At 37.1% G+C, this 144,179-nt stretch overlaps 1 protein-coding gene and 1 long non-coding RNA gene across 2 annotated transcripts; one reads left to right on the top strand and one right to left on the bottom strand.

Moving 5' to 3' along the window:
* Window positions 1-7,791: 7,791 nt before the first annotated feature.
* LOC121313466 (putative Polycomb group protein ASXL3) lies at window positions 7,792-65,957 on the bottom strand. Its single transcript, XM_041246039.1, has 12 exons — window positions 65,774-65,957; window positions 41,186-41,268; window positions 29,746-29,854; window positions 28,475-28,586; window positions 26,496-26,617; window positions 21,977-22,094; window positions 19,184-19,312; window positions 18,536-18,699; window positions 16,807-16,903; window positions 15,868-15,973; window positions 13,343-15,503; window positions 7,792-12,818 (listed from the first exon to the last, which is right to left on the bottom strand). The coding sequence occupies exons 1-12, from the start codon at window positions 65,825-65,827 to the stop codon at window positions 9,339-9,341; spliced, it is 6,735 nt and encodes a 2,244-aa protein (XP_041101973.1). The 5' UTR covers window positions 65,828-65,957; the 3' UTR covers window positions 7,792-9,338.
* Window positions 65,958-69,398: 3,441 nt separating this feature from the next.
* LOC121313476 lies at window positions 69,399-83,502 on the top strand. Its single transcript, XR_005949995.1, has 3 exons — window positions 69,399-69,485; window positions 80,066-80,167; window positions 83,248-83,502. It is a non-coding gene; the product is annotated as an uncharacterized LOC121313476 (long non-coding RNA).
* The last annotated feature ends 60,677 nt before the right edge of the window (window positions 83,503-144,179 follow it).

Raw genomic sequence — 144,179 nt, forward strand, 5'->3', positions numbered from 1 at the left:
CAAGATTTTGGAATTGGAAAGAGCACTGTGACTGGAACAGCAACCCAAAGCCGACCTTACTCGATTTTTGATGGCAGCTAAAAAGCAAACCTTTAAACAAACCCTCATTCAATATTTTTTTGCTCCAACACAGTAATGTAAGTACTGCACATTTAATTTCTATTTTAACTTCTGTTTTCTGCTTTACATTTTTTTTATATTGTTTGAGTATATGGACACTACTTGCAGTTGTTTTCGTAAACCTATGAATTTTCTGCTGTGTAAATTGTGTATACAGCACTAATACCCTGTATCTTTCTAAACAAGGGGTTTAGGAGAGCTCCCTAATAAAAGCTGAATCTCCAAACAATAGTTGTGTGAATATAGTATGTGCATAATGCTATCGGATACGCAAAAGACTACTGTATATCAAAATGTTTTAAAGGCATCTGTAATTCAATTAGCGATATCTCATAATGTTTTCCAGATATCTTTACATATTTTAAGACATCTTAAATTGCATTTTAAGATTGTGATGGAGGAACATAATTCTCTCTGACTGTAGTAAGATGCGCTGTTTTTCCATCAGAATACGGTTCTCCATTCTCAGTAGTTCAAAAAATGAAACTAAATGGACAGACAAAACTACCCCATAAATGAACGTTTATTCAATCATTGTGTATCTGCTTGTCAGGAATCAGGGAATGGCATAAGAATGAAATTGATATTTTAATAGATACATTTGTTGTTTTTTCAAGTGCGATGTAGCATTTTGAGTAGCGGGGAGCACGCTGCTAGTAAAGAGAACTCACATGTTTTAATTATTCTTTGCTAATGAAAATGCACATACATAAATGAGTTGTGAGTTTAAGATTGTTAACAATTAGCTATAGACATCATGCTTACCACTGGAATTAAGAAGCACAGGTGATGCAGATCTGCCTGAGGCATGAGCTTGAGATGCACAGCTCTATCGGGGCCACACCTACCTTTTCAATAGAGGGGATGTTTAATCTTGCTTAATATTGCTAAATTTAAGGATAAGATTGAGTTTATATTAAAATGAAGGTGAAGTGAAGCATTGTTGTTGGGTAAATAATAATAACAATTATCTGAATTCATAGTATTTAATTATTGTGGTTATTTGCCCAGTAATAGTTTTGCTGGGGTAGAGACCTACCTGAGTAGGTATAAAACAGGTCAGTAAGAGGAGCAAAGAGTGTGGGCTGGAGGGTAGTACCTGACCTCTGTGGTAGCCTAGATGTAAAAGTATTGTGTTTTTATTTTGATCCAGGATCAGTGTAAATAGAGTAGTTATTTGTTGAAAGAACAAGTTTACTTTTGTTTCTTGTAACTGAATCTTTGGTTGTGCATCTTCCCTGTTTAACATCAGCCACTCGGCACACCCTCACATATGGTGTGAGAGTAGTGGGATCCAGTGGCCAGTAGGGGGTACCGTTTGCTGAAAATTTTAGTGGAATCATTTAAAGAAAAGAGGGAGCAAGGAACAGCATCATGCCACCAAAATACCACAGGAGGATCAACCTGGGGAGCGGAAGGATGGAACAATGGCTGCCAGTTCCTCAGGGGGCAACCATGTTCTAGATGAGTCTAGAAATGCTGATCCAGGTAACATAATTGGCTGGAATGTTTAAGGCCTTCTGGAGGTGCAATGAGTGCGAGAGGAGCGCATGGAGTGGGATGCTGCCTGTCAAGACCAGCGCTGGAGAGCCATGCAGCACCAGTTCCATCAGCTTCAAGGGCCAATGGGGCCAGGGGAGGCTATTTTAAATAAATATGTGATCAATCCTGAGATCTATCGACAAAGGATTGATGCTATGGACATTTTGCCTAGTGAAACACCAAAGGAAGTGTACGTGCAGCTGAAAGAACTGTATGAGAAATGGGTTAGACCACAACAGTTCACAGTCAGGGACATTGGGGAACTCATTATTCTAGAGCAGTTTTTGCACATTATGAACCTGGAGTTGCAACTGTGGATCAAAGAGCATGATCCACCAAAAGCACTATAGGTTGCTCATCTGACAAATGTCTTTATGTTGGCTCAGAAAGGATCAAAGACCTACAGCTTCGTCAGTAGGCTAATGGTAGTGGTCTTGCCAGTAGCCAACCTAGCCCTACTACTAGACTGTCTGATAGGATGGGAAAACAGGAAGTCAGATGATATAACTATGGACAGGAAGGGCATATTAAACCTTTTTGTCCTGTTAAAACACAAACTTGTGCTACTTGCCTAGGCTGGTGAAGTCTGAGGCAGGAGTAACAGGCTTGAAATAGTCGGTTTCTATTCTACTTAATGGTCAGCCCTTACAAGTCTTGTTAGACACTGGTATCTCTCACACTTTTGTACAGGAAAGGTTAGTTCCCAGTTAATGGTGGAATGGAGATGCCAAGTCAGGATAAGTTAATAATAATAATAATCTTTATTTTTATAGCACCTTTCATAGTGAACCACCATCACAAAGTGCTTTACAACATATGAGACTAGGGTGTGTGAACTATGGATCAGTTGCAGAGTCACTTACAACAACGTCTCACCCAAAAGACGGAGCACAAGGAGGCTAAGTGACTTGTTCAGGGTCACATGATGACTCAGTGGCTGAGCTGGGATTTGAACCAGGGACCGCCTGGTTACAGGCCCGTTTCTTTAACCACTTGACCACACAGCCTCATCACCATGTTCTATACATGGTGATGAGAAAGTTTAACCTACAGCAGATGTATATTTGGTTACCCAGGGCCAGGCATTTTTTGTTACTGTGGGGTTGGTAAGGGACAGGCCATATCCAGTGATTTTAGGGCAGGATGTACCCATCCTTATGGATTTGTTGCCACAAGCCAAGCCATTTAATATAGCTGTAACAAGGGCACAGGCCAGAAGTAATTCCCTAGTCTACAAGGTACAAATTGAGAAAGGGACAGATAAACTAAGGAAAACTTGGAAGCAAAAACATCAGGAGAAGTTTCAAGGGAATATTGTACCAAGTATTGGGGTAGCAGTACAAAAGCCAGTTCTACCAACAGATTGGGAAATGCCACAGAACATAGGTACATTGCAGAAAGAGGATGCAACACTGAAACCTTTATATGGGAAACTAGTAGTGATTTCAGATGTCATACAGAGTACAACAGATTCTGTGAAGGAAAAAAGTCACATATTGAAAAATAATATTGTGTACAGTAGATATGCACAAGTAGAGGCATTAATGGTGCCAACATCTTTAACCCTTTGCAGTCCATTTAGTCAGTGCTTGTCAGGCACGTCAGGTCCAATTTATTTTCACACACAGTTTATTTTACACATGCTGTTTACATTTTTTTCAGAGTAAAACAGGTTTAAAAGGCATTGGATCACAAAATGACACTCAATACTGTATCTACAGCCAAGCCCCACCCCTTGTTCGCTGTATTCTTCACATACCTCTTTATAGATATGCATACTGATACATCCTCTCCTGACATTCCTTTTGAATGAATAACAGGGCAGGTAATCAGTACATATTAATTATATGTGATTATGCCACCAAATATCCTGAAGCATTTCCATTGAGGAATATAAAAATAGGACAGGCAGATACAGTTTTGATACAGTTGTTTTCGAGGATAGGGATCCCTAGAGAAGTACTTGCTGACCAGGGAACCAACTTTCTGTCCACACTTTTAAAGCAGGTGTATAAGTTGCTAGTGATAAAGAGCTTAACGACTACCCCTTATCACCCCCAGACAGAAGGCTTCTCTAATCACACACAAATCTATACCTAATGCATTAATACTGCCGATACAGCTTGCTTCATTTACTTTACAGTGGCTCATTTTAAATTTAGGTGTAGTGATGTCTGGTGTGTGTTTAATCCTTCAATTAAATAATTCACTTTCTTCTCGACTAGACAAATCTTTCTAGGATTTACTTTATTTTTGCACCGAAATATCTTTTCCCTGAGGTGCATAATACTGAAATACTCCCTTGTCATTATTAGACCATCATGCAGATTTTTGCAGATTTGTGCTTATTGACATTCTGACTCAAGCCACACAGTGGCACTTCAATACCACACTATTACAGAATGAATCATTCAGAGTGACAATGCAATCTAAACTGGACGAGTTTCTCGGCTTCTATCATGGTTTGGTAGATGATCCCCGCATTTTAAGGGACACAGTCAATGGATTTGTTAAAGACTGTGGCAAAGTGCCCTGCCCTTGCGTGTATTTTGTGTTGTGTGTTCGGTGAGTGGAGAACGAGATTGGAGACGGAGGTAATAATCAAAGTAATAGTCCAAATATCAGCTCACCGTGTTTGTCTGTGTAGTCCGTTTGTAGCCTCTGCCTCCATCACCTCCATCCCCTGCAAGATAGAGAGATGCGCACCAGTCCCCAGAAATAAGGATAGCTTTTTCCACCTACACCAGCATGGCAGGAGCAGAGCAGCAGGACCTGCCTCTTCCTCCGCCACCACCAGGAGCAGAGCAGCAGGAGCTGCCTTTGCCTCCACCACCTCTACTGCCAGGAGCAGAGCAGCAGGAGCTGCCTCTGCCTCCACCACCTCCACCGCAAGGAGCAGAGCAGCAAGAGCCTTCTCTGCCTCTGCCACCTCCATCAGCAGAGGATGAATGCCTGCTGGTTCCCCATCCACCAGCAGAGGATGAATGCCTGCTGTGTCCCTTTCCACCAGCAGAGGATGAATACCTGCTGGTATCACTTCCCCCACCAGCAGAGGATGAATGCCTGCTGGTATCACTTCCCCCACCATCACGAGAAGAGCTGGAGCTGCCTCTGTCTCCATCACCATCAGAGGGAGAGGAGCAGAAGCTGCCTCTTCCTTCACCAGAAGGACCAGGACTAGATGTTGGCGGTACTCAGCAGCCCTTGCATAGGCTGCTGAGGGAAGCATGGGGAAGAACCGCCCGGCCTCAGTGGCCGAGAAGAGGGCCAAAACCTGCACCCCAGCTTGTCCTGACTCCCTGCCTCGCTTTGCCCAAGGATGCCTGCTTGGCATCGCCAGGGGTCGCCATCAGCTTTGCTTGGCCGCAGGGGTCAGTGTGGCCGGAGCCCCGCCAGAGGAAGCTGCCGGCTATGAAAAAGGGAGGAGAGGTCAGGAGACCACCTTCCTCTGCAGCAGTTTCACTGCTGGAAATCTTGGGGGAGGTCTGGAGACCACCAACCCCTGCAGCTTTTCTGCCTCTGGACTTTCCCCACCTGAAGGAGTCAGTCTGGGAGCTGTCAGCATGTCTGCTGACAGCCGCACCATTGGCAGCATTTCCGTTGCCAGTGGTACAGTGGGAGGAGAGATTTGACCCCTTGTCAGCATGTCTGCTGACAGCATGGCCTGGCTACTGGCAACATTGCCACCCATCAACCCCTTAAAGTCCCTGTTCTTGGCCCAAGACTTTCAGCGAGACTTTTGGGATTTTAAGGGGGGAGGGGGCCTTTGAGGCCATGTGTGCTTTGCACAAGGGGGGTATATGTTGCAAAGTGCCCCGCCCCTGTGTGTATTTTGTGTTGTGTGTTCGGTGAGTGGAGAACGGGACTGGAGATGGAGGTAATAATCAAAGTAATAGTCAAAATATCAGCTCACCGTGCTTGTCTGTGTAGTCCGTTTTGTCTATTTATTTTGGCAAAAGAGCCGTGTCCTGTGTTTTGTTTGTCTTTACAACCTTTTATTTTCTGTCTGTTCTGTTATTAAATGCTGAGCGAAAGCAATCGCTCAGCTCCACCCAACTCCACTTCTCTGTTGTTCATTTCCTGGTTCCTGTTTCTGGTCTGACATAACCCACTACAGCCGTCTTTGTGACAAAGACAATTCCACTTTATTTCGCATCTAACCTCAATAAATCACGTAAAATTAAAGAATTGGAAATTAAACTAGCTATTTTAGAACACACCTTACAAAACTGTTTCTCTAAAACCAGAGTTGGAATTAAATCTAATCAAACAAGACCCAATTTCTTACATAGATAGCATGCAGAATTTCTTATTCATGGGTCTAGACATTACTACTTGAATGGTAGCAGACCCACTCACCCCCTAGCCTTGAGATTAAGAAGCAATGAATGTTTTACTAACATTTTATCTATTAAGTCAACTAAACAAACACTGAAAAGCTTTGACAAAGATACATTTATGCAATTTCTTCAAAATCTTAATTTACCATGCCTTTCAGTTGATGAGTTGGCTGCACTAGGTGCTCTCCTATCCTTGGACGAACTGAAGGAGGCTTTACAAGATATGAGCAAAGATAAATCCCCGGGTTTGATGGTATTCCACCTGAACTTTTTCTTTCTTTTTGGAATAAATTGGGACCCTCTACTACTGGAAATGATACAAACTGCTATTAGCAAGGGTTCTTTTCACAGAGATGTCAATTCAGCTATCATATCCTTACTATTGAAGAAAGATAAAGACCCTATTATGTGTGCGAGCTACCAACCTCTTTCACTTATAAACTCAGGTATCAAGTTATATGCCAAGATGTTATCGTGTTGTCTTGAACCCCACATTATCAATCTAATTAATTATGATCAAACAGGCTTTATTAAGACCCGCCTGGCTTTCGATAATGTTCGCTGCATTTTTCATATCATTCATATGGCTATGGATATTGATGCCCCATGTAGTTCTTTCTTTATATGCTGAAAAGGCTTTCAATCGCATGGAATGGGTGTAACTCTGGTCAGTTCTAGATCATATGGGTCTGGGTACAGAGTTTATTAATATGGTTAAAATACTATACGCCAATCCCTTGGTGATGGTCTTTACAGGCAGTAAATGCTCACTGTGACCAATTACTGTTTGGCTTGACCCTGATGCTCCTATCTCATGGCAACTGTTAGAGGAAGACCTAGTATCTCCACAAAGACTTCAAGACCTGGTTTATTCTGTTGTCCCTCTCAAGCAATGCAAACTGTGTTTTGACCCCATAATCTCCCATTTAATCACCTATTTTTCATAATTTTGAACTTCTGTCAGGCAGTCAACCCTTTTCATTTCCACAATGGAGAGATAGGGGGATATATACTCTTATAGATGTTTGTAAAGATAAATCTCTGACTGAATTGGGTTCTTGAGGTCCTTCATAGGAGAGTATTTTTTTTTTTTTGGGGGGGGGGGGGGTTGAAAATGGAAAACTTGGGGCATTGTTATTAATTTTGTATTGTTGTATGGCTCTTTGGTTCCCTAATAAAAACTTGATCACAAAGAAATAATGCTATTACTAGTACTATTATTAGTTATTGTTATGTGTAGGAAGAATAATCCCTATTTTCATAATGGTTCTTGAGTTCTAAAAGTTGCTTGAATTCTGTTTTTATGTAAATTAATTGGACATCATTGTGGCCTACCTCTGGTCATTTCCCTCAAAAGCCTTAGGAAAACAATGGTAAAATATGCCATCACACAAAGACATACTACTTAACTTTTGTACGTAAAGTAGGGGTAGCTAGAGATAACACAGATAAGCACTTATTTGTATTTTTTTATTTTATACATTAAGATCAGACTTTTTTTTTTTAACACAAATGTAAAATACAGCACCTTTAACGACAGTATCCCTGAATTCTAATGAATACAACATTGATCCTCTTTAGTTTTATCTGCAAAGTTATTTTAATAACAAATCAAGGATAATGCAGTTTAAACACTAAAAAGCCTTTGACTGACTGACTGTGGTAGGATTATATATATATATATATATATATATATATATATATATATATATATATATATATATATATATTATATATATATATATATACACACACACACACACACACACACACACACACACACACACACACATTTGTGAGTTTATGCCACTTGATGGAGCTTTTCTTCTTTGGTAGAATATGAAGAAGGCTTTGTCTAGGTATACTAGTGACTGGTTGTTGTTTTAAATGTTTCTCTACTAAAATCCACATTCCTTACATATTGTTAAGCATAGATTAATTTCACACCAATAAAACTAATACATCTGATGTCAGCTGTAATTTAAGAGCGCTTCTCTGAAAAAGGCATACAATGGCAAATTTGAGATGTATGTAAACATTTAAAATACTGACAAATTAAACATAGTTTAAAACACTGACAAATTAAACATAGTTTAAAACACTGAGCAGTAACTTTCTGTTATACAACAAAAATTGTAATAACACTATAAAATGATGTAATTGACCCAGTATTTAAGAGCATTGGTAACTGGTAAAAATGAATTCAGCAATTTTTAATACAGCATGGTTATATGTATATTACAGACGCACTGTCTATTACGTATACCTTACCGGTATCTTGATCACTACTTGAATAAAGGAGCTCAATAAATCTGTGATAAGAAAATATTATTTTGCTTTGCTAATGGCCACTTAAACTGAAGTACTTTTCTTTCAGATGGATGTTTTATGCCAAATAGTGATATAGATTAAGGATATGTTAGATAACACTTGGCACAACACAGCCCCAACATTCTATTCTCCAAAACATAACTGGACATGGGTTTAAGCATGCTGTACACCGACATATCCTTAATTGTTCAACAATGAAGTTAATCAATATTGTACAAAGTCTACAATATGTAACTGTGACAGTCACATACGCAATTGTAAAATCATGTAATCATACATTTAATAAATAAATCATTTATAAACACTTATTAGTGTAAAGTGTTTTCCATAGTTCTGCAGGGAATCCTTGGTTTATCCTTGGGTATCGTCTAATTACTGTTATTTTATTACTGCAGCTGCACTGTGAAAGGAACAATCCCTAATCCCAATGTTTTCACATTAAATAATTACATATTAACTCACCTTCAAGGCCTTTTCACAAAGTTTTGTGTGTATTTCAGAAATGTATTTCTGTTAAGAAACCTACTTGCCATGCAACCTTTTCTTAAAACAGTCTAATTGTGTTAATCAGATGTTAGACTAATTATAGATTTGGGGGGAGGAGTGTGTGGAACAGATCATAATAACAAAATGTTATGAACTTCCTTACAGTATTTCGATTTCTGGCATGTATTTGTATTTTTGGCCTCGCCTAATTCTAAGTGAGTTATGGTAGTGCATATTTTTAATGGCTTCTCATGCCTATCCCCAGAAGTTTTAAAACAGTGCTATACTTACAAATCATGAACCTTGTTTATAGAATAGCTTAAAATTCACATTCCTCTGTTTTCATGTAAACATTATATTACAGTGTTGCAGTGAAGTTGACACAAATAGGTTTTAAAACAAATACATTAAAAATGTAATCTTTTTTTCTTATATTTTAAATGGTGCAGGAATGCAACTGTAGTTCTCAAAGTGTTGTCAATATAAATAGTGTCATACATTTGCTTTTTAAATAACTGTCTACCGCACTACTAAACAAGCAACGCACAGTTTTGATGGGCCTATGCAGTCGTCATGGCAGAAGGCTCCACAGCCTTTGCACACAATCATGGCTTTCAGCCTGCATGAGCATTTCAGCTCTAGTTCATCAGCACTGCTGCCATCAGCAAATATCTGACCCGAAACAGAGGCACTCTGATTCGACAAGCCACTGCTGCTGCTTGCATTGTTGCCCAGAAAGTTTCCAATAGATTTCTCAATAACAGAGGCAGTTCTGTTGAAATTAGTGTTACCAAAATGTATTGTGGAGTACTTTCCATACACCTGCTGGGACTGAGGTGCTTGTGGAGTTTTTAACTGCGCAAAAGACTTATGTGGCGCTGGGGCCATGTAGGAAGGAAACTCTTGGCTTTTGAGCTGAAAACCCTGCATGTGTTCCTTTGCTTCTTTCTGCTGATAGGACGTCTGCTTAATACCCATTTCACAGTTGTTTCCTAACCTCTCGTTAAAAGAAACCGGCTCCACTTTTATATTGCTACAGATGTTTGCTGAAGGAAGCCAACTAAATCTCTTGCTCTCCATGGCAACGTCTGTTTGCTTTTGATCAGACAGGACTTCTCCATTAGCTGGATGCACTAAAGATGTGTTCTGGGCATCCTGCGAGACACTGTGAATGGCATCAGCCTGCTTAATTTGAAGATTGGGTGAAAAAACACTTCCTTTTCTCAACTGATCTGTTGCCTCAGAAATATTGACCCCTCCTAGACATTTTTGTTCCTGATTCCTGTTGAATGCTAATGTGTTTGGAGTGGGGCAGCCAGATGTGGCTTTCATGTTAGCTTGCAGCAATGCTATTGGAGGGTTGGTGTCTCTGATGTCAGCCTGGAGAGGATAAAAAAGCCTTTGAGAGTCACTGGCTTCAGAAGGAAAGCTGCCATTTTTATCAATGCCCAATGAATCTTTCTGAAAGCTACATCCGGGGAGTGGCTTCTGCTGTTTGATTTCTGGGCTGGGAGTAATTGTGCCATGCACCAGACTTTTTTTCATCTGCTCCTGTACAAACGGCTGCCTTGGGCCCAATTGATTTAAATGAGTACTGAGTGCGCAGGAAGCACTTTTACTCTCTGCCTCAGTCATTTGCTTGCCCTGCTCACATTTAATGTGAGCAAGTTCCCCAGCCACCCTTTTGTTGGGATGGATATCATGTTTTCTGATGTGGGCAAGCCCCCTTATTCCTGGAGCAAGTCCTTTGCCATCTGGGCTGAGACAGCTCTGAACATTTTCCGTGACATTTCTCTCAACTGCAGCTGTTTTGTATACTGAGGTATTTTGCAAAGGCAGAGGCAGTCTGTTTATCTCCAGTCTGGCCCCTGACCGGGTCTGGGGTAGCACTTTCTCCAAAGGCAGATTCCCCTGCAGTAGCTGAGTCACTAGAGGGTTATTGGCCTCCACTGATGACAGACGACAGCTAGAGCTTACAGCAAGGTGACCTCTTCTATGATTTTCTGTGATCAATGGCACACAGTCTTCAGCTATATCAGTGACAGCTGCAGATGTCTTGACTGGCCTCTCGTCTAGTAAATGAGTGGCATGATGCAAATTCACTGCTTCTTTCAAGTCCTCAGTGTCCATATCACTGGGTTCAGATTTGATGACCCTGGTTTCTGAAAAATTAGAGCAATTTGGAGAGCTGATCATTCCTCCAGTACTTGAAATTATGTTGCCTTTTTTCTCTTTGACATCAGTTACATGTTGATATATTATCATTGTGTCCATGCAGTCATCTTTCTCTTTCAGCCAGCTTTTAGGTTCACTGATTTGCTCACTGATTACCACTTTTTCAGCATGTTTGTACAACAAGGAGCTGTATATAAGATTGGCAGCACTCTGCTCAGAAAGTCTAACCCCCTTTTGTCTGTTCTGCCGAGGTACAGGCAAACCATGCTGAGCATTATGAGTCACCTGCAGCTTCATATTGTTCGTTCTGGAGTCATCATTAAAAATTGCATTCTGTTCTGTTTTTTGGCGGAAAGGTTCAGACCTGCTCATTATTGACTCCTGCAGTCGCAGAACGGTTTCCGTTTTCACCCCTTTATTTGGTAGGTTTTGTCGAGCGTCAGCCAAGTTTGTAGCTGGAGTGCTTGAATATGAACCAGAGCTGTGATCCACTATAACCTTACATGGAATAGCTTTGTTACTGGCAGAGTCTGTCAGTGACAACTGTCTACACTTCCCTGATGTTCCTGTTTCAGTCACTACATTCTGAGTTGTTGGCATTGGGCTGTTCGTAACTGGACACTGGTTGACATGTCCTCTGTCTGTAGTATAGTTTGATTTGATGGCTTTATGCCTGTAGTGATGCATCTCCTTTCTGTCAGCGCTGCTTAATGCATGAAAGTCAGACGAAAATGGCACGCTTGGTCTTTCAAATAAAAATGGAGTGCTGCTTCTGGGAGGGCAGTTTCTCTCAGATACTGTGTTGTCTTGGAATGTACTGCCTTTGGATGTAGGCAGTGCAGTACTAACACAAGACACTTGGGGGGCTGTCTGACCCGGATACCTTAACCCTCCATTAATGGGGTAATTTGGAGATGCATTGTTCAATGGACATGGCATTGGTGGCACTTCTGCCGAGACTGGTGCAGCACTGTCATCATTATACTTTGGCACAATGGCTCTATGGGTTGAGCCGGAAACAGTGGCTTTGGCACCGGGTTTGGACGGAGATACTTGGAACAAAGAATTCTGGTGGTTGGGTCTACCGACAGCCATTAGAACAGAGGGGTTGTCAGGAGGAATAGAAAAACCGTGGATAGAGACTGGCACTGGTAAATTGAAAACTGAATTTGGATTGGCATGGTTATTCTCTACACTTGGCACAGTGTTAGTCCTTCCAGTCTGGGGCAAGTTGAAGGAGGACTGTGGTACTGGGATACTATGTGAAGCAGCATTTGGAACAGACATGTTGCCAACAGACTTTACAATTATGTTTTCTGAAGCCTTGGAGGTAGGACAAGACTCTAAATTCAGTGCAAAGCCTTTCTCAGGTGACCTACGATTGGGATTAGCAATAATAACACCAGTTGGACCATCACTCTTGGATTGCACAGCAGCCTGTGAATCAGAGGAACACTTATCCTCCTTTGAACTATGCAGCTTAGCTCCTTTAACAGCCTGGTGTGAATGACCTCTGGCTTGATGTTTGGCAAACAGTTTTGCCTTGGTTTGCTCTTTGATATGTGCAAGTGTCCTGGTCTTACTCCCTTCAGAAGGGGCTCCACCATCTCCAGATGTTATCCGGGCAGCTGCTGCCACAGCTGCGGCAGCTGCAGCCTCCCTCTGAGCCCTGGCTTGCTGAGCTCTGGCCTTGATGTCTGCCAGAGTGCGGGCTCCTGTGTTCCTTCCTGTACTTGGACCAGAGGTGGATGAAACCTTGGGTTCATGCTTGGAAGCTGGTTGTGTCTTGATGATAAAAGGCAGACCAACTTTGGAGAGTTGGATCTAAAAGTAAAAACATTTAAAATAAATAATTACATATGTATTTGTATTATAGTAGTGGCAGCAGTATGATTTCTTTAGTACATATTTATTTATTATAAACATGTTATATATTTATGGGAATTAAACATCTTTTGCTGCACAAAAATGCTGTTTTTCACATTATAGTAAAATGTACACTGTTTTATTCAGTACAAGGGCAACATTTAAAAAACAAAACAAAAACATTTCTACGTTATAAAGAATTTTTTTTAAAAATAGGTTGACTTTATGAAAAACATGGAACTATTAACCTATCTCCTGTATTTTGTGGATAATTTCTGGTGCTTTATCTGTAACTGACCTTTCCATGCAAGCTCCATTTATTACACCAGATTTACATGAACTGTAGCAAAGAAAGTCTAAACTAAATGTTGCTCCTCCCTCTCCTGTCAAAATGTTAACCATAGAAAACAAATTGTTAAGAAAAAAAAATCTGATGACATTAAAGGTGATAAAGCATGTTTATGTGTATTTCTTAAACATACCTTGAGTGGTGGAACCCTTAGCTCCTCTTTTGGAGGCACTTCTTTTTCAGGTGGCGTGATGCTAGACTGTGCCGTACTATGGGGCTCTTTCTCTTCGATTCTGGCCCTCTTTTCTTTACATATGCCTGTGTGCTGCTCTCCTGTCTTCCGTTTGGAGATCTCTGCATCCCTACAGTCAGTCCTCTGCATCTCTGGAGACTTGTTGGACTCTACTTCTTTTGCAGAATGTGGTTCTTCCAGCCTGTGCTGGTGGTTTGTTTGATGAGACCTATGGTGTTTGTTTTTTGAAGTAGTTTCTGATAATAATAATGAGGAGGACTTCTCTTGAGAATGGTGATGTTTGACCTGCTTAAGACCTTTGGTATTATTAGATGTATCAGGCAATGCTTTGCCTGACACAAAGGCATTATTATTCTGCTGCTTGGGTTCTTTTAGTACTTTTATATGTTGCTGAAGCTGAAGGTTTTCTGTTTTGGGTATCTCTGGTAAAGGCAATGCTTCCAATGGTGAAGCTTCTGCAGTTATTTCTCGTTGGAGCTGAGCTGGTTTGCTGTCTTCAAGATCCAGGATAGAACTACCAGGGGCTTCCGTGAATGGAGCCACATTCACATCATGTTTCTCAGCAGTGTGCTGTTGTTTAGACTCTGGGAGTTCAAGCTTCTTGCTATAGCGCCCACAGTATACAGAAGGTTTCCCAGCACTGGGAGAGGCAGAAGGTTTAGCAGCAACATGTGAAGATGCTGTCAGTTCAGCCTCAGGATTTCCAATTTCAGGTACCTCTATGACAACAGTTGGTTCTGGGGATACTGATACATGTGACTTCTCATACACAGCTTCTTTCTCTTGAACCAGACTTTCACTCACACTGGGCAACCTGGGTAGAGATGACTGATGTTCAGGGGACTGGATTTTCATGTTTTTACATGAAGGAGGGGTTTCTGATGATGCTGATGTTTGTTTGGTTGGAGAAAGTAGAGTGTCTTCTTTCTCTGGAATAGACGGCCTAAGCTCTGGAGTTGTGATCTGCAGTTCCTCAGGTGGTATTTCAGAAGGGGCTTCTTCCTGAATCTGCTGTATATTTTCTTCTGGCTGTGGGCCTGCCTGGAATTTGATTTCCGATTGCTCTGGGGAAGGTGCTAGTGTAGAGATGGACTGCTCCGCAGAGCTGGGCTGGTTGGTGCTTTTCAGAGGCAAATCAGTGTGATCTTTTTCAGAATCACTGGATGGATCTTCCATCTCTACATGGACTTTTGGCTCATTTGCAGACTGAAGATTGATTGTGGGCTTCAGCTTCTCAGTGATCTGCTGCTCTTCAGTGATCTGCTGCTCTTCAGTGGTCTGCTGCTCCTCTGGGGTTGGCAGCTCCTCCATGGTTTGAAGCTCTTGCTTGGTTTGAAGTTCCTTAGTGGTTTCAGGCCCCTCAGTGGTTTCAAGCCCCACCGTGGCTTCAGTCCCCTCCGTGGTTTCAGGCCCCTCTGTGGTTTCAAGCTCCTTTGAGGTCCGCAGCTCATTTAGGGCATGTTGCTGTTCAGCAGTCTGAGGCTGCATTTGACTGCCATCATTTTCTGAATCTAATAGAGGGGACGGAGTTTGGTCCATTGTAGCTGTAGCCATAGCCAACGGTGGAGTGGCTGTAAATAGTTCCGCTTCACTACCTGTTGCTTTATGATTTATTTCCTCTGTGGATTGAGTTGAGGACTCAACAGCACACTCAGTTAGGACAGCTGAGTTGTCTGACTGCAGCGTTGGTGTTTCTTCTGTTTCGCTCCTAGGGGTGCAGCTGCTGACATATTCAGCTGGACCATTTTCCTGTTCATCTTGTTCCTCAAGATATTCACATGTATTTGAGTCTACTTCCACAGCTATCTCCTCTTGCACTACAGACTCCTCTGCAGAAATGTCAGGAAAACCTGACAACAGTATATCTTCTGTTGGTTGTTCGGTCACTACTTTTGAAGCTAGTTCCATATTACACACTGCTTGGTCCACACTTTCTTCAAATTCAAGCAATGTCTCAGTGTTCTCCAGCACCACCTTTTCTGCAGGAGACTGGCTGGATGTTCCTGGCAAGCATGAAGAGTCTACAGCTGAACTTGGACCATCTTCAGTACACTCCTGCACTGAGGTAAGTATCATTGATTCCTCTTCTGTCATACCCGATCTAAAAAGATTAAATAAATAACATCAAAAAGCAGGATGAAAACTTTAAATTAATGTTTGTAAAATGCTTCAAAATGTGTCATGCCCTTTTGACTGTTCGGATATTGATTAATAGTATTACATAACCACTTAATGGTTACCCAAAATGGTTGTCACGCTAAATTAAATATCCTAGAGAACTTTATTAAATAGCTGCTTAAATCAGCCTATTCTGTGTACAGTGTTTTGGGGACAAAGTTTTTTTTCCCGTATAATTATGTTTTGTTAAATAAAACTAGGATGTACTAGGATTTTTACAGAACTTTTTGCTTACAAACAAACATTCACTGCCACAACAAAAAGGGATTTCTATGTTTAACACTTACTTTTCTCCATAATATGTTTCGTAGACTTTTTCCTTCCATGGTTCTATCTTCTTTTCTTTTTCAATTTCCTGCCTTATTCGGAGCTGCATTTCTGGTGTAAACTCCCCTGCAACAGAAGTTTTTAAATATTCAATGCGAAAGATTAAACATATAGAAAGTCTGGTAGCAAGTCCCAGGTGCAGGGATGTTAAAGCATATGGTTACATAGCAATTGCACAGCCTCCACGGCTGCTTTTAAATAGCATAGGCAATAACAAAAATGTTTCCAAATGAGTTTTAGGTTTAGCTGATGTTGGTTGTACAAGGAAAAAAGCAAACACTAAAATCAACAAAAATATTAAGGCTAATTATATTACAGACCAAACAGAGGTTCACAGCATAGTTGCAGACCATCAAAACAACATAACGCTATGTGAGCACTAACACATACCTGCCTTTTAGAAAAACAATAGGAAAAAGCAATGTGCAAGTGGCCAAAAGCTGGAGAGGATGATTTTATAGACAATAACCACAGTTTCATGGTCAATATTAGTAAAAGTGCATCTTATAAATCAATTTCCATTCACAGTTGTTTGAATACACACAGTATTCTGTTAAGCGTAGTCCATAGCTTCAATTGTAAAACATTTGTTTACTCCAGTTGGTTAAAATATTTATGAAAATCTATAAGAGAAATAAAAAAAAATAAGTGTGGAATATTTTTTTCCACAGTTTATACTGTGCCATGTATGTGATTGTAATAATAACATATACATAGTAGTACAGTTAAACTATGATAGAGTCTGAAACAAAAAAACCCCAAAAAAACAACATTTCTTTTCTGTTCATTTGTTTATCCATACATATTAACAATGCTGCACTTACCTGGACCATGTCTCATCTAGTTGCTAAGCAACATATTTGTGAAATGGTAAATACAAAAGCCCAGTTTTGACATACCTTCTGCTAACCTCTGTTTCCAACCTTGAGCAGCATATGCAAAGAATTCATTATTTAGTCCAGAGTTACTGAGACGCAGAACTCCATCACTTCCCATCTGAAAAATAAGGCAGACAGCATGAAAGCAAAAGTGGTGGATTTGGAGAACATTTGGCTCCACACCAGGGATCTGACATATGCATTTAAGAATAACAGGAGAATTCAGTACAGTTAGCCCTTCTCATTAGCATCAAATTGGTCAGAGCATGCTATCAATGTATTAATAATGAGCCCAGCAGTGCGTTAATGAATATAGTGCTCCACAGTAGCATGTAGTGTAAGTGTGATAAAAGCTTAATGCTAATAAAATACAGTGTAGGGATACCACATTCAGTTCTGTTATTTTAACCCAAAAACACATGCCAAACATATGTTATTATTGTCCTATAGTCAGACAGAATAAAACAGAATTGCAAATTGTGGTGAAATGTAAAAAAATGCCTTGACACATAAAAACCCCAGAAGAATGTGCCCGTGACCATAAGGATTTTGTTGTGGAAGACAGCAAAGGAAAGAATGTACAATTTAAGTGTGCAATTTCTATACATATTGTGACTGAAAAAAAAAGCCCAAGCACTTTCGAAAGTAACCAAAATCAATAATTTCACAAAGTATAAAAACAGTGAAAGCATTAGAAAATAGCTAAAAATACGCACAGAAAAATTAATAAAAACAGAAAAACAAAAGCCTTAATTATACATTTCAGTGTGGTATGAAGATCTACCACGGTTTAGAACATTACAAATGACCCCAATGTGCTTTGCTATAAACTGCTAACTACCTGGATAAACATCTACAGCTACCAAACATGCCATCTGAAACTTAATTAGATTGATCACAAAGTAGCAGACAGTACTATTGTAGGTCATAAGGTCTGATGTCTTTATAAAATCAGTCTGAACATTACTTTTCAGTGAAAGGCATTCACATTTTTTCTTTAAAAATTAAGAACAGAACAAACTGTACAAAAGGTACAGGTTTTGGATTAGAGAAAAAACAGCATAAGCTGGAAGCATGATTAAAGCCAGTGATGTAGAAAATAGATTCTGTATGATAAATCATGATACAGTCTCCACTGAAATCTATATGCTAGCATGGTAAATAAGTATCTGCTTTCATTAAAAAATGGACGGTTTTAGTGTTGGCAGATGATTTCAGACATGCTTTGCGAAGCAAACTTGAAGCTTTGCAGAGTTCCATACTGATGAACGTATCTTTCAGGAAAAAAAACAAAAAAACAAAAAAAGCAGAAAACCAGGCAGATGTCATTTGAACATATTACAAATATTTCTAAAAAAAAAAAACACACATCCACAAATAAGAAAGCATATCTATTTCTCTATAAACTACAGTAAACTGTACCAGCAGGGGGCTTAAATTTAACAAGATCCCAAATCAAACTACAGAGAATACGCAAGGGACAGCTTAAATGAGTGAGGGTGGGCGGCAGGCAGCCAACATCACTTTGTGGTTGTCTGTATGTTGGGAGGTGAGATTATAATTTTTTTTTTGTATATTTAGGTATTGTATTATTTTGGTAGCAGATCTAAACACTTTCACAAAAGCAACCTCTAACAATGATTAGGCATAGCATCTGTCAGTAACAGGGGAAGGGAGGGGGGATTGCTGTAGGTCCATTACTGTTCACCATGTTCAGCACTAAACACAACTCCTGATGCGATGCACTCACCTGCCTGTCCACCTCTGGCAGCAAAAGGAGGAGGTATTGTTGAAAATGCTGAGGTAAGGATGCAAATGTATGTTTGTTGATCAAAGCCCGCAGGTTGGTATTCACCAATATAGATCCTGGAGTCTCAATGTCAATATCTTCAGCCTTGGTCCATTTTAAGTGCCCTGTAAAGAATTAAGGTACAATAGTTGAACTTACATATGTCTTTCTCTGCTGTGTGTATGTGTGTGTGTACACATTTATATTTAAAATACACAGGTCTTAGTCTAATCACATCTAAAAAAAATATAATAAATAAACAACTCATCCCATATGCATTTCAGCAACAAGGCTGAATAGTGTTCTACAAAAATAACTATTACAACACGCATCCATTGGGTGACACTATGTTAGGTTGTACTCCCATTGAAATTAGAATACTTAACCCATTTAAAAAGGAGATTAAACCATTATGCAGGTTAACTGGATTTTTTATAAAGAAGGAGAATGAACAACTTTATTATTGTCACAGAGAAGCTTCACACGGTGTTACCAGTGTGATATGTATGATAATAAACACTATGGATTACAAGTACATCTCAGTGTGGGGCAGTAGTGTCAGTATATTTTTGGAGGTATGCAGATCACACAAGTCATTGTTCTGCTCACCCAAACCAGACTTCTTCAGTTTCTTTAGGTGCTGGCTAACTTGTTTGCCAGTCGGTGATCTCTGGCCTTGCTTGAACTCCTTTTCAGATTTGTCTCCAACACCAATTCCACCATTTTTAGATTCTAATCCTAGAAAAAATATATAAACTATACTTAAAAAAAAAAAAAAGAAATTAACTGTTTTTTTGTTTTTTTTCATAGTTATATACTGCAGGCTATCAAGCCTTCTTTTGGTAGATTTGGCCAAACATCAGCCAGTCATGCGATTTATAATAATCAGACAAAGCTTTAACAGCCAGAGAACTGGGATTGATAAACCAGTGTACTTTCTGTTGAATAGATAATCACAGACAACTGTTTAAAAAATGAGAATACAACAACACTCTTTGATGGGTTTTATTTTATGTTTAGTTCAGGAGTGTTTTTTTGTTTTTTACTATTATTTGGCAAAATCTTATTTTCGGTTATTATAAAAAAAACATTACTCAAACATACCAATTTTTATGTTTCACAAACAGTTTAACTTATTGTGTTGAAGTGAGGATGTCCACATTTAAGATTCAGGCAATGTAGAACTCTGGATGCATTTAGAATCCAAGAATTGTGATAAGTAACAGATTTACTTTTAGGCCCCATTATTATCTGCGTATCTATTACACTACAGACTAGTTTATTTATTTATTTATTTATTTATTTATTTATTTATTTTTTTTTGTTTACCCCAGGGTATGACTATAGTGTACTGTAGTAATTAATCTCAGCCAGCACACAATAAATTATTTACATTTTTCATTTACGATTAAACATTCACCAGTGTACTCTGACTAAGGTTTGATATTTATGTAGCTATAATAATAATAATAATAATAATAATAATAATAATAATAATAATAATAATAATAATAATAATAATAATAATAAGTCGTTGTACACAACATTTAAAGACGCATAACTGTACACCAGTTCTATATTTACAATTTTACTGAATAAAACCTTAACGGGATGCCGTCTTGCTGGTTTGTTTACAACCAGTTTCATGGTCGTTAAGCACGTTGCTAAACAAACGACGCACTTTCCTAGCATATTACGTAGGTCCACGAAATTGATTTTTGGTCAGTAGCATGTGTTTGCACACTGCCCGCCTTCTGAAAGCTGTTTTCTTTATGTAGAAACAGTAGCGAATTATTGACATTATTTTAAATATATTACCAAAACACAGGTTTATCGGTTTAAAAAAATATATATATTTTTTTCTATATAGGTCTTCGGGGGTGTTTTATTCAGTTATTATCGGTTAAAACTGAAAACTTCAAACACTACGCATAAGCAAGCACCGTAAATCCCAGAAAGGTGTGGTAAAATATATTAAAAACATGGCAAATGCACAGTATAACAATGGAAAAAGCAAAGGAAAACAATTACCTTGCTACAAAGTGGGAAACCAAAACATGCACTGCTATTTGTTTTTACCTCACCTTCGACATAAACAAGTGATTCTCATGAAGTGTTAAGATGAGCGCTACCTAACAATTTACAACAGTTGCAATTAAGAGACATATATGGAATACACAGTTCTCTGATGTTACAATTTATTAAAGACATAACACCAAAAGGGATGATCTAAGAGTCAGAAGCAATTAATCAAGTTACTTTAATGCCTTCGGTGCTAAAGCAGGAAGACAATAAGACATGATTCAAGAAGCCTGAGGCTAAAAAAAGGAAAGATTTGTGTTTGTACATATTTATTTATTTATTTATTTATTTATTTTAACTTCTTCAGCAATAGCCATTTTTGTCAAGGTCAACCAAATAATATTGTAAGATGAGGTGACTGAAATGCAAGGTCAAAGTAGTCAAGAGTAACATTAAATCAGAGGAGCACAGTGTAAGTAGGGCTCTTGGTTTCTCAGTCAAAAAGTAGCTTAACCTATTAGTTAAAATACAGCTTTATTTATTTACCCTTTTTTATTCATAGGTAAATATGGTATTTCATTTAAAATGCAATATATTCCTTGTTATAAATAAAATAAAAGGTCTGTTTTTGATCCAGTTTCTTTTCAAACTTAAGTAGATTTTACCATGGGGTTTACTCAAAATCTTTTAAATTAACAGCCACATACTGTGCAATCTAAAACTCAGTTACTATAGAAAATAAACTGCTAAATCTAAATTTGTATACAGGTAGGGCTTCTCCAAAAAAATAACATCAACAATATTAATAACCTGCTTCAATTTGTGCTGCGTCATCTCTGTCAGGTAGAGTTACATGTTTATTTTTTTAGTTCAAAAGCCAATCTTTCAGATTGCATAAAAAATGATTCTTGACAATATTTAGACCGGTTGTGAAATGTAATTAAAGTGCAATTGCGATCTCCCGCTTGTCTGGCTTTGTAGAGTGTGCAGTGTTTGCTGTGTCTCGGGAACTTTTACTGGTCGCAGTGATTCGTGGGGTGAAGGTAGTGTGGGTTGCTGTGCACAACAGCTTAACTACCAGCAATGGACAAAACTCAATTTCACATAAAGATGAGCTAGAACTATTTGGCGTTTGACTGTACACGTTGTTTTCTTATTTTAAAATAATTACTAACTTTAAGTAATAACGCGAAAAAACTCTGAGATTGCCAACAACCATCAGCCACTGGATAGATGGCCAAGGTCAGGTGTTATTGAAAATGTGTTCCACTTGGCGCCAGATATACCAAATTAATTCATTGCAGTGCTCGTACTCTACAGAGGGAAACACTGTAAAAAGCAAGCACCACACTAGGAATGATTAATATGTGACATATTTACCTGATGGAGAATCCGGCTGCTCATCAGAGACCTTTAGAGGCGTTAATACAACTCGAGGCACAGCCTTGTTCACCATCATCGACACGCCGTTTCTTCTTTTGTGTTGTTGCCGTAAAGCCTGAAAGTTTAAAAACAACAAGTGTATTGACTACTTATTTTGCTCAAGAAACAACACACACATATATAAAATGCTTTCCTCCAAAAAGACAACTTCCCAATGTTTGGGTGTGTTTAACAAATCTTTGTCAAGGGAAAGTGTGTTTGAAAACAAAGAGTGGAGGTACTTACAGGCTTTTGAAGCCATGGCAACTGCACTCACACATTTCTATTTAAATCTACTAATATGTTTTTGAAGTCATTTTCTACATAGTTCATGGTGTAATGATCTGCTATTCCTTTTTATTTCAATCTTCAGGCATCATGGTATTGAGTCTATCCATTTATTTTCCTTTATTCTTCTGTATTGTACATTAACAAATTTTATTTCTACTAAAAATACACATTGTAGGTCATTTATGTTAAGTTCATATAAGTCTAAAGTGTTAAACTATTGGTTAATTTACTTGTTTTTATTTATTATGTTTGAAAGGTGATTCTGTTCTATTTTATATAATGTTGTACAGTAGAAATGTTGTTATTGAACTGTGGTAGCAGCTGCACTAGGGGTGGATTATGATGCATCTGTGATGAGTGTCTCAATAGCCCAGAGACCACAAAGGCATTCTTTATTGTTCTGCTCCCTTGCATCTGTCAACTAAGTGGCCACATTTATGGATTAAAAACATCATAAAAAGCTGTTATTAACGCTCCACCCTTACTGGCCAAGCAAACAGTCTAGGTAAAAGGCATGTATCAAAAGCAAAGGAACTGTACAATATGAAAAAGACTACATTGATTACTCAATTTGAGATTTTAGGTCCATATTCACAAAACATTAACTCGTCGACTATTTAAAGAACACTTTTCTAATTCTATTTTTGTGAAATAAATACAAGTTTGATATTCATGACAGCCCATAACAGTACCATACCATTCTTAAAATAACTATGGATTTAATACAGCAAAATTAAGTTTAAAAGCTAAACATAAAATTGAGCTTTATTGTGCCAAGCAACTTGATGAAAATTCATCACAAGCTATGGAAAATTTCCATCAAGTTTCCATAAAAACTGACATGGTCACTGATTTATGTCAAGTTCTTATCTTCAATGAACAGATTCTCTTTACATGACATATTGTTTTGCAGAGACTTAGATCATCACTGTTGGTATACAGATATGGATCAGTACATAAGACAAAAAGTATCAAACTTTTTAAATTTGGCACAGCACTGCAGCAAATGTACTTGGCTAATTAGAAAATATGAGCTTGCCTGCTGCTCTTGAGTGAACATGCTAATAAAATTGAAGATTATGGATTATTTGAAGATTATAGACTGTATTTAAAGGATACATAAGGATCTTTATATTTTATTGTGTTACATGTTCCCATGTGTTGCTACAACTGTTTACGTAAGGTGTGTATTGTTTTTTAAACTTTTAAATTGCATTTCCTGCCTCAAGATGGCTTCACATGTACCCGCATGGACCTCTCAGAACTACATTTCTCATCATCCTCCAGCTGACATATGTAACTGAGATGGACTTACCACGGAATACAATGAAAATATCCATTAGTGATTATTCCATGAACTACAGCTATAAACCTAACATTTCAGTTTAACATTTAAATAAGTTGAGTTTTATTTTAGTAACAAAGAGAACTGTATTACTATCCTAAAACTCAAATAGTTCATCATTTATCCATAACTTCAGATAGTCAACTATTAGGTATTGGGCCCAATTTTGAGAAACGCTTACAAAATGGAAAACAAAATCTATAAATACACCTCATACTTCATAATTACTGGAAGCCATTTATTTTTTTTGCCCGACATTTTGTGCAGCTGCAAAATCTCAGGCCAAAGCATGGTACTAAAATCGCTTCAAGGCAGGATGCTCCCGCTTGCGTCTATGTAGCACCCCACCGTCAACCTTTGCCTTAGCGTTAGTGCCTTGAGTTGTGTTGAAAACTCCCAGAGTAGTATACAAAGATGTTGCCTAAAGCAGTACAACTGTTACCTGCTCCATCTGAGGGCAGGTTATATATTCTACTGCTGATATTATTAAAAAAACAAAAACAAAAACAAAAAACCCACATATATTCATGCTCCAATTAAGGCCCCCAAATAGAAAACTACTATATTTAAACCAGATACAATATCTAATGCTTATTTATGAAAAAGGCACCTTCATATGTTGGCCTATGTTAGGTTTGCAACTAGCACATATTCTGACTAATAAATTTGACTTCTTCCAAGCAGGCCCCAAGATGCCTGGATGGAAGGAGAAATTCAGTATATATTGACATTTACACCGCTAGCAAGCAACCGACGATGACACACTTTCACAACCTACACACCAAACAAAGCTTCAAGCAGATGGGTTCTTAATGGGTTGCAAGAGCTTCTCTATTAGAAATCATGAACACAAAATCAATTCCAAAATAAAGTAATTCATATTTGTTTATTATGGCAAAAAAGTAGATATTGCCAATCCTGCGCATGTTAGTTGGGTTTTTTTTATTTTTTTAAATGTGACATTTGTCATCTTATCTATCTAGGTGTAAAATAAATTCATTTTTGTCTTCAGGAAATCGATTGCATCATTCATATATCTTATTTTTTGCATCAAATTTCAATATTTAATTAAATGTGTTCTTTGCAAAAATATCTATCTATCTATCTAAAATTTAAACTTGTTTGTTGTTGAAATCACTCCTTGACAAATGCTTACTTTTTGTTTAAAAATGTAGTTCCTATCATACTGTATGCAAGTAAGTGTTTATGTAAGCTCCTTTAAACAAAAAAAAAATACAGTTTACTACATTCATTAATGTAATGTCTGTAGTATATTTTCTCTCGTAAACAGTAGATTTTAATAAAGATTTGGACAACATTTCTTAAAGGTCTAAGACAGTCTGCTATTATATATATATATATATATATATATATATATATATATATATACCACAACAGCAAAGCAGGAAGTAACGTCCTGTCAAATAATGCAGTAAGTAAATGACTTTACTTTTTAGACGAAGTCCCCCTAGCAAAAGCAAAAGGCTTATGCAGTATTACAAAAATAAGAAACTGATTCTCTTAAATTATACAAATAAAACACAATAAATGCGGTTCATCTATTACCATAAACACGTGTTGCTGTTCATGGTAACAGATGAACCACATTTATTGTGTTTTATAAGTCTAGTATTTTTACTACAGGTCTGTAGTTTGTTATTATTTTGTTTTGTAATGCAGCCCTTGCTTTGTAAAAGAGAGGTACTGCTAAGCTGGTCTCAGGCCTGAGGTTATATACTCTGGATCACTCCACAGCTCGGCTCAGACATAATAATAATAATAATAATAATAAATAATAATAATAATAATAATAATAATAATAATAATAAACTTTATCTTGTATAGCGACCTTAAAAGTAGTCATCTCAGAGTGCGTCACAATTAATAGTACTGCAATAAATAAACAGATTATGCTTAAAAGAAACACAAGGAAATAAAACAATCATACAAATCATAAAAACGCCTTTCTAAAAAAGTAAGTCTTTAAATTAACTTTAAAAGCACTCAAAGAAACTGAGTCCCTGATCTCTAGTGGATATTTTGGGGGCATAGAAACAGAAGGCCCTGTCGCCCACAGAGCGCAGGCGAGCAGGCGGGACACACAGCAGTCTGAGATCGGCAGAGCGGAGGTTGCGAGTGGGAGTGTAAAAAGATAACAGATCTGACAGATAAGTCAGAGCTAGCCCATGAAGAGCCTTATATGTCAGCATTAAAATTTAAAATAAATTCTAAACCTTATAGGCAGCCAGTGCATAAGTTACAAGAGAATCAATTGGCGACTGAACGTTCTAACTTTTGACCGAAGTGCACAGGCGTATTTTCATAGCTATATAACCACGCATGCGAGAAGAAAAGCCCAAATATCTCGGTGATTACGTGATTGATTTTGTTGGTTCTCACAAAAAGGCATTCCTCGTTAACGAGTTCGACCAGCCTACCAAAGGAGGTACTTAAACTTGCAGCCAGTTTTTTACTTAATTGAGCGCAAAAAATTGTCTGAATAATTTATAAAAAACTAAATTTTAAGCCATTCTGTAACTTTAAAACTACCGAACAGATTTTCACAAGCAATATAAAAAAAAATCTCTGTGACACAGACACCAACCGTGCCAAATAGTGTCCCGATCAGTTTTGAAACGGCCGAGAAAACATGCCCCTCAAAATTGGGTTTAAACTAGAAACTGTCTGTTACTCTGACTAGAACGGCACTATCGTGCCAGTATAATAAACTTACTGATTGTAATTTTATCAGTGAGTTTCATTTTACTTCACAAAATAAATAAATAAATAAATACCTGCAGGGGTTTTAGAAGAAAATGATGAGCTAATTCTCTGCCTTACCTGTTTAAGAGCCTTTTTGGTATGTTGCTGAGTGGAAGACACTGACTTGTTCTGCACAGCTGCTGTATTGGGGTTAGTGTCGTGTTCGGAAGACAGTTCTTCAGGTGGCTTTATAGGACAAACTGAAAAAATAAAAGGAAAAAAGCAAGCAATAAATGTTGATTACATTTTTTCATTTAAAAAGTGCCTCGTCTACAATGCAGGTTGACAAGATTAATTTATCAATTATTTTTTCAAATCGATCAAAGCCCACAGGTATTAATTAATTGATTATTAATTAATCGACTGAAACCCCTAGTTAAGACAGTTATAAAACTTGTTGATATGATTTAGAAGAATAAGAACATGATAATGCATGACCTGGTTTTGAGTGTACTGGATTCATTTGAAAAGGTGTGTGTGTGTGGTTATGGTGGGGGGTTGAATAATGACACAAGGCTTGTGTATTTATGAGTATTTATGAAGTTCTTGATTTGCTAATGGCAAGCCAAATAAAATATCTGTAAAAATCCCTGCAGGAAAATATGTTGTTCTGGAACCAATTTATAATATATATATATATATATATATATATAATATATATATATATATATATATATATATATATATATATATATATACACACACACACACACACACACACACACTCTTGTTACACACACACACACACACACACACACACACACACACACACACACATATATATATATTTTTCTCTGCAGTGCAGTTTTTACGATTCTTGTTTCTTACATACCAAGAGTTATGAAAGACACGAATGCCAAACGTATGCAGAAGGAGTGATTTTTGGAGAGCTACTCAAAAGAAAATCTCAACATCCTGATTTGGTTAAATACTTGGAGCAAGGACCCAAATTGATTTTTGCTGGTAGCCAGATGCTCCTGTGACACACTTACATTGAAAATATATCACTGATAATGCAGTTATTAATATAATTTACACCACTGTATAGCCTGTATCTTAAATATCTTAAGCACTGAGTTCTATCATAAATATCCAAAATCAATAAAGACACTTAACACAATGTAACACATATCCTTTATCACCACAAGGCATTCCTAACACCGTTTAATTCAAGACATAACCAATATACACTGGAACACCCCCAGGGAGAAAAAAAAAAAAAAAAAAGCTGGCGTGTTATTTTTTAACCAGTTACTGTAGAACTGTTACTACCATCCTTTGTCCCTCCCCCAAAAATATGTATTATCTGAATGTTATTATAGCAGACTCTGAAATGGGTAAAGCATGAGTTTGATTCCTAGAACAATCCATAATTTAAAATCAGTACACTTGGGTATAATGTGTGTCAGTACAGGGGATCAGTCTAAGCTCAACAAATACATGACTGCATTTTCGTTTTGTTCTTACCCGTCACTAGATTGATGGCAGATACTGCTGTGCACAACAGAATCAGGCTGACTCCTTAAACTCTACCAGTACACTTGTGGCCTTTTAAAACCTTCACACCGGAATCATTTTTAATTACTCTGCAATAAGAGTTCAAGTCTCGAAAATGTAATTCCAACTACATCTCAGACAAAGCAACAATCAATAAATCCACTGAATCATTTAAGAGAAGTTTTTTCTTCAGGTAATGCAATATACAAAGAAATCAGTGTGAGAGAGAGAGAGAGAGAGAGAGAGAGAGAGAGAGAGAGAGAGAGAGAGAGAGAGAGAGAGAGAGAGAGAGAGAGATGAGGGGACTTCCCTTCCTTTAGAGACACATGACAAATAATATTGTTTCCTCATGCTGTTAAGCAATTTACTTAAGACCACACGTTAAGACCATTAGTGTATTTATCTTAATGTTTATTTATTACAGGCACCTCAGAGAATCTGGTAAAATGGAAACTGAATACGAGCAGGAATGAGTTCATGTAATCTCATTACTGTAGTCAAATGCATTTGTATTCTTTAAATGTTCCAACTCAAATCAATAAAATCATGCTTTAACTTACCACCATTTTCATCACTAGTGCTGTTGTTGCTCTCCGTCATTTCAGTACCTTCTATGTCAGTTTCACACACAGACTCAGTTGCCCCATCGGCAAGGCTTGGTGATTCTTCCTTCTATTGAGAACACAATTAAATAAGGCTAAATAAATTCCACTGAGAGCTTTACTGTCTGAATTACAGAAGCACATTTCTCACACACACACACACACACACACACACACACACACACACACACACACACACACACACACACACACACACACACACACACACACACACACACACACACACACACACACACACACACACACACACACACACACACACACACACACACACTGTTAAAAAAAAACCTAATCACTTTTGTCTTTCTTCTTTGTGTGACTAAGAACGTCAGGTACAGATACTGTTTTTTTCCCTGCCTGGAATTGTAACATTCTTCCTTCCACTCTCGGCAGCAGACTTGCCCTTGCAGCTTAAATTCCTTCCAGCCAGTTCAGTGTTCAGTGTTCAGACTACTGCTACAGAAACCGAAATCCTTTAATGTTGCCTCTGTCTGCTTCCTGAATCTTGACCGATACAATAACCTAGAGCTCACAAACCATGGGAATGATTGGAGCAATCTGGAGTCAGGCCAACCCTGCTTTTAAAGCATCCAATATTATAATTTCTTATTTTAGTTTTGAATATTTCATATATCTTACAAATCCTTCTAAATTCAAGTACTCCAGGATCTGCAGCACATTTATTCTGTTTTTGTAAGGCAATTAGGCATAAATTTATGAAAATAAATCGTTCTTATAGTGTATATTTAAAAAAGAGGTTTAACATACTGAATATCTGTTTACATGGCAAAATAATGTTGCCACTACAAGCACTTAAGATGGTATTTGAATCGTTGTTACTTGAAGGTTTCTGGGTACTGAATATGAGGGAATAAAATTATAATAGCAAATGCATGATTTCCTTAGCATTATAAAAACAGTTAATCATTTTAAAACAGAAAATAAACATCCTGTCTTTTTCCTGGAGTGTACATATGTCATTGTACAGTATTTATCCAGTGTTAACAGTCTACTGCTGTATCATTTAAAAAACAGAACATATGCTGAAACACTCCTAAAGCTTTTTGTTATTTTACATGGTGCAGCAGTGGCAGTTGTTGACTGACGTTGTGGACAGACAAATACAAACTTTTCATTGGTAAACTAACATAAAAGAGAGTATCTTTTTAAATATTCATATACCACATAGTTCTACCGACAGTACTTACTTTCAGGGAATAAAGTCCAGATTTTCCAGGGATTTTAAAGAAAGTTCCATCACCAACGCGTGTGTTAGTATGAAGCATGGCATTCAGGCAAGCCAAAGGAGAGGTTCCACTAGCATTGGAGAAATGAAATAGATTGAGTGCTCCGAGCAACAACAGCATGCACTTCTACTGGAGCATTATAAAAATTATTCCAACCCTGAAAACATCTACATTACAATAACAGACTGGTAACGTTAAGTTTAATCATATGCATCTGTCACATGGGCTTCAGGCAACAACAACAAAAAAAAAACAACTCTGCAGATCAAAGACATAATTATACATTTCTGTATATCATACAAGTACTTTATTGTATATGGGGTTTATGTCAAAATTGATCATTTTTTTGCAAAGCAGATTTGTAGAAGCAAAGACATGTTATGATTTTGTTTAAACTATGTAGCAGACTATGTGTCTGACACATGAATAATCAAAAATGTTCAACAGCATCTGTATCCAATAGGATGAAAGGCAACAAAAGAAACAAATTCTATGAAAATAACTGAGAGCTGACTGAACAAAGCGCACCAAATGCTCAAAAGTTACTTACCTACAGTAAGGCAGCCGATTCTTTTTTTAAATTGCAACAAAGTACATACTGGCATACAAAGAGCATATGTATTTGCTCCTTAAATAAGGAATATACAGGGGAAAAGTGGGAAAAGTATCGGACCCTTTGTAATCATGAAGAACCTACTACTCATTTCAAAACATTTTTAAAAGAGCACCTTATGATGGTGATCACTGCTGTATGCCAAAAGTTTATTATTTTTGGAAACCAATCTATTTTGGGTAATATAAGGTCTAGACTCCTCCACAACAGGAGAGTGGGGTTCCTAAAACTATGAGAAAGTAATCTATTTTTATTAGATTAGTAAGTTACTACTATGACTACTGTATCAACTACACTTTGGAATCTGGAAAACATGTGATTTATGTTGTTTGGTCAATAAAGGATATCTTTTAAGATATACAAATAAGCGTATAATTAGCCACACAGTAGAAATACAGAAGATACATATTGTTTGACAGATATACACAATTTCAAGTGCTATGAAGTACACAAAGAATATATAATGGCCTCTAGTGGAATACAACATTATTAACCCTCATGAAGAAGACCCTTCACAGCTCATTTGTGCCTATGGAATTTATGAATTATTAGGTGTCCCAGGCACAAGTGATGTTCACATTGCATTTGCATGTTACAAGAACATAAAAAATGATCTACAAAATTGTAGATCAATTCTCTAATATTAACACTACACACTGACATAATGTCAGTGTTTTGTAGGCTGCACATTCATAATGATGACAGTTCAAAGTTACTCAGGCAAAATTGAAAGTGGTGAATTATTACAAGCCAGACATAAGAAACACATCAAATAACTTGATGTGTCCATTTAGTTCTGTTTAATACAGGCCATTATTATATCATTTACGGTTTAGGTTGGTCATGACTTAGCTGTACAGTATCTCCTTTTAAAGGAGAGAGAGAGAGAAAAAAAATCAAACTGAGCTCATAAAAATACTAAGCTTGCTTAATAAAAGATGACAGAGGTTAAACCACGATTTTTAAAACAGTACCAGAGTGTTACTATTATATAGGGGAATGTTACAGGCAGACTGTGGGGCAATTTACAAGCATGATGGACAGGCTACCAAATACTGTAGATCTGAAGTAACAATAGTATGCTCACATTATCTTAACTCTTCTGGTGACATACAGTCACAGACAAAAGCATCACAAGATAATTTAATGAACATTAGCTGCTAATTGTATGACAAAGGCCAAAACAAAATAATAAAATAAAAATAATTGGTAGTTTAACAAAAATCTTAACCATTTTAGTTTTTTTAAAGCACCTAAGCAATTTCAAATACTTGTTCATGACAAAAGAATTTGCAACTTCACATTAAAAGCCTGAACTAATTAAGAAATAATTCCACTGACTGAAACCCATTACAGAATAACTAAGCTGCATTATAAAGTAAATAACCAGAAAAAAGAGGTAATTATGTCCAAAGGTGTTCGATTCACATTTGACAAAAGCACTCGTAGAAAACTACGACAAAGGAAATGGCTACGAACAGAAGCAAAGAAATATGGAATGCAAGAATTCACAATAACATGGGTGAAAGTGGCCAATGATCATTTTGACATACTCCCTTGGCAAAACCAATCTTTCGACCAGGGTTCTGAGGGTCGCCTAGGCTGTCCGAAGCTCTAGGTTCATACATGATCTCAGATGCATTCTGAACCATTTTGGACCACTTTCAGAAGCTAATTTGAACTTAACTTTGTAGAAAAAGAAATTCAGAAATGACTTCCCTTACAACGTATCATTTTACCAGATGGACCAACCCGATAAAAATCACACATGAGGCTAGTTAACAAACACAGTTTTTGAAATGCAGTGCTTGCTCCAGGACTTACTGATTGAGGGTCAATTTGGCTCCCTACCAACATTTTAGGGGGACATTTTCTTTAGTGAGGGGGTCAATATGTTGTATGATTTAGAATTTAACACCACCACAGTATTTTCATAAAAGTCAACAGATTTTAATGATCCTGTGTTTCTGAAGAACAACAAAAGGTGTCCCTACAACATTTCACATGTCACTTTTTTATAGCTGTGCAGAAGATTCTTCTTTACTTTTCATTTCTGAACTATGCCAGGGCCTTCTCATAATCAAACTCATTCCAATGAGGTCCCTCAAGGAGGGGACTCACTGTCACTTGCCAGTCTATTCCTGAAGACTGTCTTCAACACATTGTGAGCCCTGAGCCCCTCTCCAACAAGACTTAAATATTTCCAAATTACATTATGAACCACATAAGTAAAATAAATAAAAACAAACATTTAAAGTAAAAAATGTGTTTCTTTCTATATGCTCAACAAGAATAACATAATCTAAATTACCACACTATCTGTACTGTTAATCTGTGAAGTAACATTATTAGAAAAAAAAAAATACCGTTAGCTAAAATAAATAAATTAATAGATAAAATGCCATGCATCATAGACTGAAATAATACATATTGATGTACATTTTTGTAGAAGTGTTTTTATAGAAATGAAGGCACTGGAACTGTGTCTTTCGTTTTACAGCTTTTACTGCTCTACAGCGGTAAGTAAACACTTCAAAAAAACAACAAATAACATGTATTTCTCACATTCTCTCACTTTCTCCATTTCAAAACTAATCAATAGACACCTGACAGTCAGGCACAACTAATCAGGCAGACACGACTATGTTTTGGTCTAGCAAACAGATCATTTACAACGTCTTACTGTGTTTCATTGCCTGGTGGAGCATTTTCATCATTGTGGTATCGGCATCATTCTCAGAAACAGCATTTCATTCGCTTGATTAATGGCGCTTGCATTAAAATCACAGTATAAGCCATTTTACTACTTATTGGAAGTGCGAGTGTGGCTGAGATGTCAATAGCAGCACTCCTCTGTCATAAACCTGATGCATTTTGATAGATGGAAAATAGTTCAATTAGATCAGTGATGGAACTTCGAATGTAAGGATTCACTCCGTGTTGGCACTTTGCACACACTGAGTCGGACACCAGACCTCCCCATTTTTTTCTGCATTTCTACATCAATATTAAATGGACCTGGGAAAGGCCATTTTGACGGAATTTCGTCTAGAGACGGAACACTCACCAATGATGGCTACAGCAGGTAGGAGAATCATCCGAGCAGCTATGAAAAAACCCCAATATTAACAGCCAAGGATTTAGATGCAACAGGAGTAATAGTGCAAGAAAGAACTGACAAAGGCACCTGAACACAGAAGAGTTGTATGGACATAGATCTTGCTGCATCCACTTTTAAAGAAAATTCATAAAACAAAACTAAATTTGGCAAGCAATATGAACAGGAATCTGAAGCATTTTTCAATTAAATTCTCTGGTCTAAAGAGACTAAACAGAACTTTTCCCTAAAAATTGGACCACAGTATGTTGGAGAAGAAAAGGGAAAGCCTTCAATTAAAATAACCTTGTACCTACAGATAAACATGGAGGTGGTTCGATCATGACATTCATCTGATTGAAGATCGAATGAATGTAGCCATGTAGCAAAACATTCTACAAAGTACAATGATACTGTCTGCTCACAGGCTGATTGGCAGACAGTTTATCTTTCAACATGACAATGATCTGAAGTATACGGCTAAGTCAACTCTAGAATTCTTGAAGAAAACAAAAGATACAAGTTCTGGAATGTTCTTTGCAATGACCAGATCTTAATCCAATAGAAATACTTTGGACTGATCTGAAAAATTCTGTAGCCAAGAATTGTGTATCCAGTATGTCTGAGTTAAAGGAAATATGCAAGACAGAATGGGCCCAGGTTTCACCAACAAGATGTAACACACTGGTTAAGAATTATCATAATTATCTAAAAGCCATAATAAAAGCAAAAGAAGGACACACAAAATACTAAAGCAGGGGTGCCAATGCTTTGGTCATGAAGGAAATTAGATAAGTTTGTTTTTTTGATAAAGATTATTTGTTAAATTACTAGAAATTGTGTATTTTGCTTTTTGTTTTTTTAGTGATTACTAAATGCTTGTCCTTAATCTGTTACCTTTAATTGTGGTATAAGCAGGCAATACTTTTGTCTGCGACTGTACATTTCTTCTGGTTAAAATGTATTTGGTTAATTGGGTTTTGGATAATCAAACATCAGTCAACTGTAGTTTGATATCTTCTCACTCCGACAAGGTACAGTACACCCACCCACACACATCTAGTCTTAAAAGTAGCTTTCTGATAATTAAAACATTATTACATTCTCCATACAGGCAATTTTACACATTTTATCTGGTAAATGTAAGCATGCTTGACTATCCTCAAGCTTGTTTGTAATGTAGTAGTGCACTCTTATTACATTTTTGCCCATGTGTGCATGAAGAGGTTTGTTTTTTTATGTTTTTTTTAAAACCTTCATATAAAATGTGAAATAACAGATGTATAATATATAGTACACCTTGCTACTAATGTGATACATGCATCTGACATTTCTTTGTATCAGATAGTTTTGATTTTTTCCTGATTTTGAAGTAAAATTATAGATGCCATAGCCTTTTTTCTTTGTATTCATGCTTATGCAAGTTCATTGTACATAGTAAAGTTTTTGAATGCAGCAGGATGCAGGTAAAAAGAAACAAATTAATAAAAAAGCAAATACATATTATTTTAGACAGTCTTCAAACTGGTTGTACTTTGTTTTCTATCTTGCCGCTACCTTATTTTTTAAATTGGGATTCTAGAGTACAAGAGTTTGTTGGAAAAAAAAGAAAGTAAATGTGAACAAGAGGTAATGGTTAAGAGCCAGAACAATAAAGCAGCAAGCACCAGCCTTGAAGACTACAGTACATGTGAAAATAATATTGGAAGAATGTTATTTTTCACTGTTTTTTTCACAGCTAAGGCCCAGTCAACATTATGGGCCTCATTTACTAAAGGTTCTTATGTGATAACATGCATGTTATCCAAGGATAAGGCGAGTGCTAGATAATCCCGTATTTATCAACCATGATAAAGCGCAACTTAAAGCATAATAAAATGTAAGTTAGCACGCACGCCTTAAAAATAACACGATGGTTACATTAGCAACTGCTGAAAATGCAAAATGCATGGCGATGTATTTAAATGAAGTGGCACGACAGCACTAATGAGGCTAATGATATTCAGATGATATTTACTAAACTGTACTAATCATGAAGCACACCTTAAATCGCGTGCTGGATAGCACTGCTGGAAAACAAGTGTGTTGACTCTTTGTTTCCTTGAAATAAAATTTCAAGTATAAACAAATAGCCTTATTGTGTGTCATGGAATATTGTGATTTACATACTGGAGTTCGTATATGCTTGTGAAGTCTGAGAGAAAAACACTGATTGGCCAGTCATAACAAAATGTGAGTTTGTCACATTCTTCTAATCCCTTCAGGGTATAAAATAAGGGGTAAAGAGAGGATCACAGGCAACTCAGACTTGGCAGCCATGCATTTCTAGTTTGACATTTCTTATAAAAACATCTCAGGAATTCTCACTTTGGCAATGAACTTGGAATGACCATTATCTAACAAGCACTAAATACGACTGAAACAAGACTGTTAATGCATTTCTTTTTAAGTGCTTGTACTGAACCCCCTCATCTGACCCCTTACAAATGTCCGTTGTACTCAAGACTTAAGTCTGATTAGACTTTTATATAGCTGTTTTGTCTAACTTTTTCGACAGCTGATACAATTCATAATTGATTAAATCATCTATTTTGTGTGTTTTGTTTAATTTTCTATTACTGTTTTTACTCACTATTGTCCTTTGTCAACTGAAATTTCTCCTAATTCTGAAATGTGGTGGTTTGAGAAAAAAAAACCTGTGTGCATCTGTCATTTCTGCGCTCTCTATAACATGCGTTATTAACAGGGTTGGCTGTTTTAAATCAAATTGATTAAAATCATGATTTAAATCACCTTATTTAAAAAAAAGAACTGTTTTTTTTTTACTTTTATTTTACAACTAGTTTATACAGTTTCTCAAGGAAAATACATGAAAAGTATGTTTTAAAAATCTTTTATTAACATAAACATCTTAAACTCTTACTGTCTATAAACCAAAACTCTCAGAGCTGTACTCTGATCACAGCGTAAATGCGAGTGCAAGTTCGAACGACTCTTGCCCCCAATTTTGTGGTGCATAAATGGAGCGAAGACATAAAAAAATATATACTGCACTGAAATGGTATTCTGAAGACATGACTAGCCCCATCATTAACATATTCACTGAAGAGATTTTGATACAGTGCAATGGGGTCCCAAATAGACAACTGAGCACTGTGTTAAGACCTCCTGAAACCAGGTTTATTTGGTGGTGCAATCAGGAACTTTAACAACTGAACATATTATAAAAAGCAAAGTAGTCCTAAGAAATAACTGCGTGCATCTGGACTGACACAGAAAGAGGAAATCAAAGAAAGAAAAGAATGACTGGGATGAGTGAGGGGTATTTTTCTCTGGCGTACTCCACCGCTAAATTCTTGTAGTTCACATATTGTAGTTCACAATGATGCCACAATGATAAATAATCTGCTTTATTTATGTATTAATTTAAGATTGAGTAATTTAGTTTGGTATGTAACTATTCACAAACCACCATTTCCAACATCCTGAAATGTACAGTTTGGAGGTACTGTAGAACTACAACTACGGTACTACAAAAAAAAATTCCATAATTAAAAAAAAAAACAAAAAAAAAAAAAAACAAAACAAAACAATTTAAATCAAATAAATCCTTTTTTTTTTTCTAATAAATAAAAAAATCACCAACACTGGTTAGTATATCAAACACCCTCATACCCAAGCATAGCTGCAGAGAAGTTGCCAGATTTCTGACAGAAAAATAGTGACCTTGTTCTTTGCAAATTCCAACCCGCGACTCTCAAATTCCAACCGTGACTCTCAAAAGTCTCTAAAGGTCTTTTTTCCAACCACCTCACTTCAGATATTCAACAGAAATTTGGCACTCTTGCTAGAAAAATGTGAAAGAAAATTAATTTGTATAAATGTAGGTGATATAAAGTAGCACTAGAACAATAAATGACAATTCTGTTAAATCGTATAGAATGGAAGCAAGATAAAATAATCAAGGGATGAACTGAATTACCAAATTGTAATGGAAAATACTACTTTAGCTTAAAAAGCGATTGACCACTCACTGTCTTATGTGTATTTAATGACATAAAATGTAAACAAACTTCATAAAAAAATGATTGTGCAGTACTGCTTGTAAGACATTGACAAATGTACTGTATCGCCTAAAGACAGATCTCAGTGTGGGGTGATTTGGTTCTAAACAAATGGTTTACAAAATCTCTTTAGAATTTGAATACAGGTCCACCACTCACCACTTATATATATATATATATATATATATATATATATATATATATATATATATATATATATATATATCATATATATATATAGAGCTTTTTATACAAAAGTATCACAAAGCACTGTACAGTATAAACCACAATACAGAAAAAACCACAATACATTTGTATAGCATGTCACATACTACTGCCAAGTCAGACCATTTAAATAACAGTATACACATAGTGTCTACAGAAAGCATATACCTCCTTGAACTTTTTTCACATTTTGTTTTGTCAGTGCCTCAGAGTTTCATGCATTTAAATGAGGATTTTTTTTTTTTGACTTAGCTACACACCACACTCCACATTGTTAAGGGAAAAAAGTTTTTATTGAGAAAAAAATCATAATTGGATAAGTCTCCACCCCCTAGAGTTAATACTTGGTGGAAGCACCTTTGGAAGCAATTACAGCTGTGAGTCTGTTGTTGGGATACTCAAAGACATTTACCTTTTTGTTTCTTAGCCACTCCAGTGCAGCTTTGGCTGTGTGCTTCGGGTTGTTGTCATGCTGAAACGTGAACTTCCGTCCCAGTTTCAGCTTTCTTGCAGAGGGCAGGTGGTTTTCCTCAATGACTTCCCTGTACTTTGCTCCATTCATTTTCCCTTCTACCCTGACAAGTGCCCCAGTCCCTGCTGATGAGAAACATCCCCATAACATGATGTTGCCACCACCATGCTTCACAGTAGGGACGGTGTTCTTTGGGTGATGTGCTGTGTTGGGTTTGTGTCAATTATTAACATTCTGCATTAGGCCAAAAAGTTCCATTTTCGTTTCGTCAAACCACAAAACTTTATGCCACATGGCTACAGAATCTCCTGAGTGTTTTTTTGCATACTTCAAAACTGGATTCAAGGTGGGCTTTCTTGAGTAATTGCTTCCTTCTTGCCACCCTACCATACAGGCTAGATTTGTGGAGTGCTTGGGATATTGTTGTCACATGCACACTTTGGCCAGTCTTGGACATAAAAGCCTGTAGCTCTTGCAAAGTTGCCATTGGCCTATTGGTAGCCTCTCTGATCAGTCTCCTTCTTGCTCGGTCATCCGATTTGGAGGGATGGCCTGATCCAGGCAGGGTCTTGGTGGTGCCATACACCTTCCACGTCTTAATAATCATCTTGACTGTGCTCCAAGGGATATTCAAGGCATTTGATATTTTTATACCCATCCCCTGATCTGTGTCTTTCAACAACTTTGTCCCGGAATTCTTCTGAAAGCACCTTAGTGCTTATGGTTGAGTCTTTACATTGAAATGCACTACCCAGCAGAGGGAACTGCTGAATTTATCCTGAAATCATGTGAATCATTACAATTTAACACAGATGGAGGCCACTTAACTTGGTGTGTGATTTTGAAGGCGATACACCTGAACTAATTTAGAATTGCTATTACAAGGGGGGTTGAGATTTTTCCAACCAAGCTATTTCAGTTTTCATTTTTAATTAATTTTCTACAAATTTCTTTCACTTGGAATTTGTGGGGTAGGATGTGTAGATAATTGAAAAAAAAACTATTTTAATGCATTTTAAATTTCAGGCTATAAGATAACAAAAGGTGAACGTTTTGAAAAGGGGTGTAGACTTTATATAGGCAGTGTAATACAAAAGGAGCAATTTTAAAGTTGCATTAAAACCCACTTTATAAAAGTGTTTTTTTAGTCTTGACTTGAACACTGTAACGGTCCCAGCTTCCCTGACAAACAAAGACAGAGCATAATTTAGGAGTTCTACAAGAAAAAGCCCTAACTCCCGTGTTGCTTTTGTTGACCCTAGGAATAACCAGCAGCCCCGCATCCTGTGATCTCACAGTGCGGTTTAGGTGCTAATCCATTCAGGCCTTTGTAAGTTAACAGTAAAATCTTAAAATCAATTCTATACCAGTCAAGCTATACCAGCTCCTCTACTGATGAGGACTCAGAAAGTAGTAATGAGCTCAACACATCAGAAAGCTTAACAGCAGTTGAAGAATGAATGACCCGGGATTTAAATGTACAGCCCACAGTCTTTGTAGATAATGGCAGATTCACCTCAAAAAGAGTTACAAGATGATCAGAAACAGTAAGATCTAGGGTGATGACATGCTTAACAAAAAAACCACGAGAAATTACCAGATCTAAAGTATGGCCACGATTATGCGTAGGACCTTTGACATGCAGGATATAATCTAAGGAATCCAGTAGCCTCAAAAATTCCAAGGAGTTAGAATCATATTTGACTGTCAATTTAGAGAGCAGATCCCCACAGTCAGTTAGAAATAGCAGATTTGACTTAGGTGGTCGATAAAAAATTTCAACATGAACAGGTGATGGACTGTTTAATGTCAAGGTTAAAACTTCAAAAGATGAATAACCTCCAACAACTTCCTGTTTGATTCCAAGTTCACTACGGAAAACAGTAGCAAGTCCACCTTCCTGAATAAAATCACTAACTAATGGAGCCTTATTAGACAGAGACCTATCATTAAATAAACGTAAATTGGTCCAATCAAGAGTATGTGATTGAGCAGGGATAATAGGAATTTGATGAAGGTTACTGTAGCATACACCTCTGTGTTTACTCAACAAGCAGCGTGAATAGCAGGATACTTTAACCTGAATTTTACATTCCTCTTTTTATTCCCTCCCCTCCCCAGTTCCTAATAGTCCTTCACTAGTCTGCGTGTAGCAGTTTCAAAGCTAGTAAACACATTCTCAAAGTCATATCACAAGGAAAAAACGTTGTACATAAAAACCTTTCCTTAGCAAAGATGCCAAGAAAAAAAAAAAATGCTACTCTCCTGAGTTACCTGTTTAAAACCAGCAACAGTGGGCTCAAGAATCTTCCTAAGCCTCCTAAAAGATCATGCAATGAGAGACAACGGGATCTTTGGCCTTCTTTGAAGTGTCTCTTTTAAAAATCTATTTTACTTTATAAGCTTCAACAACACTCTATCATTACGCAGCTAAAACTAACTAAGTTTAGCAAAAAAGGACACCCTTAACATCCTTGATTTAAAAGCATTGTTGTTGATACAAGTTTGCATTATTGTTAACATTATTTTAATAACAAAACAAAAACCTGCAGGAATTTCAGCTATTTCTTAAAAACATTTTAATACATTTTCAGTATTAACATGGAAAACACTATCCAAATACCAAACACTGCAGCACAGTAATGACAATTATGACAGCATTTATTTTATTTAAATTTTCTGGAATTCCATATCATCTCAAGCTTAAGGCAAAGCATGCATATAACTGGCACCATAATTTCCGAGCAATAAAAAGTGTAGAGGGAGTGGGAATGTATAATGACAGAAAACCCAAAACGCAAGAACTACAAATACAACGTGATGGGACACAAAAGGTTCTGCACCTGTAGTATCCCAGGTATTAAGCACCTTAATGAGCAACATGATCAATAAAACAAACCAAAATAAAAGCAAAACAAAAACACATTTACCTGGTTTCTTTTAGTCCTTCTTTCTGTATGACTTCTAAGATCTGCTTTGCAGTCATTGGAGTATTGGGATGTTTCTCTAGTGCCTACCAAAAAGAATACAACAACATTAAAAAAAAAAAAAAAAAAAAAAGAGACACACACACATGGAAAGATAACCTGGTATTTACAGTTGTTACATCAGCTTAGGACTTTAAAATACTGTACACGTGCCTCACTCAGTTCAAATTCCATAGGGGTCCATTTTACCATTTCAATGGCCAGAAGTCTGTATTCAGCTGAGGGCCAAATTACGTAAGCAAGAGCTGTGATGAAGGATCATGTTGACATTTTTGGGGCAGTTGGCCTCACAAATTTATCAACCCCAGTTGTGTCGGTTTCCAGAGTCTATAACAGCTTAGAGGTGAAACTGATGTTTAACACTCCAGAGTTGAATCTCAGTGTTTTCAGTGCAAGACGAGAGGCCTGACATCTGATGTCTCACCCTGCTTCAGAAGGTCCGTTATTCAGCCCTGCTTTCAGTGGCACATTGTAAAGCACATTATTGGAAAGAGCAACTGAATGACTTCTGTCCACATTGCAAATTTAATTTCATATTCTACACAGTGGGAAGTACCCAGTTTGCCAGTTTTATTGTTTAAGTTATTTTGACTGTACACCCTGGATTTTCTAGGACAGCACATACAAAGGTTCCATCCTTGCACTGGGATAAAACAGTTGTTTGTCATGAAATGGAGCAGAAAAAAAAAAAAAATCTGTGACCTTCCTGCTGTGCAGATATTATTTTATAACCTTGAGTTTTCATGGCCACTCCCCAGGCAGGATATTCAAAAAACAGTATTACTGTATCGAACTTGTGGTACAGTAATGAGTCAATAAATCAATCCGTTAATGCTTTGAAATTGAGTCGATGAGGTTGTTAATAAACGCATTTCTCATTAAAAATCTTAATTGTCAGGGCTCCTGAGTGGCGCATCCGGTACAGGCGCTCCGCATGGAGTGCAGGTTTGAGCCCAGGCTATTCCACTACCGACCATGGAAGAGAGCTCCCAGGAGGCGGCGCACAATTGGCTGAGCACCGCCCGGGGGGGAGGGAGGAGGCTTAGGTTGGCCAGGGTGCCCACGGCTCACCGCGCACCAGCAACCCTTGTTGTCTGGCCGGGCGCTTGCGGGCTTGCCTGTAAGTTGCCCAGAGCTGTGTTGTCCTCTGATGCTGTAGCTCTGAGGTGGTTTCATGGTGGATCTGCAGTGTGAAAAGAAGAGGTCAGCTGACGGCACACGCTTCGGAGGACAGCGTGTTTGTCTTCGCTGCTCCCAAGTCAGCGCGGGAGTGGTGGTGGTGAGCTGAACCTAAAAATAATTGGCTATTCTAAGCGGGAAAAAACATTATTTAAAAAAAAAAAAAAAAAAAAAACAACAACTGCCGACTACTAAAAAAAATAAAAAAACCTTAATGATCGCAGGTCACGTACACCACTTCCTGTCTCAACAACTAAATAAGGGGAACTCGTTACTCAAAATGCAAGTTAACGAGATCAAGACTAATGAATGGAAGCATAATTCACTATTATGGAAACTACTAGCGTACAGTGAGATGGCTCTCTCACCTGTGAGCAGCAGCCAAATGGAAATGAAATAAAAAATATCTAAATAGATCTATTTTATATACTATTTTGTGTACAATTTGTAAACTTCATTTAAAATTGTACATTTTGTCATGCAGAATGTACATTTATTTAGATAACTTCACATATACAATACTTATGATTATCTTGTGTGTGGGTAAAAATCTGACGACACAGATTTAAAAAAAAAAAACATATAAGCCATCTATGTATATTGGTTGGAATTTCTATTAGAACATCTACTTTTGTATGTATTTTAGCATGTACGATTGTAGGTTATAAATATAAGTGTGAAGTGTTATTTGTGTTTGCAGTTGTTAATATTATACATGTATACCATGTATGTAACACTTCATTATATACTTATTAAGCTTTTAAAATTATGATAGATCTCCCGAACCCAATACACAATTAGTTTATAGTTATTCCTCTAGTGAATTCCTCTAATCATGCATTTTCCTATTATATTACAAATATGTTAGGCAAAATACATTATGATATGCAAAACAATTACCTCAGTCTGCATGTACAGTTTCTTTGGGAAACATCTTGAAACGATCATCAGCCGAAACATACTTTGCTTTTTCTGATATTCCATTTCTACTATTTTACCTCCAATGCTGAAAACTAGACTTTAGCAACCAAAATGAAAACAATGCAGCACCTAACTTTGTCCCACCCCCTACTGCAGAGCACAGGTCACAGAAAAGCAGTACAGACACACTGATAGGCTGATTAAAACTTTGTTCAGTTGAACAGTAAACAAAAACGTTAACTGATTTTGAGAATTTTTTTTGTAAATGTTATCTGTGGACGTTTTTTGTTTGTTGGTTATGTGCTTAACCCTCAGAGTACTACAGGTGATGATCAGCTCACGGAGGTGTGCTGCGTGAGGACTAAATGGCCGATTATCTGACATAGATCTGCCCTCCCATTTGCTCTACATATTTTTTTTATTGGTCAATTTTACCTAGCAACAAACTGTACCGAGCAAAAGCAGAGGGCTTTGGTGTTAATATTAGCCAATTAAAATGGCTGTAAAGCCAACACCTTTTTTTATTGGTTAAAAAGAAAACCCTGTCTCCTAGGCTAGCTGAGAGTAGAAAAATGGTGGATTAGAGAGTGCGTTTTTAAGCGATTAGGACGGATACTGTTTTGAAGGTTTTAAGGCTTCTGAGGCTGATAAAACGTATAATTGGTTGGGACTGTACAGCTATGTGGATAGTGATGACAGCGATTTAATAGAGGAGAAGGATGGAGAACAGGAGGATGACGAAGACGAAGAGGATGTGGCGGGAGGTGACGACAGTACAGACGAAGACGTGCCTTTAATTTCGTTGCTGAGCAAAAACTGAACATAAAATAACAGAACATAAAATAACATTGAACATAAAGAATTATACAGAGGTTAGTGGTCCAAGATTTATTCCACGCAGTGCAACCCGGCCTGCTGAATTCTTTGAGCTGTTGTTTTCAACTGAGCTCCAAGAACACATCTGCAACCAGTCCAATATATACGCATTAGAAATTAACAACAAACACAGGGAAAGAAACGCTAAATCCAAAACGTATGAGGCTATTTTCCTGGTGGTCGGTGTCTGGCGATATGACATGAAATAGATTATGTGCTGTTTTAGGATTGTGACTGAATATGGAGTTAGTGTGGAAGTCTGACATGAAAGAATACTGTAACACGAAAGATGCAAGATGCACAATAAAAAGTAGTAGCAGTTTTGCATATGCTTTTATATTTAATTAACACTTATTTATGACGGTATACATGTCGAACAATCTTTATATAAAAGAATTAGCTTTCGAGGGCAAGTACGTTTACGGTGCTGTGCGGTTCCGATCTGTTTGCATAGATGCGTTGCTTGCAAAATTGTAAATATCTTTTGATTCGTTGTTTGTAAACATCAGTGTTTTTTTACATTTTAAAAAGAACATTCTGGGGATTTACATGTTGTATTTTGAAAGGGTTTATGTGCATGGTTGAAAGTGTTTATGTGCATAACAAAGGTGTCTGCCAATACATATTTCTATATTCAGTCCAAAAATATAACAATAACAGAAAGAACGAAAAACTTAAATGTTTTACGTTTCTAGTGATATATAGGTTTCATACAATATATACATTTTTGGGTGTAAAATTAAGTAATTTGCTACACTATCCCAAGCACTGTTATTTGCGTGTGACAGATGTAGTCCTGTGGGGTACAGCACTCGCTGTGACGTAGTACTCTGAGGGTTAAGTGCAATGCACACAGGACGGCGAAGGAATAAAAAAAGGGCTATATACAGAAGGAAGATACGCAGTTTGTGTCTCTTGCGTTGTGCAGTACTTAATTTAAACAAAGTTTTTTTTTTTTTCTCTCTCCGTACTTGTCCATATGCATTGGCCCCTAAAAGAGGTGAATTTCGCGGTGACCCCTCAATTTCATGACTTCCGTGAAATTGCGATTTAGGTAGACCCCTAGTTATAGTCTTTTGTTAATTAAACCCCTCCTTTTCCAAGTAAAAATTAACTCCTGATATATTCTGACAATTAATACAGATTTGTTTACAACAAACATAGTAGCCTCATTACTTGTGAAAAACATCAACTTGACTGTCCTTTTTTTTACATGGGTTTAAGTGCCATTTAATGATAATTAAGGCGGGACTATGATACTATTCCGGATGTCACACATCATAAGGACCATACTATGACTTAAACATGCATTGCTTTAAAAAGGGTGTTTAGAGATTACCACTCTTTACTCAGCAATGCGACCAACAATATCAATAGTTTCACTGTAATATGAATTTCAAGTTTAAACAAAATATGTCTTAACTACAAACCAATACAGTTTTCAAAATGGCTGTCATGACTATAATTATTCTAAGCACCTTTGTGTTAAAATACTTGCAAAAAAATGTAAAGAATAAGAAGATTAACCTATTTTGAAACTATTCAAAGATGTGTGTTGTGAAATATCTGAGAATGTACTTGTGTCAGCCGTGGGGAAGCACTGCTGTTGCTGTGTCTCTTTTTTTCTTACATTTTTGGTCATTGCGTTATTGGTTCTGAAGTTGTGTGATACAAATGTTTTAACAGCACATATAGCATTCAAAATGGTGGTAAATTCACAAAAGTGTTATTCTCATTCACATAACAAGTCATTCCTCCCATGTTTGCATAAAAAAAGATTTTATATTCTAATTACGCCTGTCAATCGCAGTTAACTTCTGCGATTAACGCGTTCATTTCTTTGGAGATACATTTTTTTTATCACTTGTTAAATCACTCCTCTGTCTTGACCCTCTTAGCATACCTTAATTCTCAATGTAACCATTTACATATATTCAAGTGCATGCAACGTAACGAGTGCAGTCGGCGATTACATAGAAAGTTAGTCATTTGTGCACTTATTGGATGACTTTCTCCTTTATCTCCTCCATCAGCCACTCCAGCTGAAGCACGCTTAAAACTCAGGTCTCTCTTCTCAGCAGTTGGAGTCCCCCTCTCAGAGGAGACAATCATCGGTCCAGTTAACACTCTTAAGTTCCTAGGAATAATTTGGATACTATTCGATTTGAAGCCCAACTGCGTCCCGATAAACTGGAACACATTCACGCTCTCATTCAATCCTTTGACATTTCATTTCTAAACAGAACCTTCCTTCACTCCTGGAACATTTCAATTTTACAATTTGCATCATTCCTCTATGTGGACATTTATTTCTCGTTTTCTCGCTTTCTTATAAAAGCTAAAAATCTCAACACTCACATTAGTATTACAGCTGAAGGTATTCCCTATCTAATAACACTGCTTACGGTCTTTCTCATTTACAGATCACTTAATTCGGACGTCTGACTCCCTCAGCCCAACCTCTACCCATTCCTACATTCAATGAACTGGTTTTCAACTAAATTCATACGTTTCCAATCTTCTGTCTTCAACTCATTTCTAAAGCTGGTCCTCCTCCCGAATTGTATTCCCCCATTCATTCCATATAGGTGCAGTAACATAAGAAGCCAAAGTTAAAATCAAACAGTCCTTCCACAGCAGTGGAATCACATTCGCTCTTCTCCTCGATATTATTCCCGCTCAACAAAGTATTGCTAGCACATCTGGAGTGGGGGCCAGCTCTCTGTCAGGACCACCAGAGGTTTCGTCCCACAAAAAAATGGGATAGGGTTCCTCTCCACGGAGCGGTTAGATCACTTCACAACCTTAGAGGCCGACAATGTCATCTCGCCCTCCAAGAGGAAGGTTCCTGCTGATCAGAGGGGACCTCCTGGCCAAGAACTTTAATTACATTTCATTTTCGATTCTACTGCTTAAATCTGTACAACGCAGTGTTTCAAATTGTTTTGTATATTTGGTATTTCTGTGTTTTTGTTTTATGATGGCTAACTGATTTTTTTTTTTATTCTGTACATTCCATGTTATTTACACTAGAGCATCAAAGTGTACAGCTATATGTTTTATGTTAGAAATAAACAAAAATGATTTATTTGGAAGTTATTATGGCTTTTGTGGCTTTTGTGGGTGAGTGTTTTCGATAATATAATTTAATAATCGTTTTAGACCTACTTGAAATGTTTTGCCATTATTTATAACTGCTCTGGCACAATCTCTCAGCCTAAGTGTACATGTAGGTTTTAAATACTTGTTCACCTTCTATCACTGACTGACACAGTTTTTATTATTTATTTACTTATTCTGTACAGTACGATATGATGCTTTGTTACGCTTGTGAAAAGTTTGAAATGTTAGCTATGATCAGCCTATCGGTGTGCATTCTGGGAGATCTCGTTCAAACTGGAGAGCATTCCTAAGTGATTGTATTGTTGCAGGTCCAGTCAGAACTACACAAAAATGGTTACCAAATTGTACAACTGTGCATGCACAGCATTAGTTTTTAAAAGTACTTGTTTTATATTAAAATACACATTTCTAAACCTCCCCACCCACAAAAGGCACTAATGACTACTTCAATGCAGTAACTTGCCAAATGGTAGTAGTAACTGTCCGTAGTTTTTTACTTACAGGTGAATAATAAAAAACACTCTCCAGACATCAAATTTACATGAAAAACCACCCGTTTTTAAAAGATTGTGTAGCTCAAAAACTACTAGACAAAATAACACAAAACTTGTGGAAAAAAAATCAGCCTATCTAATCAGACCTGAAATCCAAAACGGCAGGCAGATTGACTGAACGTAATCAAACTTTTGTAGGTGCACAAAATAGGGGCTTCCAGTGGAAAGAACATTGCAACCATAACTACCGTCCTGCGGACTATTATATATATATTATAGTATATATATATATATATATATATATATATATATATATATATATATATGTGTGTGTGTGTGTGTGTATAACATTATATATATATATATATATATATATATATATATATATATATATATATATATATATATATATATTTTTTACACTGAATGTTATCAGATCTTCAACCAAAATCAAATATTAGATAAAAGGGATCCTGAGTGAAAAAATAACACAAAATTTTGATACTGATTTTATTTATTTATTAAAGAAAGTTTTGCAACACCCAATGCCCCCGTGTAAAAAAGTAAATCGCCCCCTTAGACTCAATAACTGGTTACGCCACCTTTAGCAGCAATAAGTGCAACCAAACACTTCCTGTAGTTATTTATCAGTCTCTCACAGCGCTGTGGAGGAATTTTGGCCCATTCTTTCATGAAGAACTGCTTCAACTCAGTGACATTTGTGGGTTTGAGAGCATAAACTGCTTGTTTCAGGTCCTGCCACAACATCTCAATGCGGTTTAGGTCTGACTTTAACTAGGCCATTCCAAAACTTAAAATTTCTTGTTCTTCAACCATTCTGATGTAGACTTGCTTGTGTGTTTCAGATCATTGTCTTGCTGCATGACCCAGCTGTGCTTCAGCTCACGGACGGATGGCCTGACATTCTCCTGTAGAATTCTCTGATACAGAGCAGAATTCATGGTTCCTTCAATGATGGCAAGTCGTCCAGGTTCTGATGCAGCAAAGCATCCCAAAATCATGACACTACCACCACCATGCTTGACCGGTGTGAGGTTCTTACTGTGGACTGCAGCGTTTGGTTTTCGCCAGACATAACGGGGCCCATGTTGGTCAAAAAGTTCCAATTTTGACTTCTGTCCATAGAACATTCCAAAACTCTTGAGGATCATCCAGGTGCTTTTTGGCAAACTTGAGACGAGCATTCATGTTCTTCTTAGCGAGCAGTGGTTTCCGCCTTGATATATATATATATATATATATATATATATATATATATATATATATATATATATATATATATATACACACACACACACAGTACCAGTCAAAAGTTTGAGTACACATGCTGGAAACTAGTTTTTTTTTCATACTTGACTATACAATGTTTTAGGTCATATACGTTTCTGTAAATACTTGCAAATGAAAACACATGTTACAATGTACAAAACAAAAAACACAAGGAGTATCAAAGTAATGTTCAAGAAAATTGTCTCTAAATTTTGGATTCCTTAAAATAGCCACCCTTTGCCTTGATAACAGCCTCACAAACACGAGGCATTCGGTTAACAAGTTTTCAGGAAATCACCTGACATGTCTTCCCAGCTGTTCTGCAGCAATTCCCAGAGATGTAGGGCACTTGTGGGTAGCTTTGCTTTGACTCTTCTGTCCAGTTCGTCCCATACAAGTTATATGGGATTGAAGCCTGGAGACCTGGCAGGCTAGGTCATTAGATTGAGTTGTCCTTCTCTTTCCTTCTTCTCCAGATAGTTCTTGTACAACTTTGAGGTGTGTTTTGGGTCATTATGTTGCTGAAGAATGAAGGACTGCCAACTAGCCGTAATCCTGATGGAATGGCATGCCTCTGAATTATGCTAAGATAGCAATGCTGGTTGAGCTTGCCATGGACTTGGTAAAGATCACTAACTCTGTCACCAGCCAAGCAACCCCAGACCATGACACTGCATCCTCCATGCTTGACAGTGGGAACCACACATGCAGAACTCATGCGCTCACCCTCTCTGTGTCTTACAAATAGTCAACGGTTGGACCCAAATATTTCAAATTTTGACTCATCAGTCCATAAGACCGACTTCCACTTGGCAAACATCCAGTTTGTGTTTTTTGGCCCAGGCAAGTCTCTTCCTCTCACTCTGCACTCTTAACATTTGTTTCTTTGCAGCAATTATTCCAGTTAGGCCAGCTTCATGCAATCTCCTGTGAACAGTTGATGTTGAAACATCTGTACTTCTAGTAGCATTTCGCTGAGCTTGTATTTCAGGGGCAGTTAATCGCCGGTTTCGCAGACTTGTGACTTGAATTAACTTGTTCTCTGATTCTGAGGTCACCCTTGGCCTGCCTGACCTTGTTCAGTCCTCATGAGTGCCAGTTTCTTCAAATCGTTTGATGGGCTTGGCCACAGCAGTTACAGACACTTGCAAAGTTCTTGCGATTTGTCTTAAAGACTGACCTTCATTTCTTAAAGTAATTGCAGACTGTCTTTTTTCTTTGCTTAACTGAGTGTATTTTAACATTTTCTGCTCCCTTACATTCAGGAATGACAAACTTGTGCCTATGCTACCTATATTTATAGTAATCATGGACCCTCACCTGTTAACAATAATTGGTGACAAAAGGTTAATTAGGTAACATGCTAGTTAACTCAGAGAACATCTAACAAAGACACATTTATACTTAGGCCAGTGTTCTAACACCATGTTATACACATTTCAGACTTTTAACTGACTTGGGCTTCAGACTGAAATCCCCTTGCTTTGGGTGACCATTTCATTGAAATTGACAAGATTTACATTTTCATTTAAAAATAAAATTTTTGAATGCAATTCACTTATGATTATCAGCTTATATAAGTACACGTATCATATAATGAAATATTAAGTGTTTATAGACAAGTTCATACAGTTAAAAGCATAATCATGAAAAATCTGGTTTCAAGCAGGTGTACTCAAACTTCTGACTGTTACTGCATATGTATATTAGAAAAGATGCCTTCTCACTGTACATGGACATTCTGTACAATACACTATTGATCATAGCCCCACAGGACAGATATAGGCCTCTGAGTTATGTTTCCCCTGAAGATGTCCCCCATTTTCCCTGCGGGAGATGAATATTGTTTTCACAGTAACACCATACAATTGAGGCACAATGTCACATTTACATTTTTACATACATCTAGATACCCTTTACCCAAGTGAGACTGACCTTGATCAAGTCATTGTTTATCTCAGAGTACTGGGGCATTTGTTGCAGTTAGCCATGAATATGCATGTTATTGTCTGTGGATACACATATATCTCAAATTTTCTAGTTGCAGCACAGCAAGCCGTTCATGACATACCTGTCATTTTTATTATATGCTTTAGGATTCTGAACCTCAAAAGAAGCTGTGGAGTCATTGTAGTGAGGTAAAACTATTGCTACTGTAGCAACACAACATACAGTAGTGTGCAAATTTATTAGAAGATTTGTCATTTATATCCTGTATATACTTAACTGCACAAAACTCTCTGGATGTGAGCATTTCAATTTTCAGTCAGTAATCAGTGCTATAGAAGCAATAGGTAATTATGTGTGAAAATATTAGACCACTTTGCGGTTTAATTAGGCATTATCTTACTATTTTAAATTAATTTCATGTGTGGTCTATTAAAGTCATCGATTAAATTAGACAACTGGTAATTTAACTCTTTTCCAAGATTTTCAGCTTGTTTAATTTCATATGTACAACAAATCAAAACTACAGAAGCAATGGGGTGTTCTAATACATTTGCACTCTACTGTATACAGTAATACCAGATGGTTACCATGTTATCTAAAGTACAACAAAGAAAATGGCAATACAGTATCAGTAAGGTTTAAAATGCAGTACATTTTGTAATGTAGTTTGGCGTAATCGTAATTATAGCAAATAATTTGTTTTGCAAAGCAATGGAGTTGCTGCTGAAAGTCGGAGAATGTGTATGTGTCTTGGAACTGCTGACTGTTATCTGCTGTGTCTGCAGATGACTGATCATGGTCCTTGCCTTCAATAACCATGCTAATAGGAAACTGCAGAGCATTGCAGAAAAAAAATTGCTTCAGTGCATGCATACCAACGCAACCCACACATTTACTTCACAGATTTAAAGGAGCCGTTGTCTTAAGTAGCATTTACAGAAAGTTCTCCTTTTACAGTACTTTATGTACAATGGATTTCAGCTTTTCTTGAAAAAGTATGTAAACCACATGCTGTAACATTTGTGTCTACAAACTATCCAATAACTGTGGTTCTAAAGTGAAAATGTAGCTATTTTCTGCTAATAAAACAAACAAAAAAATAATTGCTCAAACTGAGAAGGACATCCATAGTTCCTTTCACTGCACATTTCTGCAATCTTCTATCTTTATATTTTAAATAGAATACAAGAAGATGATGCATTCAGTGTTATTTTATGAACTGACCTTATGGCTATCACATTTATGTAGACTTGTTATCAGTAACACAAAAAGGCTTAATAAAGATTCTAGATTTTCAAATCTATGCACAATTCAAATCCTGAAGTACCTTCTTTCAGAGCCCTGCATATAAAAGATGCCCTTTTATATTTTCTCCAATCAAATTTCTCCAGAACAGGAATCACATCTTTGAATGGGTGTTTTATCCAGTGTTTTGTGTGGGTCACTTGGATTAATATTAACACATGCGGAGCAACCACAAGGGAGCCGTCAACTGATACAGCTTTACCCCCAATAAAAATGATGCTGCATGTATGACTTGATCAAGACCAGCATCATTTGTTTATGAAAGCTTATTGGTATATCCTTAGCACAGTAACAACATTATTATTATATTATTAATATAGAGTTGCCTTGACTCGAAGACCTGGGCTCTTAATAGCAAATACGGTACAGTATACACACTTGCAAAATCTAGCTACACACAGACTGACACCTGGGCTCAATTTGCAGTATTAGAATGTATAATTAGAGAGTTATCTATAATTCCCCCTTGCCCTGCACCTAGTCTCTTTTTTTTTTTTTTTTTTTTGATTTGCAATCAAGCCTAAGTTAAATGTGCTCTGAATGGAATAAATTAAATGAATGAATCGCTGGTAGGCTGATGATAACAAAGTAAATATTGAACAATGCTGTATTGATTTATGACATTAGCAAAACCAACTTTATTCACAGTATAGAAAGAACAAAAGAGCAACGAAAGGGTAGGCATGATGGACTCAGGGCTCCTGCACAGTATTTTTCACAGCTGATTCAAACTCAGCGCCATTCTAAGACAAGCGGGCAGAACTAACAGAGCAAAAATAGGCATATACACAAAGGCAAGGCAGAGCGGCTGCGTGGGGAGAAGTGCTCTGTGGAAAAGTGCAGAGCAGTTTAGAGGCAGTAAAGAGAAATTAAACATTTAACTGCTTTAATCAGAAAGCACAATAAATTGGAAAATTACTGCAGAAAATAAACGTAAACTTACAAAAAAAAAAAAAAAAAAAAACCCTAACATGGCCATCAAGCCAGTAATCTGTGAAACCTGCATGATGTGGAAAATCCAAGAAAACACAGCACAACTAAACCAAGTGTGTGTAAAGTGCTGCAGGATCTAGGACTTGCTTCAATGAGTATGGTAGAAATGGAGCTGCACAAAATGAGAGAGCTAAAGGAGCTTGAGGAGCTGGCACAACCAAAATTCCACCAAGTTGATAGAAGAGGAATGAAACAGCTGGGTTCAGATAGGCAGAGACAGGGGGGGAAAAAAGACACGTAGTCAAACAGAACCACCAGAAATCAAAACATCAAACAAATTTGAACCACTTCAAAAATTAGATGATCAAAACCAGCATCAACAGAATGAAAGGAACAACATCCAGGACCCCATGAACGGTGATGGGCAGGCAACAGAAAAAAGGGAGGTCATGATTGTCGGGACTCCACATTGAGAAACACAGCAAGTTCAGTGCGCAGTCTGGACCCCCTTACTACAGGGAGCCTTTGTCACGCACATCACAGAGAATGTGGACAGGCTCCTAGAATGAACAGGAGACGAACCGGTAGTAGTTGTCCACATCGGAACAAACATCATTGAAAGAGACAGACCTAGATCCCTGCAAAACAAATTCAGAGAGCTAGGAAGGAAATTAAAAGACAAAGACCAAAACTGTGGTATTTTCTGGGATACTGCTGGCACCTTGCAAAGGACCATACGGACAGCTGGAGATAAATGTTCTAAATGCATGGCTGAAATCGTAGTGCACACAGGAAGGCTTCATCTTCCTTGAATATTGGACCACATTCTACAATAAGGACTATCTATATAGGTGAACCAATCTATAAAAGGGAACCAATCTACTTGGAGAAAGGATTCTCGAGGAGGTTAAGAAACACTTAAACTAGAAAGGAAGGGGGACTACATCAAAACAAGGGCAACAACTCAGGTAAGACAGCAATTAAATGTATTTATCTATATTTATTAATGTTAGAAGTCTCAAAAACAAAATGTTAGAACGTGAAGCTACTGCACTAACAAGTAACTACAATGTGATAGGTGTTACAGAAACGTAGATATCCCAGAGTGATGGAGACGAATACTAGTTGGTATACAACAAAGACAGAATAACCAAAACTGAGGTCAGAGAACCATTGGCAAAATCAGAGCACAACATGGTCTCATTTGAAGTGCTTTTTAAAACCCAAAAAGTAACAACTAAAGCTAAAGTTTACAACTTTAAAAAGGCAAACTATGAAGGAATGAAACAGAGACTAGCAGAAATAGATTAAAGTAAAATACAGAAAACATCCACAGAGAAAGGATGGATATTTAAAAAAATAGTACTAGAGGCATAAAACAAATACATCCCAAAAGTAGACAAATCAAAATCTAAAATAAAATGGCCAAAATGGTTTAATATCTGAATTAAAAAAATATATTTTGAGAAAAAAGGCACTTTACAGTGTTTAAAAGGGACCAAAAAGAAAGTGCACAGAAAGAGTACACGGAACTGCAAACATAAGTCAAAAAAAGAAGTTAGAAAGGCCAAGAGAGAGATAGAAACGATAAAACCAATTCCAAAAAGATTTTACAATATTACAACAGTAAAAGAACATTCAAGAAGGAAGTAAAATGTCTAACAGATACAAATGGCAACATCATAGATGAAGAGAAAAAAATAGAGAATTAAAATGGACGATACAGACAACATACCCCACATGATGACCTGTTTCTATCCTGTTTTAAATAACTTTAGTATAACAGAGGCAGAAGTGTCAAAGGGACTAGGAGCTCATAAAATAAACAAATCCCCTGGACCGGTTGAGCTCCTCCCAATAGCACTCAAAGAAATGAAAGAAGTTATTTAGAAACCGCTAACTAAGATTATGCAACAGTCTCTTGGGACACGGGTTGTACTAACAGACTGGAGATTTGCAAACATAATACCGATCCACAAAAAGGGAAACTGAAACAGGTAAATACAGACCAATAAGCCTGACCTCTATTATATGAAAACTTATGGAAACTATAATAAGATCCAAAATGGAAAATTACCTATATGGTAGTAGTATCCTGGGAGACGGTCAGCAATGTTTTTAGGAAAGGGAGATCGTGTCTAACTAACCTGCTTGATTTTGAGGACGCAACATCGACAATGGTTAATTGCAAATCACATTATATGTTTTATTTAGATTTCCAAAAAGCTTTTGCCAAATTACCGCATAAAAGATTAATTCTCAAACTGAATGCAGTAGGGATTCAAGGAAATGCATGCATATGGATTAGGGAGTGGTTAACATGTAGAGGACAGAAAGTACTGATTAGAGGAGAAACCTCAAAAGGGAGCAAAATAACAAGTGGAGTACCACAGCAGGGTTCGCAAAATAGCTAGCCCGACGTTCCAGGACAACCAAAAAAATCTGCTGGACAACTTTATTAAATCGTTAACATTATTTCCTAATCCAGGGGAAAAAAAAAATCAAATACAGTAGTTATTATCACCAACTCAGACTTAGCACGTAGCATGTTAACATCGCTTTTTTTCATTTCTTGAATGTGATTAATAAAATGTACTGGCAATTTTATTTTAAATGTAAGGTGCTTGCTTGTAACTTATTGTACCGAGTGCAGCAATAGTCTCAGGTCCAAACCATCCGGCCGAATTTAGATATATATACTATTTACATCCGAATTTAGATATATATACTATTTACATCCTCGCTATCTCGAGTGTAGATTTTATATATACACACACACACACACACACACACACACACACACACACACACACACACACACACACACACACTATATGGCCTTAAATTATACGACTAAATACTCCAGCAGCTTATATTGTTCGTTTTGGATTGTCTTTTTACTATAGCGAACAAAAAGCTTTGGACCCAAACAGGGTTTTTTTTAGCAAGGATGTATTGTATTAAGTACTTGGCTTATGTGTTTAATAGACGACACTTGCACATTTTAATATATAATGTGTGCACATTTGTTATTTCATTTTTGTTAGTTTTCACCACCCATTGTGTTCAACATTTAACAGAGGGTGTAAAGAAGTTTGGATCAGAATCCAATATCATCCCTTACAAAAAAGTAACATACGGCAAGTATACGTGTGCCAAAATTGTCTGGTTTTAGTATACTATTGGTACCATTATACTATTCTATTTCAGCACAAGTATACTTGCAGTATACAAATTTGTATATTCTTTTTGTAAATAATGCAACATAGTTCTCAAATACTGGACATTTCTTAGATTGTATCTTACTTCTCTTTTGCATACCTGCATTGTCTCTTGCTAGATATGCACCTCCAGATTCTGAGAAATACTTTTAGAAAACCAGAAAACTTCTGCTCTGGATCAAAAAGCTATAATGCTCTGCGACTGCTCGCCTATGTGGATAACTATAAAAAAACTAGTAGAAACTAACTAAAACACAAGTCTGGTAAAAACAAATGGAAATCTGGAAAAAGTATGGAATTTTGATGTTGAAAAAGTATATAAGAACATAAGAAAGTTTACAAATGAGAGGAGGCCATTCAGCCTATCTTGCTCGTTTGGTTGTTAGTAGCTTACTGATCCCAGAATCTCATCAAGCAGCTTCTTGAAGGATCCCAGGGTGTCAGCTTCAACAACATTACTGGGGAGTTGGTTCCAGACCCTCACGATTCTCTGTGTAAAAGTGACTCCTGTTTTCTGTTCTGAATGCCCCTTTGTCTAATCTCCATTAGTGAACCCTGGTCCTTGTTTCTTTTTTCAGGTTGAAAAAGTCCCTTGGGTCGACATGCTTGAATCAGATTGCCGCGTAGTCTTCTTTGTTCAAGACTGAATAGATTAAATTCTTTGACCCTGTCTGCATATGACATGGAATAATAATTTTTTATAACTACCCCACATTGTGTAGATGAAGACATTTCTGAGTCAACAAAAATTCCTAGGTCTTTTTCATAGATTCCTTCAATTTTAGTATTTCCCATATGATATCTATAATGCACATTTTATTGCCTGCATTCAGTACCTTACACTTTTCTCTATTAAATGTAATTTGCCATGTGTCTGCCCAGTTCTGAATCTTGTCTAGATCATTTTGAATGACCTTTGCTGCTGCAACAGTGTTTTCCACCCCTCCTATTTTTGTGTCGTCTGCAAATTTAACAAGTTTGCTTACTATACCAGAATCTAAATCATTAATGTAGATTAGGAATAGCAGAGGACCTAATACTGATCCCTGTGATACTCTACTGGTTACTTCACTCCATTTTGAGGTTTCCCCGCTAATCAGTACTTTCTGTTTTCTACATGTTAACCACTCCCTAATCCATGTACATGCATTTCCTTGGCGTGATACTGGACCTATATTGAGTACAGTGTACTTTGCACAAATGACAGTCCAAAGGGCAAGTACCATTACCAAGATTTTGCGAGCCCTGCACAGGGATCAGTATTAGGTCTTCTGCTTTTCCCAATCTACATTAATGACTTAGATTCTAGTATAGTAAGCAAACTTGTTCAATTTGCAGACAACACAAAAATAGGAGTAGTGGCAAACACTCTTGCAGCAGCAAAGGTCATACAAAACAATCTAGACAACATCCAGAACTGGGCAAACACAAGGCAAATGACATTTAATATAAAAAAGTAGGGGTGCACCAATAAGACTTTCTTGCCTATACCAACAGCCGACGGTTATCTACCAATATCGTCCGACACCGACAGGATACCGATAATAAATAGACAGTGCAGGGAAACTACTAGAACAAGACATAGGGCTTATATTTAAACTGTTTATAACTACAATCAACCCTCTTTACACTGCCAGGTAAGGGCCAATACACACACACACAACCTGCTATGTTTGCAATAAATTCAAATGTTTAAAATTTTTAGTTATACAATTACAAATCTCCAGGCCATTTTAATAAAACATTAACCTTTCTTTAAAACTACAGTACTAGTTCTTAAAACAACAGTATTGTGGTATTTTATCATCTTTTCCCCATCTGTATGAAACATACATGGCTACTTTTGAGGAATAGTTTAAAAATAAATAAATAAAACACTCATTTTGTTTCAAATCACCCAAACAACAATTCCATAAAAACAAAAAAGCGTACCATTTTTTTTATTTTTTTAACTGTACTGTCATTTGAATTGTACAGTTTGTAGCATGACTGTAAGCCTGCTGAAGACCATCCCCCATTGAACAATGCCATCTATTTATTTCACAAAGCAATTTAAGCTCAACAGCATCATTCTTGCATTCAAAATGTTGAATATGTACAGGCAAGCACTTAAAATGAAAAGTAAAGTAAAACTTTTGCTCTAGTATTAAATGAAGGGTCGACTTGCCATTTTGTACCTTCTGTTTTGCTTTGGCAGCGGGAGTGTTGATGACGCTGGTATGAACGTTCAGTTAACAACTAATTATGAAAATGAGTCAAAGGTTAACTGCATAACTTTGTTCTTTTAATTGGCCATGATTATTTCGCTGGCGCTACAAGAGGTAAACTACAATGCTTTTATTTACGTTTGCTTGGCTTGGGAAATTGGCGGGTGGCGGAGCGTGGGGTGGCAATATAACAGGTATAAATAGCACTGTTTTTATATTGGTGACATTTGTTCAGACAGAATAGATGGCAGTAAGTGAGGGTGGCATGATAAAGGAGGGCAGTATAACGCGGGACAACTGTATAAGTGTTAAACAATTAACAGATATCGTTTACTTGTTGTATTTAAGACAAAAACTAACAGGTATTGTTTACTTGTTGCAAAGAATAACGTAGTATTATACTGTGTGCTTGTCAGCAATTTATACATTTGTTTTACAACACAAACACAAAAATAACACTTTGCATTTGTACTAGTAAAAGCACTTCCATAGAAAAAATATATAACGTGACATTTTTATAGCCACTGGATGTCAAACATTGCGTATTATAACTTTGACCTATACTGGACAGTAAAAAATACAACACAACAACGTTCTTATTTTAAGAATACACTGCTTAAAAATGCAGCCCAACTTAAATTGTTCACTTAATCAAAAAAAAAAAAGATGTCATGAAAATATTCGGTTACAAAATTCAGTCAAACGTGAATTTGTCACTAAACAAGACGGCACAGTAATCAATTTCAGCTTCAAAATACCGCCTAATACAACGACAAACAATGCAGATTAAGATAAACAAACAGAGCAACATAAATGGGAATTATGTTTTGTAATTTTTGTTTAATGTTTAGAGAGCCCACAACTCCTTGGAAGTTAGGGAGATTGTTGTCATTGCTGCTGTAGTCTTGGTTTTAAAAAAAGTGCTTTTCAGCGAAACTGTTTATATTAAGGATTTGATCAAGCGAGCTGTGGAGGAGAAGCTGAGGTGATGTCAAGCTGCCAAAGAGAGACGGAACAGAGAAATTGCAGAGGCAGTTTTTTACCTAACCACGCATCACTGAACAATAATTAGCCTGGTAAATACTATATTCTTACGAATAATAAATATCCCTATATTTATTACAGTTTTGTCAGCCTGAAACCAACTACAAAGCATTACTTAGGGTGAATGTTAGGTTGGTAACTGTCTCCTGGCTACATGTACTCTAAACTATGAATAATAATAATAATAATAATAATAATAATAATAATAATAATAATAATACCTTAAACCATCAATGTTATTTAGGATTCAACCTTTTTGTTTTTGTTTTTGTTTTAAAGCATCAGAATAATATTCTACTTGCAGTTCATTGTTGATGTAGAAATATGGCTACACTGTCCTGATCATCGATGTGATAAAAATGACTTTTCGGATGGGAATTACAAATCCCAAGGAAATATGAGAAACCTTTTTGTGCGATTTACTCTATTACTGTATGAACAAGCTGTGAACTGTAATGTATTTGGATCTGTGAGGATGCTAAAGCAATATATTACACTGGATTATGTTTGGATACATCATGCCATCATTGGATGTCCACTAGGCAGCACAGCAGACATGCCTCACAAGTCACTGGCGCTTAACACGATCAGGACATATTTACATAGTTTAATATTAGTGTTGTGAATTTGCCTTGTTTTTGTAAAATCTGACAAATTTCTAGTGTAAACATAAAGGTAAAAATAAAAAATAAACCCCACTCTCCAAAGGGAAAAAAAAAAAGGTTTGAAAACTACATTAACATCATGGCCTATTCACATGGAAATAATTTGATCTCTCATTTTATTAAAATCTGATGTTGGTTACAATTTATGAATTATGTGGCCCAGCTTCTGCTAGTGAAAGCAGCAGTCCCGTCCAGTGTGCCACGGCTGCAGAGATGCATTTCACTTTTTGCTGTCATATTTTAATCAAAACTTTACATGACTTTGCATAGCCACTTAGATTTGCATTATCTTCAGTGAAAACAACTATATCATAACTTTTCCGAAAAGTACATTAGAGGTAGCCTATCCTTTCTTGCAACGGAACTTTTGACAACGATAACTCCGATTTGCTCAATACCGTGATGTTGAAGATGCCTTGCTTTTGTGGTTTAAAAATCCCCTGTGATCAGTACGAATCATTATTCAGCAGGTTACATTCGACTTTATGAAGCAAAATGAGTTAATTCTAGGATAATGCAAGACTTTCGGCCATGCAGTAATATTATCCTATACTGTAGTTGCTGTGCATTTCCTTCACAAGAAGACATGTTTCCACGTGCTGCTGTGTCAGAACAGTAAACAAAATGTCCTTTTAAATCACTTATTTGTTGTTTGAATATACCACATTTTGTTTAAATTTGCCTTTAGTATTTTTCTGTTGCCAAGGATATGCATATGCAAGGATATGAATAATAAGGTTAGGCATTCATTAAATTTTTTCTAGACTGTTAGAGACGGTTTGGAGGTTATCCCTGTTACATCCATAGGTGCCTAACCCATAGGGCAGAGGGGGCACATGCCCCACACTTTCATTATAGGGAGAGCAAATGATATATTTTGCCCCTCCACTTTTTTTTTTTTTTTTTTTAATCAGTGTGTATATACTACCACACGGTTATGGTTTTGCCTTTAAACAGTTTAAAATTAAACACAAAACATGGAAAGTAGGGGTGTGCGGATAAAGTTTTCTTGGCCAATACCGATAGCCGATGGTTATCTACCCATATCGTCCAATACCGATAGGATACCGATAATAATACAGTGCAGGTAAGATACTGTAAACTGCTAGAACAAGACATAGGGCCTTGTTTACACTGTTTTAGAATTATAAATGTTAAAAAATGAACAGATATCGTTTAAGTGTTGTATTTTTGACAAAAATAAACAGGGATTGTTTACTTGTTGCATTTACTTCAGAAAATGAATACAAAAAATAACGTAGAATTATATTGTGCGCTTAACAGCAATTTATACGTTTGTTTTACAACAGTCACACAAAAATAACATTTTGCATTTGTACTAGTAAAAATACTTCTGTAGAAAAAAAAACATATAATGTGACATTAACTTTTAGAGCTACTTGCTGTCAAACATTAGGTATTATAACTTCTACCTGTACTGTACATTAAAAAAAGAAATGTAGCCCAAACAATGTCAACTACAACATTTGTTAAATTCTTATTTTAATTTCATACACTGCTTACAAATGCAGCATAACTTAAATTGTAAACTTAATTTTAAAAAAAAAAGTTGTCTAAAATATTACATTTTCAGTTACATAATTCAGTTACTTATAACAAAAGATGGCACAGTAATCAATTTCTGCTTCAAAATGCCACCGAATACACCAGCTCCGAATAATACTCTGAATAATAATAACGATGATGATGATGATGACCCAGCAGTCTGTTCTGCATGGGGCAGGCGAACAATCCAGAGTCTTAAAAATTCAAAGTGAGATTTTTTAAAAAAGAATAACTTTTTTAATCTCAATGTTCTTGCCTCATTAGTATAGTAAGTGTACCTGACCAAACTGTTCTGGAAGAAATTCAAGCACGAATATCGGTGTACGTTATCGACTAAAATAACAAAAACTGACAATTATGTTTTTTTTTTTCCTTAAGTGCCATGCTGATAGGCTACCGATTATCGATGCACCCCTAATGGAAAGGCATTCAGAGAATGCCAGAAGAGCCACACTGACAGAAAAGCACAATAAAATGCACCCTACACGAACATTGGTTTGACCCATAGTCCGCAAAATTGTAAACCCTAAATAAAATGGTGTTATTTTTATTAAGCAGTAGTAATAACCATAAGCAGTTGTACTTCAAAATAAGAGAAGCCTGTTTCTACATTAGTGAAGTAGGCTACAATATGTTTTTAATTAAAAACTTCTTCTTGTTCTTCATTGAAATGAATGTCATATTGAAGCTTGTTGTTTACTGCTCATTCAATTAAACCAGGTAGTGTAGGAATCTCCTTACATCTTTTGACACATTTTTCAAGTCATGTAAGCTTATTTGTATATTATACAACAAGAAGAAGGTTGCAGTCCTTCTTTCACAGCAAGTGTCAATATGCTCTGTAAAGTAATTTTAAAAGGTTTGCTTACATTACCCTCCCCTTGTTCTGTGCTCTGTCAGCCCTGGTTAAAGATATAAAATAATAGTAAAAATATAAAGATTTAAAAACTAACAAGAAATGACTTGGTTGCAATAGCATAAGTTACATTATTGTTTTAAGTAAAGTTAGTTTATTATGGGCAGACTTGCCCTCTTACTCAATGGACCCTCAAAGCACAAAGGCAAAGATGCAAATTCTCAGAGAAATAAAACAAGTTTAATAGTAGAACACAATAAACTACTCATAACTGTTCCTTCCTGCAGCTACATTTATGTTGCTAAATGTGTACTGTTAAACTTGTTATTTAGCTAAAAATCTTGGTAAAATAGTTAAAATGACATGTTTGTAAATTTGTAATTTATATATTATTATATATATCTATATATTATATATATTTTTTTTTTTTTTTTAGCAAATCAAATCAATGCTTCTTAAATGGCAAGTATTTTGAACTGCCTAACTTATCTCACCTTTAAAAGAACAGTACTTGCTTTTCTTTGTGTGTGTGTGTTTTTTTTTTTTTTTTTAACACATTCTTTAATAAGCTGCACGTGGGAATAATATGTATAGCATTGTGAAGAGATGCCATTGGTACTGATAGAGCCATTTGGTGCTACTTGTATGATGTTATTTGTAATTAATACACGCTCTGCCCAATTTTGTGGGTTTACAATTACTAAAACCGTAACGTCACAATGATTGAACAGTAACAGGGTTCTTCCCAGGAATCCTGTATAGCTGGGTGGCACAGCATTACAGCCGGGTGCACTTTTAACGGAAAAATAAAATGGCCTTATCTTAAATATAATGAAAAATAATTTTAATAATACGTAGAAATTGAATAATGAATAATAATCCACCCTAATTCATACCCAGGCTGCACTGCTCCATTTACCCCCTCATCCTCTGCAGTCTTTTTTTGTTTCTGGGAGAGATTGCACATCATTTACACACCGGCCCCTCTTGTGGTTCTTCCAATTCTCTTTCTACAAGCTGCTCTTTTCCATTTTCTACATTTTCTTTTTCTTTTTCATCATCCATTTCTGTTTGGTAATTTCCACATTCATTGTCACTATTTTTACTTTGAAAATAATCGTTTATTTTTTTAGCAGTAATTTTAATGTTTCAGCCTCTTGAAGTGCTTAACACAGAAAACCTGCCCCTTCAACTCTCTGACTGGTAGTGTCAAGTGTTACATTTTGAAGAATATTAAATACTTATTATTTTAAAAGGTAGTAACAGGTTTTGGACACAGTTATTATTATTTTTATTATTATTTGTTTATTTAGCAGACACCTTTATCATAGCAAACTTACAGAGATTAGGGTGTGTGAACTATGCATCAGCTGCAGAGTCACTTACAACGTCTCACCTGAAAGACGGAGCACAAGGAGGGTAAGTGACTTGCTCAGGGTCACACAATGAGGGTAGTGGCTGAGCCAGGATTTGAACCAGGGACCTCCTGGTTATAAGCCCAGTTCTTTAACCACTGGCATAACATTCCTTATATCTTTTAATGTTGATGACAGGGTTTATTGCTGTCTAATTCACTGCATCTATTACTGACTATGTATGACACTTCTTTTTTTATCAAGTTGTAATCCCCAATCAACCTTGCTATGATTTGGGGAGTAAACCAATAGATAGCTTACGCAGTTATTGGTATATACATATACTTGACAATCAGTAATTCATGCTTTTAACTTTGAGTGCTTTTAGACTGCTTTAAACTATGCTGTTAGTCTTTAAATTAGAGGGTAATTCCTGTCAAAATAAAATAATTTCCAGTTTTCACCTTGGCACATATACAATCCCTTCCCTTAATGTTACAATGCTGTTCAGTGGGTTGCAATTTGCTCCTCCCTTTTTTGCTAACCTCCTTAAAACGTTTTGGTACACCAGACAATATAGCAATCTACTTACTAACATGAATACTGAATACAAAATATGTATTTCATTAATTTGGGGGAAATATAATTTAGTTAACTATACAAGTATATAAATAACCCCCACCCACAAAAATTCATTAAAAAAAAAGTATTGGTGATGTAGGTGTTATTTAAGATTACATGTCATTAAAAAAATTACAGAGGTTAAATTGTATTTGCATAACGAAAACAATGGTAAAGTCTACAAATTAATCTACTTAGGGAACTAACTGCATTGCATTTATTACTGCTTTTAAAATTATTTAACGTGATTATTTTTTAGCTAAAAACGAAATAAGATTAATATCGGCGGCCCAAGCTAACAGGGGCTCTGTTTGTAACCACAATCCAATCGTTCGTTACTAATCGACTACTAGTTTAAAACTAACGCAGAACACATTCAAAAAAGTTATGCCCATTCAAACTGCATTACTGGACTGTTTCTAATCCATGCATATTTCACAAGGGTAGAAATCAAGTCGCATATTCACCAGCAGTAACGGGAAATGCTGTTACAGCAAACCCCCGTTTTGTTTGCAGCATTTTTAAAGATGCGACACTTGCATTTAAAAGATCGGGAATGCAGTTCACTGTTTTCCATCTTTTCCCCAAAACAAAGCCAAAGACCACAACAACCACCCCCAAACCTGCGTGATTTGTGGAGCTTCCTCCTCCTCCTCCTATGTTGTAACGGGGAAAAGCCAACCTGACTTTTGGATACTAATCATCTCCCTCTCTCCCTCTCTCGCCCTCTCTCTCTCTCTCTCTCTCTCTCTCTCTCTCTCTCTCTCTCTCTCTCTCTCTCTCTCTCTCTCTCTCTCTCATCATCTCTCTCTCTCTCTCTCTCTCTCTCTCTCTCTCTCTCTCTCTCTCTCTCTCTCTCTCTCTCTCTCTCTCTCACACACACACACACACACACGTTCCTCGAAAGGAAAAGCTAGCTACTTACCAAGCGGGCAGCCTCTGCCCAGGTGCGATCCTTTTTCTTCCGTTTGTCCTTCATCTCTGTATTTCATGGGTAAAGCAGCAGTTTGTGCGAGGTTTTAGATGGCAAGGCGACTGAGACAATGACACACTGACATACTGACACACACAATACCGTCCCCAAGACCTCTCCGCTGCAGCTGACAGCTGGGGACAACAATACACACTGACGTCACCCGGGGAAACAGACAACATTCTCACTACACACTTCCGCAATCTCGCGAGGTCACCGTTTGCCATCAACGCGAGAGAATGCTTAAAAGCGTTTTCATTTAAGAACAGCAACCCCTTTTTCCTACATGTCTTCTTTCTAGAAAGCCGTGGTTCCCAGGAGTGCAGAATCTGCTCTAGTATGCTCAGTGGGTAACATTGTTTCAACGTGATAGAAACATTCCACGTTTTCTGCCCTTGAAGTAATCATAACTTTAGACTTACAGTATAAACAACTAGTTTTGTGAAATTATCAGGACTATTTTTACTTTTAGAATAAAACTTGCGCATAGGGCAGCCAACTTTCATTGTGGCAAAATTTTGGTAAACCGAGACCCAATGTGTCATGCAGTTCAAGATGAAATTACAAGTGTTTTTTGTTTGTTTGTTTGTTTTTGGTGTGTAGTTGTTTTCACAAAATTTGTATGCAAGCACAACACATGCATTATTATTATTATTATTATTATTATTATTATTATTATTATTAATAAGAAAAAACCTTCAATCTTTATATGCCAAATGGAAACTTCGGCACTAGAGTGTCTCTTTATTGCCTAGATACCAGACGCGCTGTGTCACCCTGGAAGACAATAAAGCGGAGGTATCCGAAGATAAACAGGGAAACGGAATGTATGTGGTTAAAACTGATTCTTTTTTATTTCGGCAGTTTGTAAGTATGGGTGTCGCGTCATAAGTATACCTTGTTAGGCTGGAAACTATTCCGTTTCAGAGTTTGTCTCGGTTACTTGCTGTTTGTTAACGCGGAAAGGCAGGTAATGTGTGTTAAGGTTTTCTTTTTTACAAACATGGCGATTACTGTTAAATTAGGTTTTGATTTGGAGTTAGTTAATCTTGAGTTGAAAAATCTTCTTAGCACTATACCACCATTAAGTAAAATTAAAAAATAAAATTAAATCCAGTGTACGTCCAGTAACTGAACCAACTGTTAAAGCGTATTGAAAGCATGGTATAGATAAGCACTGTAGAGAGGTACGATAAAGCATATTCATAATAGTGGCAAACCTGGGTTAACTACGGTAACTATGAGTCTATCCATGGGAAAAGCGTGGTAAAACTGCATAGATACCGTGGTAAAATTAAAGTGATACGGTACGATTAAAGTGATGTTTTGGGTGTAGTATTTTGTGTGGTTATTTCGTTTTAATTGCAAAACGTAATGAGCATCACACCAGTGGCAATGTTGTGATAGATTTCAATGAACAACATGAATTGAAACAAATTAAGAAGCAATAGAGAATGCACACTTTAAATGGAAGCACATGCAAAACTTAACAAACAATAACGTTAAATAATCAACAATAAAACAGGCAATAGTTCAGACACCACACAATGGATATTTTATGTCAAGATTTTATCATCAAATTTTGGTGATTTAATACTTAACAATACAATGAACAATTTGACATGGAAACATGTGCAACATAAAAAACACTTTAAGGTGAGTTAAAATGTTCTTAGATACTCATTCCCTACGAAATGCCTTTTAATTTAAAAATTCAGCAAAAGCAATCAGTGGTCCTGGCATGTTGGCTTTAATAGCAACAGATACTTTTTTTTCCCCATTTAAGCCTGGTGAGGGGGAGTCTTAAAAAATTAGTTAAGTTTAAGACCAGGCTCAAATTAAGACTTTTTGTGCAACGGGTCTTATTTATTTTCGTCTTAAATTGTTAGGCATTTTTAAGCCCATCTTGCTTGTTTGGTTGTTAGTTGATTGTTGATCCCAGAATCTCATAAAGCAACTTCTTGAAGGATCACAAGTTGTCGGCTTCATCAACATTACTGGGAGTTGGTTCCAGTCTCTCACGATTCTCGGTGTAAACAAGTGCCTCCTATTTTCTGCTCTGAATGACCCTTTATCTAATCTCCATTAGCTTTCTGGAAATCTAAATAAACCATGTCATATGCTTTGCAATTATCCATTATCGATGTTGCATCCTCAAAAAAATCAAGCAGGTTAGTTAGACACAATCTCCTCTTCCTAAAACCATGATGACTGTATCCCAAGATACTGTTACTATACAGGTAATTTAAAATTTTGGATCTTATTATAGTTTCCATAAGTTTACATATAATAGAAGTCAGGCTTATTGGTCTGTATTTACCTGGTTCGGTTTTGTCTCCGTTTTTGTGGATGGGTATTACGTTTGCAATTCTCCAGTCTGTTGGTACAATCCCTGTATTATTCTGAGGAAACAAGTAGAGCAGAAATCAAAATGTATCAGGAAACTATATTAGGTTTACCAGGCTTCCCGGGAGAACTGGGATTGTCACTGTTTTCAGCATTCATTTTCTGTCTCGGTCAGAAACAGTAAAATTGTCCCGGTTTTGCTTTTGTATTATTATTTATTTGTTTGTTTGTTTGTTTGTTTCAGTACAGAACTTTATTGGTGTGCTCAGCAAGTTAACAGCAGAGTAATGTGTGTTAGTGCCACTCAAAAACGAATTAATGAATCCAGCTCAAAGTGTTCACACTAAAGTACTGTTTCATTGGGCTTCATGCGTACAAACACTATTAAAATAGTCCGGTTAAAGTTCCTAGCAGCACAATGGACTATGAGACGTAACATGACATTATCCCACCATGTGCTGTGTTTTATGGTTACAACCTGGGAAATATGGAGCAGATGTCACCAAGTACAGATATCAATTTGGTTTGATTTTGGCATCTGATCACGTCGCTCCATAATCCACCGTTTTACAAAGTCTCAGAAATTGTATACGGTACAGCAGTATTGATATTTGTTCACAACTCCTTCAGGCATCTGTTCTGAGCAATGTATTTGTAATGCCCACATGCCAAAACATATCAGAAAGCATTTGGGGATATTGGAGGATACACAAAAAAAGTAGTTCACACTTTGGACAAACCGCACTACCTGATGCGATTTAACTTAGAACTGAACTTGAGACTACCTCCTAAGGTGGTCTTGAGTCCGGTTCTCGAGTACGGTATTAAACATTGCGTAGTGTAACCGCTAACTGTATTTAGCACTTTTAAGCCAGTTTAAAGGCAACTAATACGGTTTAAAGACATAGTGTGGACAGGGCCTAAAACGTGTTATACATCAATAGCTGCTATCTTTCAATATGACTTGATCATAAGCAGGCTCTTGTGATATATTACATTATAAAACGGCAAGATTAGAGGGAGTAATCTCATTGGCTAACAAGTGTTCTGAACTATGCAAATATGTCACCATACCAGCACAGTTGGTAAAATCTGCAAGCCAGTGGCTTTGCCTTGTGCCAAACACCAACCCTAGTCATGCAGATACTCTAATATGTCATGTGTTTTTGCTTTCTTGTATACTTTAATCCAATTCTCATTAATAACAAAATACTGGTACATTTCTTTCTTACAGGTTGTTGAAAGTCATTGCATTGCAAAATGTCTGATGCAAAATTACTTACATTTCCTTCAAAGGGGGAGGAATCTCATTTACAAAGTAAGTCTTGATACTGCATAAATGCATAGTTTAGAAAATATATATATATATATATATATATATATATATATATATATATATATATATGTATATATATATATATATATATATATATATATATATATATATATATATATATATATATATATATATATATATATATAGCAGGGATATATAGAGTTAAAAAATTCCTCCCTGCTAAATCCATGTGAGAATGCACTGTGGGTGAACGGGCTAATTGTTTTAATTGTTTAGTGATTTAGTTAGTCCCCTGCACCTGGTGATAATTATAAATTGGAGCCAGGTGCAGAGTATTTAAGAGAGGTAGCCAGACTGTTCTAGGCTGCTGAGTGAAGAGCCTGTCTGTGTGTGTGTCCAGTCATATTGAAGAGAGTGTTGAGAGAAGGCCGTTTGTGTTTTGGTGTTTGCCAGGTAAACGGCTTAGCCATCCTGAGTATTAGTTAGCTTCCCAGTGATGTTTAGTTAGAGCTGCAAAGAGAGCTAGGTGTTTTATTTCTGTTTGTTTAATTTCATTTGTGTTTATTAAAAGTGTGTAAGCGCTAAAAAACTAAATTTTCTGTGTTGGGTCTGGTCTTAAAGGGGCAATGAACCGTTAAAGAGGAGCAATCTTTCTATATATATATATATATATATATATATATATATATATCATTTAATAAGTAAATTGTAAAATTCAAGTAAAATTTTTTATTCATTCGGGAAACGATTAGCCCTTGGAGAAATAGTTCGGAAAGTATAAAGCCTTCTATTTTAAAGATACCATGAACCGTTGTACAACAACGTGGTCATACATAAAAGTTTCATCCATTGACATTAATAATAAATTTACAATTGTGACTGAAAGAATTTCCGTAAAGGCATTGTTCCATGTCAGATCTATTATTTTCTACTATTATGGTTGATCAATTAAAAAATGAAGATCTAAAGGCAAATGTATTACATTTAGATGTAAAATATTTAATAAAACAGCAATTTGTTATCCATATTATCAAAATAGAACCATTTTAATATATACAAAAACACTGTTCATTTTGAAAGAAAGTAATAAGAAAGCTACTGTGTCCATTAATATCAAAACTGAATCTCCTTGATAGCACTGCATATTGTGCTCTGTTTCACAAGGAACATCTGATTCAATTTAAAAACCTAAAGAGTCTGACTTGTACTTCTCATGCTGATAACCTTTTATGTTTTGCTTATGCAGCAATATTTGTTTTGAATGCTTCTGAAAGCTCACCTGGTGGTTAAATACGCCTCAGTGGTCATGTGGTTCTTTTATAAAAGCCACTATATACAACCAACTATGATTCTACAAAGTATTTAAATGGGTCATGACCCTGATCCATAATATGGTAGGTGGTCACCAGTTGATTATCATGTTTAATTATCATCAGAGAAATTGGGGATGGGAATCAGCAGTAAAGTTCATTCTCAAGACTGGCCCATAGTCATTAATTTTGAATTTTGGGAAACATCAGTAAGTAGTGTGTTAGATAAGGAAGTACCTGCCAACTGAGCCCCTACTAACAGTCTGTCAGATCAATGTTGGCATAGAAACAGATCCAGTGATGAATCACCATTCAACAAAAGGGCTAAAGGGGAACGAGGAATAGATTTCCCAAGTATAGTGAATAAAGGTGAACAAACTCTATCCCAGAATATAACCACATCCGGACATTCCCAAATCATATGAAAAAAACTGCCTATGGCACCCTGAGGACGAAGCACACACAACAGGGTATTAGAGTTTCATTTGGAATCATCTCCGAGGGTTAGATATATTCTGTGAATAAAATTGAAATGGATCAGCTGGTGATTAGGGTTTTTGGAAGCACAGCATAAATTATCCCATACAGTATCCCAGCAAATATCTACATTTGCAGAAGTTATCAATCGAGTCTTAATAAATCCCATTTGATCATGATGGATTAATTTGGTCATTTAAGTCTATGAGAGATCACCTTTGCATATAATTTAGCATTCATGCTTCTCGACAATAGAGTGCGATAACTAGCACAGAGAGAGGGGTCGTTCTGATGCTTCAGCAATACAGGTATAATAGCAGCAGGGCCGGATTAAGAGTAATAGGGGCCCGTGGCTGTTATAATTTTGCGGGCCCCTCTTCGCATATTAAATTCCTTCCCTTTACTATTTTAGTACCACCACACTTGATTAAAATTAATGTCAAATTATTCAGTCTTAGCTGATCCATATTTGACTTGATTTGATGTTTGAATTAAAAATGACCATTTGCCTACAGTATTAGTTACTGCTAATATCAAATAAAAAGTGGGAAATGCAAGCTGCAGACTCTTCTCCCCCTAAGCCCTCCCACCCTTGGCCAGTTGTGCGCCGACCCTGGGGAGCTTCCATCCACGGTCAGCAGTGGAATAGCCTGGACTCGAACTGGCGATGTTCATTCTATAGGGCGCACCCTGCACTCCACGCAGAGCGCCTTTAACGGATATGCCACTCGGAAGCCTCTAAACTGTCTCATCGTAAAAGCAAGTTTTCTGTAAATGTGTTGTCCTTATCTTACTGTGACAAAGTGCCCGCCCCTGTGTGTATTATCTGTTATGTGTTGCGTGTGGTGTGTTTAAATGTTGGCGTATAGACATTGGTACACAGGATATAAACGGGTCTGTGTAACACGAGTGTTTAAAAATGTATATGTGTATTTAGGCACGAGGATTGCACAGCACTTCACGTGCAAGTAAAATGTAGTAATATGTGAGCACGGGGAATTGCACTTTTTAATTCACGTGCTGGGATTCAAGTGAATAATTAATTGGTAATTGAATCCCAGCACAACAGTATATATAGATGCACGTTGTCACATACTGGTGGTTGGGGGTTCGGGAGTGGAGAACGGGAGAGAGAGAGAGAGAAAGAGATAGATAGATAAGTGTAACTATAAATCTCAATTGTTTGTGTAGCGTTCGTCCACTCTGTGTTTTGTCCGTGTCTATTCGTTTTGTTTGTCTGTTTATTTTGGCGCGAAGTGCCGTGTCCTGTGTTTTCATGTTTATTTAAACCTTTTATTTTGTAATAAACCGGCGCCAACAGGCGTCTTCATCATTTCATTTCACATCATCGTCTTTGTATATTTCATTCCTTCCTGGTTCTGACGCCGCCTACTTGGCCATCTCTGTGACAATTACGAATTCTCTTAATTAAAGTTAGGACTTGCCCCTAACTCACATTGGCCAGGTTTCCATGCAGCTTAGAAAGTCGTCACTCTCTACAGTCATTATTTATGTGATGTTCCGCAGAACTACCAAGCACATTCCACATATACGGGAAGTACGTGTCTAAAACATTGTACAATTTCAAATGCAGGTTTAATTGCCTTTTCATGCTAAAAAGCCATACATTTGGACAACGCAACACTGGAAAAATCTGGAAATCGCAAATTACACTTGTAAGCAGAGAAAATCCTGTTTGTGACGTAGCTCTGCGCAACTTTCTGCTATAACTGAAAGCCATGCCAAGTAATCCTATTGGCAGGTGTGGCAAAGTGGTTAGTTAGGTACGGGTGTAGGAGTTATGCAGTGTGCAATGATTAAACAGACAGTGGTAATCCGATCAGAAAATAGATTTAATTTGTAATCCAGGTCTGGTGACCAAACAATAGTTACAGGCAATACAAACATGTGTATTGCACTGTTCAAAACAAAGGGTTTGCAGCCCCAAATAATAAACACAGTCCTGTTACAAACACAATACACAAACAAGGTCACCAGTCCTGGGTGCGTGCTGTAGTGCTTGTGGTGCTGTTACAAGTGACACAGGTGGAGTACTGTCTGGGTTTGTGCTGGCCACTGGCGACAGCTCCAGACGTGTAAGCCATCTACTAATAATAATAATAAACAAATAGAGACAAAACAAACAAACACTCACAATACAATTTCACAATTCACAGGTCCTTCCAGGTTCTTTTTTTAACCAAAACAAAGGAACAGATTACGTTGCTTCGTCCCCTTTTTGTACTGCTATACATGACACCTTGGTAAACGATTGTAGCTGCTTCTCCAATCCGTAGCTGCCACATTGTTTCCCTTCTGGGTTGATGAGTTAGTGCAACGAAGCTCTGCCTCTTTCTAAATGACCGACTTCCTCTTAACCTGGGAATAAATTGTCAGGCTAAACAGTCCAGGGTACTCTGTTCCCGTTACTTAGCACCCTCACAGGTCGGGAGGGAGATTTACCACCAAGAGTCATTGTCTTTCTGTTACATATCCCACTGCTCAGAGTGGAGCCGAAGAAACACTCGGCTGAATCTACCTTTCCCCATTACTCCCCCTTCCCGGGAAAAATAATATGCATTTTGTTGGTCTTTCCCTGCATGATGTACCAGTGATTGCTGTTCTTCATTGTACTTAACCACTTGAGTGGGGCGTGGTCTGTGACGAGATCAAATGAATGTCCCAGCAGGTAATACCGTAAAGAGTGAGTAGCCCATTTAATGGCTAAACACTCTTTTTCGACCATGGAGTAGTTGCGCTCCTGAGGGAGCATCTTTTTGCTGATGTACAGTACGGTACAGTACTACTACATCTACCTTTTGGGACAAGAGTGCACCCAAACCAGCATCTGACGTATCAGTGTGGAGGATGAATCTTTTGATGAAATCAGGTGTGATGAGAGTGTAGGCCTGGCACAGTCGATGCTGAATAGTATCAAACATCCCCTGATATTCTACTGACCATTTAATTATATTTGGTGCACTCGTTTTGGTGAGGTTGACTAAAGGGTTAACCACTATGGCATACTCGGGGATAAAGCGGCGGTAATAACCAGCTAACCCCAATAGTGACCTCACCTGAGTCTTGGTTTTGGGGATTGCCGCATTGACCAAAGCCTGGATTTTGTTGACCACAGGTTTCTCCCTTCCATTCCCCATTAAAAATCCCAAATATTGAGTCTCTGCCTTGGCAAGCGCACATTTTCTCAAGTTAGCTGTCAGCCGAGCTACCCTTAGAGACTGAAGAATGGCATTAACCTAGCCAAATGCTTTTGCCTGGTGGAGCTGTTTGTAACCACACGGTCAATATACGCTGCCTAGGGATGAAATGATAGTAAATTGCCACTATACAAATAGTTGAGAGCCCACTCTTTCATGGTACACCAATTATCACAATAGTAGCGGTTATTATTCAACTACTTTTATTAACTGAATAAAAAGAAAAAAACAACAAGTTATGTCTTTTTTCACTATGGGATATGGTCTGCAACACAAGGAAGCTACAGACTTTAAAAAAGAGAAAGATTCTAGCAAGAATGAAAAAACTTACAAGCACACAGGTGGAAGAATAATAATCTTAATGAAATTGTCCTTATATTACCATCGTTAATAGTTGCAAAAAATGAGCCCTTTGTTTAAGTCTGTCAAAATCATTAAATTTTTTCCTCCTGCTTTATTTACACATTTTATTTATTTAAATGCACTTAGAAACAGTACATAATTACATAATATGAAGCATCTGTATTTCTTTCAATACATTTAAAGTACTTGCTTTACACACATACTGCTAACTATTCTCTTTTTTTTTACAAATAGTCTGCAAAATAAATAAATTATTTTGTACTATACAACCAGTAAGTATGGAATAGAGTTATCAATACTGTTATCAACTTTACCCGAGGTAGCCTGTTTTTCTGGTGGCATAATAGCCTAAAACGTGTACATTTTGCTGAACGTATTGAAATTATATACTGATAATTGAGGGTGGAACGGAGGACAGTATAGGGAAAAAAAAAGTATGTTATTGAAGTGACCTTGCTTGTTGATTGCTGATTAACTCCACTGGGTGTTAAGTACAGAAGAGCCTGTTTGAAGTTAAGAACATAAGAACATAAGAAAGTTTACAAATGAGAGGAGGCCATTCGGCCCATCTTGCTCGTTTGGTTGTTAGTAGCTTACTGATCCCAAAATCTCATCAAGTAGCTTCTTGAAGGATCCCAGGGTGTCAGCTTCAACAACATTACTGGGGAGTTGATTCCAGACCCTCACAATTCTCTGTGTAAAAAAGTGCCTCCTATTTTCTGTTCTGAATGCCCCTTTGTCTAATCTCCATTTGTGACCCCTGGGTCGACACTGTCAATACCTTTTAGAATTTTGAATGCTTGAATTAGATTGCCACGTAGTCTTCTTTGTTCAAGACTGAACAGATTCAATTCTTTTAGCCTGTCTGCATATGACATGCCTTTTAAGCCCGGAATAATTCTGGTCGCTCTTCTTTGCACTCTTTCTAGAGCAGCAATATCTTTTTTATAGTGAGGTGACCAGAACTGCACACAATATTCAAGATGAGGTCTTACTAGTGCATTGTACAGTTTTAACATTACTTCCCTTGATTTAAATTCAACACTTTTCACAATGTATCCGAGCATCTTGTTAGCCTTTTTTATAGCTTCCCCACATTGTCTAGATGAAGACATTTCTGAGTCAACAAAAACTCCTAGGTCTTTTTCATAGATTCCTTCTCCAATTTCAGTATCTCCCATATGATATTTATAATGTACATTTTTATTTCCTGCGTGCAGTACCTTACATTTTTCTCTATTAAATGTCATTTGCTATGTGTCTGCCCAGTTCTGTGTACTCTTTCTGCGTACTTTCTTTTTGGTCCTTTTTTAATGCTCTGTAAAGTGCCTTGTTTCGCTGAATATTTTTTTAAATTGATCTATTAAACCATTTTGGCAATTTAGTTTTACATTTAGATTTGTCTACTTTAGGGATGTAATTGTTTTGCGCCTCTAGTACTACATTTTTGAAGAACAACCATCCTTCTTCTGTGGGTGTTTTTTCTATTTTACTCCAATGTACTTCTGTTAGTCTCTGTTTCATACCTTCATAGTTTGCTTTTCTAAAATTGTAAACCTTAGCTTTAGTCATTACTTTTGGGGTTTTAAAAAACACTTCAAATGAGACCATGTTGTGGTCTGAGTTTGCCAGTGGTTCTCTGACCTCTGTTTTAGTTATTCTATCTTCGTTATTTGAAAAGACTAAATCAAGGCATGCCTCCCCTCTAGTCCGTGCCTTGACAAATTGTGTTAGGAAGCAGTCATTTGTCATTTCCACCATTTCTATTTCATCCTTCGTGCTACCCACTGGGTTTTCCCATTTTATATGGGGGAAGTTGAAATCCCCCATTAGTATGGCTTCTCCTTTGCTACACGCATTTCTAATGTCATTGTATAACAGATTATTTTGCTCACCGTCTGAATCTGGTGGTCTATAGCATGCTCCTATTATTATGCCCTTTGAATTTTTGTCCGTTATTCTGACCCATATTGATTCGGTTTTATTTTCTTTGTCCAGGTTTAACACCTGGGCTTCAAGACTGTTTCTTATGTATAGCGCTACCCCTCCTCCTCTTCTGTCCTGCCTGTCTTTCCTATACAGTGTATACCCACAAATATTATATTCATCCCCATCACTCTCAGACAACCACGTTTCTGTAACACCTATCACATCATAGTTACCTGTTAGTGCAGTAGCTTCAAGTTCTTGAATTTTGTTTCTGATACTTCTAGCATTTAGATAAATGCATTTAATGGTTGTCTTACCTGAGTTGTTGTTCTTGTTTTGATGCGGTCTCCCTTCTGTTTTTTTGTTGATTTCTCCCCCCTTCCTTTCTAGTTTAAATGCTTCTGAACCTGCTCGAGGATCTTTTCTCCAAGTAGACTGGTTCCCTTGTTATTTAAGCGCAGTCCATCCCGTCTATACAGATAGTCCTTGTTGTAGAATGTGGTCCAATGATCAAGATAGGTGAAGCCTTCCCGTGTGCACCACATCTTCAGCCATACGTTTTGATTAATTATTTCCAGCTGTCCATATGGTCCTTTGCAAGGTGCCGGTAGTATACCAGAAAATACCACAGTTTTGGTTTTCTCTTTTAATTTCCTTCCTAGCTCTCTGAATTTGTTTTGCAGGGATTTTGGTCTGTCTCTTCCAATGTTGTTTGTACCGATGTGGACGACTACTACCGGGTCGTCTCCTGTTCGTTCTAGGAGCCTGTCCACGTTCTCAGTGATGTGCTTGACCGAGGCTCCCGGAAGGCAGCACACTGTTGTAGTAAGGGGGTCCAAACTGCGAATTTAACTTGCTGTGTTTCTCAATATGGAGTCCCCAACAATCATGACCTCCCCTCTTTTTGCTGTCTGGTCACCACTGTCAATGGGGTCCTGGATGTTGTTCCTTTCATTCTCTTGTTGTTGGTTCTGCTCATCAAAATTCTGAAGTGACTCAAATTTGTTGGTTGTTTCTGGTTATTTCTGGTGGTTGTGTTTGAGGAAGTTTTTTTTTTCCCCTGCTTCTGCCTAACTGAACCCAGCTGTTCTGACCTTCTATCTCCCTGGTGGCTTTCAGTCTGTTAGGGGTGATGCAGACTTCCATGAATTTTGGGTGTGCCAGTTCCTCAAGATCCTGTTGCTGTCTCACTTCTTCCAGCTCTATTTCTAGCATACTTACTAGTTTATGCAAATCCTGGATCGTGCTGCACTTTACGCACACTTGGTTTAGCTCCGCTGGGTTTTCTCGGATTTCCCACATCAAGCAGGTGTCACAGATTACTGGCTTGAAGACCATGTTGAGGTTTTTTTTTTAAGTTTAGTTTCTTCTGCAGCCATCAACCTGCTTCTAAACTGCTCTGTACTTTTCCACGCCTGTACTTCTCCCACTCGCTGTCGCTTCCACTCGCTGTCACTGGGAAGTTGTTCCTGTTGTTCCTGTTTTCGTTGTTTTCGTTATTGTGCTTTTGCCACATTCTGCAGATTGGATGTTAAGGTCACTTTATTCCAGTGTAAATTGTTGAGGGATGCCAGAGCTCTTATTCTCCTTTGAAGAGTAAAATACTCTTTCATATAAGGTAAATTGTAATTAGTGGCTACTGTCATCTAGCAGTTTTTCCAAAGTACAGGAGCTGCTGAATGAAAAGTGTGTCCTGCTGTTTTTTTTTTTTTTAAACTTCAAGTGCCTAATTTAATGTGTCTGCCTTAAACTTATCTTCAGGCTAGAAAACATATCCAAATTGATGTGTACAAACTCCATTGCATTTTGTTTTTGCTTCACAGCAGCTGATCTTACCATAAATGTTTTTAAAAAGTATGTTCCCCTGACTTTAACTGTTAAACTACCGCAACAATATAGTTTGTACAGTAGTGTAGTATCACCCTCAGAAATGTGTAGGAATTTCCATCACCAAACGTTTTCTTTACAACATCATCTATCATTGAGATAACTACTGTATATCATGCTGTGCAGCAAGTATCTGCCCATCTAAATCTGTTATTGAGTGTACAATGATTTTGTTTTAGCTTCACAAATAAATTAGTTGTTGTAAACAGTCCTAGATAGAGTTTACATTTTGAACATTAAATCAAAACCCTCTAACAAATTTAAACCAATATCAGTAGAGAGATATGCCATTTGATTAACCTACCAGGTTTATTCAGAATAAAAAATGATAGATCTCATGGAAGTTTGAATCTAATCAGTATTCATTGCAGAAAATGTCAATCTTAGTTTTTGGTTGACATTTGTACTATAATCTCCTAATTACTCAAATTCATGTGACCCATATTATAGTAAAGGTTAATGAAAATGTTCAAGAAAAATATGGAAGGATGTATTGGTATTATACAGTGTACTTATTTAATGTGGATAACGCCTTTTTTTGTAGATTTTACATTCTTCTTTAATCACTAAATGTTGACATTTGTGCTGTTTTATGTGTATAATAATCTAGCACATACCTGTACAAGTTTCTATGTCCATTTTGTGTTGTATGATGCTGAATATTGAAAAAATAGTTGTACTGTATGTACTTTTCTTACATTGTTTGAGTGGATGCGTAATACATTATTGCTTGAAACTGTAATTGCTTGTCATTACCATACCAGACTATCTTCAATCTATCAGTGTGTGTGTGTATATATATATATACACACACACATATACACACACACACACACACACACACACACACACACACACACACACACACACACACACACACACTCTCTCTCTGCTGTGCAGAAGTTGTTGTCCATCCATCAAGTCAAAGCAGCTTTGATCATTGTTCCATAGTCCAATTTCTGTGTTGTGCATATTTTAGCCTCTTAGTCTTGTTCCCTTTTCTTAACAGAGGCATTCTTCCTGCAACACATCATTTAAGTCCTGATTTCAAGAGTGATTTCGTACTGCTAATTTGATGGACAAGGACACCTGTGCCTTCTGCATTCTGTTGTCACTTCAACGCTTGTCTTCTTTCTATTCTTTAAGAATATTATCTTCAAGTATTGCTCATCCTTGTTAGACAGCTTTTTGGGTCTTCCAGTCCTGGGTTTGTCAATTACAGAAGATGTTTCTCTGTACCTGTTGATTATGCTTTGGATACCACCCCATGAAAATTGAGTGATGTGAGCTATTTCACTCAATGTTTTTCTTTCTTTATGCAATTCAAGGTTGTTATAATAGTAGAAAACACTAGACTTTTGCACAGCAATGTGTGTGTGTGTGTATATATTTGAGAGTAGCATTTTTATATTTGCAGATGAAGGCAGGAAAGGTTTATCAATGGTGCTGGTGCCTTCGCTGCCAAAGGCCGAGGCCACTGCTGGCAATTTTCGAAGTCAACAACAGAACATAGTCAGTGGTGAGTACTTAACATACTCAATTATAATCTGAACGATCTTCTTTCAGCTGCTTTTGAGGATAGTAACTGATGGAAATGTGTAGTTTCTTGATCTAAAGTCACACATGGTTTTAAGCCTCTGCAATTATTCTGACAGTTTTAGAGTTAAAAAAAAAAAAAAAAAAAAAAAAAAAAAAAAAACTGTTTTGGATTATTTTGCTCATTTTTTTAAGGCTCTGCCTCAGAAAACGAAGTGTAAAAGTCGAATTGTTACTATTAACTGCAAACTCATATCTTTATTTATTTAATAAGGAAGCGTAACTTCAGCTGAATTTACTGCTGTAAATTTTTATGTAGATTGTGCAGCTACTGATGCTTATTTGTAGTATTTACCTGCCATAGTAACTCATGTTAGTGTGAATTTATACCAGCATCTGTTACCAAGTCTACATATTTGATTTTTTTTGGTATTTCTAGCAAAAAGACCACAATGACATTGAACAACATTGAAATGTTTGATAATTCAATAGTCTCCTTAAAATGTTGACTTGCAAACAACTAACATTGTTCTTAAGATGGGTTTATACTTGCTTCTGTTTAGTGGTTGTCTGTTCGTGGAAGATTGCTGTTCTGCTGTTAGCCTGTTTTTGACCTTATATTATGGTACCTTTATAATTTCCCATGTACTTAAAATGCGCAACTTCATCCTGACAGCTATGGCTTTGTAACCTACTTTTTCTATCTGCCTCTATTCTGTGACCTTTTGATGAACAGGAACTGATCATTCTTTGAGCTGTGACATTGTGATGAGTAACTGTAACAGCAACTTCTAAAAGATGGATAAGCAGGCATATTTACTCTTGGCTCTTTGCTAAAGTTCACTGTTCCAGAGCTGATGTTGAATAAAAGGTGGAATGCCACAGTTATATTGACACCGTTATGTGTTTGATATTGGAATGCAGTTCAGTTTTAATGTTATATTTATTTCATTAATGCAATGGTTTAACCATGAAAAATTCAGAAATATGTTTAACAGAATTCACCCTTACATGCTTTACTTTTTATATAACTAAACATCTTTGGCCCTAGAATTATCTGTATGAATTACATACAGCAAGCTTGTCAGGGTTGGTAGTTAAAGGCTAATGTTAACTTTCATGGCTGTATCTTTTATTGTACTTGAGATTACATTTTTTCTGTTTTGATGTTGAAGGAAAATATGGCATGTCAGTCATGTTCTATTGAGGTTTTTGATACTGGAATGTTGTATTTCTTTCATGAATGCAATGTATTAGCTATTTAAACCCTCTGAAACCAGAGCCCTGTACATATAGTAAATATGGACTGGAAAGGAGGGCTATAGTTGAAAATTATTGACCTGAGGGAAGACTTTTGTTACTGACTCGAGTCTGCAGTACATATTTAATATATGAATCAGTCAAAAAAATAAGCAAGGCAGGGTTGGATAGTAAATACAATGTTATATATTTGTTTAAGTACAGCTGTAGCGTTAGAGTGGATCACAATATCATTCTGTGTATGAAATTAACAGAAATGGAATATATATATTGGTTTCTGGTGACAAGCTCACCCAGTCAGAAAGAATGCTTTTAAAAAAGAGTCATAAACTAACTGCGGGACAAGTGTTTCCTCTTCCCACCCCGTCGTTGAATGAATCATTTGGCACCACTAGTATTTTGCACAAGGCAAACCAGACAGTTTTGGGTGCTTTGACACCTCAGACAGAAAACAGTCCATCTCATAAATCCAGCCAACAGGGGGCAAACCAATTGAGAACAAGGGACCATCTCTGAACGAGAATGACAAATGAGAAACACACCACGTGGACTCGGGCACAGCCCAAAATAAACCAACTGACCACTCACAGGGTGGAAGTGAGTATCACTGCAATCGTGCAACTTTCAAGGGGTGTGCTTCCCATACAGCTGCTTCCCACACTAGGAAAGCGCCCACACTAGAAACAGAACTCCAGGCAAGAAGCGAGCTCCTCCTAGAAACAGCACTCCAGACAAGGAGAGCGCCACAGACTAGAAACAGCTCTCCAGGCAAGAAGCGAGCTCCACACACTAGAAACAACACTCCAGGCAAGAGAGCTCCACAGACTAGAAATAGCTGCCCAGGCAAAAAGCGAGCTGCACACACTAGAAACAGCACTCCAGGCAAGAAGCGAGCTGCACACACTAGAAACAGCACTCCAGGCAAGAAGTGAGCTCCACACACTAGAAACAGCACTCCAGGCAAGAAGCGAGCTGCACACACTAGAAACATCACTCCAGGCAAGAAGCGAGCTGCACACACTAGAAACATCACTCCAGGCAAGAAGCGAGCTGCACACACTAGAAACAGCACTCCAGAAGGATGCCGATTCTGTGAAATTAGTTCCCTTCAGGCAGTTACTTAGTGAAGCCCAACAGACATATTTTGCATCACTGAAACTAAAGACCATGATGGACTTTCTCAAGGTTCAAAAGAACAACATGCGGCTAATAGTTTAAAAAAGCTGTTATGAAAAGAAAAAAAAAACACTTGTTGTTATTCATTCGTTCTAGTCACACTCAATGCTACCTCATTTCTCCATGGATTTCACACATCCGTGGACCTATGTCCCCCCAAAGCACATGGATAGAGTTCAAGTGTATATGTATATGCTTATATAGACCTATGGTAAGGACTTCAGGAGCTACAGTGCAAAATATAATCTGTCACATGATGGTGTTTTTATGAATCATAAGACAGATTTTAAAAAAGAAAACTTAATATATACATAATGTAGGCTACTATATTAATTTGTAACACCGCTGTTCTCCAACCCCATTGTCAGTAAATATACAAATATATAAAAGAATGTTGATTTGATGAAGCAAGGCTGCAAACAATACCTACTTATCTATGTGTATTGTGTGTGTGTGTGTGTGTGTGTGTTTGTGTAGGCTATATTCTGAATATTAGTATTACATTGTGCCACAAAAGATGCTTTGTATTTGTACACAAAAAACATGAATATCTGCTTTTAATTCCATATGTTTTAGTGGAAGGATTTATGGCATTCATTTAGAATTTCAATGTACACTGTATTTCAGGTGTGAAGAATGATTTCTTTTTGGTCTGTTCCACCAGACGTCGTAGCTGTGATTTGGTAAACACTCCACCTTGTATTAACAAAGCTAATCTCCTCATTCATGAGCTTGAAAGAAAAACTGAAGGCTGGTTTCAACAGGTATGATTACAAATAAGTAAATATGGCAGTATAGTATTCATTCAGGACCAAGAACTGCATTTATAATCAGGTTAGGGCAAAAAGGTCAGATGAAGTGATTTCTATTCTGGTTGCACAAGAGGGAAAAATATAGGAGATCAATAATTAAGTGGAATTAACTTAGAATTCCCTTTATCACAGTAGTGCCCATTGTTAAACTTGACTGCAGTATACCATGTCAAAAGCATAAAGTCCAGATTAAAATGCATGCTTGGGTATTGTAGGGAAAAAAACAAAAAAACAAAAAAACAAAAAACAAACCATGGTAAAGTGCAACAAACGTGTTAAATAAGCATGGGAAAATCATGGTAAACTGCAACATTACTGTGCAAATTGACATTGAATGAATAAATAATGGACACAACACAATTTATATGAAATCACCACCTAGAATTATGAAATGTGTCCTTTTTTAATAGCCTGGTGGTTTTAAGTCAAATACAATTTTCACATAAACAGTAACTTATTCAGGTTCCTTTTGTTAACTGTACCAGTATAATTAGTGCAGAGCGCCATAATCCTGCTGTTTCCACTCTTGGGTTAAAACAACTTTGATAAATAAGATAACATTAGCATTATCCAATTATGACATTGTTTAGCTGAATAACAAATTATCTTAAATTCAGGTATTTGTGTTACATCCAGCACAACAGTGAAAATTTATTAAGCATCACATAAAACTTGTGTGATGCTCAATGTATTAGACTGATACAATTTGTGTTTGGTTCCACATCTCCAATTGGAAATATTATATACCCCTGCGGAAAAGTGTATCTGTGACATATGACTGACAGATGCCTAATCGGTCCCGAGCTGTTATCTGGATTGCTCCCGTTGCATTTTCAAACCTGGTCCTGGGGACTCCTGTGTCTGCTGGTTTTCATAAGAACATAAGAAAGGTTACAAACAAGAGGAGGCCATTCAGCCGATCTTGCTCATTTGGTTGTTAGTAGCCTATTGATCCCAGAATTTTATCAAGCTGCTTCTTGAAGGATCCCAGAGTGGCAGCTTCAGCAACATTAATGGGCAGTTGGTTCCATAAAAATCTGCTCAATTAGACCTTTTTACTTTCCAACTGAGCTCTCAATTACTTAACTAGTCCCTTAATTGAACTGATAACTTTTTTATTCAGTTTTTCTCCTCCCTTCCCTCTCGCGCTGTAGTCAGAGAATTGTAAGTGCTTCAATATCCGCCATTGTCAATTACAGCCCAGCAGCCCTGTCTGTGGCCGCAATTTAAATAAGACAGAAGAAGGGGTTGTGTTTTAATTAGCGAGTGTATTTAGGTGTACTAAATTGGCACATCAGTGTTTTACACCTTTTGAAAATAAGATGGTATTTGCAAAATAGAACTAATTACGGACTTCAATTGCTTAACAAACTGTAATGAGAGTGCATTTTTATAAAGCGTACATGCTGAAATACCATTGCACAACTGACATATAGGTCTTTTGAAAGTACAGTTTGCCACATATCAGGTGTTGCAAAGGTGTTTTGTGACCTGTTTTTTATTTTGCCCCTTCTGAAAATCAGGCTGTATGTGAGAAAATGTATTTTGGGTGAGTAAAATGCATATTACCTTGAAGTCATTAGTACTTTCAATAAATACTGTACATAGCATAAAAAACATTGCATAAGTCGATTTTCTAGGCATTTTTGCAGGACCTTTAAAAAGGGGGCGGAGCGACTAATACGCCAGTGCAACATATTGTGACGGTGTGTCTAATATTAAACTACTGTACCAGTGCCACAATGGGTTTACTACAACCATGGTTATGGCCTGGCTCACACATACTTAACTGTCAACAACCTGATTTATTTTTTCAGGATCTACGGCATTCATGTTGCTAGGTAGAAACACAAAACCACTATTCTAATTAAACGTTTACATTTTTTACCCTCAATACCCTTACCCATTTTAAATTTTAAACACAAGCTTTCAGGCTCTTGACTGACCTCCTCTTGACCCAGATGCCTGCGTACGTGGAGAAAAAAATTAGTGGTTAAAGTTATCATCCTTCGGAATATGAAAATGTCACAGCTATACTGCTTCACTGTTAACACAATAGCTGTTAGTCTCTATGAATTTCCTTATTCCCACCTGTAACAGGGGGTCTTAGTACCTGCTACTTTTATTGTGGGTGTCCGCTGCTTTTATTGAATTATATTAAAACCTCCGTTCTTGGCCCAGTACCCAAGACTTGAACAAGACGTGGGTGAAAGAGAAACTAAAAAGATATCATAACAATTGCTACTCATGCTGGCTTGAAACCAGCACGATACTTGTTCAATTGAGTGTTGGTTCCTTATCTGTTTTATCTATTTATATTGGCTATTGTGCCGTTTTGTTTGTTCAAATGTTTTTTTTTTTTGTTGTTGTTTAAACCTTTTTATTTCTAATTAAATATGTGTGCCACAGCGCTTTCATTTACCCCAGTGCTGTCTGAGTGCCAATTACTTCCTGGTCTGATGTAACAACACAAGCTGTCCATGACATGCATAAAAGTTAGAAAGTGTGCAATCTATAGTATGTCATGTATTCTCATTTCTCTATCAGCACGTCCTATAAACACACAAGTGTGTTCAGTGCTGACACGTAATTCCTCCAATTGTATCATTCAAACATTATATTGTTAGTTTTTGTGCAAAATTCACATTCGATTCTTGAATTGATTGGTGACCAAACAGAAAATAGAAAAAGCTGTACATGTGTGAGGATAGTAGTTCCAAATTAAAAATAAAAAAAAAACGATTTTTGCACTGGAAGCCCAGCATATACATATTTTTGTTGTAAATTCTATTAAGCGATATTTTATTTCAAAGTTCTGAATGAGTTGTTTATTTGTTTTTTATTTAGAATGTTACACCATGGACTTATAGAAAATCATCACAAAATATTTTTTTGAATGTTTTTTGCTTTAAGATCTTGGATATCTGAATACATCTTTATTCAAGTATCTGCAATATTAGTTAAAGAAGAATAGAGCCACAGGGACTTGTTCTCTTTGAGAGGCTTCACTTCTTAGACACTCAGAGGCAAAGCTGTTAAAAAATACATTTTAAACAATAATGAAATAAAAATCATAATGATGTAACAACTTCTGTAATACTTCAAGGTTGTTCTTTTGGCATCAACATGTGTTTTTTTTTTTTTTTTTTTTTTTTTTTTTTTTTTTTTTTTAATTAAATACAGTATTTTTAATTTACAAATAAAATTAATTACCGTGGTTAAATAATCTAAATAAGATTCCCTAAATCGGTTCTGGCCTGGTTTTTTTGGCCTGGGGTTTATGGTCTTGTGCGGAAGTATGTATCGGAGTGTCCTGAATGTCAATTAGCTGCCCCTAAGTCAGTTCGCCCCGCACCTCTGGTTCCACTTCCAATTATTGGGGTACCGTTTGAAAGGATTGGTGTAGATTTAGTAGGCCCTCTGGAGGGAACAGAGTCAGGATATCGGTATATTTTAGTAGTAGTGGACTACGCAACGAGATATCCAGAAGCTGTTCCCTTACGCTCTATGAATGCAGTAGCTGTAGCGAATGAATTGGTAAAAATATTCTCTAGGGTGGGAATCCCGAAAGAAATTCTCACTGATCAGGGCACTAATTTTATGTCAGACTGTATTCAGCAACTATATAAATTATTGAAAATCCGTTCAATTAGAACCTCAGTTTTTCATCCTCAAACGGATGGGCTTGTTGAACGATTTAATCAGACTTTGAAAAATATGTTGCGCCGCTTTGTAGATCAAGAAAAACGCAATTGGGCTAAACTGCTTCCCTACTTGCTCTTTGCAGTTCGTGAGGTACCACAATCCTCAACGGGGTTTTCCCCGTTTGAGCTCTTGTACGGTCGGCAGCCGCGGGGTATCTTGGATCTCATAAGAGAAGGCTGGGAAGAACAGTCAAAGGAGTCTAAAAATGTAGTAAAATATGTGTTGCAGTTACGCGATCGCTTAGAATTAGTCGGTCGATTGGCACATGACAATCTCAAAGCGGCACAGCAGAAGCAGCAACAAAGCTACAATAAAAATGCAAGAATTCGGAACTTTCGACCTGGAGATAAAGTGTTGTTATTGTTGCCCTCATCGGAATCTAAGTTGTTTGCTAAATGGCAGGGTCCCTTTCAGGTTATTCGAGCAATTGGTAAAGTCAATTATGAGATCCGACAGCCTGGGCGTCGGAAAGAAAGTCAAATTTATCATGTTAATCTCCTGAAACCGTGGAAAGAACGGGAAGTCCATTTTATATCTCCTGTACAGGAGGGAGAGGATTTTGGACCCTCAATTGAGCCAGAGTCAGCAATTGAGGTCCCGATGGGGGAACAATTAACTCCTGATCAGCGTGAAGAGGTAAGCAATCTAATTAATATGTTCAGTGATGTGTTTTCTAACGTGCCTGGAAGAACGCATTTGATCGAACATGCTATTATCACTCCGCCAGGTCTAAGAGTTAGACAGAGACCGTATCGCATTCCAGAGAGTCGGAGAGATTCTGTTCGAAGGGAGGTGGAGTGTATGTTGAAACTTGGGGTAATTGAACCTTCCCGAAGCGAGTGGTGTAGCCCAATAGTACCAATAGACAAGCCAGATGGGTCACTACGATTATGTATCGATTTTAGGAGGGTGAATGCTATCTCCAAGTTTGATGCATATCCCATGCCTCGAGTAGATGAACTCTTAGACAAGCTGGGGCAAGCTCGGTTTATTTCAACTCTGGATCTGACGAAAGGATATTGGCAAATTCCATTAACGAAAGCCTCTCGTGAGAAAACGGCATTTTCAACCCCAGAGGGTCTTTTTCAATTTTGTACTATGCCGTTCGGACTTCATGGAGCGCCTGCTACTTTTCAGAGACTAATGGACAGGGTTTTACAACCTCATCGAGAGTATGCAGCTGCGTATATCGATGATGTAGTCATTTATAGTTCTTCCTGGAGAGAACATTTGACTAGATTAGAAGCCGTCTTACAGTCTCTGAGGAGGGCGGGGCTCACAGCGAACATGGCAAAGTGCGCTATTGGAAAAGAAGAAACAAAATATTTAGGTTTCATAATGGGTAAGGGTAGAGTGAAACCGTTGGTTTCAAAAGTCCAGGCTTTGTTGGATTCACCGGTACCTACCACGAAAACCCAGGTGAGATCACTGTTAGGGTTGGCTGGTTATTACCGCCGCTTTATTCCACACTTTTCCACTATAGCCGCCCCTCTCACTGATCTCACTAAAAAGAACGCTCCAAATAAAATTAAGTGGAGTGCAGAGTGTCAGACAGCCTTTGAATCTATTAAAACTAATTTGAGTCAGGCCCCAGCATTAATAAGCCCGGATTTCAGCCGAGAGTTCGTCCTGCAGACAGATGCATCGCAGACTGGTCTGGGGGCGGTTCTGTCCCAGGAGAGAGATGGTATAGAACACCCGATACTATGCATCAGTCGGAAGTTACTGCCCAGAGAACAGAGGTATTCGGTAGTGGAGAAAGTATGCTTGGCAGTGAAATGGGCGGTGGAATCTTTAAAATACTATCTTCTGGGAAGACCTTTTGTACTCATCACAGATCACGCTTCTTTAAAGTGGTTAGACACAATGAAGGATTCAAACGCTAGGATTATGCGGTGGTACCTGGCGCTCCAACCCTTCACCTTTCAAATAAGGTATCGTGCGGGTAAGTTACATCAAAATGCTGATTTTTTTTTCCCGGGAGGGAGTGAAAAGGGAAGGGTTAGAGGTTTCCGAGTGTTCCTTCGGCTCCACTCTGAGGGGTGGGATATGTGATGAGTCAAAGGGATTTCGGTCTGTGATTCAGCCTCCCGACAGTAGATGGCATCAAACCGACTCGGGACTTCTCTTACCAAGATCTCGTGACCATGGCACCTTGGTGAGGGGCGGAAGTACGAGTATGTAAATTCCAGCCACTGGAGTCCAGTGAAGGATAAGGACACTTGTCAGTTGGGGATTGGTGTTCCACTGACTACAGAGGCGGGACATTACATACTAAAGGGAACATTCTACTGTGTTCGGGGTTGGTCCGAAAGTAAAATAGGCGGAGTAACGGGTGGCGGGAGAGACTAGTTTGGTGCAGCGGGATTTTTGAAAATACTAACATTTCTTTAGTTTTTCTTTTTATGTATGGTTCGCCACGAAGACGATTAAAGACGAGTTCTCATGATCTGTTTTGGATTTCACCCCTGCACTCCCTCCCTCACGCCGTTTTGTTTTCTTTTGTTATTTAATTATTTTGTTGTGTATCGATAATAAAAATAAATTATTTTATTTCTGTACACATAAATTACTGTCTGGACATTCCATTTAATACACTCTCGCCTCACAGCATGTATCTGACTATTTGTAAACTGAGCACCTGCATCATTAAGACATGTTTACACTGTGAATGATCTGTATTGTTAAACATTACTTATGTATTCAGTTGAGACTTGCTGTTAAGGTACACGCTACTAATGCTAATTACATTAGTGACTGCCTTTAATCTCTCTTTTTCAGAGATCTTCAATAATATATTTTTAAATACTATGTGATTCGTAAAGGGATGCTTTTTACCATCCACATTCTCTGAATATTTAATTTATTACCTGTTATGTGTGTTTTGAATAATTCTCAAGTGCTGTTTCTGCTTATGGAGCATAAAAGACAAAAATGTCAAAACATTCAGGCAAAATACATGTAATTCAGATTAATTTCAGTATTCTTAATTTTGTAGCTGAAACACAAACCATGTCAGATGTTTCCTTTGAAAGTTCAGCATGGCAAGGTTTTGAGGTAAGGAATGTTTAAGCACAATAATGTTACTCACAAAGAAAATTGTAACTTATATCTATGTACGAATATGACATTTTGCAAGCATTTTTCAAATTGTTAGGTTTATTTATTTTTACTTAAAGATTTATTCTGACTGATTCAGTTGACAACCAATTGACTTTAGGCATTGGAAGGGGTGGGGAGAACTGGGGATGCCATTTTACAAGGACAATAAAACCCTCCAAGTCTTGCAGATGTTGGTGTGCATATATTGGACCATATTTATACATTCTGTTGCGTGTTATTGCTTTTAAGTTGCACATAAAGACAGTGATTTAGACTTCTGACTAAATTGTTACTAAATTGTTTTGAAGTACTACTATACAGTATGACCTGGGTGTTTAAAGTTGTGGAAGATCTGACTAGAAGGCGCATTCCACAGCTGCATTAGCCACACAAAAGGATTTATCAAATTTGACCTTTGTAAAGCTTAGTTATGTATGACCAAACATAGTATTTTACAGTGCCTATAGTAAGTATTCCCCCCAACCCCCTCCCCGTCCCCCCAGTGGATGTTTTCACAGTTTGTTGTGTTACAGCCTGAAATCTTGATGCATTTAAATTTATTTTTTTTCCTTTGATTTACACAACCTACGCAATATTTTGAAGAGGGAAGATAATTTTTATTTACAGTTAATGAAAAAAAAAAAATGAAATGTCTTGGTTAAATAACTATTCACCCCCCTGAGTCAATACTTGGTAGAACCACCTTTGGCAGCAATTACAGCTGTGAGTCTTTTGGGGTAAGTCTCTACCATGTTTGCACATCTGGATCATGCAATATTCACCCATTCTTCTTGGCAAAATTTTTCAAGCCCTATCAAGTTGGATGGGGATTGTTGGTAGACAGCAATCTTCAAGTCTTGCCACAGATTCTCAATCAGATTAAAGTCTGGAGTTTGACTGGGCCACTTTAGGACATTCACTTTTTTGTGTATAACCAACTCCAGTGTCGCTTTGTCTGTGTGCTTCGGGTCATTGTCCTGCTGTCCTGCTGAAAGGTGAATCTCCATCCGAGTCTTAGGTCTTTTGCAGACTGAAGAAGATTTTCCTCAAGGAATTGCTTGCATTTAGCTCCATCCATTTTGCCCTCTACCCTGACAAGCCTCCCAGTCCCTGCCAATGAAAAGCATCCCCATAGCATGATTGGACCACAGAATCTTTTGCCACATCTTTTTTCTCCCACATTCCTTTTTGCAAATTCCAAGCAGGATTTTACATGGCTTCCTTCTTGCCACTCTTCCATACAGACCAGATTTATGGAGTACCTCAGCTACTGTTGACACATGGACAGTTTCTCCCATTTCAGCCATGGAATGCTGTAGGTCTTTCAGAGTTGTCATTGGCCTCTTGGTGGCGTCTCTTACCAATGCCCTTCTTAGCTGGCTGCTCAGATTGGGAGGACGGCCTGCTCTAAGCAGATTCTGGGTGGTGCGATATACCTTCCACTTCTTAATGATCGACTGGTGCTCCAAGGGATATTCAATGCCTTTGAAATCTTTGTACACCCCTCCCCTGATCTGTGCCTTTCAACAACTTTATTCCAGAGTTGTTTTGAAAGCCCCTTGATCTGCATGGTAATATCTGTGCTTTGAATGCACTATCCAACTGTGGGACCTTACAGAGACAGGTGTATTTTATCTGAACCGCTTTTATTGCACACTGATGGACTCCATTTAACATATTGTGTGAATTCTGAAGGCAACTGGTTGCACCTGAGCTTATTTAGGAGTGTCACAGCAAAATGGGTGAATACTTATCTAATGAAGACTTGTCAGGTTTTTATTTTTAATTGATTTGTCGTCCCCCTCCCCCCCCACACACACATTTTTTCACACATTGGAAGTATTCAGTAGGTTATGTAAATCAAAATAAAAAAAATCCCCATTTAAATGCATCAAGATTTCAGGTTGTAACACAACAAACAAAAAAATGTCCAAGGGGGGTAAATACTTGCTATAGGCACTGTGTAATAAAACTCTGATTATTATTTTCATTGTATTACTGTTTACAGCCCAAGGTGTATTTCATTAAAATGTTGTCTGTTTTAAGGATGCTGGTATAGGCACATTCTGCTCTGTTACATTTTCATTTCACTGAGCAAGCAGCATTGTATAATTAATCAATTCATTGTCTGGCACTTAATGACATCATTTTATTTATGCTATTTTGATAGCACACTTAAAGTTGGTATATATACATTTTTTATTGTATATTTCTAACATCACACATCAATAATAGAGATATTGAGGGACCAGCGTGTTTATTTAGTATATATTAAGTTTACAGAAAATTTAGATCAATGTCTGATTAAAGTAGATTAACATACATGCAGTTTAACCATGTTTAACCATGATGTTTCCATTAGGTTTTCATCACCAGACCCCAGTACTGTTCAGCCTCTTGTTAGTACCTTATTTTTGCCTGAGTTCAGTGTTGAGGGGATGGGACTTTGTGCAAGAAGTAAATAATTATCATTTAACAAGTGATTATACATATAAAGGTAAAGGTAAATAAATATGGGATGAGCTAATTATCGTCATATAACCAGAACATTATTTTAACAGTTTTTTTAAGCTGTCATTGATTATAGTAGTTGAACAGATCTTCAAAACATTGATAACTGGTATAGCACATTTCGCAGTAAGCAAGAGTCTAAATCCAGATTCTGTCACTTTTTATTGTTAATTAATTTTTTTGTATATCTATTTGGTATTGACTTCCAAGCCAAAAAAGGATAGGAACCAGTGATGCATCTCAAAATGCATTAATTTCTGTTGCACAGTTTTCATTTTCCTAGTTGTCATTTGTGCCTTCTCTTGCTCTGATCCAGAAAGTGGCACATTGACCCCTCTGAGAGAGGAGACCAGAGCCGTGCTTTCAGAGGTTATTGACTTGATAGCACGTCTGGAAGCTGACCGCCAAGAGGCAGAAGCAGCTTTGAAGACAGAGAAGGAACAAAAAAAAACATTAGGAAAGAAAATCGACTGCCTGTCACTCTGGAGGCTTCAGCAGCTCCCAGCAGCTGTGCAGAAAGGTATTACGACTAGCACTAGAGTTTCATTCTTTGTTTTGCTATCAGCTACCATGGAGTGTGAGAAAACAATCAATGCCTACATAAACCACAGTCACTTTTGCTTTATATACTATAACACAGCATATTGAGTTACTTACTCTTAGAGGAAAAGTCTCAAAGTAGCTTGTAGCAGGGAGTTTTGTTACATGTGTGTGTGATCATTGGATTATGAAGCCAGACACAGAACATTGTATTTGACACACCACACAGGCACGCAGATTTTATTCAAACACAGATTAATTGCATTTTAACTCCAATTGGGTACCAGCAAAGGTAGCCCCAGTGCATAATTTAATAAACACAAAAAACAGTCAAAACAAAACACTGGTCAAATCACAGCTAAGAAAATAGAGGTGCCGTGAAAACGGCTAAGTGCTACTGTACCTCCTGATCGGCAAACCCTGGCCGAGCCTTCTTGTTCCACCAGCTGATTGTCAACGCTTCTCCTGCTGTGTGTCCAAACTGCTCCTGCAGTGGCAAGCTTGCGCAGAGGAAGCAGCGACAGGGTAAGCCCTGTCACATAACTTAAAAATGAGAAAGTGACAGGTGGGCACAAGCAGATAAACAGAAACAGCATATGTCTCTGTTTGTATGTACAGTATAGGTTCACTGAAACATTTAGTTATGACAAATAGTCAAGGCTTAAAATCTAAAGACCCTGCTTTTCATTTTATTTATGTTTCTTTGTTTAATCACGAGTGTTGAGATTTGAAGATCTAAATGTATTTAATTTGCACAAATTAAACTAAATATTTCTCACAGTCATGCAGCTTTTGTAATATCAACTGGCATTGTGCACAGACCCTGATTAGCACTTTAAGTAGTCCAAGAGTTGGTCCCCCTTTTCCACATGCACACCCGAGCCGAGCCGAGCCAGCCTGGTAATGTTCGGGTAGCTTTTACACTAGAGAAGGGTGAGCGGAGCTGAGAGACGTCACGCATAATGAACGTGCTAAGTCACAAGTTGATGATGCATCCATTACATATACGATGCAGAGAGTAGACGAGAGAGTGGAGAATGGTGGATTAAGATGTTTTGATTGTTTTTTGTTTTTTTGCGTATTCATATTTTACTGAATGAATATGCCAAGAGAAGAATGAGCTGTATGAGTCCTGTGAACAGGAAACTCGGCTGCAGAAGACATAAAGGGTAAGCCTGATTTTTTTTTTCTCATGCTTGCTTGTTTCAAACTATTTGCATGCAGTATGAACTGCTGAAGAAAAATCCTCAGACTTTTAAAAATGCTTGAGACTGCGGTTGAGTCCCATTTCTTTTAAACTATCTGAAATCTGTGAATACATTTTCTCGTTTCGAACGCTTGACTCCAGTTGTTGCTGGACATTCATATCAGCCCAGAGAGTGACCAGTAATTGCACCTTGTCGGCGTCCCAAGCCTTCACTTTACTCTTGTCTACATCGAGTCAGCCAATTTTTCTTGGAATGACGCTTGAGTGTGATGACGAAATGCAATAACCCCGCCCACAGCCTGCTTTAGCCCCGAGCCAGATTCAAATATGTTGCGAGGCTGGGGTTTCGCAGTACGGGTTGTCTCAGGTCGGGTATCTTTCTAGTGGAAAACCACCTGAGCCGAGAGGGCCTCATGGCTTGGGTGTGCAGGTGGAAAAGGATACAAGAGTAGTGCTAATCGGGGCCTGTGCATCAGGTCATGATAGCTATCACATCAGCTTCATGATTTTGATAACATATTCTTGTTGTCCATCTGGTACCATAGACTCTGAAGACACAGGTTTGAATTAATTTCCAATATACTTGTACAATTATGTTTGATTGACAGAAAATGAAGCCTGTGCCCGAGATATCTGCGAACTGCAATGGCATCTTAAATGTAAAGATGGCATGGTAAAACAAGTGCAGGAACGGCTGACGAACGCTGAAGTACTGAACCAGAGACTACAGGATGACATTGACTTTGTGAAAAAGCATGGTCCACTTCTAAAAGAAAAGATTAAAAAGGAAAGCCTTACGATAAGTCTCATAGAAAAATCTCAAGAGAAGGTATTCTATTCCAACACAGTATTTTATAATATTTTGGTACCAGATACAATAGTAAAGTTTAAAAGAATGACCTTTTCTTCAGAACTGCCCTTTTAAAGATATTTGCCAAACCGTATAAAATAAACCTACTAATTGTGAGTCACAAAAACAAGCATAGCTTTTACATGCACTTATTTATTTTGAGTTTGCAACCACTATTAAAAACTGGTTGAATTGGACAGAAAACATTTAATAAAATGCATTTTAGAACAATAACAACTAGTAGTACACTACCAAATTTACATTTAGCTCCAGAACAAACGTTGAACCACAAACAAACGAACAAAAAACAAAATATACTGCTTGCAAGCTTAGAGACCTACACCTCATTATTCTGTAAAATTCAATAACACATTTCTAACTTCTAACTGAGCCTATGGTTGAAAATAAGAAAGGCAAAGCATTATTTCCGAACTTCTTATCGGTATTTTCTTACAGTTTTTTATATTTTATTTAACACATTTGTTCTTGTACTGTTTAGTTTAACCTTATAAATATTCCTTCCTTGTTTTCAAGTTAAATAAAACAAATTCAGAGATTGACTCTGCACAGAAACAAAAACAGCAGCAGTTTGATGATGCCAGTTCTAAAGCAAAGAAAGAACGACAAAATATGGTGAAGGAAATTGATAACATCATGTGTAAATTGCAGGAGCTCCAGTAAGTGACATAAGTAACATACTGTATGTATATTGAATGAGGATATTCAAAGAATGTAAACCAACACTAAATATTTATATTTACTTTAAATATTTTACAGTTATCAAAATTAATGACATAGTTGCCCTGCAGAACTTCCACTGTATATTGCAGACATGTTCATTTCTTATAATTTCCACATAAAAAACAAACAAACAAAAAAAAAAACCATCAGCTGTTGTATATCTGTTTGCTCTTGAATCAGCAAATATGCTGTAATTCTTTAGCCTGCAGGACTTATTGAAGAACAATGATTATTTCTAACAGTTCTATACATTTTTGAGTGTCTGTTAGGAAAATCTGGCAAATGAGAATTCATCATGCGAGCAAAAGCACTTTACGTACTTTCAAATAATGATCATAAAATTATATATATATATATATATATATATATATATATATATATATATATATATATATATATATATATACACACACACACACACAGAGTGGTTTGCAGAAGTATTCACCCCCTGCAAAGTTTTCACATTTTGTTGACATCTGAGCGACCTCCACAATGCTTTCAAATTTGACTTTACATATAGAATCTACACAAAGTACTCCACATTGATAAAGATAAAAAATGCATATAGAATATAAATAAAATTTACAGAGAAAAGCAGATTAATCTCAGTTGCATAAGTATTCAACCCCTTTGCTACTGCAGCCCTAAATCAGCTCAAGAGCAAATGATTTGTTTGAAAGGTCACAAAATTAGTGAAATGGTTTCAGCATGTGTGTACTCAAAGTGGTTTAACTTTAGATAATTTCCCTCAGGTATATAAAGACTTTCAACTACAACTCACATAGTGATCCAACAAAGCAACAATGAAGACCAAGGAGCTTTCAAAACAAGTCAGGGATAAAGTGATAGAGAGACACAGAGCAGAAGAAGGATAAAAGAACAGAAGTGGAAGATGCATCATACCACCCAGACACTACCCAGATCAGGTCGCCCTCCCAAACTGAGCAGGACACTGGTTCGGGATGTCACTCTGAAACCAACAATGACCTTGAGAGATCTGCAAAGTTCTGTGACTGAGATGGGAGTCAGTGTTCACAAATCAGCAAAAGCCGGTCCCTACACAAAGCTGGCCTGTATGGACGAGTGGCAAGAAAGAAGCCATTACTCAAAAAGCCTTATCTTAAAGCACATATGGAGTTTTCAAGTTTGTAGATGATACAGCAGACATGTGGAAAAGGGTTTTGTGGTCAGACCAGATAAAAATTGAACTTTTCTGTCTAAATTCCAAGCATTACGTCTGGCACAACCCCAACACTGCTCATCACCCAGTCAACAGCATCCCAACTGTCAAGCATGGTGGTGGCAGCATCATGTTATGGGGATGCTTCTCTTCAGCAGGGACTGGGAAGCTTGTCAGGATAGAGGGGAGAATGGATGGTGCAAATAACAGGCGAATCCTTTAGGAAAACCTGTTTGAGTCAGCCAAGACTCGGAAACTGGGGAGGAAATTCACATTTCAGCAGGACAATGACCCGAAGCACAAAGCCAAAGCCACACTGGAGTGGTTCAACAAGAAGAGAATTCATGTTCTTGAGTGGCCCAGTCAAAGTCCAGACTTGAATCCAATCGAAAATATATGGTGAGACTTGTAGATTGCAGTCCATCGACGATCCCCAACAAACTTATCAGAGCTTGAGCAATTTTCCTGTGAAGAATGGGCAAAAATGTCAACACCCAACTGTACAAAGCTAGTAGAGACCTATCCAAAAAGACTCTTAGCAGTAATTGCTGTAAAAGGTGCTTCTACCAAGTACTGACTTAAGGGGCTGAATACTTATGCAACCAGTAGATTTCATTTTGTACATTTTCTTTGCAAGTTTTGCTGACATTTAACCTCCTCCTCATATAACACTGTTCAGTTTAACCACTACAGCTTTGAATGAAAAAGTGTGCATACATTATTTGTAATTCAGCAAAATGTGACATTATTGGTAGGGGGTGAATACTTCTGCAAACTACTGTGTGTATGAGAAAGGATGTGTGTACCAGGGCTAAAAGAATGTTTACAAACTTTTCTCAACAGGGGTGCCTTGTCCTGGGAAAAATGTATCAAAAATGTATCGTTCCAGCCATAAAGGCAGAGAAAGGAAAAAGACGGCAACTCCCAAAAATCCAAAGTTTCACCAAAACAAAGTTTTTATTCTTACAAAGATTAGCTAATGCATTTCAACAATATGTCTTCATCAAAGCAGTACATAAAACGTGCATCTCAGACCTTAAATACATACCGTACTCACTATCATAACTATGACAATTGGTTGCACGTGATAATCTATTATAAAATTAATGCTCATTATATCTCTAGTTGATTGACTTAAATATTAACAACCTTTTATATCTACAGTCATTAAGTAAAACCATGATCAAGAGCAGGTCCAATTAGCATCATCAATTATTACAATTACGATCAGATTGGTGTACAGAAGAAGCTAAGATTATATTAGTTATTCCTTAATAATGAGGTCCAATTTCACTCATCAATTGTAAAGCATGAATGACCTTAATCAGTATAATAAAACAAAAAACAAGGATCAAAAAACAGGATCGGAATTTACGAACAGTTGCGACTGCATTCATACAAATATGTAGATGACCATATTTCACAGTAATCCATGTGCCCCTTATAATTAAGTAGAAATCTGGTAGAGATCTTAAATTAGGGGACATATATTAACATCTTCATTCAGTCTAAGTGGTTCCAGTGTTTGTAGGGTGAATATCCAATGTGCTTCTCTTTGCAATAACTGGTTTACCTATGTACTGAGACCTGGCGCCTCTCCAAACCCACAAATCTAACTGAGTGTATGGAGGAACTGAATGAAGATGTTAATCTATGTCCCCTAATTTAAGATGTAGACCAGATTTTTGTGCCATTTGTTCCTTTAAGTATTAGCTCGGAGAGCCTTGTCTTGTGACCAGAGTGAAGCCAAGCGCTCCAAATTGCAAAAAAGAAAACTTTCACACTAGTTGGCTACAAACTTAGCAGACTGGCAGTGGGATAGCTTCTGGATAACATGTAGCGTAATCCATAATGACCAATAGGTCCGTGCATTCTGCCGCACTCCTGTAGGAGGCTTGACCACCCCACCATTGACGACAGTTGCTTGGTCAAAGAGCCGGCCCATCATGTCCTTGCTCAGGTTTGCCAGATGACCTGGTGGGCGCTGGTACTGCGGCTCGGTATCGTTCCGCCAACCGGACCGCTCGGTCCAGAGTTTCGGTTTCCTGGCGCAGAACCCCTAGACCAAGTCCCGGAGCTAGGCATTCCAAGAACCGCTCCACCACAATGATCTTCACCATTCGATCCTTGGTCTGGGTTCAGCCAGCCAGAGTTAATGCACCCTGGGATGTTCATCGTCTGCAAACCCTTCCTCTAGATTTAGGATTGAGAGTGGGGTAGTCCATCATGGCTGCAGGGGACATGTAGCTAGCCAACTGTACCTGGGGCCATTGGCCCGCTATCGCCATAGCTTCAAACACATCCAGGTAGGCATCTGGGTGGTCCTTCACAGTCATTTTTGTTGGTTGCTGCATTCTCTTGTCCGAGCCAGCCGCCCCCACCCCTCTCTGCACTGCCACCATCAGTGTTGGGCGCAGGAGGTCTATCATTGTGGCAAACTGTGTCTCATCCATCTACTTCCTCTGGATGAGTGATGCCTGTTGGCAGGGATAGTGAATCCCACTCTGACAACCACATGTGATAGGGTGTGTGGGTGATTCACTGATGGACACAGGAGTCAGACAGGTATCTTTGAAAACACCACACAGGTGCACAAGATGTATTTAACACAATGGGGAACCCTTGTGCTGGGAAGTCCAATACCAAGGATAAATATGCTTGGTGCCAGAAGTTCATTTAAGCACACACTGGTGCTGCAAAATAATAGTACAAACAAAAGGTGAAAACAGAAGAGAAAATAAACGCTGTTAACCACCCAGCTGCGATTTCCACGTGGGGCGCAAGCAAGTCCAAATTTGCACCCCTGTGAAAATAGCGTGCAGGGGGTTATATGTGCACCTGCAAAGTTTAACACGTATTTTTGACATGGTACACTAAATAAACAAGTAGACTATATGGTACTATAATCTGCAGTTTAGTTTTTTGCTGGCAGGTGGCAGCAGTCCTTAAGAAATGTGCTTGACAGACTGGCCCACAGCTGACAGTGTTTTTATTAAAAAGATTTTTCACTTTACTGAAAAACAAGGTGAAAACAATATACATTTTTATTTTATATTATTATTATAAATATGACTATATTACGACGGTAACCTTTTTTTTTTCATGATACAATAAAAACACTAACTATATAAATATTACGACGTTAACATTTGTTTAACAATAAAAACACATAAATTAAAGGTAACTTTATCATATAAAAACAAAAAGTATAATTGTTATTTTTACACAAAATAAAAATTTTTATTCTATTAATACTTTTTTTTTGAAAACTGTCCAAATTGCTTATTTGAGGCTAAGAATTAAAAATCTGCCACATTTTTGACATGGATATTGACAAAAGAAATGAGCAGCTGGGTGGTTAACAAAATTACAACAAAAACTGCTGCTTCATACAGCATCTCACAGCCTCTGCTAATCGGTGAGGCTCAAGTGTCACAGACACTCTCCCCTAACTATCATTATTGGGGTCGCCCGGACCACCTGAGGTAATTAAACTACCTCCCAGTGTGGGTATGTCACACAACTATAGCAGTTGCTGCCTTCCGCCATCTCTGTTGTCTCTCCTTGGTACTCCTTGATTGCTGTCTGTTAATCTAGTCCTCTGGCAAGAGCTTCCGCTCGATTGTATCCTGCAAGGGCTAGTGAAGGAATAGGAGAGCGTCATTTTTATGGGATCCACCCCCCCCCCCCAAGACTCGTTCCTCAACCAATCAAAGAGGTCTGCTGGACACACCCTCGCTCAACCTCTTTGTGTCATTGTCGTGATTGACAGGCGGGTCAAACAGGGCTTCTGACCCCCTCCTTTCTCTGCAGGCTCATGCATGTGCCCGATAGCCACCACTGATCTCCCCTGTTACAGTAGGGCTGAGGAAATGTTACATTTACATGACGAATCAGTGGCATGTCATAGTTTCGCGACATGTTTTGTGTCAGTTTATTACACCACTTGTGGTATGGCAGTAAACATGTCAGTGCCACAGATTAAAGGAAAATTCTTGTCCAAGGATCTTTTTTTATCACTCAGTGCAAAGTTTATTGCCAATAGACTGAACTCACTTGTATAAATGAGGGACTTAGTTTATCTTGCTGTGAAATTAACACATTTGTAAAAGGCTTGTTTCAGTTTAAGTTAATTTAATTCATCCTGGTAAGCGCCCAGAGGTGCTCTTCATTCAAGTCACATTGCTCCCCATAGCGCTTTGAGATGTCCTCTGAACAGTGACATTCCTCATGATTGACGGCATTTTTTATGTATTGAATTTTAAATTGACAGAAAGTCTGACCAATAAGCAAGGGTTTCACTTTAGTCAGGACTTAAAAAAAAAAAAAAAAACTGTGCAGATATCAACTAAATTCAGCCTGTTCTTCCTGATAGCAGCAGAGGGAAGTTAAGGGTTAAGGCTGTACAAACCTGGTGATGCAGAGTTGCCTGTGAGAATCACAGTTTCAGACACAGACACACAGCATGACAACCTAGCGAGTAAAACATCAAGGGCAAAATTAAAAATGAATGAATAAATAAATAAATAAACAATATACTTATTGTACCATGTATAACAAGACTACAAAGCCCACACTTTATTGTAAAAACAGAAGAAATACCACATTTAATATTATGATTTTTTTTTTTTTTTTTAAAGAAAAACAATTTTATTAAACTAAAATAAGCCATAAAAGCCTCTAACTTGAGCAATTAATTTGACTGTGGCCATAAATAAGAATTTTTCTACCATCAAGTGGATAAATCTGACATTGTCCTGAAGTGGTGTTTTTGTTAGATCACTTTTGTGAACAACAAAGACATGAATAGTCAAGAAGGCTTTCTGTATACTATGGGTCATTATGTTTGATAGGTGGTCTGAAATTATTTTAGTGTACTTCAGTCTTCTGGTAACAACATATTTGAAAATGTAGTTTTACCATTAACTGAGGCAGTACTAGAAACTACAGTACTAGTCTATAGTAACTATTGAAGTGTAGCAGCCATACAGTATCCATGGACTATTTTAATTTGCTGTGCCCTTCATAAAATAAAACCACATTATTACAAAACAATGTTCAAAGAACCATGTGGCCTTTTTTTTTTTTTTTTTTTTTACCAAGTTAGTATAATTTTATATATTTGATGTGTGTTTTTACAGGTGTTCCCATAGTCACACATTCTGCTGTTTTCACAGTTATTTTTTTTATTTCAAATTAAAAGAAAACTACATGGTTATTTAAAAACAACTGAGGATATCTTTTAAAATCGTAGCTTAAGCTGATTAATTTCCCACTGGTGTTTTTATTGTATTTGTAAAGGTTTTGAAGAAAACCAAGGAAGGATGTTTGTGCAGCCCTTTTTAATAGTCATTTTTCACATTTACCTTAAAACTTTAAAAGAAGTCAGCTGTGGATTTCTCCACTTTGCTACCATTGGAAAACGATATCTGTGATGACCAACTTTTCTGTTCATGGTTTTTATATAGTTCGAATAAGAACATAAGAAACGAGAGAAGGCCATTCGGCCCTTCTTGCTCATTTGGTTGTTAGTAGCTTATTGATCCCAGAATCTCATCAAGCAAGCTTCTTGAAGGATCCCAGCGTATCAGCTTTAACAACATTACTGGGGAGTTAGTTCCAGACCCTTACGATTCTCTGTGTAAAAAAGTGCCTCATATTTTCTGTTCTGAATGCCCCTTTATCTAATCTGCATTTGTGACCCCTGGTCTTTGTTTCTTTTTTCAGTTTGAAAAAGTCCCTTGGGTCGACCTCGTCAATATTTTTTAGAATTTTGAATGTTTGTATCAGATCACCGCATGGTGTTTTTTGTTCAAGACTGAATAGATTCAATTATTTTAGCCTGTCTGCATGTGACATGCCTTTTAAACGTGGACTAATTCTGGTTGTTCTTCTTTGCACTCTTTCTAGAGCAGCAATATCCTTTTTATAGCGATGTGACCAGAACTGAACACAATATTCAGAATATTTCTTTAGATATATTGATGTAAATAGTTCTGCATTTTAATCGGAAAAATCAATTGAAATGGCATCAGCAGCAACGTTAACATTCTAAATCCAGATGGCCAGGTTGAATGAGTTAATACCTGCTGACACAAAAAAAGAAAAAAGCATATTAATGGAAATTCTTTGGAACATTAAACATCTGCTCACACCTAGTTTATAGCATGCTCATAATCGATGGTCTGATCGATTTCTGCTTAATACATGTCTGCGGATCCTTAAAATAAAGTGTACCGTCACAAGAACTCACTACCTTCATTAAGAAACAGTTACAGCATTTGCTTATGTGGTAATATTTACTTTGAATTAACGTTGTGTAAGGTAAACATATGACCAAAAAATCCCCTTGTAATGTTCTCCATTATCTCCTTGATGAACCAAACAAAATAGCAAGAGATTTTATTTGATAGTTATAGTTATTGTTATCTGCATTTGGTAAACTATATTTTATTTGCATTGTTATATTTTTAAAAAGCATACAACTGAAGCACAATAAAAACTAACTTTTGCATATGTCTTTTGGTTTTGACAGAGAAGATTTAGATCAGACTAAGTTAGTCTGGAATATGTATTGCAACAAAGTGTTGGAGATTGAAAGAAAGATGGAAGACAGAGACAGATTGTTCAAACAACTAGAGGAAATAATTCCTAAACTTAAAGAACAGGAAACAACTTTGACAAATGAAGTAAGTATTAGCTGTCGCTGATAGCTGGTTTATTCAGACATACGACTGGATTGTTATATTTGCTGTGAAAAATGTGAGTTTGTGAATGTTCTGCAATCCACGACACATAGGTTACACCCTAGATCAGTGGTACTCGACTCTGGCCCTCGAGATCCAGTCCAGTCCAAGTTTGTACCCAAACAGGCTCTAATGTAGTTAATTGAAGCTTCTAAGAGGCAATTAACTAATTTGGGACCTGGTTGGAATAAAGACCAGGACTGAAATAGATTTCAAGGGCCAGAGTTGAGTACTACTGCCTTAGATGATAGGGTAACTGTTTGATAACACTATGTAACACAATTTTTGTTCCTGGGTAGTAAGTGTTATTTCCTAATTGCTTATGCCTCAAAAGTATAGAAAATGTCTATTATTCCCCATAAACTTTGCTTTTGTGACCAGGACAGTGATATTTTGAAATTTACCTATTTCCAATGAGAAAACGGGCGAATTTGTGTCTTTTCGTTCACATAAAGTCAGAAAAAAACAACATATGAATCCAAATTAACATGTATTTATACTAAAGTAATACAAAAATGACTACAAAAGATTTAGAAGTGAGTAGTTCTTCGAGATTTACGATTATACTGTAAATCACTTTTATGAATCAGCCCCCAAATGTAGTCTCCCATCATGTTCTCGTTATACTGTCCTTGGTAGCGGCGTTCAAAGTCCAGTATATCCTGGTGGAAGTGCTCGCCTTGATCCTCCAAGTACGCTCCCATGCTCTCATTGAATTTATTAAGATGAGCATCAAGGATATGGACTTTGAGGGACATCCTACAGCCCATTGTGCCGTAGTTCTTCACCAGAGTCTCAACCAGCTCCACATAGTTTTCGGCCTTGTGATTGCCCAGGAAGCCCCGAACCACTGCGACAAAGCTGTTCCAAGCCGCTTTCTCCTTACTAGTGAGCTTCTTGGGGAATTCATTGCACTCCAGGATCTTTATCTGTGGTCCGACGAAGACACCGGCTTTGACCTTTGCCTCAGACAGCTTAGGGAAGAAGTCTTGAAGGTACTTGAAGGCTGCCGACTCCTTATCTAGAGCTCTGAAAAATTGTTTCATAAGGCCCAATTTGATGTGCAGTGGTGGCATCAGCACCTTCTGGAGGTCCACCAGTGGCTCCCACTTGACGTTGTTCCTCCCCACAGAGAACTCGGTCCGCTGTGGCCAGTCCCGCCTGTGGTAGTGCGCCTTGGTGTCCCTGCTGTCCCAAAGGAAAAGATAGCAGGGAAACTTGGTAAAACCGCCTTGGAGACCCATCAGGAATGCTACCATTTTGAAGTCTCCTATGACCTCCCAGCCATACTCATCATACTTCAAGGCGTCCAGCAAGGTCTTGATGCTGTTGTAATCCTCTTTGAGGTGCACCGAGTGAGCCAGGGGAAGAGACGGGTGCTTGTTACCATTATGGAGCAGCACGGCTTTGAGGCTACTGGATGAGCTGTCAGTGAAGAGGCGCCACTCATTCTGGTTACAGGCGATTCCGATTGCCTCGAACAGACTGGTCACATTGTGACAGAAGCAGAGCCCATCTTCACGGGTGAAATAGCTGGAAAATGGTTGGTGACGCTTCCTCTGATCTGCGACCTGCACACTTTCATCCAACAAGTTCCACTGCTTGAGCCTAGATGTCAAAAGCTCGGCACTGGACTTGGTGAGACCAAGATCTCTAATCAAGTCGTTGAGGTCTTTTTGGTTGGGGTAGTATGGGTTTCTCTCCTCAGCTCCACCTCTGAAATTGTCATCTGGATCTACAACGTCTTCCTCGCTCTCTGACTTGCTGCTCTCTTCTAAAGACAGCTGCTCTCTGTCCAGAGGAGTGGGTAGGGGGAGCTCATGGCAGTGTGGGACTGGGGCGATGGATGAAGGAAGGTCCGGATACGTGATAGCAGGTGCATTCTTGCCAGTCCTACGTTTGGAAGGGTCCACCATGCAGAAGTGGCAGTTGCTTGAGTGGTCAGTGGGTTCCCACCAAATTCTTGGGATAGCGAACTTCATGGCTCTCTTTTCCCCTCTGTACCATCCTACAAAAATACATTTATTTCACCCATGACTAATGTATAAGAGACTCTCGCAACATTTTTCATATATGACATATTTTTTCAATACATTGAAAATTGTAAAACATTTTAAAATTAAAAACTTTTACAATTTTAAAAATTAACAAATTTTATAACATAAAATTCCGAGCAACAATTGTCCATCTTACCTTCCAGAGTTTTTTTGCAGTGCTCGCAGGTGAAATGAGGTGCCCAGGGTTTCTCTTGATCCCCAACAGGCATGCCGAAATATGCCTTTTAGGCCTCACACATCTTAGCAGATGCTTCCACGGTGTACTTTTTCGCTGTTGTCTTGATAAATTGGCCGCAGACATAGCAAAATGCGTCTGCTGGATGCTTGCAGCCTCTTGATGCCATCTCAGAAAAATGCAGATATGTATCCACTTAGGCAGCTGGAACTAAACTGAACTGGTGGGGTTAAGGCCCCTGTATTTATACTACTGTTTATATTACTGGAAAGTTCTAGAAAGTTCTAGAAGTTACTCTAAGTTTACTCAGCACTGAATCTATCTGGAATGTTCTGGAAAATATGTAAATTTCAAAATATCACTGTCCTGGTCACAAAAGCAAAGTTTGTGGGGAATAATAGCCATTTTCTATACTTGAGGCATAAGCAATTAGGAAATAACACTTAATACCCAGGAACCAAAAAATAAATAAATAAAAATTGTTACGTGGTGTAATGAATAGCTTTTGTTTAGTTTCTACCCATGTTCTGCAACGCATGACACAGATGCTGCTCAATCTGGTCAACATTATGTTTACCTTTGTGTATAAAACTATTTTCTGACTTGCAAATTTAGGATTAGAGCGGGGCTTCTCAAACTCTGTCCTGGGGACCTCCTGTGGCTGTTGGTTTTCATTCCAACCAAGCTCTCGATTTAATTAGACCCTTAATTGAACTGATTATTTGTTAATTTTACCTTTTTACTTGTTTTCAGCTCTTGAACAGTTGCACATTTCAAGATAGCTATAATATTTGATAAGTAACTTGGACTACAACTGTTTAAGAGCTGAACAAATAAAAATGTCTAATTAAGCAAATTATTAGTGCTTTTTTAATTATTAATATAGTTAAGTAATTGAGAGCTAGGTTGCACTGAAAATCAGCAGACACAGGGGGTCCTGAGGATTGAGTTTGAGAACCCCTGGTTTAGAGATTATACAACCTGCAGCTGCACCAAAATCCCTGTGCACAACTCCACACAAAGATATTCCCATTTGCACATTATAGAACTATTTTATCTTAATTACATTTCATTTAAGTCATGTATTTATTGACTGTAAATTTGTAGAACATAAACCATTGACAGAAGAACATAAGAACATAAGAGAATTTATGAACGACAGGATGCCATTTGGTCCATCAATGCTTGTTGCTTCCAAGAAGCTAATTGATCCCGAAACATTGTCCTCAGACCCCGGCACTTCAAACTGATTTAACTACCTGGACTCTCCACCCCCATTGTTCCACCTCAGCAGCTAATTCAACAGACTGGAGTTTCTTTTTCTCGTATGCCTCATCTTAGTATTGGCTAAGCCCATATTAAAGTAACAAAAACGTGCACAGCTGTGATTATTACTGATATTTAATTAAATACAATTTGCTTGAGTACGGTATAAAAACATAAAACAGAACATTTTTTATATGGTACAGATTATGATTAGCATGCTGATCAAATCATCAATTTGAACAGAATCCAGTCCCAAAAGAGTCTTCTTTTTCCATGTCTTTGAGCTTAAAAAGAAAAGAACTTACAAAAAATAGTATTTTATACACTAGAGAATCTTTTTGTGTTTCCATATTTATTTGGCACTAGATGAGTAAAAAGAAACCCTTACAAGTACACTAGTAAAAAAGCAAAGCTAACTTTTGACATAACTTTGGCTTACTGATGTTTTCTTTTTTTTCTCAGAAGTCTTTATTTTTTATTAAGTATCATCTGTTGATGCTATGTACATGAAATGAGAGTGCTCTTTTTTATTACATGAGAGTAGCTGCTATTTATTTCCTGCTAATATTGGACCAGATAAAATTTAATAGTAGTGGTGGGGGTCAACCAAGGCGTATCTTTGCTGTAATATATGAGCCTTCAGTGCTTTCCCTCCGTTAGGTAATGTGGATTTCCTATTGGCCCAGTGTTGGTGGCTGAATTGTAATCCTGGTTCCAGGGATCAACCAAAGTGCGGCCTGCCTGGTGCCTCAGCATGGCAACCATCTGGAATGTGCTGGGTGGGGCACTTCACAGGGGTCATCAGGTGGGCTCTTCCAGTTTCCATTGTCTTGTCGACTCAACAGTGATGCTGGCATCCCAGCAGCACTCCCCTCCATCCCCCACCCAACCCAGCCCAGTTTATTGCCTTTGCCATCCATTATTTTTCATTGACGTTAACTTTCACCACCACCTCTCTTTTGAGGTCCCCAACTGGCCTTTTTTCACCTCAGCCAGAGCCAGTTACTACTTCTCTCTACCTCCTTGGATAGAGATTTCACTACATGCAGCAATTCCTGTCCACTGAATCCAAAATCTCTGAGAAGCTGGCTCATGGAGTGTGCAATGAATCCCAGATAACTCACCTCTACTGGATAAACCCAGACTTCACCCCCGCTGTTCCACAGCGGCTAACTTGGCAAACCAGAGACTCACCCTCTCGTATGCCTCATCCATGGAATCCTCCCGTGGCAATGTTAGCTCCACCAGGAGAACAAGGCGTGCTTTGACCGCAGGACAATATCAGGTCGAAGGGTAGTTCTAGCAATCTTGGGTCGGAAAATAAGGTGCTGGCCAACATCAGGCCCGCATTCTCCAATCTCTAGCAGCCTCAAATTGTCCCAGCACATCTTAGTTCTGTTAAGCTTTCCTGTTGATTGCTCTCCTGGATGGAGGAATGTCGTTCTTTGTGTGCCAGCTATTGCTGATATTGGCTGCAAGCTGTTAGTCTTATTACACCATTCTTCCAGTGCAAATGCTAACCCTGACTCAGAGCCTTACCTTACATCCTGTAAGAATGTTCTTTAGAGTACCTAGTGAGGAACACAAAGGACATGCTGGGTTTTCTACTACCTACACAGTCAGGTCCTGTTGCTACTTGTTTTTTTCTAAGAAGAATATGGGCCATTTACCACGTCATACCAAAAAACATAGAATCATTTGTAAGAATCATACATTTTGAATTGGACACTGTATGTACCTGATGAGTTTGTCCTTTTAAGTAACAAGTTTAACCTATACATATCCCGTTTAAAGACGTAGTGGTACTTTACTACAGTACTGTGGTACTACGGTGGTCCAAATGTTAGTTAAAAAATGACTGTACAACCATTAAAAAAAAATAAAATAAAATCAGTAATACTTTTTCAGCTTAGATGTCAGATCTCAGGCTAATGTATTTTTTCATCTTATTACAGAAGAGGGACTGCTGTATTTTTTTAATGAATTGCAGTGTGACAGAAGATAACAAAAATCATTAATTTAGTTTGTGCTATACTTTTTTTTAACCGACATAGGTGGCATTTTATTAATTGTCCTAAACTGGGTGTGAATGTTCCTGGTGACAGGGATAGTGAAATCATCCATGTATTTTATTTGTTGATTCATGAAACCTGTAATATGTTATTTCCAATCTTGGTGAGCATGTGAATGCAACCTTGATTAAAGCTGTTTCATTTTTTAAAATTGTTTTTTGTAAACATATACTTAATTCCATTTTCATTTACATGTTTTGATTATTATTTTAGACAGTTGATTTAATGTTGAAAATAGAAGAACAAGGATTGCAGAACCAGGACTTAAAAAATGAGTATGAAAAACTTCAGCAGCACTTTCAAATCACTGTGAGTTTTTTTAGCTTTGTTTGAATTATATTAATTATGTATTTGGGTGCTGATGCTTAATTACAGAACATGTTGATACAAATGTGGTTGAAATATTCTTTTAAAATATTTTATATCTTCCACAGAAATCGGATGCTGAATCTAAGATTGCACAATTGAGAGACAAATGTAATGGAAAATGTTGGGACCTCTGTCTTATGTGTGATAAAAACAAAGCGGGTGAACTAGAGATTGAAGAATTAACTAAACTAATTCAGGAGAGGTACGCAACTTTTGTTAATATATAAGGCATGAACTGTTTTCATATTTTATATATTTACCAGACCCATCATTTCAGACAAGATATGGCATTGTATTTATTTATTTTTTATTTTTTTAGTAAATTAAACTGGTAAATTAAAGGATTTAACTATTTGTTTGATAATTAATTGCTTTTATTTCTGTTTAGTCATTTAAATATATTAATTCAAACTCAATTTGCAAATTAAATGCATTCTCACAATTATGTATTGTTTAAATACAAGGGAAAATATAATATAGTGTAAAGGTATTTTGTTTGTTAATGTTGTTCTACTTGAATATTGGGTTTCTCTTTCTGAGAAAAAATTTAAAAAGCTGGTGATGAATATTGTCCATACTGTCATGTTTCTCTTCCCATTTCATGCAAAGAAAACACAAAAAAAAACACCCAATAAAACCTGATGTAATGCCTATGTTGCCACAGTGAGGACACAGTTGTAAGGCTCCAGAAAGAGAGAACTAGAAGGCATAAAGTAATAGGTAGGAATAATGAACACACAATCAGGGTGAAGGCAGAGCTCTCCCATGTGGTGATGAGTCACAGTGCAACTAAAGAAAAGCTGGAGGACATGGAGCAGCAGACTTTCATTGATGAAGCTAAAATGAGGGTTGGTAATTGAAACAGAAATGTTTTGTGTATATTTCTGTGTTTTAAAAGAAAATAGTTTGTTTTCTAATTCCGCTTTTCCCCCCCCCCCCCCCCCCAGGAAAAAATAGAAAAAACAAGAAAGGAGTGTATGAACGAAATCAAGGAACTTGTAATAATAAAGGTAATATAACTCCAGAATGTTTGAGGATGATTTAAAGTTCTGTTTTGTACTTTTCTTCAAAAGAAAACCAGTATTCAATAAATCCTGCTGATGTATTGCAAAAAAAAAAAAAAAACTAAAAACCAAAAAATAATAATGGTTTTGCTTCACATCTTGTGTTAACTGTTGACTGACTTCTGTGTTTATAGACTAAAAAAGCAACCGATAACGCTGAACTAAAGCCAAGGAAAACAGATGCAAATATAGAGAAAGAACACATTCAGAAGATATTTCATGAAGTAATGACTGAAACTAACCAGCATCAGAAGAAAGTAAAAGAATTACAGACACTTAATAAGGAAGCAATAGAGGTAATAATAAAAATACACTTTTATATTTGTTTGGTTACACTAATAGGCAACTGTCTACTGGTAACTGGACAAATAACAACTACTTATCAACATTTCAAATACATCTATAGTACTACTTTATTTTGTAAGCCTGTTATGTGGCTTTCAGAATAAAGTAGAACTATAGGATATATCAAAATGAAAAAAAACAAAAAAAGGGTTAGTTCAAAGAACATTACGATGTCTAAACATTTTCTTACCAAGTTTGTGTGCTATGCACATGAAAACAAAGTATCATCAAGTTCTTAACTCATCCCATCCCTTAGCACATGGAATATTTAGGACAGTGGCATCAAAACATAATAATTGAAGTACATGCTACATGTACTGTAAATGTTCCCAATGTCCCTAACCATTGACTTTACACTTCAGCAAAGCTTCCAAAACACTATGGTATTCACAGAGACCTGAGTGTAGTATTTTTATGGATATTTTCAACTCTTTTTCCATTTGCTATCTTATTTAAAATTGTGATTTTCTGTATAGAATGGTGGTAACTCCAGACATCAACAAAGCACTCATTACTGATGGTGTTTTAACCACAACAGGTAAATGCTAGTGACTAATGTGGGAAGCCCTTCCCTCGGTTAAAATATGGCCAAAAAAGACCAAGAACATTAGTCTTTGTGATAGTTTGAAGGTGTGGTACATATTGTACATCACTACTGCTACTAGAAAGATTTATTTAGTTCTCTGAGGTTGTTAAGAAGGTGTGGACTTCTAAATCTGAATTAGCTATTTTTGTAAAACCATAAAACATAATAGTCATAATAGACATGACTGACTCTCGCCACAATGATGTTGTTTCATTTAATCAACTGGAAGGCCTAATTGAGAAATTGCAACCCTCTTAAATGGTTACCTCTATCTTTCATCAATTTCAAATAGTGCCCTGTCATTCTTTTCCTAGTCATTAAGTAGTAAGCCTTGTGGATCAGAGGGCTGATGTTAAATGAGTACAAGTTATTTACCTGCGCCACTAGAACAGAGCAAAGGGAGGCTGACCCTTTATTGTGTATTGCAGATGATTTTAAACATTTGTTTGTATGTATTATTTCTATCTTGTCCTGTATGGGTGTGCAAGTGACGTTATTTGTTAAAGAAGCTGCTGTATATACTCTGATTGTTTTTGATGTGCTTCACATTGTGTACTTTTATGCTGTTGTCTTTTAGTGTGTTAAGAATTTGAACACTACTCTATTGGAGCTTAATATGAAGCTGACACAAAATGAAGAACTGTTTTGTGAAAAGAAGATAACTGCACTGAGACAGTTGAGAAATGTAAAGGTATGAGAATTAACTGATAGTTCGAGAGCATGTTGAAAAAAATATTGTAATTCACAACAAAATTAGAGTGTAAAGCTTTCATATTTGCATTACCACAAAGCCACTCTAAAAGCGGTTTAGCACACAGTTATTGTGATAAAAACACAGAATCACAGATCAAATCCAGATCCCACATGACCTCAGACCTTTTACATGTAACATGAACAAGTTAATATATTTCATCCTAGTGTGGATCACTTAGTTTAATCACTACAGCTTGGAGTGAATCTCAGTTGCACCCTCATATTAGGGAGGAAAATAAATGGGGAATAGAGTAACATCCACTATTTAGGTGTTTAGACTTAAAATCAGACTTTTCAAATTAGGGAGAAAACAGCATAGTAACATAATACATACCCATCGGCAAACTCACTGTGGGCTCAAATGATGTGATATTTTGGAAAAATAATTAAATCCAGAAATATAGCAAAATCACCCATTCATTACTAAAAAAAAAAAAAAAAAAACATTTAATAAAAATAAAATGTAATGATTACTAGAACAGGCCTACACACACATGTGCATAATCAGTAGCTTTGATAATGAACCTATGATTTAGAGACTTCCTAACTTAAGTGGCCTTCTGCGCAAATGTAGTCTTAATTATCTGTAACTGCTTGTTAAGTAAGAACACTTTGGATATTAGTAAATAGTGGGCAGTAGTAGAGTAATTGAGATTAGCTGCTGATTGTACTGTTGCACAGTAGATGGCATCTTCTTGTTAATGATGTATCAAGTGCATAATGCAAAAAATGCAGCGAACAACTATATGTAGTTTTAGTATATTATATTGAACAATTATTTCATGTTAATATTTTGCCAATTTGTACCAGTCTTTAAAAAAAAAAAAATCCAATCTGCACTTTAGTTGAGCCAAACACTTTATATCTAAATTAACTGCAGCGAATTAACCCAAGTTAGAATAAAATAGATTTGTAAATATTATAATTTATAAAGACTTTTCCAGTTGTTGAAATTCCATTGTTTATGTTTCTGTGCATAGCTAAACAATTTTAAGTAGGTGATATGTTATGAGAAAAGGGAAGTCAAAACATGTAAGTAAATCAAGGAGAACTTTTTAATATACACTACTGTGGGGGTGCAATCTGTTTAAACTTTGTAACACGTCTTTCCAATTATAGGAACAAAATGCAGAAGTTTCAAATGAGCTGAATAATGTCTTGATGAGGACTGAAGACCTCAGGAAAAATACAGAAAATGTCAAAGTATCAAAGATTGTAATGCAGAAAGTAGCAAAAGCAACAGAGGATGCTACTGCAGAACTGCAGTAAGACATTATATTTAATTAGTCTTATTTAAAGACACAAACTATAAGTCATCAGTAACAGCAAAAACAAAAAACAAGTAGGCTTCTAACAGCAGTCATGGATACAACTAAAAAAATGTCCCTAATATCAACTATTTATCTTTGTTGATGCAGAGTGAGTAAAAGATATTAGCTTCAGTTGGTGTCAGTTGTCCAACTGGTGGTGAGGACCTATATTATTTAAGGTGTAACACTTAGTGTCCAGCAGGGGGTTGTAATGAGTTGATTATCCAGTAGTTCTTATTTTTCACTTGAAACACTGAGGTTGGCCTACCTTGTTTCCATAACTTGTTTCTCTATTTAACTGAGTAACGACTTACTTGTGCATTACATCAACAAAGTGTTTCCAGTTCCAATTTATGGAAACTGATGAGTTGGAATTTGTATTTTACATGATAATCCTTACTGTCAAAATGCTTCATTACTGGTTTGAATACTATAAAAAATAACACTTGAAACACAAATCAAGATCTTTTTTTAGCTGAACTTTGAAAGATCTGTAGGGATTTCTGTCAGTTTGCTACTTACATCCACTGACTTCTTTGCTTTGGACTTTTATACTTGTGAGGATATAAACAGAATTTATAATTCAAGTAAGCTTTTCCTCTTATCTCGCACAAGCTCAGTTCACAGGAGTTTATTGTTGGATTATGGGACATTAAAAGACAGCATTGTGGCTGATGAGGGTTACTTCTGTCATTTTTGCTTTCAATTTCAGCATTAGACAATTATTACATTTGGTAAATACATTCCTATTAATTGGGCTCATGTATTGAAATGGTGAGTTTTTCTCTCTTCCATTGAAATTCTAAGACACACAAAATAACCCATTGCTGTTGCTAAATCTTTGCTTTGTTTTCTAATGACATTTTGTACTACCGTTATTCTACAATGACCTGTCAATTACATTACAGAAACTTAAAAAAGAATAGAGAGCTAACCCCCAACATGAACAAGTATTGTTAATTATCATTGCAGTGGTTGCTGTGAATCCTTCATTGCAATGGGCAGCTGCTGTAAAATTGATTTATACAGTATATTTTTTAATGAAGAAATGAATAGACTGACTTGTTATATACATTTTTGTTTTTTATTAATAACATTTAACATTCAAATTAAGAAAACAATGCAATGTCACACTTATTTGAATGTCGACACAGTTAACAGCATGAAACTCAATAAATTTTTATGGAACATATTTTTGTGATTTGCAATTATTTTTTTCCTGTTTCATGACTTATGGTATGTCCTGCCTCTGTCTCTCTTGGGGAGGTAAAATCAGCATTATAGGATGTTGTCTGTGGTGTTCCACGGGGCTTCATTCCTGGTCCCTTGCTGTTTTCTTTATATATGCTACCGTTAGGTGACATTATCCACAGACACGGATTGAATTTCCATTGCTGTGCTGATGATACCCAGTTATATTTATCCCTAAAACCAGGAATTTCTTCTGCCTGGGTGTTATTAGCTACTTTCTTTACAGACATAAGGATTGGATGTCACATAATTTTCTAATGTTGAATTCAGATAAAACAGAGGTTATGCTAGTGGGATCACAGACCCAACTAAAAGGAAATGTGGGACTACATGAGCTCAACATTTGCAGTCTCTCATTAAAACTGAAACTAGAAATTAAGAGTTTGGGGGTCATCTTTGATCCTGATAAATCATTTGAGACTCATATTAGGGAAGTTACTAAAGTATCTTTTTACCATTTGAGTAATATAACCAAACTTAGAGCAATTATTTCCGTATCTGATGCAGAGAGACTAATGCATGCCTTTGTTTCATCTAGAATTGATTATTGTAATGCACTTTTTTTTTTCTGGTGTCCCAAAACGTGTGGCATCCCGCTTGTAGCTTGTTCAGAATATTGCTGCTAGAATTCTGACTGAAACCAGGAAAAGTGAACATATTACCCTTGTTTTGGTCTCTTTACATTGGCTCCCTGTGCAATATAGAATTGATTTTAAGATGTTGCTGTTAACTTACAAGGCCCTGAATGGATTAGCACCTAGTTATTTGCAGGTGTTACTGACCCTGTATCTCCCAAACTGCACTCTGAGATCACAGGATGCAGGACTGTTGGTTATTCCTAGGGCTTTTTCTTGTAGAGCTCCTAAATTATGGAATGTTCTGCCTTCGTTTGTCAGGGAAGCTGGGACCGTTACCGTTCAAGTCAAGACTAAAAACATACTTTTATAAAATGGCTTTCTTATCTTAGTGGGTTTTACTATAACTTTAAAATTGCTGCTTTTGTATTATAAATGGTATGACTGTGGCAGTTGTTTGTGTGACTTGTTATACACATGCATGTGTTTTGTTCTTTTTTTCTACTATGTGCTTACTATGTGCTTTGCGATACCCCCCCCCCCCCCCCCCCCCCCCCCCCCGACACACACACACACACAACAAACAAAAAAAAAACTACCACTGACTTGTTATACTGACTTGAATACTGTTTATAATATGACTATTAATCGCAGTGCAGTTTTTGAAGAGTGAATCCCTGGTATTGATTGTGTTTTTATCTTTCTAGAATTGATTTTCAAGCAGTGGAATTAAAATCCCAGCATGCTGTGTCTAGCATAAATAACCTCCAGACTGAGATTGAAAACTGTAAAAAGCGGTTTGAACTTTCTGAGGAAACACATAACACTTTCTTCGAAATCAGGCAGAACTTTATGGCAGAAAACGAGGTAAGAACATTTGTCTGAAGTTCATCACCACTTTTTATTCTCTTATCTACTGGCAGGATGTGTTATGAATATATCTATCAGAATCACTATATCAAACACCTCTAGGAGGGTTTCATACATGCTCACGGTACCTATATGGTCGGGACTGTCCTGTTTTCTGAGCAAATGTCCCGCGTCCCGCTGCATAGGAAGAAAGTCCCAGTATTTATCCTTGTAAATTCTTCCCAGCTCTAGGGAGTTTGTTCTCGAGGCTATGAAACTTTTTTTTCTCTGTATTTAGTGGCTGCTGACCCCCATGCACTGCACTGCCTTGCAGGGATTGTGTGTGAGATACCCTAACCCGGTCTCAGTTTATTGACATATGTCATATTCATCATATTTGAGAAGTGTATTTTTTCCTCCCTGATACTGCAATTTGATTTGTTGTAATGATTTAGAGTATAATGCGGGAGCCAATGGAGCATGAGAAAATTGAATTAGCTACTCCCCACACTTGCTGGTATCTCACTGAACAGTTTCTAAATGTTGGCAAGTATGGGGTTTGCTTGATAAGTCTATATTTATTCTTCAAGAGCTTTACCCTCAAAGAACTTTTGCTCTACTTTTTCTCAAGTTAGTCCTGCTAGAATTTAAGATTATTGCATCAATAAATGCTGCATGGAGTTGCATGGTTCAGCAGAGAGGTTAGCATGAAGTAACATTGGCATGATAAAATAAAATCGTAATGAGTATGGAATGGTAGCTGTGGATCAAAAGAAGGCCCATGTTTTCCTTTGTGTAAACGTGATAATGGCAAGTCCAGTGAGCCATGTGAGTTGTCTCCATGGGCTGTAAATTGGATCCCCTCAGTGACCAGCTAATGTTTTTTATATTTATGGTGGAATCTCTACCAAATCACTTCAGCAATGTTAAAATGTAGAAATAATTTTTTGGCACTCCTACTGTGCCAAGTTTTTTTTTTTTTTTTTTTTTTTTTTTTTTTTTTTTATAGTTAAAGGGGCTCATTTAAATTGGAAAACCTGCTCTTCTGAAATTTTCATCTGAAGGATTACCACCAGCCAGAGCCACTTGCCTGATGAGGGTTTCACATGACTTATCTAATGTGAAATCTCCATGTGGTATATAGTTTCATTAAACGGTGATCAAGAATACATTAGTTCAAAACAAGAAAAGGCAATGGAGCTTAATCCGGCAGGCATCCTGGCGCAACAACTTTAAAAGAGTTACTGAAGTGAAACAATTTGAGAATTAAAAGTCTTCCACTTAGACAGAACTCCCATCAGCAGCCTAAGAGTCAGCCTTGCGCAAATGTTTATACCATCCTTATCTTCAGGAAGAAGACAAAACACGAAAACAAACAAAAAAGAAATGAATTGTTCTGGTCTATTGTTAATAACAAGTGTTCGTTATTTATTTATCATTATGCAACACATTCCAGGTCATGGCGGGTAAATTCCAAAAACCTTTACTCTATATTTATGCCTTTCAATATGTAATAATTTGTCGATATTATAGTTGTGGACTTGGTATATAAATTATGTTGATGTAAATAAGTATTATTTTATGCAAATACTTATACAATATGGGTCCAGCAGGAAAAGTAGTCAGTTGCAGACCAGAATAAGAGATTTTTTTTTTTTTCACAGCTTATTCAACTGCAAAGCGAGTCTAATGGTAGTGTATAAAGTTTACATTTTTATTTATCATACAATACAAAGTGGGATGTTTCTTTGTGTATATTAAATGTGTGGAGAAGCAGAACCAAATAGGGGTTTAACCTTTGCAGATGATAAACTCTTTTGCCCTACCCACTTACCTTCATATATACACACACACACACACACACACACTACAGTTTAGCATCCTGTTTATTAAAATAATCACTTCTGTAAACATGTAAACATAAATCTACAATAAACTAAACTTCAACTTTTAAATGATGGACATTTGAATAGCAAAAAATGGCAAACAATTTTACACAAATACTGACACTTAATAAAACAATACTTCCACACTGATAGATAATGCCAATCATCTGATATTATGGAAATGTACACTTTCAAAAGCAAAATAATATTAAAAACGACAGTGACATGTTTTTGGGTTCTTACTGTCCTGCATGGCATAGTGTTATAATTATCAGAGAGATTATGTACAAGCTCAGACAATAATTACACCCAAAGAAACAAAACTTGATGAATAAAACAGTTTGGAACTTCCAGTGATCTACTATAATTGACAACATTCCAACCTGTCCATTTATGAAGCTACTATTTTTCTTCTATTTTTTCAATAGCATACTTCTTAGTGTCTGGATATGCTGATATTTACAGACTTCACAACTCACCAGAGTCCCTATATATCAGCATAACCAGGAGAAAAAACTCAGAAACTGACTCAGTAATAATATCCTTTTGAATAACGCGCTTTAAAAGAATCTACACCTTTTTTTTTTTTTTTTAAATGAAATTATTTCATGCACATAGTATTTAATTACTGTGCAACCACCATTGACCATGCTGTTTCTGAAGCTTAGGAAAGCTTTGCAGCAGAAACAAATTCATTACATTATTAAAAAAAAAAAAAAAAAAAAATGGAAACAGTGATGCTCTGTTTTTAATATCCATAGTAGGGGGAATTTATAAATGTGTTTAATTTTAAAGTTAAAGTCACTGTCCCACTCCATATTAACATACTATTATTATTATATAGATTATGTATGTCATTTAAGGTTAAGGTTTATTTTAAGAGTGGCAGTATTTGCTGGGCTGCACAAAAGAGGTTCCAAGTCAAACACTTGTGTTGTGCTTTCCATGACAAATAGCAATCATGTTATCATTCATCTTATGACAAATGGCAGATTCAGCCACAAACTGCTGGTGGTGGCAGACTTACGGGATAAAGTTCTTTATTGTTTATGGTTTATGGCTTGATATATTGTTTATTTGTGAAATGAACAAAAAAAAGTAAAAAATCTGTGAAAAAAAAAAGTAAACCGTGCAATCAATTGTAATGGTTTCATACTTTTTTTTTCTTTCATTTTTTGTATGGAGATTCCCAGGAAACTAGCTGAATTAGGTCTAGAAAAGAACCTCATTAGGGGATCCGTCACAATGTAACATGATGCGTTTCAGCTAAGAAGAATGTTGAAGAGTGCTACTTTTCTATTGCTTTCTATTAATAGGCTTCCTTTTGACAGATAGGTGTTATTGGGTGTCATACATGGATGGTACAGGATATTGTAATTGACAAAGGAGCAATGCCAAAATGTTCTGCATTTGGCTTTGGTCTGGTGTCAGAAACAATGGGGCACAGTTTAAAGATCTATACATCTAAATGCTGATGCATTTAATAATCCTGTTGGAATTTTTCCTGAGGGGTGATTAATTTTCCTTCTTATTAACATTATGTTGGTAATATGTCTATGATAGAATAGGTTTACCAGTATTGGAGCGGTGTTATTAACTTACACCACTGTTTAGATACATTGAATTAGACCCCCAGTATCTTTTTGCATCCATTAAATCTGATGTACGTCCATAGTTTTTGGATCTCACTTAATCAAATCAAAGGCTTTTCATGGGCACACTCATACACACTCTGGTGTGGGCAATATGATTACGATATTGGCAACTGAGTTTTCCTTTAAATATCATAAATGTAAAAAAAAAAAGATTTAATTTAATTTATCAGCTTGACCTGTCAGTGTTTGGGGCTCTTTGTAGGAGTAAAGGCAATCTGTATTTATTTAGATGCAGAACCAGCAGGCTCATAAATGCTGTAGAAAAAAAGTGAATTATAAAAGGTCTCCTCCATGAGCTTGATACATATGGTGCCCCATGCTCTTTAATATTCTGTTTATACCTCATTGCATTTATTTATTTATTTATTATGAACATCTGGTAATGAGTGTATTTAGTCCTGTATAATGTCATGAGAACAGCTGTGACACCAATAAATTGCAGCTGAAACATTGTTCTTACATTGTCATATGCATTTACACTTTTTGAGGCAGGATCATTTACATTGTGACTAAGGTAGAGGAAGTGACATATCAGGCTGAGAAAGGACGTGCAGTAGAGAGTCAATTATCCAAATTCGCATAAATGATTTGTATGGATAATTGAACAGGTGTTAATAACAATTACTGTACCTTCATAATGAATAAAGTTAACATAGACAAGTACTTAGTGCACAAGTACCTATGATGTATAGCTAGTAACCTATTCTATCACAATAAGCATACAAAATTACAAAGCTTTACAAATCATTAAATCAATGCAATTCAGTAAAACTTTAACACCTACAGTTAACGTAATGAAATACTGTAGTTTAAACATACCATATAACAAACCTTGAAAATCATAAAATAACATAATTCAATACAACTTTGACACATCACAGAACTTAAAATAAAAAAAAAAATCAGTAAAATCTTTCTATATTTTGATTGATACTTGTTGTTAAGGCATTGTAATAACGTGCAATTGAAATTAATAAAATAAAAGTTATTATCTGCTCATTAACATAAACAGAATCTCCAGCCCTTACTGATGAAATAGAATAAAAATCAAGAACAAGGTGACTGTTTTCATTTGCTTAGCTGCAACAATTTAAAGCACACAATGCTCCATCTAAGGTTTTGGTGGTCTGAATAATTCTGTAAATTTCGTTTGCCTCAGTCTGCTGGTCCTTTTTTTTTGGCAGCTAAATCTTGTAGCCATTTCAGCAGCAGAAAAAGGAACGTTTGGCTAACTAGATGGTACAGTTGATCAAAGATCGGATAATTGACTCTCTGCTGTATATTATCACCTATAGATCTGACCAACCTCTGGTTATACAGTTGTAGTTAAAAGTTTACATACCCCAATGGAAATGCATAATTTCTAGAAAAGTTGGTCTGGTAGAGTGCGCTCTTCCCCTCGCTTGGTGAACAGGTTTGACGCCACTAAGACATACTGGTTTTGTGTCATAGTTTGCAGTAACGGCCCAAATGTGTCTACTGTCCAAGTGTCCATGGGTCCTTTTATAATGATTCATTGCAAGGGTACACGATTAGATGGATAAGAGTCCTTCTGCTTCTGCCATTGTGGACATGAAACATGCAGGCTGTTACATCCTCCTATATGCCTGGCGAGTAGAACCTTGCTCTGACACGCTCAACTGTGCACCGGACGCCTAGGTGACCTGCTGTAATGTCGTCGTATAGGCCCTTCAGTATCATTCCAGTAGGAATACAACAACACATCTGTTTTAAAGACCGTTTGCCATCCTTACTCTTTGCCATAGGAGGCTGTCAGCTCCAGTTGCTGCCATATTTGTCGGTACCGATCATTAACTCTGCCATTCCTCCAGGTCTCAGGGACCTGGCCATCTCAGCTAAGCACCTCAGTAATTTCTCTGAAGAATGACTCTGTTTTTGTGCTTCAGCGATTATTGGTGTGGATAGCTCTGGCCCGATGCTGACCTCAGTTGCCATCTCTACATTCTTCCCTGTGTCTCTGGTACCTAGGGATGTAGACACTGGGTGTCGAGTGAATGCAACGGCAGTGACATTAAGGTGGCCTGTCTGGTGCTGCACAATGAATTCTGTATTCTCAGAATCCATATTGCATGACTGTAAACACTAAAATGAATTCAGGATAATAACCTTAAAGCTGTTAGGGCTAAAACTAAACCTTAACCTTAACCCTAAACTGACATTGTTTTGGAGGGTGCCAGTAGATCTCAATGAATGCAGTAGGACAAATTGAATCTTAATTTAACGACTTGTCTGACACTGATTTTAGCTACATGATAAATAATCAAGATGCTTGATTAATAATCTGCTGTTTGTACTTACATATTGTGAAGTCTGTTATGTTTGTTTCTGTTATTGTAGTTGCTGATTGTAAAATACAGTTTTCTGTTTTATTACAACTGAATAACCTTTTCAAGAACAATATTTACAAATACCATGAAATTCGATATTTAAATTATTTTAAAAGAAAGGAATAATTTTCTTAACTGTTTATAGAACACAAAAAAGTAACAATTTCCTTCATAAATGTGTGGTTGATTTCTTAGGAAATTGAAAAGAGTGTGGTTTTCTTGCTTGAACCAGTATTCTACAATAGTAATAGCATATTCAGCAGGTTGGGCACTCTACATACTGACCTGGGGGCAGATTAAGTATAAATTCTGTGTACTGCCTTAACTAAAGTGGGATAAATGTTGGTAATAAAAAAATAAAAAAAAATCACAATGCCACTGAATTGCTAGATAATAAAACAAAAATATGTAGGTTTTAACATGGTATAGAAACATATTAATTCAAGCGCTGTAGAACATGCATTAGACAACGCAGGTAGGGGTGCAACAATGAATGGATACATCGATTATTGATCACCTGTCCTTAAATTTCCCAAACTTCGATTACATATTGGTGTATTGATGCATCAAATTAGAACCCAGTTTGAAGTCTCCTGTTGTCGGTTCGCATTAAAACCTTGAGTGTGTGAGAGTGCGCTTCTTTTAGTGCTAGTACGGTAGATTAGCGCGTTGCTAGGATACACACTTCACGCCCCTACATTTGTGTTGGACAAGCCATATCAGAAGTAGGCCTATTTTAGTCACATTCTCTTGATTTAAAAATTAAACCAGTAGTTTTTTTTTGTTTCAAATCTATTAAATCTACTGATTTTTTTTTTTCAAAGCATGTTGTGTTTGGATTATATGGCAATATTATATAAAAATAAGATGAATTTAGTATGATAGTTAAATTAGTCAGGATTTGTGAGTTTAATTCAAATGTTTTGCTTTGCTTTTGGGCATAAAATGTCAACAGTAATGAACAACTATAGTTCGGATAGAAATGACTCAAGTCCTTTGTATTTCTTTTTTTATAATCGGAAGTGTTCTAATTTGAATTAAGTTGTGCCTTTCTGTTTAACAGTGTTTTTAGTTATTGGATCATCTGTTAAAAACAAAAGTTTGTTCTTTATTTTGAAAAATAAAATGTCAGTGTATCGATTATCATTGATAAATGCCTATACGATAAGCCAATATGAAATTAGGGTGCCGATTGCACCACTAAACGCAGGTCCTTTTTTTAAGACAGCTTTGAAGTTGCTCTTATACAGAGCCCTCAAGATTCATGTTTAAAGCAAGAATAACACAAGATACTGTATCAACTAAATACAAAGTAGGCATTATATCATACCAAAGTACACCAAATATAACTATAGACTATACAAGTGTAAACAACACAAAACGTTTAACGAAGTACATGATTTTTGTACTTTTTATTGCGTTTTTTTAGTATTTAAAGAGACAGTAACCAAATATACAGTAAAACTGTCAAATCTTGCCCATATACATACCGGCATTCTCTACCGTCATAAGTTTGGTGTCCTGATCAAATCCCTATTGAAAATATTAGTGTGATACCCTCTACAAACCGAAACCTGTCGATTTATGGAATCTGGCAAGATTTTTCTTGTCTATCTAAACCAATGTAAACCTTACTGAGCAGTCTGACAGTAAAATACTTATTTACATAAGAACATAAGGAGAACATGAAAAGGTGTATCAGGATAGGTGGCCATTTGGCCCATCTAAGCTAGTCTCTAAGTGAGAGGAGCCAATGGCGGGGTTTGTGGTCTGAAAATTCACAACCCAGGAGGTATGGGTGCCACTTTTCAATTGCCCATAACACCCCCAGACACTCTTTCAGTTGTGGATTAATTTCCTTCAGCATGTATTAACAAGCAGCTGTCATACGCTACAATGTGTGGTTGCCCATTGCGGGTCTGTAAAAGCGCCACCCCCAAACCCACTCTGTCGGAATTGTTGGTGACCGTGAAATGGTGATTAGGGGCAGGCAGCTGCCTCAATTTCCAGTTTAATCCATGGGACAATCCCAGGTAGCATTGTGCTGCATACAATGGTGAAGCGATTTCTATAAATCAGTGGAAGAAGCTGGCCAAGCCTAGAAAGGATTTCAGCTATGTGGCAGTGTGAGGCTGTGGAAACCTACAAATGGCACTCACATCTGCATCAGGATGGACTCGTTCCTGAAATAATGTGTCTCAAGTGAAATATGCTGTCCCATAGCCAGTATCATCCAATGTAGAGCTATAGGATTATCATCAACATAAGCCTTGTGGTGTTTTTAAAGCTGAAACCAGAAATCCAAGAAGCCCCAAACCTATAATTTACTCAAAATCAGTTAGATGGAATGGCTCTTGTTATCAGTATTATGTTTTCAGTATTATCACAATGTGGGTGTGGCAGATCAAAGCTCTGCCCTTTTTAAATTGGCAGAGATGGGGTTAATTTCCCCTACCTGCCTGGGTTTATTATGTTCAGGTGGCTGGGGTTGATTAGTTGATTAAATGATTAACTTAATTAACGATCAATCAGCGCCCAGCCACCTGACATAAAAGGAGGCCTCTACTTCTCATTTGGAAGGAGGGAGTTGAGGAAGCAGGTTGGTGTTTTGTTTGTATGTTTGAAAATTTGAATCCAGTGAAGGCATTGCCCAGCCTGGAAATTGTTATTTTTGTTAGTTTTGCTTTTTGTCTTTCTTTTTTTAAATTGCTTTGTTTTGGCCCTTGTGCCTTTAATTTTTGTGTTTATTTATAATAAAAGTTATTTTTTTTTTAACTGCAGACTGTCTCTGGGCCTCTATCCACTTGCCAGCCTGCCACAGTGGGTTTTTTAAATCTTGGGGATTAGGGACATTTCCTCTCTGTTCATTAAGAAGTATGAATTAAGAAAGTGTATATACCCAGATATCTTATTGTAATAAGACAGTGTTAGGAAAGAGACTGAGAGACCAGAAAGCTGCAGTTGAAAGTACTGCTGTGCATGTTTATTAACAAACAAAAGAGGCACAAGGGCCAAAATAAAAGGCTAAACAAAAACAATTCAGCTGTCAGGTTTAACATTCACCTTCACTGATAATTCTCTCCATAACACAGGATAGACAGAACTCACCAGCACTCCTCTCAAACAGCAACCCCCCCCTCCCTAAATAAAGGATTTTCACTTCCTTATATACCATGTGGCTAGACCCTAATTAATTATCAGCCATTCAATTAAGGCTCCAGCCACATTATCACATGTATTATGGCAGGGAGGATATTAGCCTTTTCCCTACCAACCCATAGGCACAAGACCTACACACTATTTCCATTTAGGGTTTTTGCCCTGCCACACTGATATATCAGTATATCACTATATGGACGATTTCAGAACTACTCCTATGACAGGAAGAGGTTTTCCGAGGTTTTTAACTGAGTCTAAATTTGGAAAGACCATGAGTTAAAGAGAACATTTCTTATGGACCATTACATGTTTCTGGGATTGTCAGGATGGCTTTTTTGCAGTTGGCTGAGTGAAAACTCCAGGCTGGGATTTTAAAATGACCACAGAAGGGTCAAACAGATACAATCAAGTTCTCCTTGAGTGAGCTTACCTGTGATGTCCATTTGAAAATCTGATGGATCCAAGTCATTCATCTCAAGGCTACAAGACAGCTGCTATAGCTAACAGAGAGCTGCTTCAAAAAGACTTGGCAGGCAACAATGATAAAACCCATAATACTGTTAGAGTCTAAAGAACTCATCCTTCAAAATATATTTTCCCAAAAGACAAAGTTTAGAAATTAACATTTTTACCAAATTTTATTTTTCTGTTGCGACTTTGCTCTAATTGTAACCCAAGACCCATTTTTACTTTTAAGCTTATTTTTCATGCATGACACAACAAATAAAAAATAAAATTAAAAAAAAAGATTTGTAATTTTAAATTCCTGAAATACAAAAACTTAACTTCTCCATGTATTAGCATGTGTTTCTTTGCTTCTTTGATTTCCCCCATTATTCAATGAATAAAACGGTTGCTGAATAACTTTTTAACAATAATCCAGTGACTGAACTCTATATTTCCAGCATCCTATAAATATTTGTATGACAATAAAAACACATCTATATCTCAATTTTTGGTTTCCTTATTCTATAGCAATTACCATACTTTGTTTGTGGCATCAGTTATTTTATGTTCATTATAATTATTTGGTCTACCAGTTCCTTGTCAAATTCAGGGTGTTAGCTGGTGCGTGCAATGCAGTTGTCTACCCTAGCTGTAAAAGTTAGAATCTTATCACAACCATGAAGGCTTCACATTCTTGAAGCAATCTGTTTTAATTAGCTGACAGTAATGTCATGATTTGTACATCATTTAATTTTCAATATCATAGCATTGTAAGCCCTGTGACATTTGAATGTATTTCAGTGTAATTAATCATCTTAAGAAATGCATAAAAAAAAAAAAAACCTCTGGCAGCACACACTTTTTGGACAAATGCGTTGTCCTTCAAATGGCTGATTGTTATGAAAATATAATCTCTTGCTTATATTATGTGACTATAAAAGCTGTTGCAAGAAAGTTTCAGTCACGATGGGCAACAAAGCAGGTGTCATTGGGTGTGTTAAGTAACTCGGTTACTGATGGCCTCAACTCGGTTACTTAACACGATGAAATCTGCTCTGCAGCACTCTGAGCTGCTCAGAGGGACCGGAACTCAACATGCCGTTAAGTGGTTTCTTTCACTGAGCTGCTCTGAGCGGCTCACTTACTTAAAGTCCCAATTTAAACACCATGCAGACTTGTCTCAGGTGTTCCTAATATTGTAGAGGTTGTTTTATGGCGTCACGTACAGCTAAATTGCATGTGACATCACACTTATAACATACATGCTATAGCGACAAATAAAGATATTAAAGCTTTTTGCATGCATTGTAATGGTTATCTAAATTCTGTTATAGTCTATGACATAAGTATGCAGTAATTTATTTGAAAACCAATACAGAAATATTTAAAAATGCAAAGCAATAATATGAATACTGGGCTTTTGTTCATAAAATCTTCATGATGTATTTATACCATTATCAAAATCCTACACTTGCCACACAGCCTAACATACAATTTTGAAGTCTAAAGCCTTTTCTGCAATCGAATAGAAAAATGTTAAGAGCTCCACCTGTCTTCAATCTTGCCTAACAAGGGTTCTAAGATCTTAGAATAAGTGTAAGATTACAGTATCTTTATGAGCCTTAGCCTGCAATAGGCATGCTCTCATTTTTTTTTCTTTGTATGAAATTGAACTAATAGATTGAACTTGAGAGACAAGGAAGCATTTGTCTGCTGCTCAACAAAAATGTAAATAGCTGGCAGATTATTTGTAATTCTATTCAGTTTCTAAACTCTTGCCATTCATTATACGGCCCACAGGCTTCACGTACCCACAACATTACTAATATGGCCTCAATAATTTAGAATTGTTAGAAATTTAGTACATAAAATGGAATTCAGAACATTGAACTGATTTGGAGGCAACTGGGACTCTTTCACGGTAGTGTAATTACATGTTTTTCTTTTCTTTTCAGGGAATTCTGTGATTTTTTTAATGTGTTTAATGTATGCCAGTCTAAGAAGTATATGAAATATTTTATACAGTGAGTACTCTACATAACATGCATAATATTGCATCATATTTCATATAACATACTAAACATTATGAGATTGATTCCAAAACTATTTCAACCATTTACAATCAATTTTCAAACTTATTTAGTAATGGTTTCCTATATTGTGTTCAGTCCATGCTAATTACTGTATGTGCAAATGATGATTGAGTAGACACATATTACACTAGGTTGGACTTTGTAAATATTGTATGGATCATAACCTATTTTTCTGTATTGACTTATTAGTATGGGGTGTGCAATTATTGAAAAAAAAAAACCCTTCTTGTCCAAAAGACAAAATGCTAGAATAATCTACTTGCCCCTTTCTGTCCCACAAAACACACACACACAAACAGAATTTTGCTTTTATGATTTTGCTTTGATTAAACAATGAACACAATCAATTAATGATTAATAATAATTGTTAATAATAATTGTAATTTTTGTACATGACACATGGCAATGTAGTGAATTAGGTATTCAATTTATTTAAATATATATTAGTCTCTAGTCGCCCACTCAGTGACATCAAAATGTGAGAAATAAGATATACCTTATTTAAATTCATGACCATGTAGAACTCGAATTTCCTTGACAATAACCGACATCCACACAACGTGTCAGAAATATAAAACAATATTTTATTTAAGAATAAAAAGGGTGCACAACGAATCTAATATTACAGAAAGGAAAAGCGATTGGTTAGAGATATGCATGAATAGTATACAGTTCATTGATTTCTATGATCAAACGATTACAACGACCACAACATTACTAACATACATGGTTAATATACTAATATTAATTATGGCTGATCACACAAAGTGTCTACCTTGCATTAGTTTTGCCAATATTTTCATTTCAAAATGCACGATAATTAATTCAACTTCCCATTCAGAACAGAATCCAACATTCAACTAACTAATTTATCAAATTAGTTTTACCGTGTTAATTTAGTTTAGACATGATCTACCAAACTAATAATATGTTATCAACCTCAATTGATTCTCTATTCAAATTAACTCAGAAATGGGGCAATGCTCAAATTCTCTGCATTTATGAGGCACATCCTTTGAGTTGCACATTTTCAATAAACAAAAACATTTTACATACTCTAAAACAGGAAGTTATATTCTATTCCTAGAACAATTTATCCACTAACTTGACAGCATTAGCTACAGTTAATTTCTCGAGCCATAAATTTTTTAATATTTTATTGATTTTCAACAAAGTAGTCGGTCTTCTTTGGTGATGAACACTGCAGCTTCTTTCTCTGGATCTGAAGTTCAACGAAAGAAGATGGTACTTTGCTTGAAGTACACACTGTTGCATTGGCTCGCAATAAACAAATAGTCATTTTAAAATGGAGATCAGCTTGTTGGAAGGTTTCCGACTAGAAATACTTCAGTTGATCAGATGTAAACTCACAGTTCAAAGGATGCGTTGAAATTGAAAGGTCGGTCTGTAAGCGCCTGGCCAGCAACAGGGGTCGCTGGTGAGCCTAGGACTCTCCAGCCAACCTAACCCCTACCCCGCTCAGGCAACGTTTGGCCAAATGTTATGTCAGTCAAACCTCAAACAGGTAGAATGTTCACCGGAGCGAGTTTTCAGGGCCTTGTGTGACTCCCTAGAAATCTACAGGAGTTTTTCTAGCAACAGAACATTATGACAAAAGAAGAAAAAAGTACCTGTCTGATGGGCAAAGTATAACAGTAAAACTTCCCTCACACAACTCCTGTTGTCCCGGGCGTCGTGGGCATAACATATAGTACGTGACAGATTAAGAACATCTTTACAAACACGTTAAGTGTCAGAGTGAACATATCCCCTACTAAAATGAATCCAGGATAGTAAAGTTAAAACTGTCGGGACTAAAACTAAACCTGTCTGTATAAACTGACAATTTTTTGGGGGGGTGCCAGTAGATCTCAATTAATGCAATAGGACAAATTGATTCTTAATTTAACAGCTTGCCTGACACTGATTTAGCTACTTGATTAATAATCTGCTGTTTGAACTTACATACTGTGAAGTATATTATATTTGTTTCTGTTATTTTAATTACCTATTGTAAAATGCAGTGTTGTTTTACCACAACAGAAAAACTTTTTCAAAAACAATATTTACAAATACCATTCTTATTTTAAAAGAAAATAATAATTCTTAACTGTCTGTAGAACAAAGAAACTAACAATATCCTTTGTATATGTGTTGTTGATTTCTTAGGATATTGAAAAGAGTGGTTTTCTTGTTTCAACCAATGAATTCTATGATAGTAATAGCATATTCAGCAGATTATGTTTTCTGGTAGGTTGGACACTCTGCAAACTGACCTGGGGGCAGATTAAGTCTAAATTCTTTGCACCGCATTAACTAAAGTGGTATAAATGTTGGTAATAAAAAAACAAAAATTCACAATGCCACTAAATAAATTGATATTAAAGCAAAACTCCATGAGTTTTAACATGGTATAGAAACACATTCATTCAAACATTGTAGAACACACATTAGTTAATGCAGGTCCTTTTTTAAGATAGCTTCGAAGTTGCTCTTATACAGAGCACTCAAAGATTCATGTTTAAAGAAACAATAACACAAGATACTGTATCAACTAAATATAAAATAGGCATTATATCATACCAAAGTACACCAAATATAACTATAGACTATACAAGTGTAAACACAAATAAGCCCAGCCCCAAGTTTTTTTTTTTTTTTTTTTTTTTTTCTGAGCCCACTTTATAATGACTAAATATATATATACAGTAGCTCTCAAAAGTATTTCCCCCCCCCCCCCCCCCCCCCCACCCCCTTGGACTTTTCCACATTTTATTGTGTTACAACATGGAATCAAAATGGATTTAATTAGGAGTTTTTGCCACTGATCAACGCAAAAAAAGTTCATAATGTCAAAGTGAAAAATAAAATCTACAGATTGTTCTAAATTAATTACAAATACAAAACAGAAAATAATTGATTGCATAAGTATTCACAGCCTTGAGTCAATATTTGGTAGAGGCAGAAATTACAGCAATGAGTCTATTTGGATAAGTCTCAACCAGCTTTGCACATCTGGACATTACAATATTTGCCCATTCTTCTTTGCAAAATTGCTCAAGCTCAGTCAAGTTGGATGGGAACCTTTGGTGAACAGCAATTTTCAACTCTTTCCACATATTCTCAATTGGAGAGGTCCGGGCTTTGACTGGGCCACACCAGGACATTGACCTTGTTGTTTTTAAGTCACTCCAGTGTGGTTTTTGCTGTATGTTTGGGGTCATTGTCTGCTGGAAGATGAATCTTCTCCTGAGTCCCAGGTCTCTTGCAGACTTTAGTAGGTTTTCCTCCAGGATTTCTCTGTACTTTGCTGAATCCATTTTGCCCTCTATCTTCACGAGCTTTCCAGGCCCAGACGCAGAGAAGCATCCCCATAGCATGATGCTGCCACCACCATGCTTCACGGTAGGGATGGTGTTCTCAGGATGATGTGCGGTGTTAGGCTTGCACAAACATAGCACTTAGCGTTGAGGCCAAAAAGCTTGATTTTGGTCTCATCAGACCATAGACTCTTCTTCCACTTGGTCTCAGAGTCTCCCACATGCCTTCTGGCAAACTCTAGCTGAGATTTCATATGAGTTTTTTTCAACAATGGTTTTCTTTTTGCCACTCTCCCATAAAGGCCAGTTTTGTGAAGCACCCGGGCTATTGTTGCCGTATGCACAGTGGAAGACTGTAACTCCTTTAAGGTTGCCATAGGTCTCTTGGTGGCCTCCCTGACTAGTGCCCTTCTCACCCAGATACTCAGTTTTTGAGAATGGCCTGTTCTAGACAGATTCACAGTTGTGCCATATTCTCTCCATTTCTTAATAATGGACTTTACTGTGCTCTGGGGGACTGGAAATGTTCTTGCATCCTACCTCTGATTGGTGCTTTTGAAAACCCTTAATCCAGATTTGCTTTGAATGTTCCTTCGTCTTCATGATGTAGTTTTGATTAGGAAATGTACTAACCAACTGTGGGACCCCCCAGAGACAGGTGTATTTAACCTGAAATCATGTGAAACACCTTAATTGCACACAGGTGGTCCATTCAACTAATTATGTGACTTCTAAAGAAAATTGGTTGCACCAAAGCTTATTTAGGTGTGTTATAGCAAAGGGGGTGAATACTTATGCAATCAATTATTTTCTGTTTTATGTTTGTAATTAATTTAGAACAATTTGTAGATTTTATTTTTCATTTTGACATTATGGACTTTTTTTGTGTTGATCAGTGGCAAAAACTCCTAATTAAGTCTACCACAAGCCATTGTAATAGTAGTACAGTATTCCATGTTGGAATTCGAAATGTCACATTTTGCTAGTTGTTGTCAGTTTTGCATATGGACAACTACAAATCGGTATGTAATTCAAAGTAGTATTATTCAGCTGGCTTCATTCAACTATGAAAAATTATTTAATTATATAGGGAGATGCGAAACTTGTGAATTGCCGCATATCTATTCAAGACCATTGGTTTACCAAATGCATTTGAATACGTATCTCACTCTACAACAGTGCCATGGAGAATGATGACCAAACTGTGCTTCTTTCTCTTGTTATTGTTATATGAGTTCCTAAGAACAGCTGACGGCACAATATTCTGCCTACCAATAAACACACCCAGGGAATGTCCTTCTGGGCACTCTTGGTGGTGTATTTGTCATGTGATTAGTCATTGCTGATGTCATTATTGATGCCATGTATGATATCATATCGGATATAATGCATAGGCAGAATAGGGGTGAGTTAAGGTGCAACCTTAAGTCCCATTTCCTGACTTTTGTGATTTTGAACTGCATCCTTAACGTTTTTTTTAACTTGAATTTACTACAGTATCAAAGTCCTACACAAGTGGAAGGAAATATGTTGCATGGCAACCCATAAGGAGATCACACAAAAAAAAGTCAACCAGCCTGGTATAATGCAGGTGAAACAGGACTGTTCTAAGAGACCGAAGTAAAACACTGCATCCCAACACATTTTTTTGTTTTTCACCCAGGGTCAGGGACATAAAAATGTAAGATCAGCTACTGAAATGTGTCAACTGACTTATTATAGTCTTTCTGAAAAATCTGTCCCTATGTACATGACTTTATCATACACTACAGCAGTCCAGTAAATCAAAACTGCAATATATGAGTGTTCCTTTGCTTTCCTATGTTAATAAAATATAATGTCTGATAAGGAATTAAATTTAGACACAGGATAACTTTTGAAGAATTCTTAAAATGCACAAAAGAAAATGTGTAAGAATGTTACAGAAACAGTGTGGGCACGCCGCGGCATGCAAAGTAGTTTTTTTTTTTTTTTTAGAATTTATTGTAATGTATTTGGACGAAATCCAAAATATATTTTAGAATTCTGCCAACTATAAAATATATATTTTATTCTTGTAGGAATGTACTGCAATATATTTTGAATGTTTTCTAAAATAGATGAGAATATATTTAAAAATATATCGCACTATACAGCATATATTTAGGAAAGACATGACAATATATTGCTATGTATTTTAAATATAGTTTTTATTGCTTTGACATATACTGCAATATATTATTTTTCCATATGAGTTATTACTCTTTGTAGAGAAGTTTCTCTTGTGTTTTCTGTTTCTTTTGCAGAGTCTACGCATAGGCTGGTCTGCAATGTGATGCTTTGCACACGTACAGTGAGAGCAGCTGCTGGGCTCAGCAGCACTGCATAGGACCAAGATACATGCTTTGAGGGTTGATTGTCTATAGTCTTATCCACAATATCTTGATATAGTTTTGGTGACTGCTTTTTGCATCACCACTATGAAGGCTGTTAGTATGATCTAACAAGCAGGCTTCCCTCAATTTCGTGTGTGTACTGACTGAGTGGTTTTGCTAGTAGCTTGTACAGGTGGACATTGCTACCCACGGTGTCTGTGAATGGGTGGACCTGTACTGTACGGTACGGAGGTTACCAACCCTCTCTGTTCCCGACCCGGTACAGAGGTCAGCCAACCCACTCTTCCTGACCTGGTAACGTACCAGTACTGAACTGGGACAGAGGTTACTGCATCATTACAGTGCCCATACCGTCCTGGTAGCGTTCCATACCGTCACCAAACCGGTTCCGAACCAACTTGGTACCAGCCCGGTACCATACTGATCTAGTGCTAAAATTACTGAACCGGTTCTGACCCGGTAACGTACCGATCCAGTGCTAAATTCATTGAACCAACCCGGTACCGCACGATCCAGTTCCAACCTGGTACTATACCGACCCAGTGCTAAAGTCACAGAACCGTTATCGAACTGTCCTGGTACCAACACAGTTTCTACCCAGTCCTATGTGGCCCGCTCCAACCAGTGCTCACGCCCCCGGTCCGGTACTAAACCAATCTTGCTGGGTCTTGACCCGCCTGGTTGCTATCTATAAGCAGATTGAGGCAGCACCTATATATCTGTATACTGTACGCTGCATTGCGTTCAAGATATTTAAAATAAAACTTAAAAATAAACACCCCCTGCCCCAATTTTTTTTTTTTAACCATAAGTCTGTTAATGCACGAATATGAATATGAAATTTGCCATAGTTGGATCTGAAATACAAATTTTGTCCCCTGCTGTGAATGAGCACATGCGTATGCAGGAAAGGTTTTAATTTCGTTAGTCATCTCGTCCCAGCTACAGAGCAGCATCCATGTGTTCCCAATATGGGTACAAGTGGGGCGTCTTCTATACGTGGTGCCCTGCCTCTTTGGTTTGATCCCACTACCTGAAGTTTTTCAAGGACCTTTCAGATGAGGGGAACCCCCCTCCGCGTTAACTCATTACCTGCCTTGCTGGCATGGAACCTTGTGCTCCCAGCCTGCCCATTCAAGATGGATGCCAACATTCTAAAGATAGACTTACCTTTAAAAATGTGCTGTCATCAGTGGTCCCTTGCTTTTCTTGATGTTGTGCTATTGGAGCTTTCTATCGCATGGGTACATGATGCTAGGGAGAGGACTGTACGTGACTGGGCAACAGCGACTGACAACATTAAACCATTGTTAAACCCATCTGTAACTACCACTGTCTGAGCTAGATCTTAGGGGTCCTTGCTGGGCTAAGGACGGAGGGGCTGCCACCCCGGGAATGATGGTGGGAGGGGTGGGGGGGGGGAGTGAAGTGGGATTGACGTTTTGTATTTTGTAATGGTTCTTTCAACTACAAAAATAAAAATAAAGAGGAAAAAATCACAAAAAAAGGTGCTGTCACTGCTATGATTTGTAAATAAATCTGGTGTGGTATATTTCAAAGCAGGATGTTGGGCACAGTGCTGGTTTATCTGGGCACATTGTGCAGTAAAATGCTGTTTTCTGCCTGACTTCTTAGCCTCTCCTTCTGTAAATCTTCTCTTTCTGTTGGAGCACGCTTTGCAGTCAGGCTTTCACTTGTCAAACTGCCCCAAAAAATGTCTCCCTATTAGTCTTCCTGGCACTCCTGGCATTTCCATCACTGGGACTGGCACTGTATCTCTTGTATCTTTCCCCATGGGTCCTTGCACTATCCTTTCTAAACTCAGCCCCTGTCATGTCTGACACTGTCATTTTTTTTAAAAGAACAAACGCATTTACAATTGCAACCTCCTTTATGTGGTGATACAATCGATAGTACAATTTCACAGAGCGGTGTTGGAAGGGATAATATGAGCACAGCTGGTCTACTCTATCCACTCCTCCCATAACCATGTTGCAGTCTTTCACACACTGTGGCTTCTGAATTACGGTGACCGGTAGAAAGAATTACTGTGCCTGTATCTTTAAAACAAGTTGCCAAAAGGGGTCCCTTCTGCAGAAACAGTGATGGCTCTCCCTGCTTTGGTTTATAATTTATATCTTTATTTTTATATGGTGCTTTTCACAGTGGACCACCATCACAAAGCTTTTTACAGAGGTAGGCTGTGAACTGTGCATTTTATACAGAGTCACTTACAGTAGGACATTGATTTAACATCTCATCTGCAGGATGGAGCACAGGGAGGTTAAGTGACTTTTTTCTCAGGGTCACACAGTGAGTCAGTCAATGGCAGAGTTGGGATTTAAACTGGTGACCTTCTGGTTACAAGCCCTGGATTTTAATCACTGGACCACACTGCCTCCTAATATTCTCTTTGAAAGTTGCCTATTAGCTTTTCAAGAAGGGGGTGAACCTTGAACAACGGATCATAGCCCGACTGATCCCTCTTAGTTAATAGGCTGTTGTCTACAAAATGTAGGCAAGAACTAAGAATTTCATAATGTTTTTTAGGGGTCTTCTTAGAAGAATTAGGAGTCAATGTAACGGACTGTTTGGCACTATTCCAGTAATCTGATGCCAACTATATCCATAGCGATCAGAATGCTCCAGTCATGAAAGCAGAAGCTGAGTCCTAAATGTTATTAGCATGACTCGCCTCAGCATGTCTGCTGGTTTCTTTCACTATTAACTCTAACAGATCAGGGGTGAACATACTAACACAAAAAAAAAAAATCGTATGGATCACCACTGCTCCACACACGAGTTGGCCCTGATTTGGATGTGTTAAAATCAGTACTTTTTTACAGCTGGCTAGGTGGGTGGTCTCCAAGCTGTTCTGTCACTCTCCTCACTCCCTTTCATTTCTGCCTCTCTGCCTGTCAGCCCGCTCACATTCTCTCTCTCTGTCAAAACGTCCTCTGACCCCATTCCTCTCTCAATTTCTTCTTATTCCTCTATAAAGAATACAGATCGCCAGATCTTCCTCCACAAATCTCTTAAATTCCCCTTCACTATCACTGTCCCAGTTAAACAAAATTACCTCACCGTTCTCCTTTGAATTTCACACTGCATCCATTTTTCTCAATACTCCTACTACACGCTCAGCTTTTTCAATCAGAACATCGCGATATATGATGTCCCATGGCAAGAAAAAAAAAAAGACTTCTGTACTGTTAGTCTTTTAATTATTGGAAATTTTTATCATAGTAATATGATTTTGATTAGATAAAAAAAGCAAAGGCAGAGAACAGCAATATTTGGTCAATGAAAGTCGCTGCAGGCAGGATAGCACACTCAGCAGAAGGGAAGCAAAAGTCGCTGCTGGTGGGGGGATGAGTTAAAGGTCTGTCTGGCAGCCATTTTGTCTTGCCATCAGTCTTCCCAGGAGCTCATTTCCTGGTGGGGCAATTTTTGAAAGGGGCTCAGCGGCTTCGGCTGCCTATGAAGGACATTGTTCCTCGCTGGAGGTTAAATGTGGTGCTTAAAGCACTCATGAAGCCTCCATTTGAGATCACATCTTCAGCTGAGCTGAAATATTTATCACTTTCTTGCTTGCTATCACCTCCGCAAAGCCAGTGAGTGAGAAGCAGGCATTCTCCATTGCAAAAGCCTGCTTAATTTTTTCAGAGACCAGGACAAAGGTTACGCTCCTTAGAAATCCTGCCTTTTTGTCTAAGATGATCTCGGCATTTCATGTCATCCAGTTTGTGGAACTGGAGGCTTTCCATCCACATTCTTTCCAGTTTTACAGGGAGAGACAGCTCCATACGCTCTGCCTAGTGTGAGTCCTGGCATACCATGTTGACTGATGAAAAGTTGGAGGTAGTCCGAATAATTTTTTTTCTTCTATGGTCAAGCCCTGTCTAAGCAGAGGCTGTCCAAACGGATAGCAGGCACAGTACTGCCTATGAGCTTGTCCCCTCCAGAAAAGCTCAATGTCCATTCCACCAGGGGCATGGCAACTTTGTGGGCTTTATTCCAGGGTGCATCTGTCAAGGACATATGCAATGTGGCCTTGTGGGCTACTCCGCATTCCGTTGCTAGGTTCTACAGACTGAATGTCATGAATCCTCAAAACCCTGAGTGTTAAGTGAGTGTTAAGGGTGGCTTACCAGTCGACCCTTACAACAAAGGTATAGAGGTGAGTTTCTCACTCAATTGCTTAGCCCTAGATACTTGTTACTTGGGTTCCATATGGTAATGAACAAGGCAGCCTCTCGGCTTAGCCTTGTAGCATTCCAGTCGTTCTGCAATCTTGTTCTTGCAACGGCTTTGGTACTCTCACCCATACGGTAATGGTTACATTTCATACTTGAAAGGGACTTTTAGATTATTATCATAACCCTGGTTTCCTGAAATAGAAATGTAACCATTAACCTTCAAGGTCGTCCACGGTTGCAGCAGGGTTGAAGGAAAAATGCAGTGTCTGTGAGCATGATACTTTTATGCCCTTGGGGGTGGGCCATGACTGCGTCACAGGCTCTGCGAGCAGCTTTGATATATTTTATTCAGGTTTCAGGGCTTTAGGAGGTAAACACCCATATTGTAATGGTTACATTTATATTTCATGGAACCAGGGTTATGATAATAACCTAATGTTCCTTTTCAAGTACGAAAGGTGACTTCTCATTTTGTCTTGTTTGTCGTGAATTGTTTTTTTCTTTTACAGTTTGTCTGCAAAAAAAACCTCTCTGTTGCCCCTACATTAATTTAATACAGGGGTCAGCAACACAAACATAGTCCACTGTGACAGAACTAGAATGATCTTTGGTGATAAATCTCCCTCCCGACCTGTGAGGGTGCTAAGTAACGAGAACAGAGTACCCTGGACTGTTTGGCCTGACAATTCATTCCCAGAGTTAAAAGGAAGTCAGTCATCTAGAAAGGGGCGTAGCTTTGGTGCACTAACTCATTGACCCCGAAGGGAAACGATGTGGCAGCCATGGATTGGAGGAGCGGCTACAATCATTTACCAAGGGGTCATGTTTGATGGTACAAGAAGGGGACGAAATGACGTAACCTGTTCCTTCGTTTTGGTTAAAGAATCGACTAGAAGGACCTGTGTTATATCATGCATGAGTGTTTTATTTGTTTTGTCTTGTCTCTAACTGTTACTTGTTATTTACAAGATGGCTAAACACGTCCGGAGCTGTTGCCAGAGGCCAGCACAAACCCGGACACTACTTCACTTGTTACCACAATTAATTGTATTTTGCACCACGAGCACTACAGCACTTACCCAGGACTGGTGACTGTGTTTGTGTATTGTGCGTGTTCTATTGACAGTGTCCATTATTTGGGATTGCAACCTGTTTATTTATTCCAGTGCATTACACATTGTTGTGTGTTGCCTGGAATTATTGTTTGGCCACCAGACAAGGATTATAATTAAAAAACAGTTCTGAGTGGATTACAATTGTCTGTCTCCTGATTAAACATTGCATCACTCCAGCACGTGTACACTGCAAGCCACTTTGCCACACCACCCACAACAATAAAGAAAACTTTAATTTGCTTCTAAATACGTAAATATTGGGCACAGGTGTTTGAAATAATAAATGATTAAATAAATGTTTTCTGCCCTTCTGATGTGTTCATGCTCTTAAAGCAGGTGTTTGCCCAGTTCAAGGCACCTTTTTTCAAATTTGTGGAAATGTAACTTTAGTTCACTTCAAAAAGGTAAACTATTCATGCCTTTTAGGAATTGTTTGATTTGATGCTGCATAACAGAAACTGCAAACTGGAAAGCCGAACAATTTTCGTAGCTTCTCAGAGCACACAGATTGAATCTACCCCCTGGTGTTCCTCTGAGTATTGGCTCAAGTAAACCCAGAGGATTATAAGGCTGCAATTTAAGACACATCCTATACTATGTTTTTTTCTACAGCTATGGCCAAATGTTTTGCTTCACCCTATAGAATTAAATAAGTTTGTTTCATATGAAACCTGCTGAATAATGGTACATTAACATATTGAATTACTTACGACTTTGTCATTTTCCAAATACTTAATGAAAAATTGACATAAATTGAAAAATGTGATATTTCAAAATCTAACAAGAAATACTATACTGATAATTTATGTTCTGGTAGACTTTTGCGGTATCATTTTGTAGTTTCTTTGATTACATGATGTTAAATAAGAGATCTAAATTATGTTCACATATATATATATATATATATAGATAGCTATGTCTCAATCCTAACATTCCAGGTGATGCAAAAGTTTTGGCCATAGCTGTACATTCCTTTATATTTCAAATTATCAATAAGAAAATTAGACTTTAAAATGGGCTCACTTACACAAGTAATGCAAGATCATTGAGCAGTCCTAAATGCAGGGCTATAATTCTACATTTGGCTGGATAACTGCATGTTTGTATATACTACTATAACACGGACTGAATGAATGCCAATCTGCAATTACTTTAAGTGTTGTGTAAACAGTATATAACATATAAACCCATATATGTTTCTAATTAGAATGTAGTTACAATTTAATGAACACGTTTAATCATTTACAGCATTGATATGCTTTGGGTAACATGTAGCAGCTGCAAATTAAGCATTATATATAAGTAGTAATTAGCATTATATAATATTTAAATGCTATGGATATGTACGACATACATTTTTGTTACTGCCCAGTAATCAAGCAGTAATTATGAATCACATTATACTATATATATATATATATATAATATATATATATATATATATTATATATATATATCCATATATATATATATATATATCTATGATATATATATATGAATTAAGTGGGAGTCACGAAATAATAATTGTCATGTTATCATGTATGTTACTTTTGAAGGTGTATACACATTTTCAAATCAATCTAATAAGCCAGTCTCAAGTTACAAGAGTCATAGCTTTCAAGAATCATCTGTTGAAGAAAATGTATAGAATAATAAACTCCAAGTTCCAAAGGTTATGGAAAGAATAGCTTATTGATTCAAATTAATCGATTTAAAGAGGCTGACACGGCAGTCAGTTTGGCTTTGCATATATCTTAGTGGATTTAAGGAGCTTATCAGTTACATAGAAGATGGAGGCAGTTAATAATACAGTATATGTGTTGCAGATATTGCGACCGGACTATAGTTTTTTGAATTACTAGAACCATCCTTTGATCCAGATTCTACTGAATGTGGCACACAGATTATTATATGTCATTGTGGAAAGGATGGTTTGCGGGTGATGTCAGACCAGGAAGAGACACAGACACACCACTGGGGTATGAAAGCACTGGTGCGCACGTTTAATAATAAATAAAAGATTTAAACAAAACACTTTCACAAAACAAACAAAATGGCACAGTGGCCAAAACAAACAGACAAAACACACAGCAAAGCAGACACTAAATGAATCAAATATCACACTGGTGTCAAGCCAGCACACATAGCAATTGTTTAATGATTTCTTTAGTTTCAGTTCTTACTGGCTCGCTTTCTCGTTCCGCCTCTGAACACCCAACCTCGAGTGAGTGATTCATGCCTCTTCATATACAGCTGTGCTGGGACTCCCCTGCTAATCACTGAATCTGGCCCTAGCACAGAGTGCAGATGAACTAACTGTGACTTCCTTGTGCCCACATACAAACATACATTTTAAATCACCCATGCTACATAACCCAAACTATACCAAGTACATCCGGGGCTAGATTACCCCGTCACAGTCTTACAAAATGGGGACTCTTCTACACTACACTGTCTGAAAGTTGTCAGAGCTTGAATTGTAAGAGAATTAGAAACAACACATTTTTTAAGGTAACGTTATATTTCAAATTTTAATGCATATATAAAAAGTTTAGATACAGTCTCTACATTTGGAATGACGTAAACCCTAATAATTTGAAAATGCCCCTAGGTCCTAATATATCTTTCAGTAGAGTTAATGCATTACTGTCAATTAGTCCATTAAAGTCTTTAGTATTTAGAGCATGTGTAGCTGTATGTTGCTTTACTATTGCAATTTTTTCACAGTTTATGATACAGCTTAGGGCATTAACAAACATCTGTTTGTATTAACTGCAGTGTTGAAAACCTTCATTAGCACATTTGCTACAAGAAAAAAAATGCAGAACAATGTATGTTGTTTAAAATTAGAAAAGATGTGACTGCCGAAACAATATGCTATGAGTGCTAATGTAATATCACAATTTAGAAAACAAAAAACAGGTGATGTTTGGCTTCAGATGTGAATAGTGTACAAATGTAATATTAAATCTGTTCACATTTTATGTTGTGTACAAGTAAATGATTTCAAAATACGTGTATGATATACAGCATAAAAAGTATAATATATTGCTGTCACATATCAAAATGATAAGACATAAATAACCTAATTTAAAATGATTTGATCTGTATTAGTTAAATGCCCTGTTTAATGTCAGAATTAACTATGTAACAACAACATATGTAGCATTTCTCTAGATTCCTGAAATTGTTATGATTTGGTTTGGAAGCTTTTGAAAAATGTGAATATAGATAGACATTAAAAAAAAAAAAAAAAAACAGATATGGCTTATCCACGTTGCACAAGACACGGCATTAGTGTGTGTGCATTAATTAAACATGTATCATGTTTAATCACAACTATATTGCTTCTACCAAAGACTACTGATTTCATTGTCATCTTTTCAAATAAATTAGAAGCCATCAATGGGATACTCCACTTCTAAATCTAGAGAGTCAAATTCAGGAGCTAGGTGAGTTGCTCAAGAGTCATGTGTTGGGCAGCCCTGTTATAGAGGATGCTGGATGGCAGCATGAAGTGTTTGTTAATTGATCAAAAACTGCAGCCATTGCACACTAGATATACAGACAATCTTCAGATTTGGGATTCTTGTTTTTTTCACAGAATAGTTTTTGAATGTTTATTAAATCACAAACAGTAAGATTTTTATCTAAACATTGACAATTTGAAATCAGTTAAAAACGATTACTGCTGGTACTTATTGTATTTTATGGTTTGATGTGCTGTACTCAATATGTAAACAGAATGACTGAGGGTCATTCATGGAGTGCCATTCGTAGGAGGATCTTCAGCTTTAATGAGTTTCTCTTTAAAGAAACTGCTGTTACTAAAATAAATAAATAAATAACTGTGTGTCTGATTGTAGTGTCTGCTTACAGTGTCTGTTCCTAATGTCTCCTTTACTGAAATTGGCTCCTACAGGGAGGCTGGTCAAACAGTATAAATCTTCAACATAATGAGGCTTCTCACCACAAAGGCAAAGTACTGTATTTTTTGCAGTTGTCTTGGGAGACAAGTTGAAAATAGGAGCAGCAGCAGCAAATACTAATACTACTCATCACAGTAGAAATTGAATTTTTACCAACAAAAAAATCCGATATTGAGAAAACTTTTGCAGGGCTCAAAATTAATGGAAGGCATGCAGCAATTGCTGTTGGTGCACACTCTCAGTTGCTGCAATGCCCATCAAAATACATGTCTATTCACGGTAATTGTTGCCTCTACTAGAGATGTCTGTACACACCAAATTAGGAAGTGTTTGGATCCAAACAGTAACATGATTACGTGATTTGTGTTGTTCTCACATTAGCAGGGGATAAAAACAACGAACAAACAACAAACAAACACTACCCTTTCAAGCATGTGGCTTTTTATTGCGCTTAATAACGCCATCTCCTGAAAAGAATAGAAGGCCTTGCACAATCTGCAAAAAATGTGCAAAACTTGACTCTTTTTTCAGGTCAGTAGTTTAGAAATGTGTAAGATACTTAGTTACAAGTGGTTTTCTTTCAGGTTTAAAAAAAAATGTACTGCGACTAACTTGAATAATTGCTATTATCCCCTTACTTTAATGTCCTTATTCTTACCACAACAAAACCAAAACAGTAGGAAATATATAGTGAGATGCTCGCTATAATATATAAATGTATGTTATTGGGTTTGTGATTATGATTGTTGTTCTACTGGCAATAGAGCCATGGTCTGTTATGTATCGTGCATGCTGTTGAGCAAGTGTATTTGATATTTGACAATGTAGAGGCATTTAGATTAGAGCACTTCCCTTAATGAAGTTGTCATAGCGCTACATGTAGGACAAGTGTTTTATATCCTTATGTTCGGTAATCTTCCAAAAGAAGGATAAATGCTAATTTTCAGTCTTAACTGGTAATAGTTAG

The sequence above is a fragment of the Polyodon spathula genome, chromosome 3 (assembly GCF_017654505.1).
Source record: "Polyodon spathula isolate WHYD16114869_AA chromosome 3, ASM1765450v1, whole genome shotgun sequence".
NCBI lineage: Eukaryota > Metazoa > Chordata > Actinopteri > Acipenseriformes > Polyodontidae > Polyodon > Polyodon spathula.

What these genes read in the sequence shown, in the direction of transcription:
- LOC121313466 (XM_041246039.1), bottom strand. Translation starts at nt 65,827, where the DNA reads ATGAAGGACAAACGGAAGAAAAAGGATCGCACCTGGGCAGAGGCTGCC. An exon ending in GGGCAGAGGCTGCCCGCTTG is followed by an intron (nt 41,269 to 65,773) that starts GTAAGTAGCTAG and finishes TCTTTTTGGTAG; the next exon opens with GCACTAGAGAAACATCCCAA. An exon ending in ACTGAAGAAGTCTGGTTTGG is followed by an intron (nt 18,700 to 19,183) that starts GTGAGCAGAACA and finishes AATTCTTTACAG; the next exon opens with GGCACTTAAAATGGACCAAG.